General features: G+C 39.3%; 3 protein-coding genes across 4 annotated transcripts in view; all 3 read left to right on the forward strand.

Moving 5' to 3' along the window:
* LOC135476905 (telomere zinc finger-associated protein-like) overlaps positions 1-967 on the forward strand; it is an 11,608-nt gene extending 10,641 nt beyond the window's left edge. The window contains exon 12 of the mRNA XM_064757049.1: positions 1-967. This exon is cut by the window's left edge and continues 681 nt beyond it. Coding sequence (XP_064613119.1) covers positions 1-336 — 336 coding nt within the window. The 3' untranslated portion in view covers positions 337-967.
* Positions 968-12,251: 11,284 nt separating this feature from the next.
* LOC135476608 (uncharacterized) lies at positions 12,252-38,782 on the forward strand. Its single transcript, XM_064756690.1, has 3 exons — positions 12,252-12,813; positions 33,282-33,405; positions 36,160-38,782. The coding sequence occupies exons 1-3, from the start codon at positions 12,665-12,667 to the stop codon at positions 37,339-37,341; spliced, it is 1,455 nt and encodes a 484-aa protein (XP_064612760.1). The 5' UTR covers positions 12,252-12,664; the 3' UTR covers positions 37,342-38,782.
* Positions 38,783-55,801: 17,019 nt separating this feature from the next.
* Positions 55,802-99,975, forward strand: LOC135476562 (protein yippee-like). 2 transcript variants are annotated; one of them, XM_064756621.1, is made up of 5 exons: positions 55,802-56,140; positions 85,122-85,581; positions 86,005-86,048; positions 93,406-93,514; positions 97,990-99,975. In XM_064756621.1, the coding sequence occupies exons 2-5, from the start codon at positions 85,426-85,428 to the stop codon at positions 98,077-98,079; spliced, it is 399 nt and encodes a 132-aa protein (XP_064612691.1). In that variant the 5' UTR covers positions 55,802-56,140; positions 85,122-85,425; the 3' UTR covers positions 98,080-99,975. The 2 variants fall into 2 exon arrangements, with proteins under 2 accessions (XP_064612691.1, XP_064612693.1); XM_064756623.1 differs by lacking the exon at positions 55,802-56,140 and adding an exon at positions 73,939-73,997.
* The last annotated feature ends 44,204 nt before the right edge of the window (positions 99,976-144,179 follow it).

Here is a 144,179-nt window from a genome sequence, read left to right on the forward strand (position 1 = left end):
GACCTTCAGAGTGATCTGACCCATCTCAGCCAAGATCTGAACTCACAAATTTATGTCACCAACAGAGAGGTCAACGATGGGATGATTAGAGAAATGCAGATGGGGGAATTGTCCCCCAATAGAGATGGGTCAGGTGACGTGAGAGCGACTTCGACCTCTGACCTGGGTCGTGACTCCCAGCGTGACTCCGGACTGGTCATTCAGGAAATCATGAATGCTCAGTACCCGCCAGAAACTTTCCTTCCTGATTCAAGAAATCTAAACATCATGATACAGTCCATGGAAAATAGAGAAGGCTTTGTTTCTCAACCAAACACCTACTGGACACAGTACTAATGGTGACCAAAGATCATGTACCAGGAATATGTCAGATGAACAAGCTTATTCATGGTGCAGTTCTAACTAGGTTCTCCAAGAAGCCACCAGTAGTAAAAGTGCACTTCTAACTTGGTTCCCCAAGAAGCCACTAGCAGTAAAGGTGCACTTCTAACTTAGTTCTCCATGAAACCACCAGCACTAAAGATGCACTTCTAACTTGGTTCTCCAAGAAACCACCAGTATTAAAGGTGCACTTCTAACTTGGTTCTCCATGAAACCACGAGCATTAAGGATGCACTTCTAACTTGGTTCTCCAAGAAACCACCAGTATTAAAGGTGCACTTCTAACTTGGTTCTCCAAGAAGCCACCAACAGTAAAGGTGCACTTCTAACTTGGTTGTCCAAGAAGCCACCAACAGTAAAGGTGCACATCTGACTTGGTTCTGCAAGAAACTACCTCTTCCAAGTGGGTTCTCAAAGAAGCCACCAGCAGTAAAGGTGCTCTTCTAACTGAGATCTCCAATAAGCCACCAGCAGTAAAGGTGCATATCTAACTTGGTTCTCAAAGAAACCACGAGCAGTTAAAGATGCACTTCTAACTGGGTACTCCAAGAAGCCACCAGCACTAAAAAAGTGCATGTTTAACAGGGTTCCCACCTGTACTAAAAAAAAAGTGCATGTTTGACAGGGTTCCCTAAGAAGCCACCAGCAATAATGGTGCACTTCTGAGTTCTCCAAGAAGCCACGAGCAGTAATGGCCAGTTTGATTATGGATGTGTATGTTCTGGTGTGATTTAAAGTTTGCCCTGTAAGTGATATTTAGCACTGAAGGCTGGAGGTAGACAAAAGTGATATGGTTTGTCGCCAAGGAAAGTGCCATGTGCCTGCACCATTATTATGACTTATGTTCATGGTAAAAGAGACTATACCAGAGATTTTTAGCAAAAGGTTGAATAGAGCAATCCAATCGGACATTAAATATTATTTTAGAATAGCCAAATAGTGATTACCTTTCACAAAATGTCATCCTCATATATGCATGTGTTACCATTCAAAAACAGTAATAAAGTGTTTATAATTTGTGAAGTGGCTTGCATTCTTTGGAGTCATCAAACACTATATATTACAGGTACGAGTTTGATATTTACTGAAGGGCAATAATCTGAGCTGTTGGTAAATAGAAAAAAATTGATTTGATTAGCGAATATGGATTTTTTGCCACAAATCTCTGGTATAGCCTCTTTAAGAAACGTTTGCTGGCAGCTGTGTGGGACCAGTAAAAAATGAATCTTGTTCTAGCTCGTGTATACCAGTGACTCATTACTGCATTGTTACCATGGTGAAACAGAACTTACAGACCATTGTAGAAAAGGGCTATTAAGCAGAATGCTTTTGTGAGGTAAGGGGAGGTAATTTGGTGTTATGGGAGTTAATTTGGTGTGCAGTATGCAGTAGTCTCGTACTACCTTGTGTGTTTCATGTTTTCTGACATGAAGTTAACAGCCTGGTAGTGATAACAGAAGTGAATTCGGATTAATGCAAGTCATGCCAAAGGATTGATTGATTTTTCTTTTTTTTTGATTGGTGTTTTACGCCGTGCTCAAGAATATTTCACTTATACGACGGCGGCCAGCATTATGATGGGTGGAAACCAGGCAGAGCCCGGGGGAAACCCACGACCATCCGCAGGTTGTTGCCAGACCTTCCCACGTACAGCCAGAGAGGAAGGCAGAATGAGCTGGTCTTGAACTCACACCGACCACATTGGTGAGAGGCTTCTGGGTCATTACCCTGCGCTAGCGCGCTAACCGACTGAGCCACGGAGGCCCCCCATGCCAAAGGATGTTATTCTCTTGTCATGACTCAAAGGATGTTATTCTCTTGTCATGACTCAAAGGATGTTATTCTCTTGTCATGACTCAAAGGATGTTATTCTCTTGTCATGACTCAATAGGAGAGTCACACAACCTCTCCAAATTGGAGAATGGGTATAAAATTCTTTCCACAGAACTCCCTTTTCATTAATTCATTATAGTGTTATGAATGAATAGCGATGGTTTTAGTTATACATATGATATAGATGTGGGTTTGTATGTATTAAAATTTTGAAAGGAAACTAGTTAGAGCTACATGTGTGTGAGGTGTTAATACTGTTATTGTTTGAGGGTAACTATTGTTACATGCATACATCTTGATATAAGGGGAATGGCAATTGCGTTAACAGTTTTTGTCGTGAGCTAAAGCCAGGAACAAAATGTGTTGTGGAAAAAAAAACATTTTCAAACCCAGTTGTCAGATGGTCTGGAATATTGATTGTTTGCCATAATCATAGCCACGTAATGAAATCAGTGTCACCTGACTGCTTCAAAACCACTGTTTTTTTTGTCATGACTTTATCATGACGAAGTGCCCAGCTAATTTGTTCCAGGAATTTTTGCTGGTGAAAACTGAAAAAGTTGAATTTTTTAATGCTTACAGGCATACAAGTTCATTTTCAGGATTTTTTTGTATTGTTGTTACAGTCATGTTTACAATTTGATAGTTGTTCAGTTTAGCTATACCAATAAACTTAGTTATTGTTTTTACAGGTTAGCATGTTAATTTATTGTGTCTCTAATGTTCACTTAATATACAGCCCTTAAGATGTTGACATGATAAGAAGAGGTCCGTGATCAAGCCAGATAATTATCTTGGTTCTGCAATACTGATATGCAAATTGGGGTAAGCGGCCACTGCTTAACACTGGTTAAGACTTACTTGGTAACGGGGTGTTATGTAAGCACTATGGACTTCCAGGCTGGGAGAATTTCCCTTTAGTGCAATGGTAAAAGTGATGTATTCACCATTACCAAATCCCAGAAATTGCCCATTCAAGTCCCTGGCTGGTAGCCCTGTCACGGTAAGCCCTATATTTTACTTGTTTGAATCAGTTGTATTTTGAGGCTTTTTCAGGCTGTGTTTCCTTCGCCCATAAAGCTGATCTTCGTCTCAGACAGGTGTCAGGGGTCAAATATTCTGGAGTATGGCGTAAAAAACCCAAAACTAAATAAACAACTAATGTCTGTTTCTTTCATCTTCCTGAGAGATTCATTTGGATGCGAAAGCCCATTCCATGATGCGGTATTTATGAATGCTGTGTTTTGGATCAGAGTGGATCATCAATTTGTTGACACGTTATTGATCAATACAAATCTATCGTGAGCCAAATGTAACAAAAACTTCAAACTTCTCTCACTGCTTGTGGGACCTTGGTGACAATAAGCGATTGACGACGCTCAAGTTACCCTTGGCTCACTACAGTGTTCCCTGAAGACGACTTTTCTTCCATCAATATGGTGTACATAACTGTAAGTCACATGGGAAAGTTCGTCAGTAACTTGCCAAAGGTGGGTGGTTTATGCTGGACACTCCACTTTCCTCCACTTGTAAAACTGACCTCAAGGATGTACATGTGAGTAAAAACTTGAGGATGGAGTTGGGCAACAATCAAATAAGTAATAAATATAACTCAACATAATATTAGAGTATGTGGCATTGAACCCTCCGAAAGCTGTAAAAAGTGAACGGTGAAATATTATTTACAAATATGCGAAATAAAGACTGAAGGCAGTTTAATATTGTTTCTAGCCCGTCTGTACAGGCATAGCTTATGTCATACCTTGATTGTCAGCATCGGCGTCCAATAACAGGGAAAGCAATGTTAAACAAAATGTTAGGGGTGATGTCTTAAAAGTGCTCTAGGTATATGGAGATCCGCTTTTGCACACATGCAGAGAACAATAACTCGATGTGGATAGTCAGTTAAAGGATTCAAGATGTTTACCATCAGCCAACGAGACTGTCGGTCATGCCACACTAAATCTTTTTCAGCCAGCTCATAAATTTTCCTTCTTTGGTTGTACGCAAAAGGCCACCATCTTACGGTCAGAAAAGTTGATACTTGCCATCGATTAAATTAAATGAAGATGATGGAAAACAATGGAATAAATTGCCGAACAACCTCAATGAAAGCCTTCTCCCAGCAATCTGGGGATTGTCGCGGTTTTAGCCTGGTCTCTGCCATGATTCCTGACACCATGATGCTGCGTGGCTGCCTTTGTATGAAAGAAATATTCAGGAGTGCGGTGTAAAGCACCTGTCATATATATGAATTAAATCTAGAGTACCTGCCGATACCTGGTACAAAAGGAACCACAAAGAATGGACATGTTCCTGCTTGAAACTGCCTTAATCTATAAACTTTTGCATTCTACCGACAGTTGCATATTTATTGTAATATTATTTTTCATTTTCACTTTTTTCTAACGTTTCTTTTACATACAAAGGCTATTCTTAGAATTCAAACATTGATAGAGCAAGTTCTACTTAAGGAATTTTATTCCCGTTTTTTGAATTGTCAAGTCACATTAACGTGTTATAAACGTTTGATAAAAGCAATTCAAATCAAATAGCACAAAAGTTTAGGCTGTGCAAGACAGTGGTGTTGCCAATCAATATACTGGATTTTTGTTCAATATTTCATTTCAAGAAGTTCGACAAGGCTCTATGATGCCTATGTCAAAATAAATTAGAAAACGGTTTTCTAGAAATTTGTTTTCCAAACGGAATTAAAATAATTGTTGCATAGACACGATAGATGTATAAACGGCAGCTCTGACATCAAACTACCCCCAGTGGTACCGGTGTACGAACAACAGGTGAGTAAAAACTTGACCTGTCAGTACTACTTACATCGCTAATCATGATATCTAGCAACAGCGGTGCTAGAAAGAGGAGATTGTGTCTACGGTGTAAGGTTACAACGAATTAGTACCTTGTCCAGTGATCACGGCTACCTCCAAGAGCTGGGAGCAGTCCAGCATCCCCAAACTCAACACGGTGATCGCTTCTGCGCAAGAGCCCCCGTGTAAGAGAACGTCTCTGCTACTATAAGGAGCCATGTTACATATACACATTCACAAAGAGCAGTGGAAGTAGGCCCCCTATAACTATTATTGGGATTATACAATATAAGTAAACAGCAATGCAACCTTCAAAACGAATGTGTCATATTAACTCGAAATTTCGGCACTATTTTACCGTCATCAGTCTTTCTGAGTTTTACTCTACTCGCGTATAATGTTAAACACAAGGTTTTATTTGTACTACAATTTATTGACCTTACTATTCAAATTGTGTACAAATTTGAGTCACTTTCAGTTTTCCATTTTTTTAATCTGTAGATATTTATAACATTTTTGGGCTTGTGGTGGATGAACTATCCATACAATGGGTTGCATACCCAACCTATCACAACTGGGGTTATAGGCTAATTGGCCCAAGGAAGTGACACCAGTTAATCAATCAATCAACCAATCTATCAATCATTCAATCTAATCAAACTCTGCGATCATCATCAAACCTAACTACGGACTGACTCCCCATATCCATTTTAATTCATTTCAGTGGGAGCTCTATGGGAGTTTGGTTTCGTATAATACTCATCACTGTTCACAGTTTTCAGTATGGAGTCCAACAAGCGTAGAACATGTTGCAGAATCTAACTTTAAAGCTTACACTCTGTCTTGTGGCTTGTGAAGACAACTAGAGCAGTCATTCATCTTAAGTCATCGCCGATTTTCAAGTCCGCATTTTTTACCTGACATAATACCTGCATAATCGGTGTCTGATTCTTGGATAAAAGACCAAATGAGATACCGTTTCCTACGCAATGGCGGGTCGGGTCCAAGCCGGACTGACGCTGTTCTCTTGCATTGCACGTGTACCACCTAACCAATTTGTCAACATATCGCGATGGCAAAGGATCGGGAATGAACACTAGACTGCGTACAATTACCTTGGATCCTGATTAATTTAGTAGGAAACGCTTCTATCGCGACTTTCAGCATTACACCTGCGTGGGAATGTCACAAGGACGCCCTACAGAGTCACAGTATATTATCTTAGAGAGCCTTTAGCGTGTTAACTGAAGGGAACTATTTGTGGTCAAGGCGTTCGTTCGACCAAAGGCTCAGACAGGAAATCTTCAAAATTCTCCCAAATCCATTAATATCAATACTTCGGTGACAATAAGCTGTGCCTTACGTCTTTTAGATGATCGTACATGAACGTGAAGTTCATTAAACATCACTTGCCTTCCATTTATTTTGGACGAACTTAGATATTTCCGTGTGGGTAAAAACCTTTCGAAAAGTTTGTCAGTTACGTCCCGCGGTTTACATTAACTGTACTACTATAAGTGAAAAATTTTTGAGCTAGGGTAAACATGGTGGACAGTCAGAACCGATGTGTTCTCGTAGAGGTCAGGGTTCAGGGGTGTGTAACATCATTATTCCCATGAGGTACATTTAGATATTCTTTATGCCAGGCAAACATGTGTTTGCCCAGTGGAACATTCGTGAATACTTGTATCAAAAACCATCATGCGTGGAATCTCCGCAGGATTTTCTGGTATGTGTGGGCGATGAGCATAGACATTGATAAAGCAAACAAAAACATGACAAAAAGTGTAGGATTTCCAAGAAAGGAACACAAAGAGAGTGATGTGCCCTGAGATACAATGCACACAACACAATGCGTATATCTGGTAGATTTTCCCGCGGCTGGCGGCTCGGGTCCAAGCTGGATTGGCCACGATTATCTTGTAATACATGAGTACTACATTGTTTGTTTACCCGCAAAACGTGAGCGCAAAGGAACTATTTCCTTATATAACGTCTATGCTAAATTGTCAACATTTAAAATGATATACATGTATGTTATCATTTTATTTATTTGATTGGTGTTTTACGCCGTACTCAAGAATATTTCACTAATACGACGGCGGCCAGCATTATGATGGGAGGAAACCGGGCACAGCCCGGAGGAAACCCTCGACCATCCGCAGGTTGCTGCCAGACCTTCCCACTTGCAGCCGGAGAGGAAGCCAGCATGAGCTGGACTTGAACTCACAGCGACCGCATTGTTCAGAGGCTCCTGTTTCATTACGCTGCGCTAGTGCGCTAACCGACTAAGCTATCGAGGCCCCCATGATATATGTTAAATGCCACACAAATGTGAGCGCCACCATTTTTAAATGTTACGCCACGTAGTGATTCTTCGCATTTTGTACCATAATGCTACATTAGAATATTTCAGTGCTAAGTGAGTAAAGACTTAATTGTTTTAGGCGAAGAAGGTTCACGATTACACGATTACGTTCTTGACTTGTCATATATGCCAACAATTTGAAACGGTAACCAAACTTATTTTTGTACATCACTGGTTAACTTCAGGAACTTGACAGTTACATTAAGAGAAATATATTTCATACATATATATCTATATATGGACGATCTGGTCGAGGTTTAATAGAGCATATCTAGCACCCTTGATGAAAGCCACCTTCAAATCTTTGGAATCAAGCCAAGAAATTTCCACGCACTTCGCTCATGCATGTAAGTTTCTACTTGCCTGGCATTATTCTAAAGAAGAAATTTGCTCAAATCGTACAAACAGAAACATGGGTAAGATCTACAGTATAATGTAGCCTTAATTAAGCTCCAATCTTGACTTCACTCATACCTAAGTATTTAGGTTCTTTTCGCATACGATGGTTGTTACGTTTAGAGCATGCGCACGTTCGTAGCGGTTGCTCATAGTTGTTCCGGTCTGGAGTTAAGCATTTTATCACCTGATATACATTGTTTTTTATGTCTTGGTTTCACAAATGCCCGTAACTGTGGCGTGTTATCCATAGTTGGTTACTATAACGATGCAAGAAAACGTGCTAAGATATCGTAGCGGTTGTCACTGGCAGTCATCTTTTACCGTAATTCAACAAAATATTAAACAGAATTTATCTCAAGATCATTTGTTAGGAACATCCAACACATGGCCAGATCGAAACAAATCTGTCCGGATGAGACAGATGGGTATGTTTAATTTCTTTTTTTCTTATTCTCGATGTATGTGGTTCGTCCGGGTTACGAAAAAGTAATTTTGTAAAGTCGTTTGTAGAATTAATATTTTGCATGGCGATCATATTTCCTTTATGATACCGTCTTACTTAGTTTCCCCTTAATGTACTCTCCAAAAACATAATCTCTTAAATTTAACAGAAAATCTGTTGTCTGAGTGATACCAGAATGCATTCTGTTATTGTAGCAGGTTATTCTGTTGAATATAACGCACATATTTTGTGATACATTACTTTGTTATAATAACAGAATACATTCTAGCATCACTTAGACAACAGAATTTCTGTTAAATTTAACAGATTAATTTTCTGAGTGTAACACCATGCAAACTGTACCAGTCATGTCAACCCGGCCGCGGCAGGCAGTTGCTAAGGCCAAGAAACGTATATCTGTGGAGATGTGATGTCAAATATCATGTGCCATTTTTCATCTTAGTATTTTGGCCATTACTCACAGCCGTACAAAGCTTACTTCTGTAAAGTATCGTTCCCAGTGCATGGTACATATAGAAGCAGTATTCTGTAAAATATCGTGCTCAGTGCAACAACTGAAACCTTGTTCTCTGGAGTATTGTGTCCAATGTTACAGCTGGAACCTTGCTCTATGGAGTATCATGTTCAATGTTACAACTGAAACCTTGTTCTATGGAGTATCAGGTCCAATGTTACAACTGAAACATTGCTCTATGGAGTATCATGTTCAATGTTACAACTGAAACCTTGTTCTATGGAGTATTGTGTCCAATATTACAACTGAAACCTTGTTCTGTGGAGTATCATATCCAATGTTACAACTGAAACCTTGCTCTATGGAGTATTGTGTCCAATATTACAACTGAAAGCTTGTTCTGTGGAGTATCTTATCCATTGTTACAACTGAAACTTTGTTCTACTGCCAGCAACCTGCGGATGGTCGTGGGTTTCCCCCAGGCTCTGCCCGGTTTCCACCCACCATAATGCTGACCGCTGTTGTATAAGTGAAATATTCTTGAGAACGGCGTAAAACGCCAATCAAATAAATAAATAAATAAATACAAGTACTTTGTTCTATGGAATATCATGTCCAATGCTACAATTCAAACATTGTATAATGCAGCACGCCTTACGCTATAGCTAAAGCATTGTTCTGTAATGTAGCATAGCCAATGCTTCAAATGAAGATGTATTTTATAAAGTACCACCATGCCAAACGCTTCAACTGAAACTTTGTTCTATAATGTGTAATGCATCTGAAGTATCGCTCTATCGCCCAGTGCAACAACACTCTCTAAAGTACAATTTGGTACCACATCACCCAAAAACTATATATACCTCAACCGAAAACTATACCATAAAGATAACCAATATTCAACTTTGCACGAGCTCTAACTATAGCACAAGGGGCCTAGGTAGCCCAGGGGGTCAGTACGCCAGTGCGGCGCAATGCTAGTAAACAGCCTCTCACCAATGCGGTCTCCGCGAGTTCAAGTCCAGTCATGTTGGCTTCCTCTTCGACCGTACGGGGAAAGTTTGTCAGCAATCTGCGGATGGTCGTGGGTTTTTCCCGGGCTCTGCCCGGTTTCCTCCACTATAATGCTCGCCGCCATCGACTACGGTGTAAAATACCAATGAAATAAATAAATGAATAAATAAATAAATGAATAAGCGACAAAAAAAGAGGAGTATTCAGACTTTGCATGGAAGTCTTTGATAACACACGGTGCGGGCAGGACAGTATGGATCTGAACAAATACTAGTTAAGTCTGTCGTATAGAACATATGAATAGACCGTACTTACTTGATATACCTGATCCATTCTGCTATATCCGTTTGAAGTGTTTGACGAATAGGAATATAACAGACCGGGTAATACTCGTAAAATAGAACTTGTCAGCAGGAATGCCTATAGCGTGTGATGTACTGTGGCGGTGTATACAAGTATATAGGCAGCCTTTTAGGTTAGGCTCTATGTATTGCAATGGATTGGTCTTGCTAAACATACAATATAGTACAAATAACGACTAAGATGTTGTACATCGCACTGTCCAAGCTTTCTGAAACTTCTTATTCCATTTAAACTGATTCTGCATATATAACCAAGCATGATACACACTTTTATATCGGTATTTATTCCAGTGAATTCTGATTCACTCAGTTATCATTGCAATGAGTTATAAAAGTGTTTTATTTTCGAAATTCAATAGCCGTATACGCAAATCTTCCCGATATAGTCTTAAATGTGCCTTGTAAATACACATGTATGTCTTCAGCTGTTCTATATTTATTTATGTATTTATTGATTTATTTGTTTATTCATTTATTTATTCAAGGATTAGTGTGGTCCCGAGATAAGACTTCTTGGGCCTTCTGTCATGGAAAGTATCAGTTAAAACCATAAAAGTCAAAAGTTCAACTTATAACTTCAAACTGGAACTAGTTCTAATTCTCTAACGGTCTCTAATAACTATATATGTACTCTTTAATGATGCACAGCTAGGTCATAGTTAACATGCACCACTTCGGCTAACGCATATCTATATCATATGGTTTGAATTACTTACACATTTATATCATTAGCTCTTCAGGAATGGGGGAAAGAAGGGACTGGATAGGAAAATATTGAGTATACTTCACGAAGAGAATTATGAATAACTACATGAGAGTACATTAGCGTCATTCCGCTTGGGTAAAACTTCAACAACCAACTTAAACAAGTTTGAACCCAATATAGATTCAGGATTAATGGAGAACATCGCCCGCCTAAAAGCTAGTCGGTCCAAGCGGTCTACCCTTTTGTTTTTTCTGTAATTGTTCATTGTTTCTGCGAATGCTAAAAAGCATACCCTATTTCTTCTACATTTTTGGAACACCGGATCTGCTTATTTTTGCTAATATATATGTAATTCTAGCAGGAATATTGAGTTTCTTTTCTCTCCCATGGTTAGACCATCCAATGGACAACATACTCATATCTTTACTTTTCCAAAAGGCTGGGAAAGAAATGTAATATTCTACTTTCTATATTACTAATATCTGTCCCAAATTTCAGAGGAGTTAGTGTATAATGGTAGTCCATAAACACTGTAACGTAACAATGAGAATTATGTGTGTTTAAACAGTTTGGGACTAGCTAATGTACGCGGGAAGTTCGGAACGATCAATTAAGGCCATTGTCTATCTAAAAAAACTTTTCAAAACTATATTTTAATGTTTAATTCATTTGAAGAATTTTACATTCCGTTGGGGTCATACGATCTTGACAAATAAAGGAACTGGATAGAGGGCCATGAATTTTATGCCTAAAAGTTGGCCGTTAAGATTAGGCCTATATGTATGGTAAATCCGTGGATCTGCGCAATGAACACAATTTTTACCTGCGCAAAAGCCGTGCATATTTTTTCCATGCATACAGCACTGGTTCGCACCCGTCCGCTTACAAGTAGTTTCTTTCTCGACTGATCATCAAGACATGGCTTAAATACATATCAATGTGGCGTTAATCCAAATCAGTCATTCTCTTTATTGATACCCTTTTCATTTATCTTTCAGTGAACTTAATGCTCCGTGAAATTTCAAGTTCTATTCCATTTTAATGTGCACTGTATAGGTCAAGATATCATTGGCCTTTATAGTATATATGCAACGATACGTGTGAAAAGTTTGGCGAGACGCGTAGTTCTTTATTTAGGCCGATATGCACGTACATATAGGTATGTAGTGATATACACGAGGATTTGTCCTTGTATGACTATGGTGTGTAGAAAAGTAGGCCTATGTATTCCGGTGCATCATGGTTCTAAGGTATTTGAGTAAGCCTGCATATATTCACAGAGTTATTAAGAACTGCGACATTACCTCTGTACCAGCTCATCAGGTTAGCATGCCAGAGTGTGGATACAGGGGAGGGCGAGAGTCGGGAAGTCGGGAGAGAACACAGCTCGTAATGTTCACGGCTTAAAATAGGTAGTCGCTGAAGAGGGCTAATGTAGTACATAGATCGTTAAGACTTCAAGTATAGGAGAGAGAGAGGGACAGAGAGGGAGGGAGAGGAACACTACGGAGTTATGGCTTAAAGGCAGATGTACTGGAGTTAACGTTAAGCAAGAATCCATCGAAAAGCTGCACAAGCTAATGCTGGTTCGCCTTGCGTCACCCGAAATTGGAAGAGCAGACGACACTTTAAGCGTTGGATTTCTCGCACGAGACGGGTCACGTGTGAGATTTAGTCGAATCCAGGTAGCTTGGGATACTTTTTAGGGAGTGCATATATTACTTGGAGACGTCTTGTTTTGGAGTGTGCTAGTCCTCGTATATGTGGCGTTTCGTGCCTGAATTCAATTGAGACTTCCACTAAATAGTGCTGGATAAATGATTACAAGGATTCATCCGACACCAGCATTCTAGGAAACGATGATTGTGTCAGGTGCGAAGGATTACAGGGTAGCTTACAAAAGCTACCAGGACTGGCTCCTTCCCCAAAAAGCTGTACTCTCAGTGTTCTCCGTGGGAATTATATTTGTCATCGTTGGCTTTATTCTCCTTTTGGTTGGTACAGGCAGGTAAGTAAAGTTCCATAATGACTGTGCATTGTAAGTTTTGCACAAACTACATATAATTTCGACTTCTTAATGTGGAAAGAGTGTATATATGTCAATAACACCTGTCCACCATGCAATTAAATCCCCCACTTTCCCTTTTCCTATATATCCTATCTCATCACCCCCACCTTTTTGGTGCGGCGATAAAATTTCTTAAAGTACTTTCACAATGTTTGCAGTGATTCACATCTCTTTTATCGGGAATAACACTATCCTGGGTCCCGTCTTTCGTGGCGATCGCAACATGTGCCTTGCGTAATATCCATGGCAACATATAATGAAAACATGCTTTACCATAGTAAAATCGCTAGATGCAGCGTTGTGGGAGTAGTGTTGCAGAACGGTCCCCAGGGGTTAGTCCATGGCAAGAGACAGTAAGGACATGGGTTAACATGGCAAATGCACACCTTTGACGGGACGTTACGAAGGCTTTGTAAAATCGACCTTTGCTTCTAACGTCATAACCAGGCAAAATGAATTTACGTATCTACTAAAACAGACTTTTGAAGTTTGGTGAAAGTGTGTCCAAAATTCTACGTCCACTTGACAGTGTCAGCATTTTGAAATACGGATATAACATACCTTCTCTTTTTCGTTGAGTTTAACTGCAAGTCATTTTAAATAAAATCGCTGTATTTAAAAGACAATAAGCCCAGTACATTTTACAGACAGCTTCAAATACCCTGTACCGGGGTATACCAAAAGTCATGGCTTGCAATCTGCTCCATTCGGTTTTTCAATTATGTAAACCAGCTCTAACATAAATTACCGCTGATTCAGCCAGATTAAACATATACATGTAGGTGTAGCCGATGGGAACATCTGCAAAAAGTGTTGGTTTATTCTAAGTTCGCCTTGAGTGAATCCAGGAAACCGGTGTATGGGCTCTGGATGTAGTAAACGCAGCTGAACACTCTTGGGGCGTTGCTTGCGTTCTGCCGTGCGTCTGTATAGCCTCAGTACGTTAACACGCTTGTTGTGTGTTTTGCGTTACTCACTGCGGGATAGCTGTTGAGACCCAGTGTGTATAAATGGAATATGAAAAAACGCACCTTAATATATCATACAATTGATATGGGTCTAAATGGATCTTGTATACATATATCTTTAGATGATGAATCCTGGAGTTCAATCTCAGTTGCTACCAATGCAACAATTTTAAATCCTAAAACCAGCTAGTTTGATTCTTGAAGTAATCGACCTTCGCTGATTTCGATAAATAGTATTAGCATCCTAAAATACTGATAAGTAATGTATGAATGTCTATGTAACATACTAAATAATTATGATGGTTATAATCAAAATAATCGACACAGCGGGTTATAAGGTATATATAAGGTTCACCATAAGGTATACTTCCCCGGAAGGGCAGGTTTATGAGTGTGAGAAACTGTAGTGCCCAAGGTGAACCTCGGACATGAAAATCCTTTTGACTTGAAGCCACAGCGAAACAACGAAAGTTGGGATCGAATCCGCTATTTTGTTGATCAAGGGCGTTATGGTCTCATCGAGCAATCGCTTTAACCGTCTATGCAAGCATTTGAAAGTGGTTTAATTAATAAACCGACAATATAAAAAAAAATTGACATCGAAAATGTCAAAAGATACGACTCGTGCGCATTCGAAGATGGACAGACAGCGTATAAAATTACACCATGTTATAATATAGACTGTGATTTTATTTTTATGCAGAGTATGAAAAACATCTTTAATGAAAAATAATTGCATGTGGACCTTGTATACGGAGAAAGCGGGTATACAATAAATCAGTATTTCATTTCAGACTGTACTCCAAAAAGAAAATCATTATGCTGTTCATTAGCTATGTGAACTTAAGAACTTAATATAGATCAAGGACATAATGTTCAAAGTAATTTAGAAGTGATACCCTGGAGTCCGACATCCGCAATTTATAAAACATTAGTGGAAATTTATTCCGGTGTGCGTTTTTGAACGACCTCGCCTCAAGAGTATGGTGAAGATATTCAACTTGAATTGAATGTTTGCAAACGGTGTAGGCACCCTTATAACGCATGGACAAAATGCGAATGTATACGAGTCTCTAACTTCAGCTGCAGTTATATGGCTAGAAGATTTCTTAAGCTGAACTGGAGAAGTTGTTTACTCACATGCGTGGCTACGGCCAGGATAAGTGGAGTGGAGGAAACGGGAAGGAACGCTACATTGAAGAAATGGTAACCGTTACTTACATATATGACTGTGGTCGGTGTAAGAAGCAGGGTGGGGTGAAACAGAAATGGGATGTAACGTGGGAGCATCTGTAACAGGACGGTCTCTCTCGTAAGAGTTAGATGATCGGATTGAAGATGCAGGGCCCAGTTGTTTAAAAGTGTATTAAAGTTAAACCAGTCTTAAAGCAGTCTTATTCTAATACAAAATAAATGGCGCTTTAGTCCAGGCTAAAGTTAATACCGAGCTTAAGTTCTAATAACCCTTTGAACAACTGCGCCCTGGCGTAGAAGTACGTGGTAAGTCCGCGAAAGCATCTGCCTGGATTATCTTCTTTCTGGCATTGATTTTCTCGGATTTGATCCGGTTTCCTTTGTGCAGAAATCTGATTACCATAATGCAAGAAATATAATCATGATATAAAAGCGAGCTAATGCAATATTCAACTAAATTTATATTAAAAATTTTGTGTGTTGTAATGTTTAACGTTGCATTCGATGTTTTTTCACTTTATTGTTCCGAAACTCCGTAACTGACAAGATGGGATAATTCGTTCGGCATAATTGTATTAAACACGGTTTATGGACAGAGCTCACGAGTGTGTGCAAGCACTTAACGGTATGTTAGAGAGCAGGGACTTGCTTATGTTGCTTTGGCACATACCCGCTATACACACAGTGGGCTGGCGGAAGTGGGTGTTAAAGAGACTGCTGCCCGAGGGTGGGGTGCTTTAGAGCGTCCATCCAGAGGTGGGTACTTAACCTTATCTATCTCGTTTACAGCTAGGCTACTCTAATGATGACATCCTGTGGCACATTCGGGAAAAAAAAACTCATCCTCGAATATTTGGCGGCGTCCTAGCTGGTCAAATCTGAGACCTGTGTACACCAGGAAGAGGGAGGGGGTCAAAAGGTGACTTTGGGCTGACTGACAAGCTGACTGACTCACTGACTAACTGGCTGACTAACTTGCAGTATTAATGATTGACTGACTAAGCCGCACAAAAAAGAAGCCGTATAAATGTACACATATTAGTGTTGTTTCTTGCTTACTCTCAAAAAAAACCCACACACAATCTGTTAAATTTAATAGAAAATCTGTTGTCTGAGTGATGCTAGAATGTATTCTGTTAGTGTACCAGCAGCAGATTATTCTGTTAAATACGGCACAAATATTCTGGTTATTCAACATAGGGATTCTATTAGACTAACAGGCTGTTGTTTTGAATATAACACAATTTTATGTTATAATAACAGAATGCATTCTAACATCACTCAGACAACAGGCTTTCTGTTAAAGCTAACAGAATATTTTCTTGAGTGTAGAGTGCAGACTCCGAACCCTGCCTGTAAAGCAGACGTGCCAGGATTTGCAGTGTGTTCGGGTACTGTGCATCACTGCGGGTGTTCATGACACCTCTTATATGCAGAAGTTAAAATTAGGCAATTAAGATCACGAGATGCTACCATAACAGTTATAGCATCTCCTCACAGGTCAGTTTCTGGCGGACCGTTGCCAAAACAACGCTGATTCCAAAGCCAATCAACGGTCTGTACATTCTTCAGCAGTTCCCATTCTGCTGTAACATGCGCCAGACGTATAACATCAATGGCTACTTGTGGTGATGGGATATACGTAACCATAGTAAATGGACTTGACATAGCGGCATGAGGGCTTCGGTTAATTTTGCATAAAATCAGATTGATACAAACAGTAAAAAGTTGGTGCTGAATTGAAGAGAAAAAGCTGCTGAGAATTTCTTAAGCATTTCGTTATAACCTGAAACTGATGGTGTTTTAATGCCAGATATTATGTAATTTTATCTTTCTTTTGTGAAACATGGAGCTATACGATATCGTCTGTAAGAAAGTAAATTGGTCTTAAAACAAATGTAGAACAAATGGAAATATCTGCTCTGGCCAACAAGTTCGTTAAGATTACTACTGTACACAGTTGCAAAATTGCATGACCTGCATGTTAACTAGGCCATAAGGTTACGTCATCGGCTTACGCCTACAGCGTCGTTATCACACCTGTTATCACACATTGCGGATGTTTGTGGAATGAGCCGATAAGGAGCCAAACTGAACACCCCCTAAAATTCTACCACACAACTTTCTTTGCGTGATTCCTGAAAATAAGATTCGTTCACTCAAACTCAGATTTGGTAGACAGGCTTCTAAAGAGCTCGACTCCAGGAGACATATGAATGGAAAAGTTTAGTTCAATATATAAAGTACTGAAATCGTGAATTTGGTAATTGAACAAGTAAAACTTGTTCATAAATACATGTTAAATACATGTTATCTATATATTAGTTAAATATAATGAGATTGCCTGTTCCGATTTTATCTGTATTGCGATTAATACTAGCAAAAGCCGAGGTAACACAAGTCTAGATATAACCATGTAAATCTTTGTTTTACAGTGCGGGTTACCTCTGGTGGTCTCCACTGCTGGCTTTACGTGTCACACTGACTTCTTTGTTTTACAGCGCGGGTTACCTCTAATGGCCTCCACTGCTGGCATTACGTGTCACATTGACCTCGCATATCTCCTTGAGCACGTGCCTTCCTGGGGTATTATCTAAATTAACACTGCCATATGGTACACTGTTCACTTGGTAGATGCACTATCGTATGTGGCCAGGTTCTATACTAATTACACAGATAGTTTCTATATAGCATATTGTAAACCGGACGTCTGCCATATTCGCGACATAGATTCTTTCATTTTAGAAGGAATTGGAATATATTACAAATAGTGCGATCGATCATTAGTTAGTTAGCTATTTATTTATCGGGAACCTTGACCGCTCAAAATGACTCGGGCGTAAGCGCTATAGTATAAATATGTTATTCATTCTTGGCTTTGTGATGGCGTTTTGTGGGTAAACTAGTTACGTATTAGACAAATATTGTAAGAAGTATTGGTCAGTGCGCCGGTCACCCATGCAAGTAAGCACTGGGCAGGGAAAGATACTCAATTGGTTCGATTTGTTCTTGACTCTGTGCCTAAGATCGATTTACGTGGATTCTAGTCTGTGTAATAGGACGTTTCTGATTTTTGTTCCATGAATCGATATACGAACTCCAGATTTGATAGCGAACATTGTTTTCCAAGTTTCCAGTATTGGAAATTTGAATTTGGAAGGAATTTGTTTTGCACCTACACAGCTTATGAAGATGTACATTCGGGCCAACTATAGTGACGCATATAAAGGCGGACGGTCTAACTTACCCGTTTTTCTTTATCTATTTACTGTGCGAACTGTATGGCCCATTTCATTGCTGGACGGAATATGTGAAGAAAACAGAGGCAATCGTTCCACACCGGAAGTAAATTCGCACCGAATTGTAGGCCGGGCAAATTGTGAAGAACAAGTGCCACATGGCCCTTATTGTAAGCAAGTAATGTTTGGTTGAGGTCTAAAGGTCCTTAGGCTGGCTTGTAAAGGAATGACCGGGAGAGGTCCTCATATGGCCTGGGATGTCTAGGTTAATTTTAGCAGTTGTAAAGACCTTAGACAAACTCGGATGTTCTCTTTGAAGAACAGTCATTTAAAGAGGCTTCTCTGGAGGGGTTTTTTTTGCGGGAGAGGGGCCGGGAGGGGCGGCAAATCTTCGATTAGCGCAAATTAAATCAATGTTTTACTGATATTGTAGAATACTCCAAATAATGACCTTTGAAAAATGTCAGCATCGTCTGTGCACATGTTACTCTTAATATAGTTTCTAAAATTTCTAAAATTTAATTTAAAGTGGGTCGCATTATTACTTTTTCAGATCATCAGAATCATTTTAGCACTGTATATATATGACTGGTTTGGTATTTCTGAAAGGGAATAACTCGATTTGACTATCTGACATGGATTTTTTACTCTAAATCCCAGGCATAGCCTATTTAACAAGGTGACGGCGCCGGAATTTGGTAATGAAAAAAGCCTTTTACCGGATTTGTCTTAATTGTATCGTCCATACAATCCCTGACTAAACTTTGTAATGCTGATTGATTGTACGTGTAAATAAATGGCCTTTTGGGGTTCCGATGCTTACCAGCGCAGTCACGCAGACGAAGCTGGGACTGTTTTTTGTTAGTAATCGTCTAAAAATGCTTAACACAAAATTACCTGATAACGGTATACATAAAAACTATTCACTTCTGGTCTCTTTTATACGATGAAGGAGGTCTTGATCGAAAGCCCTGGTTCAGACAACTGGCTCTTGGCCAACAGCATGTCTCATCCGAATACGGCTTCTTTATATGGGTTCTGTTCTGGCCTTACGACATCTGTGTTTTTTTCACTGCCACTATAAACCAGATAGCTGTTTCGAGTGGTGCGTCAGCACGCATGTGCGTAACGTGTCCTAGGTGGGATAAACAAAAGCACATGGTCATTTCTGCCTGTGGTACAATATTACAGTGTTTGCGAGAGCCCAGAATTCGAACTCCAATCCAATTTCTTCAAATATATTCTCCTAAATTTTCGACTCGAAAGTGTCCTCGAATCCATGTAAAGTCTCAGATTTCACAACGAAAGAGATAAAATCCACGGATTTTGCTGAAATGTGAATTACTGCCGAGGGTCATAATGCTTTAACGGGGTCACATGGATTTGTGTATTCCGCAGCCATATCATCTCGATCATGCGCACTGGAAACAGTGCTGCTTCTAGGTACACAGGTAGCTGTTATGTCGAAGCAGTTTACGTCAGTCTGTCTGTCCGTTCGCCTGCCCATTTCATTGTAAATATTCTATATTTTGAAAGCTTGTAGCCAGGTGTACCAAAGATATTCAAAATATACGCTTTTCATTTTCTGTGACCTTGGCCATATTTTTCAAGGTTAATGAAGTCTTATAAGTTGTGTTTTATGACAGGCTGTAAAAATGATTTCTTGAACTGTTTAAGCAACATTCATAAAAATTTTACCACAGGTTCATGCATCTAGGCATACAGAAAAAAACAATTGTATTTCATTGACCTTAACCTATTTTTTAAGGTCGATTGACCTGTGTTTGCTATTACCGTGTAAACTCACTATTTCTTGCTTGTGGAAATTACACGAGGAATAGCTTCACCAAGTCTCGCTCGCATTTCTGGACAGAGAGCAAAGCTCTCTATCGCCGCCATCTGCGGCACATGGATGCATCTATCGTTTATAGGCAAGCCAGATGGCAAGAGTGGGAATGGAATTTTGAGCAAAGTTTATCGCAGTTTTCAGTGAAGGGGTGAACAGAAGCGGAATGGCGTAGCTATAGGTTACGGGCCGTCCGGCAAGGATGGCGGCCAGCTGTGGACCGGCTATATTACCTCGATCTACGCCTGTAGTTACGATCCGACAAACTGGCTGCTGTCCTCTGATGCCGAGAGTTCAAACCCAGGACACGGCAGCCAAATTTTGTTTCATTTATATGGTACAAGAATCTTGTCAGTGATTTATTTATTTATTTGATAGGTGTTTTACGCCGTACAGGTTGCTGGAAGACTTTGTCAGGTGCGGCCGGGGAGAAAATCTGGTTATTGAATAATGGAGAATGTTAATATTTCATTGGCAAGTGTCTGAGAATAACGGTAAATGTGCACTATGCATGCAATGATTTTATCCCGGTCTAGCTTTGTTATAATAGGTGTTGATTGTTCAATACACTCGTTCTTAATTATTTAATTAGGCTGTCTTAATTATGACTAATAGACTTATCAATTGCTAGACAATTAATATTACTTCACTTGCACAAATTTAAATGCATTTTTTGCTTCCCATCATTTAGTTTGTTTTTGGGTAGACCATATCGCGTTTTCAATGTTTTTTTTTTTTAATTTTTTTAATTTTTCTACCTCAAGGTAAATATGTTTGTGAAGCCCTTTAACTATTGACAGATGTGACAACGGGAATTATAGAACAATTTAATGGCCATTAACAATTTATGATGGCGTTCTATGCAAAAATCATCAGTTTTGTACCATGCACCTCATCAGCCGCCCTTCAACTTAGTCGGCGCACAATCTTGAAGCTGGATAAAAGCTGGCTCCAAGGTGTAGGCCGATGTGTATATATAGATACAACATGTAAAACAGACGCTTGTTTTATTCTCCAAAGCACAAAATAGAAACAGTCGGTAGTCTTTATCGAGCTGTTGCGAACATGGCAAATGCATCGAGGCTGCACGGGAGAGTCCCTCAGTACCTAATTTACCCAGTCCGCATTCCCCTTTTTTGTGATGCCTCAATGTTAACATACCGATTCTAAATTTAGGTGTACCTCTGCCTCGAGCTTGTGGTTTCGAGACCAGATACAACCACTTGCTGTCTGTAATGCACAGCACATGGCCATTTTGGCAAGTTTCCTTCAGCTATAACCCGTATGATTTGCTAGAACATAAAAGTTGAGCATTCGTCATTCTGTCAACACACATCCCATCATATTACCCCATAATTATTTCCACGAAGGTCATGGATATATTCACCCGTTTCGCACGTGCATCACTAGGCCTAATGCACCCTTCCACTTCTCATCAAATGAATGCATTCCACTTAAATTTACTGTTTCATTACCGTCCTAAAATACAAATATTATTTGCAGTTCGACATTGTGGACGTGTATAATATCTTTGTACATTTAGAAAAAATTATGAAGAGCTTTCTTTCTTTCTCCTGGCAATGTACCAGATACATTTGCTATCTTCACAGTTGCTAAGCAACCCACCCAAGCCTATTGCTTCCTTGCTCCCGCCTTGCCAAATTTGATCAGTTGGTTTCGAGATCTTTTAATGGAATTTTCTGGTTTTCTATGAAATTCCAAACCTTTTGTATAGGTATGTCTGATAAAAGACACAGCTTACTTTGTGGGAAAAAAAAACCCTATGAGTTCTCCTAAAATGTGGCATTGTATTTATTTTACATATTTTCCACCGCTGTCTCATTTGAATAAAGCTGACGTGGTCAGTTGATTTTGACTGCCAGGGTTAGATACGTCGATCTATCACACTTACAATATCTTACCCTATATTAGACACAGGAGGTCTAATAACTGGTTCACTTAATTTAACAAGAATTCTTTCGCAGTCTTTCTTCCATTTTGACGCCACCTTGTTGATCTAGAAAACAGAATAAAACTTATGAAATGTCAGTGAGAAGTGGTGCCACTAAGCGGTCGACAACGCTCGAGTGGCAATTTCTACAGTCGCACTTTCACTGAAGATCTTACACTGACATGGTGTGTATATCACAGGGCAGCTCATCAGTAAACTTGCCAAAGGTCAGTGGTTTTCTTTTACGAATTGAACTGACCATCATCTATGTGAAATATTCATTAATACCTGCATGGCGTCAGAAAACAGTCAAACAGACACGCTAATAGGCTGGGATGAGACTGCTCACTGATTATAGAGTGAGTGAGTGCTTGGGGTTTAACGTCGTACTCAACAATTTTTCAGTCATATGACGACGAAGGAATCATTAGGGTGCATGTACGTGTAATGTGCCTCCTTGTTGCAGGACGGATTTCCACCGCTCTTTTATTTAGTGCTGCTTACGGAAGGCAAGTAAGGCGCCCCGCCCAAGCCATTATACTGATACGGGTCAACCAGTCGTTGCACAATCCCCTTCACGCTGAACGCCAAGCGAGGAAGTTACAACTTCCTCTTTTAAAGTCTTAGGTGTGACTCGATCAAGGATTGATCCTGGATCTACCGGTCCCGAAGCGGACGCTCTACCAACTGTGCTATCCGGGCCAGTCTGATTATAGAAGACTGGTATGTAAATGCAGTTAGAAATGGAATGTTTGAGGGTTCAGCACTCTGCAATATGGAAACACACATTTGTCTGCAAAGATCATCCTGGTGTTAATGGTTAGCTTGGAAGCTGCCAAGAGGCTAACGATGCTCACTGTCTCAAAACGGGACGGTTGAATTGCCAACATTTATAAGTATTAAAATGATACAACATGTTAAATGTTATAAAATGTTGGCGCCAACATTCTGTCTAATGATTCTTAGCAAGTTACAGCATAATGTTAGTCTGAATATATATAATGCGGAACACGACATTTAAATGTGTTAAACTGACATATTACATACGTGTATATAAACAAAAAACACTTAAAAGTGCTAAAGTGACAACAAATAGTGTTATGTCAGAACATTTTGTAAGTGCTTTGTGAATTTTTTTTTTCTTTTTTTTGCTTCCGCTCCATCATGCACACACTGACAAAATGTTTGATTTAACATTATTAAACCCGTGCATAATATTTCAGTTTTAAGCTAACATGGTAACTTTGACATTGTAGCAATCCGCTACTTATACAACCAGTAAAACAAACATTTCACCAGGACAATCAAAGGCAACCAGCGATCATATATATAGCCCGTACGTGGGAAGGCTTTGCAGCAACCTGTGTATGGTCGTGAGTTTCGCACGGGATTGACCAAGTTTCCTCCCACCATACTGCCGGCCGCCGTCGTATAAGTGAAATATTCTTGAGTACGGCGTAAAATACCAATCAGAACACAAATATAGTCAGTAAGAACTGACCGTGAAACCTTTAGTGCATATCCCGAAGCAAGTGCATAGAAAGGGACACCACAGTTAGCACGTCTTACTACGGTGAGTGTAAGTGTATTGTAAGAGGCCAGCATTCTCATCGCATTAAATTTTGACAGTTAACCGCGGTCAAGAACATACATAGTAGTAAAGCAAACTTCTCACAAGGTCAATACATTACCAAGTATACAGTTCATTTCTACGGCCTAGCTGTAGGAATTATCTTAACAAGAACTTGGATTTTGCCATACCAAACTACGGCCTCTATACACGCAAGCTATGTTGTCTAAACATACGGTAGCATTTTTTCTGCCACGCTTCTCATGTTTGATATAAACATCTATGTTGACAAGGTGAAAACTCCATCTTCCTGTAGTTTGTCTGATATTTAATCCGTTAGCACAGGAGAGATTTAATTCAGAGAAAACATACACCGCTTTTAGGGTGTGGAGGAATGCGTGGTGAGAAGGTGTAAGGGCGGGAGGTGGTGTGCGGGGGGTTGTAACACGAGGAGAACGGTACGCGTGTGAAAATATTTACACACAGTACAGTGACGGCATTGGTTACATGGAGCTCTCTATGTATGTGCGTGCGTGTGTGCGTGCGTGCGTGCGTGCGTGTGTGTGTGTTACACTAGATACGACACCCCACCCGGTGTTATACTGACACCGGGCCAACCAATCCAGTTTCCTTGTCCTAGCCTCTCTTTGTTGAGCACCAAGCGAGACAGCAACAAGTACCATTTTTGAAGTCTTTTTGATCCTGGGTCTTCCGACTTCTGGGCTCTCTAAGTGAATATACTTACAGGACTGATCTCCATCGTAGAAGTGAAATATTATTGAGTCTAGCGTTATGCAACAATCAAATAAATAAATAAATAATCTAAGTTAACATAAAATCTGATATATCGCATACTGTTACCCGTAATGAATGTGTAAGTGACGTAACATCACAATTCTGTGTTTAATGGGAACTGTCATTGTTCTCTTCTGAAACATTTAGTGCATCACCACATCTGATCAGCCAATTCATAGGTCTTGCATTTTAGACGAGTTAAAGAAACTAGAAAGAGTGGAAGACGCAGGAAACAACTACATCTGTCTTTTAAACCTTTATTTCTCGCATATTTCTTTTCGGCGAAATTGAAAAACGAGTATTTATACACAAAATACACGATGACCTTCATTATTTATTTCATTTTATTTTTTGATTGTCGAGACGATTGCTGTAAGACATGCTGTATTCCTGCATAAAACGATTTATTTATTTATTTGCTTGGTGTTTTACGCCGTAATCAAGAATATTTACCTTATTCGACGTCGGAAACCCACGACCATCCGCAGGTTGCTGGCAGATCTTCCCACGCCGGAGAGTACACGTTATAAGACATATAAAACCTCTAACGAAGGTCCTATTGTTCAGGTTGTTATAAGAGAACCTTCAGCGAACCTTCCACTTTCTCAGTCCGCAGGAATTCGGCCATTCCCAAGTGGATCACTGACATCCCTGTTACAGTATTTAGACAGGCAGAAGTAGAACCTCTCTCTAACACTAAGTAGTCAGTGTCAGTTCTCCACACTACGTTACTCTATCTGCTAATGTATAGTGTTTATGTTGGGTTCGCGAACCTATCTGGCCTGTACAGGCTATAACATGGCCCTGAGCTCCATGGTATGGAACTTGAGGCCCAACCATCGTAAACGTTACCCAATTTCATCTACGTTTGATATGTAAGAAATGCTCTTTGGAAATCACATGAAGGCTTTAAAATGGCACTTTCTATGTAAACATTAGCATTTCTGATAAAAAAAATGAATCAAATTTCACAAAGCGACTCTCTAAGGTGGCTGAATCAATCAGAACTGAACAAAAATGTGTCTCTTGAAACATGTTAATCTTTAGATACGGTAAAATACAGCATTAATAAGTGACCGCAGACCGATATCATCGTACATGCAAAGAAACAGACAGCTCAGAACTGAAGTATGTGTTAACAGATAGACGGCTAAAATCTATATCTAAGAACTGCTTATAATTTTAGACCTCTTAGAAAGGAATTAAATGCATTAAAATGTATTATTCTTAGGTGAACTTTATGGACCATACTACCAGTGACACCTACTCAAGAATATTTCACTTATACGACGAGAGCGACCGCATTGGTGAGAGGCTCTAGGGTCATTACGCTGCGCTGGCGCGCTAAGCAACTGAGCCACGGAGACCCCCTTTACGACTCCCCCCTGCCACCATAGAAATTTAACCTTTGAATGCATCTACATCCTTTCAAAACAAGTCTAAAAGTGGCAATATTTTTACGTACGCCTTTCAGTTAGCCGTCTGACGAACCTGACTTCATTTCCTTTAGCTTTCTGTCACTTTAAATACGCTGGATAAGGTCAGACGTTGGTATCGGCGCGATAACCTTTTACAATGACAACACCAAAAATCAAGCCTAATGCAATCTTTTGTCAACACCTTGATTCCAGTGTCTTGGAATGGCACCTGTTAGAAATCCAATTTTCCAGCGTACAATATACATATATCTCTTACCTTAGTGCCATATATACAATATTGAAAAGTAAGTTCACGTTCGAACATACAATTCAACGTTAAATTTCCTCGTTGAAACAATCATTTCAAGCTATAGTAAATAAAGACAAAATCTGCAAATACTACGATGTCGCGTGTGTATTGTAAAATGTATGTGAAAAAAATGAGAGGTACTGCAATGCTTTTTTAATACATTGTACTGTTGTACCAAATTTCAACAGGTAGAAATCTGTACCTGTGCCGTGTTTCAGTTAAAAATCCACAGAAAAGGCTTTAGGTAATAGCATGTACATGTAGATGGTTGACGCACGCGTCTTAACTGATAACCATGAACCACTTTTACAGGTTGGCTGCTTACTAGAAACCTTTGATGATATATAGCTATGGGTTGATTTACTTGGCATTTACATACCAAATTCAGTCAGTTTCTAAGCATGGCAATGACCACACCGAAGGTTCTAATATAGTATGGAAGCAATAAAAACATAACAATAATAAAAATTAAAGAAGTACTGCTGCTACTGGATTCGAACCCTAGATGGCTCTGGTTATCAATGCCCAAGATTTCATTATCTGGACCAGCATATCTATAAAACAAGTAATGCTTCATCCTTGTCTTTTTGCCATATCGATGAGTCATCTGCCTGGAATAGGCACCCACATCCGTGTGACCTATCTCAATAATTGTAGGGGGAATGTCAGGGTGTTATTTGTTATTTTTGCCCCAGCCGCCTGTGGAATACCACTTGCTAATGGAAACAATACAATGAGTGCGCACATACTGTTCTGATGAACTACAAACAACCTGTAAACACACGAGGGGATTCCCCTATAACAAAACCCGCGGGAAACCAACCCTATTGCAGTCATAGTTCTAAATGTTGTTTCCCGTTGTGCTTATATTATTAAGCATTTGTTAAGGACCTAAGTTTGGCTGCCGGACAGTGGGGACAGTCTTGATACAGATTACCTTCAGGAGCGCATTGTTTCTGCTTTTTAAACCGACTGCATTTGAATAAATTATATCATGAGTATTTGAATGATGGTATATTTGAGTGAATTGCGCTTTTCTCCACAATTTAGAGCCACCACATTTCAAACATGCAATTGCTGTTGAAATCGAGTTCATAGCATTTTGTTTACAAGAAAATCAAAATCTTTGGATTATAACAGGACGCATGTTTTTAATTTTGGACCAAAAGTATTAGATCTGTTATGCAAACAGATAAAATTCTGATATAATTTTACTTAGTGCAGAAGAATACCATCATAGAAATTTATAGTGTATATCATCAACCTATATACATGTAACTAATGCCTGCAAGAAAAAGCTCATCAAATCCGCATTACCTGCCCCGATGGCTCGGTAGAGCGTCCGCTTCGAGGGCGGAGGATCCAAGGTCAATTCTGGGTTGGGTCATACCTAAAACTTTCAAAGAGGAAGTTGCAACTTCCTCGCTTGGCGATCAGCATCCCTGGTCGACCCGTATCAGTATAATGGCTCGAGGGGGGGGGGCAGTTTACTTGTCTTCGGTAAGTCGTCTTCGTGAAGCAGCACTAGATAAAAGAATGGTGGGAATCCGTCCTGCAACATGCACTCTATGGAAGTCTTCGTCGTCATATGACTGACGTACAACGTTACACCCAAAGTACTTACTCACTTCAATCCCTGTTTCAGAATTCTTCTTATGTCACACTTCGGTACAGATTTACAATTGTATATCACCTCAATTTGGCGAACAAGATCCTGTACTGCAAAAGCGATGAGATCACACGCAAACCCACTTTTTGTTAATGTATTTATTTATTTAATTGGTGTTTTAAGCCGTACTCAGGAATATTTCCCTTATACGACGGCGGCCAGCATTATGGTGGGAGGAAACCGGGCAGAGCCCGGGGGGAAACCCACGACCATCCGTAGGTTGCTGGCAGATCTTACCACTACAAAAATGTAAGATGTAAGACAGTTCTTGTAATTTTGGTTAAAAATGTATAAACGACATAAGACTGTCAGATTGCTAACGTCCTGTTTGATATAAGCAAAATGATGTAAACAGCGACATTTTACGAAAACAAAATAAAATTAAAGCTATTACATTCCTTACAACAATACCAGTGGCAAAACATCAAGGCCCAATTGAATGTCAAATAAGAAAACACTATGAAAGTAATGCACTGAACAAATTTGCAATGATCGGAAAAATTAAGCTTTAGGAATATCTGTTTACCAACAGATGCTAACAGACATAACGACAGATAGCTTTATTCAACTGCCGAAGTACATAGACAAAGGAAAATTCAACACATTCAACCAGAATGTACAAATTGTAACAGTATTTACAAAAACAGGCAACGTGGAGAAAAAACTTGACAAAAAACCCCCCCAAAATATTCAAGTGTTTGAACCCCACACTACCAGATATCATATAGAATGCGTCTAGTGCTGAAAACCACCACAGCGTCTTGGTCAAGTTAGGCTTTGGCGATCACTACACCTGGTTAAGTATGTACATTTCAGGTTGCTCGACATATGGTGTGCAATCATCCCACTCTGGTGTCCCACCTGGTTTGCCTGGGCTCAAATCAGTTTTGAGAGCTGGCGAGGACAGAGTGCATATAGCTGACAGAAAATGTTAGGGGACTATAAAGATATGAACTCTGGCCTTAAAAGCTTGAAGGAATAAGCGGTGTTGTGTGTTGTTTTCTTTTTAAAAAAATCCAGTCCAAAGCCATAGCGAACGGTTTCGTAGTTCCCGAGCTACAGGCGATTGAAATTAAGTGAGGTGAAAAAAGCCGTTGACCATATCTCAAAAAGTTACAAAGATAGGCAAAAGCATATTCGGAATCAGCGTTGCCAAATACACAAGAATACATGAAAACATTACCAAACTTAAACACTTTTTATGACGGCATATAAAGTGGCGAGCTTCCAAAGTTTTCAGTGCATGTCAAAGATAACTATTTCTTAAAGACTGAAAACTGTAAGATTTTTATGAAATAATTGGTAGTACAAAGAAGCCAATTTATTTTAATAATAAGTTAAAATGTGTCCGTGTGAGATTTTTTTATCTTTTATTCTTAGTAACTTACGTTTCTTTAATGCAAAAAGTATTCTGTCAGTTTGTGGGTAAAAAGATGCGTGTTTTTCGATTTTCAACTTTTGTCGCAAATTATCACAAAACTACTGAAAATAGAAAAATAACAACAACAGATTCGTGATAAGCAGCAGAAATTTTACAAAGTTAAGTATTCATCATTTTAATTTCAAAAATTTTTAGTCACGTGACAAATATGCAAAGTAGCGATATTCCAGAGTATTTGACATATAGGCAAGAGCTCCGCAATTTATATTTGCTTTGTTATGTTTTATCGACGTATAAAATTTCAGGTCGATCGGTTCAGCCGTCCTTGAGAAGAGGTTTAAAGACTTTTTTAGATGTCAATATGGCGGCAAAAGCACGTCACGCAGAAAGTTCAAAACAGTACAGAAAAGTTTCCCCACGCCTGTCCTCTGAGTCCTAGTATTGCGGACTGTGTAACGGTTATAGGTTTCATACAGTTACTAAAAACCGGTGAGCAAGAATAATAATAATAATAATAATAATAATAATAATAATATGAATAATAATAATAATAATAATATGAATAATATGAATAATATGAATAATAATCTGTACGAGAACAATAGGCGTTCCAAGCTTACAGCTTTTTAGCGTAATAAAAATCCGAACGATTTCAACAGGTGACCACTCGGCTACGGTGAGCCAAAATAGCAAGCTTGTTAAGCTGATGCACTTAACGTCATGGTATAATATATTAACTCAGTCACTTTGGAGAAAAGCATTTTGACGATCTCAATATTTGGACTAATTAAATCATCACTAGGAAATGGTGCACTTCTTCAGAGTTGGTTAGAGCTTATCCAAACACCCAGTTACTTTACGTGCCTCAGGCCGGTGGTCCGTATGTTATGGTACACGAGTCTAGCATAACACATTAGGAGCTCGGTTCCAGATTAGCTGACAAGGATCTTTAGAAAGCACAGGTGCTTTGCACATATGCCTATCTGTTTGCGCAATCTGGTTATAAGGTCGCCTTCGTTGTAGCGATAAGGTTCGTCTCACGTTCCGGCGTTGCTTAAGGAAGGCTCATATTTAAATTGCATCAAGATTCATCGCGAATTTCTCCAGATACAGCTGATGCCATTCATTGGAGGCCCCTCTTGGGATGACTCGCAAAGTTTGTCGAGAGTTCGAATACACGACTTGCCAATTTCACGTTCTCCATGTTGCTTTAGCAAAGCGCATACTTACATGTAAATGGCATCAAAACTCCAATATTAATCCTTAAATTCTCCTCGGGCTCTCTTGGGATGACTTTTAAAGTTTGTCGAGAATTCGAATACATCTATACGTCGAAAGAGACATTCGTATATCACTCGTCAACCACATTGGACGTTCCGAGTCAAAAATTGCAAAGGTCAATTCCCAAGACGACCTTTAACACAAACCACGAAAGAACTAAGAAGGAATATAAAGTACGTTACTCGAAAATTGTCAATTCTTACTCGTCTCTTCCAAAAGTGAGAGATAATATCAATATATAGCGTTTAATTTGCGTCAAATGTAACTGAACCTTAATCTTATCCTAGAGGAACAAGAGCCGCGGTTACACTAGCGAAAATTTGCCACACTGAAAAAGACACTGAAAGGAAAGGCTTCCGTTCAATTCACCAATTTATGTCTGCTTTTGGTTACATGTCAGTCGGTAGATTTTGCACATTTCACATCGGGAATTGGCATGCATCAATGCAATACATGTACGAAAATTGTGGACTAAACCGAACCTTTCTAAACGTGTTCTTTCTCAAACTGGCTTAGTTTAGGTCACCCTTTTCCGCTAGTATATACACCCGAGCCGGCCCCGAGTCGGCCTCGAGCCACCAATATGTCCTAGTCTTACGGAGGATATCACTACTCCACAGTGGACAGGAACAACCACTTTCGGTGGAGCCTGCAACCTGACAACGGGCATGATTAACAAAGCCACTCCTCTACATTTATTTCTGACATTTGTAACTCATATAACGGTCCTTCCAATAACCCCCCAGCTACAGAAATATGCAGGCAGTGCGTCTACAGCTATAGCCACGGAGGATGAGTTCGTTCAAAGCTGGAATGCGAGCTGAATAGTTTAGCACACATACGGCATGTGCGCATGCGTGTAATGAGTGATGCTCTACTTCACGCTGTAAGCATTTACCCCTAGCTTACCAGTAGGTAATATGGTAGGCACGCGTTATCAAATGGAAAATCTACGTTGAATTATTGTGGAAAACTTTTTCCATGTACATAAAATCAATCGTGTTAAAGATTAGAAGTTTCCAGTGAAACTGGGGATGTTTAGTTTTTAGTTATAGGACCCATCCATTAATACCTGTGGTCTCACATACTTATCATGCTCTCTATTTAAAATACTATGCCGAAGAGACTCTATCGCGCCCCAATACTGTACACTACGATAACAATTCGTAAACCATTATTTGGTCTGTATTGCCGTGCAAACACTGTCCAAAGCAAAGGAAATACGTTGTCTTGCAAACATTTACATTTGACGATACATCAAACCTGTCGTGCTGGACTTAATTGTTTAAATCATTGGCGCGTACAGTTTTTTGGGCTATTCACGCCACCCGAGTGGTCCGGGATCGGTTTCATGAAGCATGCTTAGTGTTAGGTAGCCCTTAGCTAGGTGCACTTCATATCTCTACAACATAAGTTGACATGGCAGTTAAGAACATTCTTGGCTGAGTAAGCTTCATGAAACTGGCCCCTGGACCATTGAAAGGTGATCTGCAAAGGTTTTGATCTAAAATGAAAGATATTAAAGTAAATATACCTTTCTTAAACACTTCCCGCCTTAACTTATTTATTCCTAACCTGTGTAGTGCATTAATGAGTCCTTCGTATGCGATGACATTTGGTGGACAGACTGGTATTGTGCATGTAGTACGCATGCATGACCATAGAACAGAGGCCAGTTCAGCTTGAACGAGAGTCGCCCGTTGTGGAGGAAATAAAACACACTGTACTTATACACGGCTGCTGATATGTAAATGGACACTAACCCTCTGTGTACCAGCAGCAAGTGTGCAGGAAGAAAAGTTAACATATACTGTGATAACGGTGTAGAAATCCAGACAAATGGCTTTTTGGTAAGATAATCGCGCGAAAGAATGGAAATGGGCAGATCGGCTGCATGATATGGAGTGATGGATGAAAGCGTTACACCCGTTTATCGATTTGTAACAATGAACTGCTCGCAAAGAATGCAAATAACCAAAGCGATCATATCCCCAACGTTTACACGGTTCGTGAGTGCCCACTTACGTGTTTCTATCAAAATGTAACCGCAGATTATCTCGAGCCAGTAAGGTACAGAGAATAGTAAAAACGCTATGAGAAAAACAAAAGACTTTCCTACGTTGATACAAAAGGATCCACTGAAAAGTTAAAAATCAAATCAAAGATGTCCAAATTTAAATTCAAATTTAATATATTGCTATTGATATCAGTGCCTATTTTTATTTTTTTCCACCTATTGTGCTTAAGCTATGATGCTAAGGGCAATTTAAGTAGCTACTGTTTAAGCATTTACATAAAAGTGAAACCTTAACTGAGATAACTGACAAGAGGCCGGGTCTCAGCCGTTCACTGAGCTAAACTGACAAGAGGCCGCGTTTCAGCGGTTCACTGAGATAAACTGACAAGAGGCCGACCCTCAACGGTTACGTGTGAACCATTTTCGCCGCTGCTCTGGTTTTACTGAGCACGCTGTTGTCTTTTATATCATCAAAGGCAAGTCTCCTTGCACACTTGGTACTAGATCGGATAAATCTGACATATAATGACGATAATGCCGATAATGCCGACGAACTGATAGTGCTGCCTCAATGGAACGGTATTCCGAAGACACCTTGCGATGACGCCGAATCCAGTCACGGCGACTAGTACTTGGTACATGCATATTTCTCTTTGCTCAGCACCTAGGATAGGAAGTACCAAGACTGACCATTTCTTAATTCTTTGGCATGACCCAAATATGGAGTAAATCAACATTTACTTAACGAACACTGTTTTCTTTCTTCCAGTGTCTTATCACCTATAGGCGCCGTGTTCCTTGGACTAGGGTTGTCTCTCCTTGCCATTTGTTTACTGCTTTGTCCTTCATGCATACTGTGTCAGGTACATCCGGATCAGAGCACGCAGACTAAGGTAAGAACGAATCTAGACTGCGAAATAGACATGTGTGTACCAGTTGTCCACCAAAATGGACGTTCGGGGTCAATAATCGCAAGGCCAATTTCCAAAACAACACAAACCACTAAAGAACTAAGAAAGCATATGAAAGTATGAAATTGCCATCGATTCATAGTTTTCAGTGAGTGAGTGGGCGAATGAATTAAATCAGCATCCAAACCGTGTACCATGCTCGTATATAAGTTTACGTCAATCAAAACCTTGATTGCAAACTGTTAATTTACTCAACCTATATAATATCATATTCAAACACAATGAACAGACAGCCATTAACTACAGGGGCGGGGGGGGGGGGGGGGGGCGGCTCCGTGGCTCAGTTGGTTAGGGCGCTAGCGCAGCGTAATGACCAGGAAGCTTCTCATCAATGCGGTCGCTGTGAGTTAAAGTCCAGCTCATGCTGGCTTCCTCTCCGGCCGTACGTGGCCGCGCCAGCTACCTGCGGATCATCGTGGGTTTCCCCTGGCTGTGCCCGGTTTTCCACCATAATGTTAGCCGTCGTCGTATAAGTGAAATATTCTCCCAGTACGGCGTAAAACACCAATCAATCAAATAAATCTACCTACGGGTGAAGCGGAAGTAGACATAATTACAGGAGATCACAGATCAGAGATAAGAGATCCTGGACACTCGCCCCATATTTACTTACCAGAAAGTAAGTGCAGTGACCTTTGACGTTGATTGAAATTGTCACAAAACACAAAGAATGTAGCAAATGCTTTCTGGTAAGTATGTGCACGCCATATTGCAGACAAGCCACGATCTAGAATTAGTAGCAAGAAGAACGCATGACAAAGCCTGTCTTCAGAGGGGTCAGCGGTTTAATAGTTGTAAACCCGCGCAATCAGGGTTAGTTAATATGAGATTACGCATCTGAACAATTTGCTCCAGATATACCACTCTTGGTACAGCGTGATGACTAAGACCAAGAGGATTAAGACCTTTACCATATGCAACAATGTACAAATGTATATACCATTGATTTTTCATATACGTATTTAGCTGAGAAATGCACGTTAATCATATGGCAAGAGCGGGACTTTTTTCTTCAAATTTTCAATTTTCCTCGAATCGGTGGATTCCGTAGAAAATGGCAATGTTTAAAACAGATTTTCTTTCTTGCGAAAATTTTTAAAAATCTTAAAAAAAAACAACAGATTTCGACCCAGTTTGCATAGTTTTTCCATTTAAGGCATAAGTATGTTTGTAACATACGCGTTGAGATGGCATATGGTTTTACAGGTCTCCTACAGCGCTTGGCTTCACCGGGCCAAATCAAGCTCGGTAATCAGAGGTGTTACACGCAGATCAGCCCCAAAAGCTGGTACGTTAGCTAGGGAAATGATTACTATGATCACCTGGGGTAGAGTTGTACTTATTTCTTACGCCATGCTACTAGGGGGCGTCTGTGTATCTACACGAACATTTAGAATAAAATTATGAGTAAACTGGCGAGAGGCTGGATTTCTGCGTTATGAGCATTTGCCAACTATCACACTGTCGTCGCTGATCTGGGTTCACTCTGTATTCTAGATCTTATTGCAAGACAGGCAGCTAAAGCACTCCGAACAGAAAAAAATGTTTTTGGGATTTTTTTTCTAACATAAACAAATTGTGGTTTCTTCACTTTAGGCTCTTTACGTCTTTAATAATACCGGTATGGCATAAAACGTTTCTTCAATTTTAACTTTTTAAAATCAAAACAAAATGTTCCAAATATGGAGATTGAATCATTTTATAAAACAGTTGTCTTTGCTTACTATGACACTAAAAAGACCACCGGATTCTGAGTTGCCACCGTGTGGTTTAGACAAGAGTCATGTTTATCAAACATTACATTGAACTCACTCTAGTCATGACTAAAGAAGGTTTCACTGATATGACGGTATGACGATGTCCAACAGATTGTGCTTGTACTTAACACAGATGTACGATCTGCTTATAATTTGTCAATATACAGCTAGTAGAAAGATAATTTCGTAACTTAATGACAACAGCCCCGGTCTCCGTGGCCGAAGTAGATAGCGTGCCAACGGGTGCAATGACCCAGGTGCCTCCCACTAATGCGGCTATCGTGAGTTCCAGCTCATGCTGGCTTCCTTTTCAACAACCTGCGGATGGTCATTGGGCTTCCCCGGGCTCTACCCAGTTTCCTCCCACCATAACGCTGGCCTCCGTCGTATAAGTGAAATGTCCTTGAGTTCGACGTAAAACACCAATCAAATAAATAAGTTACGACAGTCCTTTTATAGGTCAGCCTGATATTAATGGATGTTTTGGTTAGGTCATGTAGAATTTAAGAATTCAGGGGCGATTCAGGTTGTTATTGCGTTTTAAGGATCTGGGATGAAGATATTTTAGTCGTCAAAAGAATGGAAGAATGCAATAACTGGCCAGTTTGATATATAAAGACAAATATGTAACAATGAACCAGGACAAAAATATAGCTTAATAATGGAAATTTACATTAGATAACGAAAACGATTCCAGGGATTTCACAAAGATGTCGTACATATACGATAATCGCACATCTAGGACAATGGTCCGCTAATAGTGTGGTACAAAATATCGCACGACAAATGTACGATAAACAATGTTGTACGCCACTTGGTGAAACTGGGCCATGGCGTTTACGTAGCTTAAACTGTTTAAGAATAACATTGCTTGCTTTCGGCTGTAACACTGAGACCTCGTAACTATGTCTAATTGTAGGAAAGGGAGAGCCAAGTAAGGGAGGTAGCTTTTCCTGCGGAAGCCATCGTTACCTCGAAGCCACCACAGGGTGTACTAAAAACTGGACGCTCGCCCTCCACGGAGCCAAAGCGTGTCCGTCTGCAGGCAGAGAGGGACACGGGTTTCTCTGGAGGGACCGGTTTCTCCGGAAGTGGGGGGCAAGCGACGCAGTCCCTGAGCTCCTCGCTGCTGACAGAAAAGTTTCCTCTGCGTTCTCCGGAGTGGAAGGAAGAGCAACAGAAAACCCAGGTGAAGACGGTGTCCTCTTCTTCTTCCGGTGGCTCCGATCTGACGACCACAGAAAATCATTACGAGACCCTTCCCCTAAAAGTGGACCCCGACCCTGCCACCGCCCGACGGCCCGGGCAGGTATTCTCACGGTCCCAGGAGGCCGAGGTCTCCAGGCATGCCAGCTCCACGCAAGTCGTCTATCCTCAGCAAGCGACAGGGTTTGTTGTAACGACGTTCAAGCCTCCTCCACCGCCAGTGTATCCCCCGCAGTCCACAAACCTCAGTTCCTCCTCTTCCTCCTCCACTGCTTACAGGTCCGGATCCCCAGCTTTCCAGCGCGAATACGGTCCCTCTATCATTTCCTCTCCTTTTCCAATTGCCGGTGGTCAGTACCGCCAATCCTCGACTGAACGGCAATATCAGTCTGGCGGTCAGTTTGGACAAGCCTCTGAGCAGCAGCAGCATCAGACCGGTAGTCATTATCGTCAATCCTCAACCGAACAGCAGTATCATCCCGGTGTTCAATACAGCCAGTTCTCAACGAAGCAGTATCACCAGCCCGGAGGTCAGTCTAGTCAGTTCTCCACGCAGCACTATCAGACCTCGTCTCAATCTCGCTCTGGTGGCCAGTTACATCACTTCCACGAGCCATCTCCTTCGCGTTCCGCGGGATCCGTGCAGCATTATCACGTGACCTCGGAAACCCGGCCAGTCAAAATCCAACAATATTACCACACCGTTCCTCAACCAATGACGGCAAACCAACGCCAGATGACGTCAGAATATCACTGGGCCGACATGGGTGCTAAGGTTCCTCCGCCGGGAAGTAGATCGGCTGGAGATGAGATGACCTTTGAGGACCATAGGTCATCCAAGATGAGTTTGTACGACAATCTAAATGGTTGGACAGAGGGAAGTGCAACTATGTAAAATCTGTAGTCACCACAATGGATAGACCCACAGTACGTACGTTAATTGGACGAAATGTAAATAAGCATAATCATGCAAGCAAATGACAACCAAAGCAACAGTACCTCAGCGCACCTATTTTATATGTTGGAGGACTAAAAGCTACAATGGAAGCCGAAGACAATGGAGGGGTTCAGTCCAATCCAAGGTGAGGCTATGTGGCAATACGGCGGGTCTCAGTTCAAGAGTGACGAAGAATTGTACAATGAAAGACGGCACAAGACATAGCTTTATCGAAAGAGGCGTTTTTTTTAATTGAAGGACAGGCCTTTAACGACTTTCTGTAATGCTCCCCTGCCCGAATGTGTTAACTTTCCGTCTGTAGCTCTGCCCATCATGGTATGAAAAAGGAGAGCTGCAGTGCTTTAACTATAACGACAACTATTTGTGATGACTGAGACTAACCTGCGATCTGGGAAAGAGGTATCCCTATGCTTGTGCTCTTTTAGGGGCCATCTTCATGACATTTTCCACACATTTTGGTGGTACCATGTAATAGGAAATTTCAGGCACAAAGCTTTATGTAGATTTTTTTTGATCGTAAGGTAAAAATTCATATGAGAAAAAAAATTTACCGAGGATGTAAGAGAAAAAGCAAAGATGGCAGCAAGAAACGGAGCTTTCATTTTAAAGAATGGTCAAGCTATGTTTACGCATTGACCTCATCGACTCAAATTTGAAATTAAGAAGCACGTGACTCAACTCTTTATCCGAACTACTTTTCAGCGAAACAATATGGCCATGAAAATGTTTTTCTGTCTCAACGACTCCAGGGTAGATCCCATCGTGTTATTAAGGACAGGATGTCCAATCAGTGCGAGATTGCACAAGGTGTTCGGCATATACACACTTTTCAGCAGTAAATAATACAACAAACGTGACCCAGTTGTTCACTGGAATGGCCACTATTTTCGTTAGTGTACAACGCGACGGTAGCAGCAACTATAAAAATGCTTGTTCTCCCTTTGTAACACAGTGCTATATTCGAGTGCGAATCACCTGTTATGCGTGAAAAATCTTTACAAAAATTGAAAACTCATATCAGTCAGAGGCGAAACTGGAACCAGGCTATAATACAAACGACTCTTCATCGCAGCAAATGGTATTACAGTCTAAAAATACAAATTAGCATTGGTTCGGTGGATGTTTTTAAATTCCCTAAATGAAGACAGTCCTCTGGATTATTGTAGGCCCATGTCACAAAGCTGTCATTTTCTTGTCATCAGTGGCGTATGAACAGGCTCTTTGCATGTTTTGTCAGCACAATCCAGTGGCATTGCATGGTTCCTTCATACTACACGCAGGTCGTCTCCTTGTATCATCATGAATGTCCATCGTACTTGAACCGATTGAAAATTTCTGCTTAGACCATTTCTTTTATTTCATTAATTTCTAAGGTGTCCTGTTTGTTAAACTCTGAATGATGTAAATCTTTTAACTTGTCTCCTTCGAACTGTACAAGGTGTGTATTACTTGTGTTTTGCTAAATTATATATATTAAAACTTATGTCTCTTTAACAGACCTAAAAACAAATGATCTGGGTCCGTAATGCATGCACACAGGTTTCTGTTGTTGTTGTAAATATCGTTGTACTAATTGTTCTGAATCCGAAAGTGTATAATTGTAATTAATGACTTCCTTTTTGCAATATTTCCCTGATGTATTTCCGGCGATGAAACGGATTATTTGTTCACATGATATTTGGATATTTAATAAACACGTGATATTTGTTGAAACAAAATAAAAGACACAAAACTGAGGTCGTAGAGGTTTTATTGCTTTATCGGACTTAAGTTTTGCCGGCTGGTCCAAGAATAGTTTTCTCGTTTGTTGACATGCAGGTTTTTATTTCAATATAGTTTCTCATAAACAAGACACTGGATCAGGAACTTTTCCAACGTATAAAGTTGTTCGGGTGCAAGCTGAGCAGTCTGTTACTCATTCTTGCCTTTGCGGTGACGTTTTGTTAGGAAAACTGGTAGTGTGACACTCATATATTACCAGAGAACAATTTATGGGTAATACAGCTTCGACGCGTGTCGTCTTTGTGCGGGAAAACGTCTCTCCTGTGACATAATGATGTCATTGTCTGTGTCTACAATGCACTGTAAGATCAAAGCTGGCTTATGGTGGTGGGTGTGGGGGGATTAGTTTGTAATGGCGTTTCCCCATCCAAGTCGAATGAAGCACGCCAATAACGAAACGTTGAATAAATTGTTTTCCATGGTAAACTGCCAATTGAGGCTGCTTTACATAAATGCCCAGTACTCAAGAGAACTAAGCCTTTACACGGATATCGTAAAGAACACCGATGGTATAAGGATACACGCGTGGACAGTAAAGAGGGGGAATGTTAACACATTGAGTCCACAGAAAATTGCTAGGCTTTGACCCTTGACAAATTACTCATGTTCAAGCAAACGATCGATAACATTTCAAGACATGCTTGGGTACACCGTTAAGTACACATTTTAAGTGTTAGGATCTGTAGCAGCGAGTGAGAAAATTGGCAACAGCCTGAAAAACTTTATTGTGATTTCTCACCGGTTTTAAAACCGTGTCTTCTGACGGGTTCCTAACACCAACACGAGTTAATTATGCGTAAAATACGCGCCTACAGCGAAAAAGAACTTGCGTAACAGTAACTTCTGCAAAACATTCCTCACAAAGACCCGTGTCATGGATACTGAATTTATGCAAATAGCTATTTGTTTTAATGTGACCAGACAAGAGTCTAAATACGTGTATTTCGTCACAGCGACAGTTGAGAGGGAGATTGTAGCTTACAGAGATTTGAGGGCTGTGAGAATAAAAGAATCTTCCTGTAACAGAGTTATCCCATTGATTTTGCCATACTGGTATAAATTTCGGTTGGACATAACCAATAGCTTCTTGTACAGACAACGGGATGGTGTGGGATATATTGGGTAGATCAAGGGGCAGGTTTGTTGGTACAAGACACTGCTGTTATAGGTGATCAAACTGACAAATGCTGCTCACTGTAGACGTGATTAAAGGAGAAGAAAACATAAACATTATGCCAAAATCAGATGAAAACGTGCGAAAATTTGTTCGCAAATATCGTCTTACAAAAAGCGTATATTTGAAAACATTTTTATATGTTGGGTATTTTGGAACTACCTCTTGGTATTTATCGTATTTGCATAACAATGTTCTAATAAAGATGTGGTGCATGTTTAATAAATTTATTTGAATGTAAATTCGTTGTTTATATCCCAAAAATATACATTCAGTCTTAATTATAATAATATTTACAAATCAATTGAAAATAGAAATATGATCAAAATCCAGGTTGAACACATTTGCTAGCTAAAAAGACTAAATTATAGTGCAAATATATTTATTAAACACGCGTTACACCCTCAATTATAACAGCATTTACACAAAGATAATATATACCAACAGGTGGTCCCAAATACCCACTTTTCAGAAATTGTTTTCATGTGTCTTTTTCTTTTTAAAGAAAAATCTTTTAAAAAATAGTGAATGCCACATTTACGACCAGGTTTTCGCATCTCTTTCATCTGAACTATGTTTTCTCCACCTTTAACTTTAATAACAGGACGCGACGAGAAATCCTTTGAAATTGCAGTCTCGAGTCTGCTGTGGTTCTAAACGGACGAGAAAACCTGGTAACGCCATTAATGCGGGTTTATTACTGATGTTAAGTTGCCGATTCCGCAAAGGCGTTTGTGACTTAAATCAAGACTTAAAATACTATTTAAGAGCTTAATATTGTCATTGTACCCTAGAAATCAAAATTTTGACTTCAAAAGGTGAGGCAAAATTTCAAACTTCCACTGACAGAAAATAAGCATTGTGACGAAGTGGCTTTGTGGAATTGCTCTCTCATCTATTTATTTATTTTGTTATTTATTTGATTGTTGGTTACCGCCATAAGTCTAATCAACACGTTTTCACTTAGGACGGTCAGGTATGATTGGCGGAAAACATGAATATCTAGCAATTAATGGAACACAATTGGAATCCAACAAAACTTAGACTTCTTGGTCCACCGATTATTATCGTCAAGGCCTCGTGAACATCGAGGTCGCTCTATATTTAATATTTACGCTGTATAGACGTGGAAAAATATGCGGATTTATGGATAAAATGTAACATGTAAGCCTAGTAAAGAGAAAAACACTGCACTACACCAGGTATGTGGGAAACTCTTATAACATAAAGCCGCACCAAACAACAAACGAGCTTTATGGCCTGGTTGAGGAAGAACAGTGGATTGTAACTGTTACTGAAGTCAAAAAAAAAATATACGGCGAAAAAATCTCGGTAACGTCTCCTTGTGATGTGACGTCGTAGATTTACAATAGGCAGAAAAAAAAGAGAAAAACCGATGGCGCAAATCAGTGTGTGCTGTCATGGGCGGGGTATGTACAAACTGATTTTCCTCGCAAATCCTCTGAAGCAATTATTCCTTTAAATAAAAGTCAAGAATAATGGATAATATTAATTACTGCATATAAAACCACCAGTGTTGAATAGTTAGCATCTGATTATTTCATGGGTAAGCTGGTGATGAACTCAGCCCATAATTTTCTAGTAAAGCTGACCATCACGCGCCATATAGTTATTCTAGCCAGACAGGCGGAATATTCCTGTGAGTGCCCCCGACCCCATTGTTCCAGGGGCTGATCTGTGTGCACTTTTTTGTACTTATTTTTATCGTTGGTTACACGGCTTTTTAAGACTGATTGGTGCTTAACGCTTTATGGAGAAGTGCGGGTGTATTGGTAGAGGAAACCGGAATGACAGGTGTGAACTATATCCGACCTGACAAACCCGTCGTGAGATAAAGTGGCAGCAAAAACAGAGAGAGCTGGATTCGAACATGCGACCTCGCTGGCCATGGGGCTGCTTGTTGCAGCTGTTAACTATCTCATCCTGATCCAGCTTTTAAGAAGTATTAGTCCACTACTGCAATTATGCGTACCAAAGTCACTAAGTGATGGAACTCCTGTTGTAATGACGGATAGTTAAATTTATGAGCCAAAACTAGCATTTCAAGGGAGGTCACTCTAAAAGATACAAAAAATGACAATGCCTTTTGAGAGTGGCCTCCCCTGAGAAAAAGCACCTACAGTTACTCCTAAACAGATGATCAACATGACAACGAATGACCGAAGTCCTCTTGTAACAAGTGCACGAGTACTATGTTACCTGTCTGCCCACAAAATGAACAACATGTCACACAGCTTGGTGCAAACTGGTTTTGAACAGGAAACGTTTCCCACTTATAATGAGACGTACACCAAATACGTAGGCCTACTATATGCATGAATGAAGTCCTTCCAGACTGAACACGATGGCCTAATGGTTACAGCGTTCGCCTCGACGTTGAGAGATCAAATCCAGGCCAGGTCATACCAAATACTTTAATAATGGTACTTGCTTCTGTTTGGCTTGGATCTCAGCACTGAGAGATTAGAGCAAAGAAACAGGACTGGTTGACCCGGTGTATAATGTGAGTGTGTGGGGTGTCATGTCTGGTGTCTTCGGCATGATAATTCAGTGTCGGCAGCACTTTGGCAGCATGAACTTTCCCTGCTACAACAAGACACAGTATATGTACACGCACCTAATGACTCATCATCGTCATACCACGGAAAAAAATGTTAATTACGACGTGAAACTCCAAGCATACGTACCCGGTAAATCTAGCATATCCATTACATGTCAGAATAATTTGATCTAACAAATGACAACGCATATGTATACAACGTCAGTTAGCCTAAATCCTGTTTAGGTCTCATTAATACCGTCATCATTTTACATGAATCTGAAGACTGTGGACATTTGTTTCGACAGATGGAAAACAAACACCTGGGGCATCTAGTGCACATGTAGGCCTACACAGTGGGTGCTGGTATAGCACGGGGAAAGGCCTGGGCTGAAGTTCCGCTACTATCCTGTGGCTCTCCTGATAGAAAAAGAAAACAAAACCTGCGGAGTCAAGTGCCACGGAAATATCCAACATTCTCTGAAATATACAATCTAAACACACTTTTCCAGTCCATCAGAACTGACACAGACACATGACTGCCACAGAACGCCGGATGTGATTAAAAGCCCTGTCCCGTGACGTTCTCGGGATGACATTATAAAATGTTTACTGAACGTGTAAAACCAAAGTGATCCTGGTACAATGTTACATCTCTATTCTAGCATCAGGTATCATTCGAGATCACGCGCCTTTCTACGTGATCCTACGGTACCGAGAGAAGATGGGCGCCATCAGCGCAGTGATTTCCCCCAAAATTTGGGAATATTTTCAGATTCCTTGAGTCCAAATTTCTACCAATGGTATAAAAATCAAGCACCTGCCTGTAACTGAATCAATCAAAAACGTCCAAAATAAAAATGAACACGTAATAGCTAATGAATATTAAGTTATTAAGTTATTCAACATGGCAGCACCCACGAAAGAAAAAGTCATTGCGTATGTCAAGGCAAGCGGTTGCGTTTCTGTGGAGTTGAAGGCAAAGCAGGCCACCGCTCTTCGTGCGGCATATAGGTAAAAAGATGTCATTGCAGTTTAATCGGCTAGGTCTGGTAAAAGTCCTATGTCTGAGGTCATCCAGCATTGAGAACACAGTGAGGAACCTACGATAACTGTGCCCTCTGAATTCTGTTATGAAAATCAAGTGGTATATGTGTAAATATATTTGAATTGCTATGGTTCAACTAGAGCACGGACAGAGATGATGATAATAGCCACGAACGCCTGTAAATTGCACACTGCTCAACATGTCGGTGAGCTCGCCATCACGTGCAGTTATTTACAGAAGGCGAAAGTAGTCATCACAGAAGTGACGTAATGCACGAGCCTCGCTTTCGTCGTGGCCGTTGTAAAAAGCAAGTCGCCCAAGTATATTAGAGATGTAATCACAGCGGAGGCAGTAGGTACATTTCTATTTTAGAATGCAGGTATATTTGACAGTTTTAATTATACGCACGCACAAACACGAACTTCCGTTATGCCGTCAAAAGATTTGAACTAAATTGAACTGAATCAATATAAAAAAACACGCCTTCCATCTATACAGCCGTGCTGAGTGGTCAGGACGTGTTCTTCAGTACTCAACACGATCCAACATTTCCGATTCAACAACGTTGGATGGTGTTGAGTGTTGTTGAACGAAGTTGAAGAACACGTCCAGACCACTCAACACGGCTAAACTTGTTCACTGAACTTGAAGCTGACTCTTGTTGAATCAGCAAAAGTTGAGTGATGTTGGATAGTCTGGACGGGGCTTTAGTGTTGATAGATTCGAATAGTCGGTCGTGGAGAGAGAATTGGTTTCGTACAACTAAAGTGTATAACTTATGTCCAACATAACTAACTGTAATAACGACACAACTACGCATAACTATCATATAACTACTATGGTAGTTACACACAAAAAATTAATCTGTTAATATTAGCAGAAAGTCTGTTGTCTGAGTGATGCTAGAATCTATTCTGTTATTATAACACAGTATTGTGTCACATTCAACATAATATCCTGTTAGTCTGTATGAATGGTTGTGTTGAATTAACAGAATATATGTGTTATATTTAACAGAATAATCTGTTGCAATAACAGAATACATTCTAGCATCGCCTAGATAACAAACTGTCTGTTAAATTTAACAGATAATTTTTTGAGTGTAGGCCTATATATACCATGTTAGTTATAGCTGTCATGCCGACGAAACTTTAATAACGAGTATGTACTCTCGGAGCTCGGGAGCTCCGCATTGTCTTTCAGTCATTATACTACACTATTACAAAAATACAAAGCTGATCTTTTAAAACTTGCTCTGTTATGTTTTATCGGTGCCTAGGCCTATATACATTTGGTGTAGTGTTCTGTTTTCTTTTCTTATACCACTTCAGTGACCTAATGGTTAGAGCGTCCTCTTTGAGGTCGGAAGACCTGGGTCAAAACCTGGTTGGGTCATACGACAGGCTATAGAAATTGTATTATTGCTGCCTCACCTAATTGGTGCTAAGCACGAACAGATTTAGAGCGAGGAAACAGGGCCGATTGATGAATGAGTGCTTAGGGTTTAGCGTCGTACTTAACGATTTTTCAGTCATATGAAGACGAAGGAGTTTTTAGAGTGCAAGTAATGTGCCCCCTTGTTGCAGGATGGATTCCACCGCTCTGTTTTCTAGTGCTCCTTCACTGAGATGAAAAAAAAATGCTGCCCCACACGAACCAGTATACTGATACGGGTCAATCAGTTGTTGTACTATCCCCAAATTGCTGAACGCCAAGAGAGGGAGCTACAACTTCCTCTTTCAAGGTCTTAGGTGTGACCCGATCCAAGGTTGACCCTGGATCACATGAGGAAAAGTGTTCATTGTTTTGTGCATATATGTAGGGATTAAAATCTGTTTTAAGCTAAAACGCTTGGCATAATGCCAAACTCAATGACCCTAGGATAGTATAGCTATTCAACAACGGACTGAAGACGTTTAAGGCCGTCATGGCGACGGTCATTTTTATTGGTGGAATAAACCACCGACCTTTGGTAAGTACCAGTCCATCATGTTGGTGAGGGACAAGTGCTCTTCAACGAACGTTATAGGCTGTGTAAACAGCCACACGTGCGCTTGTTGTGACCAATAATATCATATCCAAGGCTGGATTTGCGTGTCCTAGCAATTGAAAGACAAGCATGCAACATGAGTGGTTTGGACCATTATATTCAATACTCAGTAGTTTCCGAGCTGTCAATCAAGAGCACGCAATAAGCAGTATTGTTGCGAATAGGTCAACAGGATGTCCCACATATTGATTACAAATGCTAAATCTTTCTGTGACGTCATTACGCCACAAATGCTTTTCACCGGGAATGGAGTGAACAGTAAAACGTTATCACGAGAAGGGGTTGGTGGGGCATTGGATGTATTGGATCCTTCCATGAGGTATACCTTCCAGTTATAGGCATTAATAAAAAGGCTACAGGCTTTTGACGTATACTGACCACCTTTGGCTGTTGGGTTTTGCTGCAAACCTTATGACTTAATTTATATATGGAATCAGCACCTGTTGTGCTCTTTTTCACAGTTCTATATATGCACTGGCAACCTCTCCATTTCTGCCTTGGGGGTTCGTGTATAATATAACAGGACCACTCAGCATACATGTATACTAGACTTTATGACAAGTTAATACATTTAACTGATTGATAAATGCAACATTATCATGCATGTTAACCATTAATGAGTGTTAACCATTAATGCATGTTCTCCATTAAAGCTTTGTTGGTTAATTGCTTTAAATTTATTCACTTCCATCAGATATCACTTCCATCAAAATATCCATGCTCAGTGATTTCTGTACATGTATATGTACATTGTTCCATCCGCTGGTCCGCTATACAGTGAGTTCATTTTACAATGTGGTGCCCAGGAGAGCACAAGGGAGACAGCACACATATAAAAAGAAGTACTGGAAAAAAATTCCAAGCCATCAAAAACTTGGTATCTTCCATCATACAAGATTATTCCATGAGAGTGAGAGTACAAGGGAGACAGCACACATACAAAAAGAAGTACTGGGAAAAAAGTTCCAAGCCATCAAAGACTGTATCTTCCATCATACAAGATCATTCCATGAGAGTGAGAGCACAAGGGAGACAGCACACATATAAAAAGAAGTACTGGAAAAAAATTCCAAGCCATCAAAAACTTTGTATCTTCCATCATACAAGGTTATTCCATGAGAGTGAGGACACAAGGAAGACGGCACACATATAAAAAGAAGTACTGGAAAAAAGTTCCAAGCCATCAAAAACTTGGTATCTTCCATCATACAAGATCATTCCATGAGAGTGAGAGCACAAGGAAGACAGCACACATATAAAAAGAAGTACTGGAAAAAAGTTTCAAGCCATCAAAAACTTTGTATCTTCCATCATACAAGATCATTCCATGAGAGTGAGAGTACAAGGGAGACAGCACACATACAAAAAGAAGTACTGGGAAAAAAGTTCCAAGCCATCAAAAACTGTATCTTCCATCATACAAGATCATTCCATGAGAGTGAGAGCACAAGGGAGACAGCACACATATAAAAAGAAGTACTAGAAAAAAATTCCACGCCATCAAAAACTTTGTTTCTCCCATCATACAAGATTACTGCATGAAAGTGAGAGCACAAGGGAGACAGCACACATATAAAAAGAAGTACTGGAAAAAAGTTCCAAGCCATCAAAAACTTTGTATCTTCCATCATACAAGGTTATTCCATGAGAGTGAGAGTACAAGGAAGACAGCACACATATAAAAAGAAGTACTGGAAAAAAGTTCCAAGCCATCAAAAACTTGGTATCTTCCATCATACAAGATCATTCCATGAGAGTGAGAATACAAGGGAGACAGTACACATACAAAAAGAAGTACTGGGAAAAAAGTTCCAAGCCATCAAAAACTGTATCTTCCATCATACAAGATCATTCCATGAGAGTGAGAGCACAAGGGAGACAGCACACATATAAAAAGAAGTACTGGGAAAAAAGTTCCAAGCCATCAAAAACTGTATCTTCCATCATACAAGATCATTCCATGAGAGTGAGAGCACAAGGAAGACAGCACACATATAAAAAGAAGTACTAGAAAAAAATTCCACGCCATCAAAAACTTTGTTTCTCCCATCATACAAGATTACTGCATGAAAGTGAGAGTACAAGGGAGACAGCACACATATAAAAAGAAGTACTGGAAAAAAATTCCAAGCCATCAAAAACTTTGTATCTTCCATCATACAAGGTTATTCCATGAGAGTGAGAGCACAAGGAAGACAGCACACATATAAAAAGAAGTACTGGAAAAAAGTTCCAAGCCATCAAAAACTTTGTATCTTCCATCATACAAGATCATTCCATGAGAGTGAGAGCACAAGGAAGACAGCACACATATAAAAAGAAGTACTGGAAAAAAGTTTCAAGCCATCAAAAACTTGGTATCTTCCATCATACAAGATCATTCCATGAGAGTGAGAGTACAAGGGAGACAGCACACATACAAAAAGAAGTACTGGGAAAAAAGTTCCAAGCCATCAAAAACTGTATCTTCCATCATACACGATCATTCCATGAGAGTGGGAGCACAAGGGAGACAGCACACATATAAAAAGAAGTACTGGGAAAAAAGTTCCAAGCCATCAAAAACTGTATCTTCCATCATACAAGATCATTCCATGAGAGTGAGAGCACAAGGAAGACAGCACACATATAAAAAGAAGTACTAGAAAAAAATTCCACGCCATCAAAAACTTTGTTTCTCCCATCATACAAGATTACTGCATGAAAGTGAGAGCACAAGGGAGACAGCACACATATAAAAAGAAGTACTGGAAAAAAGTTCCAAGCCATCAAAAACTTTGTATCTTCCATCATACAAGATCATTCCATGAGAGTGAGAGCACAAGGAAGACAGCACACATATAAAAAGAAGTACTGGAAAAAAGTTCCAAGCCATCAAAAACTTTGTATCTTCCATCATACAAGATCATTCCATGAGAGTGAGAGTACAAGGGAGACAGCACACATACAAAAAGAAGTACTGGGAAAAAAGTTCCAAGCCATCAAAAACTGTACCTTCCATCATACAAGATCATTCCATGAGAGTGAGAGCACAAGGGAGACAGCACACATATAAAAAGAAGTACTAGAAAAAAATTCCAAGCCATCAAAAACTTTGTTTCTCCCATCATACAAGATTACTGCATGAAAGTGAGAGCACAAGGGAGACAGCACACATATAAAAAGAAGTACTGGAAAAAAATTCCAAGCCATCAAAAACTTTGTATCTTCCATCATACAAGGTTATTCCATGAGAGTGAGAGCACAAGGAAGACGGCACACATATAAAAAGAAGTACTGGAAAAAAGTTCCAAGCCATCAAAAACTTTGTATCTTCCATCATACAAGATCATTCCATGAGAGTGAGAGCACAAGGAAGACAGCACACATATAAAAAGAAATACTGGAAAAAAGTTCCAAGCCATCAAAAACTTTGTATCTTCCATCATACAAGATCATTCCATGAGAGTGAGAGCACAAGGAAGACGGCACACATATAAAAAGAAGTACTGGAAAAAAATTCCAAGCCATCAAAAACTTAGTATCTCCATCATACAAGATCATTCCATGAGAGTGAGAGTACAAGGGAGACAGCACACATATAAAAAGAAGTACTGGAAAAAAATCTAAGCCATCAAAAACTTTGTATCTTCCATCATACAAGATCATTCCATGAGAGTGAGAGCACAAGGAAGACAGCACACATATAAAAAGAAGTACTGGAAAAAAGTTCCAAGCCATCAAAACATTGGTATCTTCCATCATACAAGATCATTCATGAGAGTGAGAGTACAAGGGAGACAGCACACATATAAAAAGAAGTACTGGAAAAAAGTTCCAAGCCATCAAAAACTTTGTATCTTCCATCATACAAGATTATTCCATGAGAGTGAGAGCACAAGGGAGACAGCACACATACAAAAAGAAGTACTGGGAAAAAAGTTCCAAGCCATCAAAACTGTATCTTCCCTCATACAAGATCATTCCATGAGAGTGAGAGCACAAGGGACAGCACACATATAAAAGAAGTACTGGGGGGGGGGGGAATTCCAAGTCATCAAAAACTTTGTATCTTCCATCATACAAGGTTATTCCATGAGAGTGAGAGCACAAGGAAGACAGCACACATACAAAAAGAAGTACTGGAAAAATTCCAAGCCATCAAAAACTTTGTATCTTCCATCATACAAGATTATTCCATGAGAGTGAGAGTACAAGGAAGACAGCACACATATAAAAAGAAGTACTGGAAAAAAGTTCCAAGCCATCAAAAACTTGGTATCTTCCATCATACAAGATCATTCCATGAGAGTGAGAGCACAAGGGAGACAGCACACATATAAAAGAAGTACTGGAAAAATTCCAAGCCATCAAAAACTGTATCTTCCATCATACAAGTTCATTCCATGAGAGTGAGAGCACAAGGAAGACAGCACACATATAAAAAGAAATACTGGAAAAAAGTTCCAAGCCACCAAAAACATTTTATCTGCCATCATACAAGATTATTCCATTGCCCATATTGCATCAGCAGGTTATTTTTTTAAATCAATTTAAAAAACGCATATGTGTAACTTATAATTTCCAAAATTATTCTAAGACATCTCCGTGTTTTGATGTCTGTATACTTCTCACAAACGATCAATCTCAGTGGGTTTGTCACACAGAATAAACAAATTTGCAACGTTCACAAACTGCATGCATGTTGTGTAGGATAGCGCCACATATGCAGCTTTGTATAGCGTCGTATTGTCTTTTTGATTATATATATGTATATATAAAGGGCGTTCTTGCCATACGCATCTTGTATATGGCCCAACCGTATATATTTGGCGTAAATACATATTTTTATTTATTTATTTATTTATTTGATTGGTGTTTTACGCGGTACTCAAGAATATGCATATTTTTAAACGGACCCACCATGGCAATATGATATGTTTTGCGACAGAGGCCCGCCGCTATTCCTTTTAGTTACATGTAAGTGTTTTGTGAAACATGCCCGCTGTTATAGCCTATGCATGTTTATATACAGAGCAGTGAAGCCCCGCAATCCATAGACACACGTCGTTACACGTACATATTTTGTGTAGGTCTATATTTGTAACGGGAGGTGATTTTACTCTAAACTCATTAACTTAATGGAACCGGTTCCGGGTGCTCAAAATATACAGCATATACAACGTTTGTTTAAAAAAAAATGTATTAATTGTTTTAATTAAACACTCGCCTATATATAATTCTACATGTATTAATGATAAAATCACTATAGCAACTATCTTTCCATTTCATTTGTTTTGATAAGGTATCATGCAAAACAAATTCTACTGTTAACTACACACATCGTTTATGGACTGATGGTATTGACATACATGTAGCCTGGCTCAGCTATTTCTTGATTATCACAAATTGGTTTTGAAACGGACACATTTTGATGCAATCACTACATGTATACATGAAATCGGTCCCATCGACCTAATTACTGCGCAAGCGCACAGTTCCGCTGTGATTTATTTAGGGTACCGTTCACACAATTGCACCTTCGGACAACTGACCTAATTCGTTAAGCGAATTAATATCACAAGCAAGCCAAGCTCATTAATTTCTATTCACGAAAATCAGGTCACGGGACTACTTTCTGGTCAGCAGTAATTTGTCGTGATTTATTTTCCATCCATATTAACGACAGCATAATGTACCGTTGCAGCAATAAATGGCTGCTGACTGTACATTTTCCCCCTATAAAGCAGCTTCCATTAAGTGTTATCTACGTGTGTAGATTTAATGACCACATCGAATATCGATTTCCCGGGGGTTGGCACGATTACAGAAGCCGTCCATAGGTTGTGCCCAACTATAAATAGCTTTAACCTCTCAGAGTATAGGTTCTTGAATGGTTTTGGCATAGTTTTCCGTCCTCTACATCGAGCTATAATGACTTGCCTTTGCACTCCTCTTGAACATATGGTTTGGCACCAGCTGAGAACATGGCTATAGGCAGCCAATCAGCGACCGGTCGAAATGAGGTCACCTCGATGTTGACCTAATTTTTGCTTTGACAGCCGCTCTCTATGGCTGCCCGTCAAAATAAAGACACGGACCTGTAACGCGGTCAAAGGGTCATTTACAAATTGCGTGTAAATACAAGCGTGAGCAGCTATGAAAGGCGGGTACATGCACCCAGCTAGGGTACTTTTTCTTGATTCCATGTCACAAGGAAAACCATTGAGGTATATATGGACACATGGGATAACGAAGTTCAAAGTTAATTTCTACTCACAAGTTTTACAGGCTATGAGCAATTTAACTACTGACCACATGCGCAGCTAACATAATACGATTTCGGGGACGAAATATATAAACAGACCGGGAAATAACTATACTGTTGGGGCTGTAATGGATTAAAATGAATGATACGGCTTTGGTGACAAAATATATAAACATACCGCGGAATAACTATACGGATTAAAATTAATGTTTTGGTTATTTTCTCAACTATAGGTTAAAGGTTAGATTTGGATTTTCATTTCTTTGTTTTTCTTTATTTGCTTTTTTAAAAATACTAGACACGTGGCTTTCTTCTCCTCAATGCAAAATGGAAGCACCTTTAAGACGTAAGATGACGTCATACATAATATGACGTCATCTTCTGTAACACGCATGCACGTTAAAGTACTCATAAGGTCCCGAATTACATGGGCACAATTCATTAAACGGTATAAACCATGCAAAACGCTTTGATAAAATTTTGATATCAAAGTACTGTGTTGACCGACATAATTCTTCTGCTTGTACTTGAAAATCTAATCTTGATCTAGTTTATATAGTGGTCTCTCACAAATAAAGCTAGGAATGGTAGAGATCGAGTCACATATAAAAGCCATACACCTATAACATTAACTGAAGAACATTGTTTGGTGGCTCAAATTTTACACTGCACACTATATGTACACATACAATAATTAACATTGAAAGACGGTCATTTTTTCACTAAGCAATAAAAATCATTGGATGACCGCTCAGTGTTTGTCTGCAACACAAAAATAATACAATACAGAACAGTGAATGACGGCTCATTTTTGTCGGCACACTAAACAAAAACAATAAAGAACATTGATCGACGGCTCATTTTTGTCTCCACACTATACATAAACAATTAAGAATAGTGAATGATGGCTCAAATTTTGTTCTCCACACTATACACAAACAATGGAGTACTCTGTACGCATGGATGCAAGGTTTTTGTTTCGTTTTTTTAACTATAAAATCTCACAAACTATCATTGGCAGAGCGAGTTCAGTATGATTTTCATTTGATTTTCAAACCAGATTCCCTTATCCTAATTAAATCTGCAAATCAGGTTGGGGCTGACACATGTATAACGAGCTGTGTTCACTAGGTCGAATCTGCATAAATTAAGTGATTTCCCGGATATGTGCTTTAATATATAAATAATGATGTATTATTTTAGAAATCCTAGGCCTATATCCGTCTCCGTTGAACACTCACACGTGCATGAAAGGGTGCATGTCACAGGTGCATGACTACGTATCACACGTACAAGACTGCATTGATTTCACGCATAACGCACCATGTGCACGTGCACGCATACGTTGGAAAACGTGTTTAGATTTGTCTAACACGTGCACGTGACAGCTATATAGTCTTAACGAAATACTCTTATATTCTTTCCTGGGACTAAAACATCGACAAAATTACTCAAAGCTATTTCTCTTTGACGACGTCGATTTCAATGCAACCAGGCCACTTCATTGGCTAATCAATGACTGATTTGCATATTTGCTTACAACTAATGATGGGGAGACGAAGGGAGACGAAGTTTCCATGTAGGGTATATAACATAATTCAGGCTGCATATACTTTGGTAGATATTCATAGTCTCGTGCAACCGGGTTCGTCGCAAGAAGCAGGCGGTGATAAATAACACGGAGCTAAAGTTTAAAGTACTGCAGGGTATTGAAACTATCACGTCTGGAGGCTAGATACGTCTTGATTACTTTTCCAGAAAGAATTTCTCACCTTAATGCTAAATTCATCTTTTATGCTTAAATCTTCTTTAGCACCTATCTCACCTGGGTTAAATTCGCTTTGTTTTCACCGCCAGTACTCTAGTCACGTGACCAAAGAGTGTACTGATCATTTGCTCAGAGCAGCTATCACATCATAACAAAACTATGAATATGTGGGTCCTTTGACCAATTAGATGGCGTTTTAAGGTCCAGAAAATCCCAACAATATGTACCTGTATATACAAAGAAAAGCACGTGTCAAATAAATTTATTTCTTTGACTGGTGTTTTACTTCGTACTCAGTTAAGAGTCAAATAAATATACCGAGTTTAATAACTCTGGAACTGTTGCTTCGTTTCAAAAGCTGTTGTTATATCTAATACTATTGTCAGCAGTGTAAAATAAATGGTTTTCAGCGGTGTGCTTATATATCCAAAACTGGACATCTTCGGTGGCATGATGCAAAACGCCGGTTTGATCCGGTTCTAACCAAACACTTTAAAATGGTACTCGTTACTGCCTCTCTTGGTGTTCAGATCTGAGAAGTTAGAGCAAGGAAACATGCAGGATTGGTTGGCAAAGGAATTGTGCTGTGTGCCATGCCCGGTGTCTTCGGCATGATACTTCTGTGGCAGCAGCACTTTGGCGGCGAAGACTCGGCCAACGAGAAGACAATATATATGTACACGTACCTAATGGCTCCTCGTCGTTTACTGAGTTTATTGTTAAAGTAAGTCGTAAAACCCCGAGCATATACATATATCCACAAATGCACATGCTGGATGAGAGTATATATGGAGTGTATTTCATATGGCACGCAATATAGGCTATCTAATTCATTGCACACCATGCATGCGACTCTCCATATATTCCACAAATCGCCCCATAGAATCGATCTTATGTTACCTTCGGCTAGCATATACGCTTTTCAGAATAAGGGTTTGTAAAGTTCAACCACTGTACATCGACCCCAAAGCAGCTGTTCTGCGGGTTACGGTGTATACTTTTACGCAACTACCGGTATGGGGTATATAAAATGACATGCATAAACAGCTCAAGCATACATACATACATACAATCTGAGGCCTTTTGTCAATTCTGCCAAGGCTATACAGCACGGACCAAATCAGCATGCACGGCTAGCTTTATTCACGCATATATTGACATAGTATATACCCTTATGGTTTGCTTAACAGGCCATATAACATATAAGTGCTGTATGCGATTTTCTGCCTTTGAACCCATAAGCCACCCAGGTCACCAGTCGGGGAGATGCATTGTTAGCTTGGATCTGCATGCATATAAATGAATAAATGGCTTTAAAAAATTGAGTGCACACACAATAAATATATAACGATAAAAATCGTCAGACTTCTTTGCTATAGTACAAGTCATAAAATATTTGAACTACGTGTATGAGATGAGCTTTACACAGACCACAATATACTTGAAGGTGTTTTCAAGGTACAGCTTCATTTGTTAAAGTAATTTAAATTACATGCATATATGCAAGAAACATTGTATGCTCATTAAATTAGCATACATCTCCATGCATACATCGAGATCATAGCAGACACTAGCAGGCACAGTAGCCCTTTGTGTACGTGTTCTAAGGTAAAACTAGTGCTATTTACACAGTCTTTTACAGGAAGATATTCCAGAATAATTATTAAAGATTACATCTTTGCGGTGAGCCTATGTAACACATGACACAGTTTTCTGCGCCTAAGAAAACATGGTATTGGGTTTTCAATATATACAACAAAGTCTCTCTATCAGTGGTTTGCAGGTTTCGTTATCTGTCCCATTACCACAGCTCAGACACCACGAGTCCAGCTGTTTAGCTTTTGCAACCGCAGAAAATCTAGGGCACATTTCTTCTATTTGTGTTTCCCGAGCTGCGATATAAACAGAAAGTCACATGGCCAGGTTGCTGAGCTGTGGAGCTCAAGCTCACGTGACCAACTACGTCACCGAATTTCCGCCAAGCAGGAAGACAGATAAACACAGACGGTCGTGTGGGATTCAGCGAAGCAAACAGCGAGCGTTCCAGTCGCAATATTTCAGTCTCTGCACACTTCTGCTCTCCTGGAGGGTTGCAACTCTGATCAAGGTGAGTCTATGTTCCATTTGTGCTACTGTCAGGTGTCTGTCGACATTTTACGTTGTCTTTCTTGGGTGTCTGCGACACTTTTTTCGCGCGGACCTCGGACACCAACTGTTCAATTTTTGCAGTCGTTTACCCTCTCAGACGATGATGACATCATGCTTGCTTCTTTTCCCGCAATTTTTCTCTCAGCGCTGTTTTCATCTGGGATTCTGCACCCTCCCCCCATCCCCGACTGTCTTTTGGCAGCTCCTTGTCTCGGCAGATTGCCACAGTTTCAGGATATAAAGTCGTTCGTCTTGAGCATGTGTCTTCTAGATGACACTATTGTTGTGTAGTCATCGCAGCTGATTTCTCGTTTCTAGGTCAGCCTTCTTTCTCTTTGACAGCAGCTGTCAGCTTCAGGGTCCACAAAGAGAAACACATCTTTCACGTGACCTCTAAAAACGACTTCTACATCGAAGGACATAAGGCTTGAAGGCTCCTTTTGTTTTTCTGCGTACCCATATTATGCGAGCAAAAACTCCTAACCATAGTGCACCCCTGGCTTCCACAACCACAACATGTGCTCGCCACTCATGCATTTCAAACAAAGAACTTCAGCTTCAAAGATATCAAACGGTTCAGCATACTCAGGCAGTGTCACCATGCTGAGTCAGTTTTCTGTTTTGGGGAAAACAAAGGAAATTGTAAACACACGGCTGATGATGTCATGACGGTTTAACTGTGTAACAGTAGAAGCACTAGACAGTACATGTAATGTTTTCACCCCCCCCCCCCAACTTCCCCACCAAGGTGCTCACCAGAGAGAATGCCATCTCTTACTGTCTACTGCTGTAACTTTGTTAGCTACTATGCGTTCATTAAAGTTTTGTTCAGAAAAAAATGTTATCATAGGACTTGATGAAATTTAAATTTTTAGCAGAATAAATACCTTAATAGCAGGCCAGTTGAAGTTGAAATAATGGAGTTGGTAGTTTAATAATTGAAAATGTTCACAGCCATTTCAGTTTTGCCATTACATTATTTGGAAGTTTCCCATGGGCTGTTCACAATTGACTTGTCCCATTAAATAATATTGTTAAAGGTTTAATTTGAAGATGTACAAGAGACATACTGCAGTTAGCCTTAACGGTTAATATTTTAGTTTGTATGGGTATGATTATTTTATCCAGTTAAGAAGTCGCACATTCCCCCCCCCCCCCACCGTCAACACCTAAAGGGACATAACTCTTGGTTGTTTTCCAGTTTAGTTGTCCAGTTTCACAAGATGTCAGAAAAAATAGGATGTTTCAAAATTCAGATAATTATATAGACATACAGAATGTCCTGGTGTGGATGCTGTTAATTTTGTCTGTTCTTGGAATAGGATGGCTAATCTTGTTAATGTTTTTTTTTTTCATCGCAAGTTTTTTGAAATTGTATCTCCCTTATGCTCTCCCCCAGTATTGTTCTTGTGGGCCTTTGTGTATCCTCCCCCCCATAGCGAAAAATATGACATCTATCGAAAACAGGTGTAATTGTAATTGTGCTGTGTCATATGCTGTGCACATTTTTATAGTGTAGACTTTTCAAAGTAAGTAAAGTATTGTTCACATTTAATAGTTTACATGTACACTTAAATGCATGTGTATTCAGTACATGTGGCCACATCTGTTTAGAAAACCAATAAGCTCATGTTGAGCTTAAAAGTTTAAAGGCATTTAAGGTATGCCATTAGCTTGGCTGTGAAACGGTAATGGACTGGTTGCATAAAGCTATTGAGCTGCAGTAGACTGAACAAGCATATCCACAGAACATTGCAGTGACTGTACAACCTTGGCAGAGAAATGTTGTTGGAAAGGTAGTGGAATGCTAGTGGCCTGCTAATAGTGGGCTTTTGTCCAGCAGGTGGCATACCTCTGCTGATATTCATTTGGAACATGTATTTCCAAATAATTTGACATGTTGTTATTGTTTGCGTACATATTCATTTGGCTTGATGTTTGGTGTGCCTCACCAGAAGGTGCTGAAGTGCTTAAAGGGATACACAATTGACACTGATTGGCTGACAGTGGAGATAGTGCTTCTTGTGTTAAACCCTGCAGCCTTGGTTGTGCTTGAATAAATCTACCATCCTCCAGCTTAGGCTAGGCATAGCCTGGACTTGGCGGTCTCTCAGAATTGATTCTGTATGAAGGCACGTAATGTTCATTATTCACGGTATTAAAGTGTCATATGCATGTGTAGGTCTGTTTTCATTGTTGTAGAGAACACTCATTCAGACTTTTCTCTGTTTGCAAAGCTACATATACATTTTTACACCTCTCACAGCCTGAATAAGTGTTTAGGCTGAAGAGATGGGTTAATACTGTTTTTGATTGGAGCAGGTTTTTAAATCATTCGGGAAGAGACTAAATTTGATCAAATAGATTTATACAACAAAAGTGATAAGGTTTGTGGCAGACCATAATGATATGATATATTTTATTATATATGAAGATATATTTTTAATCAAACCATCTGTTTGTATATACAAGTAATAAATTGTACATAAGATGTGTAACAGTTTCAGACTTGGCTGTAGTGCATTATGGTGCACATTTGTCCAGACTGTAATACTCAGTTAATGGGTTTCTAACACCTTCACTTATGTCCAAGGGTATATAAGGTATATCTAAATACATTACATGTGGTTCAGCTCTTGAGACCTGAACTTTATTATCTGTGGATAAAAATAAACACCAGGAGGCTACAGTGATGGGCCACAGATTTTCTAGAGCTCAATTGCTACTCTGGCTCATGGCATTGAGCTATTAAAAGGCCATGTACATGCATAGTAACATGTACATTTTACACGTAAGAAAACTTTCTCTTTGGTACAAGCATTGACAAGTGTCTCATAATGGCTCTCATAGGTTTTTTAGAGAGCCAGAAGTGTCTACATCTACATTTAAGTGTCTTTGAGTGTTGAGACACCCTATTCTTACAAAATTAATGTACTGTAAGCCTTTTCACGTTTGCAAGGTGTTAATTCGGGTATACATGTACCCTGAAGGCATTATTCTGTGTAAAATTATACTTTTGTTATACTTTTATCAATGTAGTTTTTGTCTCCAAAATTAAATTATGAATGTGCATAAATTGCAGTGAAAGTTGCTCTTTCATATGCGAAAAGGTTGAGGAATTAGGGTATGTCAGAAAGTGGAATATAGGAAAAAATTTGGAATTGAGACATTCTGGTTTCAAATTTTGGCTAAATCTGTGAATTGGCCATGTGCTTTTACATGTACATGTATGTGTACCAGAGCTGCAGTTTTGCTGTGCTGTGGTGTGGTAGGTTAGATATTCACCCTCCAGGTGATTCCATGAAAAACAGCCAGTTCTATGATGTGTGTGTTTTTTCTCTGGTAAACAGAATAGCAGACAAGTACCAATTAACCTGATGCAGCTGAGGCTTTAATCCTAGGGCTGTCAACGCTACTGGCAAGGAATTCAATGAACACTGGTTGCCTTGGTATCGTCTACAACAGAAGCAACATTAAGTTGCTGTTTATATTTTCTCTTGGTCATGCTATGAAATCAGGAGATCAATCAGATCATTGAAGGTACAGTGAGTGTGCGTCAATTCCATTCAGGATCAAAAGGTATATGTATAGCGTCAGTTGAGGGTCCTCTGTGGTTGAGGTGGTTAGCATGCCAGCGTAGAGCGATGACCCAGGACCCTCTCACCATTATGGCTGCTGTGAGTTCAAGTACAACTCATGCTGACATCCTCTCCAGCCTTATGCGGGAAGGCCTCCACCTACCTGCAGATGGTCGTGGGTTTCTCCAGAGCTCTGTTCGGTTTCTATTCACCATAATGCTTGTTGCCGTCATATAAATGAAATATTATTGAGAACTGCTTAATTCACGAATCAAGTAAATTGTAAAGCATTGGGATTGAATGAACCAGTATAAACATTGGATTCAGTGATGTTTGTGAACAGAAAGGGTAAAAAAATACGACAGGAACTGAAACGGGTTATGAAGTGAACATATATATGCGTTGTACATGACTGTTCTGGTACATTCACCTGTTCACTGTCCAGTATTAGTACAGAGCTGTGTACTGTGCGATGTCAGACTTCCGCTGGTGCGTATACATGTATCCGGTGGTCGGCTGACACTGTTTAGGGATAAGCAGGTCATTGATCGACCAACATGTAGTCCACGAAATAGATTAACTCTAATCTTATTTGACCATATAGCACTGGTGACTTGTTTACATTGGGTCAGAGCCCGGGGGGAGGGTGGGGTGCAAGTACATGTACACAGAGCTTTATACGTTGAGTGTTCAGTGGTGAGAATATTTATACAAAGATCTCACTGCTACAGTAGGCATTGGTAAAGTATTTGATCCTTTGTGATGCTTCACGCTAATCTGTGCCACTTGTCACCCTCAAAGGCCTTGTCTTAATATAGACTCTATTCCCCCCACTGTGTTGGTTGAGCCTTGGTGACAGTAAGTGGTCATGGATGCTCAATGCTCGGCAGGGGGCTCCGTGGCTCAGTGGGTTAGCGCACGAGCGCAGTATAATGACCCAGGAGTCTCTCACCAATGCGGTTGCTGTGAGTTCAAGTTCAGCTCATGCTGGCTTCCTCTCCGGCCGTACGTGGGAAGGTCTGCCAGCAAGCTGCGGATGGTCGTGGGTTTCCCCCCGGGCTATGCCGGTTTCCTCCCACCATAATGCTGGCCGCCGTCGTATAAGTGAAATATTCTTGAGTATGGCGTAAAACACCAATCAAATAAATAAATAAATAAATAAATCAATGCTCGGCTGTTTGTTGAAGATCACTTGTTTTTCACCAGTATGGTGTGCACGTCCACATCACACATCAGAAGTTTGTCAGCATGGCAAACTGGCCATTGGCCAAGTGTTGTGTCCTGGGCACTTAACAGTAGGTTTAATCAACCAACTGGTGGCCATACATGTAGACAATTTCGTAATGGCTTTCCGTTAACTTGAGTGTATATCGTACAGGGGTAGCTTATGTCGTACCCTGAGCGTTGGCGTTGGCGTTGGCGTCCAATAATAGAAAAAGCAATGTTAAACAAATGTTAGGGGTGGTATCTTAAAAGTACTTCAGGTATTGATCACAGAGTTTGCTCACATGTAGAGAACTATAGGAGGAAGGGGATATTTCAACGTTGAGTGGGTGTGTGCATATTAAATACCATAAATTACAGAATTCCTGCTTAGTGTATTGTGCATTGGGATCACTGTTCAACAAAATGTTAGGTTGGTATTTTAAAAAGTATTGAAAGTTTTACATGCATACAAGTCACAATAACACAAGGGGATTTTCCATTGTTGATGCTCTGTGTGCATATTAATTACTGTAAATTACGAAATTCACGATTTCAGTACTTCATGCATTGAGCTGAAGGTTTGCATTCATGTGTCTCATGCATACATGTACAAATGGCTGCGCTAACTCAAAGAATGACTGTTTCTCTTCTATATGTTTGACATGTTTGACTCTATGTATTTCCATCAGAGTTGGATATAATCTGGTACAATCTATAGCTGACGTCTCTGACCATTGTCTACAATAGCATACACTCATTTAGGAAACAAAAATCATCTTATACTGATTCATATTTACACTTACCTTCTTTTTTGCAGAACGTCCTTATTTGTTTACAGAGGTGTAAGTTCAGTCTAGGTAGGGCTTAACTAAGTAGCTCTCTATCCACATTGTTTGTTGCTGGAAAAAAGCTTTTCTATTTAAATCATTCATTTAGAAGAATACACTCACTTTGAAATCAAGTTAAAATAATATATACACTTGTATAACACTTCGAAACTACCCGCAGGGAATTCATGTATATTCATGTATGAATATGTATGTGGGCATAAACACTTTGGACAAGTTAATATAGCAGGTGCGTATCCAGACTTTTGACTGGGTGGTTACAAACATTCTGTTGTACATGGACAAGTTAGTATAGCAGGTGCGTATCCAGACTTTTGACTGAGTGGTTACAAACATTCTGATGTACATGGACAAGTTAGTATAGCAGGTGCGTATCCAGACTTTTGACTGGGTGGTTACAAACATTCTGATGTATGTGGACGAGTTAGTATAGCAGGTGCGTATCCAGACTTTTGACTGAGTGGTTACAAACATTCTGATGTATGTGGACAAGTTAGTATAGCAGGTGCGTATCCAGACTTTTGACTGGGTGGTTACAAACATTCTGATGTACATGGACAAGTTAGTATAGCAGGTGCGTTTCCAGACTTTTGACTGGGTGGTTACAAACATTCTGATGTATGTGGACAAGTTAGTATAGCAGGTGCGTATCCAGACTTTTGACTGGGTGGTTACAAACATTCTGATGTACATGGACAAGTTAGTATAGCAGGTGCGTATCCAGATTTTTGAGAGGGTGGTTACCAACATTCTGATGTACATAGACAAGTTAGTATAGCAGGTGCTTGTCCAGACTTTTGACTGAGTGGTTACAAACATTCTGATGTACATGGACAAGTTAGTATAGCAGGTGCGTATCCAGATTTTTGAGAGGGTGGTTACCAACATTCTGATGTACATAGACAAGTTAGTATAGCAGGTGCTTGTCCAGACTTTTGACTGAGTGGTTACAAACATTCTGATGTACATGGACAAGTTAGTGTAGCAGGTGCGTATCCAGACTTTTGACTGGGTGGTTACAAACATTCTGATGTACATGGACAAGTTAGTGTAGCAGGTCCGTATCCAGATTTTTGAGAGGGTGGTTACAAACATTCTGATGTACATGGACAAGTTAGTATAGCAGGTGCTTGTCCAGACTTTTGACTGAGTGGTTACAAACATTCTGATGTACATGGACAAGTTAGTGTAGCAGGTGCGTATCCAGACTTTTGACTGGGTGGTTACAAACATTCTGATGTACATGGACAAGTTAGTATAGCAGGTGCTTGTCCAGACTTTTGACTGAGTGGTTACAAACATTCTGATGTACATGGACAAGTTAGTGTAGCAGGTGCGTATCCAGACTTTTGACTGGGTGGTTACAAACATTCTGATGTACATGGACAAGTTAGTATAGCAGATGCTTGTCCAGACTTTTGACTGGGTGGTTACAAACATTCTGATGTACATGGACAAGTTAGTATAGCAGGTGCGTTTCCAGACTTTTGACTGAGTGGTTACAAACATTCTGATGTACATGGACAAGTTAGTGTAGCAGGTGCGTATCCAGACTTTTGACTGGGTGGTTACAAACATTCTGATGTACATGGACAAGTTAGTATAGCAGGTGCGTTTCTAGACTTTTGACTGAGTGGTTACAAACATTCTGATGTACATGGACAAGTTAGTGTAGCAGGTGCGTATCCAGACTTTTGAGAGGGTGGTTACAAACATTCTGATGCACATGGACAAGTTAGTATAGCAGGTGCGTATCCAGACTTTTGACTGAGTGGTTACAAACATTCTGATGTACATGGACAAGTTAGTGTAGCAGGTGCGTATCCAGACTTTTGACTGGGTGGTTACAAACATTCTGATGTACATGGACAAGTTAGTGTAGCAGGTGCGTATCCAGACTTTTGACTGGGTGGTTACAAACATTCTGATGTACATGGACAAGTTAGTATAGCAGGTGCTTGTCCAGACTTTTGACTGAGTGGTTACAAACATTCTGATGTACATGGACAAGTTAGTGTAGCAGGTGCGTTTCCAGACTTTTGACTGGGTGGTTACAAACATTCTGACGTACATGGACAAGTTAGTGTAGCAGGTGCGTTTCCAGACTTTTGACTGGGTGGTTACAAACATTCTGATGTACATGGACAAGTTAGTATAGCAGGTGCTTGTCCAGACTTTTGACTGAGTGGTTACAAACATTCTGATGTACATGGACAAGTTAGTATAGCAGGTGCTTGTCCAGACTTTTGACTGGGTGGTTACAAACATTCTGATGTACGTGGACAAGTTAGTATAGCAGGTGCATATCCAGACTTTTGACTGGGTGGTTACAAACATTCTGATGTACGTGGACAAGTTAGTGTAGCAGGTGCGTTTCCAGACTTTTGGCTGGGTCGGTAAAAACATTCCGAATGTGAAACTCGGTGGACTTCCATTTGGACCTGGATTCAGATCTCATTTGTCTGACATGTTACATTCTTGCCATCAGAGGCAATGGTGTCATAATAAAATCAAGAACAGTACCGTAACAGACATGGAAATGTATAGTGACTTGAATGTTTCCATGTAGTACAGATTTCATGAAGCAATGACATCCAAATTGCACAAAACGTCATCATATGGGATAAAATGAAGTGCAGGATCTTCATGCAGCAATACATGTACAACAGCAGTGTGCCACAGAATACCTTAGTCGTGTTTTTTTTTGTTTTTCTTTTTCAGCTTGTTTAGTAGAACTCTTTGCTGCTGTGCCACACCCCACCTCAGGCTAGGCCATAGTACAGACTTTTCCGAGCATGGGAATAGTGCAGAAGTTTGATCCAGCTCAGGCTCTTATCGACATGCATCATGCTTGTGTACGATTCGATTACATACAGACGTAACAAGACGTTTGTAGTCAGTGGATGGGGATATTACTGTAGTTAATGATTGCGTGGTAGCCGTTAAAATGTCACGTTGTCTCCGTCTTGAGGGGGAGGCGTGGGCGACAAAACGTAGATGTACATACATCATTTATACAGTGTAATTACTGTTGTTGATTTGCACCAGTGTTAATTAACCCTCAACAGGATAGCGCTCATTAGCTCCTCCCAAAAGGATAGTGCTTTGAAGGATATAGATTTGGTACGGTAAATCGTCATGATACATGATTCCATTAGGGAACTGCAGCATCCTTGTCTTTTGCCTCTAATACTTTTGACTCCTGTAGCAGCCTGCAGATCTGTAGGTGGGCAGAAAAATACATGTATAAGAAACATGTAATTCAAATGTGACATCTACATGTGTTGTCATCATAATCGTATGCTGTTTCGACATTAATTGCTGATTTGCTATTGGGTTCATTGTGCTTTAAAATAAACAACACTTGATCCAGTATATGTACGCATTGATAAAGTTTCCCACAAGAGGTTTAAAAATCATAATTTTTGTGTTTGGTATGTGGCTGGTACGTGGCATAACTGTGATAGCGCAGTTCAAAGTGACATTCAAAGCAATACCATATTTTCAGCCAATTTTAGCTTGCCCTTTTTTGCATAACCCGTGGTCGCAGCTGTTTCTGCTTATTTCATGTCACCCGAACACTGTTTAACCCTTTAACCGTACATGACTCTGGGGTACGAGTATCAGAGCATTGTGTTTTTGGTTGCTGTAACATGGCGCATCCCAAGGCTTCTTAAGAATTCCCGATTACAAGTTGAGTTACCAAGTTCAGCAGAAAGAAATGTCTGTTGCGATTTAGTTCTGTTTCCGCCATTTTTTCCAAAATTATGCCTTATTTTGGAAAAATGGCGGAAACAGAACTAAATAAAGTGATAATGTTTGTTGTCTTTTCTTAAAATTGTGTAGATGTGTTAATGCGATGCTTACATGAAAGTGGCCGTAAGATTGATGTACACTTGACACGTGTAGAATGTTAAGTGTCTACTAGCTACATGTACATACTAGCTACATGTATATCAAGTGATCTGCCAGCAACTGCAGATGGTCGTGGGTTTCCCCTGAACTCTGCCTACTTGTACATGTAGTTCCAATCCTTTCGCGATATTGCTGGCTGCTGTCGTATAAGTGAAATATTATTGTATAGGCGTAAAACATCAAGCAGATAAATAAATGCTATTTCAAGTGAAGATATGTAATTACAAAGTACAGCACATGTATAGTACATATATGTATATGGGCCCTATTTTAGCACACACATGTACATGTACTTACAGGCTAAGACCAGTTTTTTATTATGATGTGGGAAAGTGTTGATATACATGTAGTTGTCATCGGCTTAGACGTTCTTTGTTAAACCTTCTTTGGGTGTGTACTGCATGCAGTGAACATACATGCAGATGCATTATCATACCTGTTGATGTACATGTGTATGACTGCATGACATCATTGCACATTTACTTGGGGTTTTTTGTGTGTGTTCAAAGGTTAATAATGGTTTATATACATGTACAGTATGTTGAAGGATTGGATACATTTCTTTTATTCATCAAATTCCAATTGGCCGTTCAAGTTTTTGTTCAGTAGATGATATCATTTCCTGACATGACTGTTAAACCTGTAAGGTTCATGTATTGTACATTGTAGTTCAGGTTTCTCATAATCCTTTTTTTCATATAAAAATATACAGTGTTGTGATGACTTGCTGAAAATGTTCCTCCCAGACCACATACATGTGTACACATGTATGATATAATACATGTCACTTGCACCACAGACTGACATCCGCCATCCCCCATCGAGACCAACGATCTGTCAACAGAAAGGTCTTCTGGACAATTCTGTGGTCACAAAGGTCGTGGGGAGACCTGTAAGTGTGTATGAACAGCAGGCATGTCAGGTTGTCTGGTCCAACCCAGACTGTATATGTACATGTAGGCACAGGGACTGTCGTCATCCTACCTGACAATTACCAGCTGTTTACCTATGGCGGAGTAACCTACTGGGTACCATATCAGCTGGTCATAGGACAGTGCAACATTTGCTGTAAATGCTCTAAAAACTTCTATGGTTACATTTCAGAATGTCTCCTTATAGACTTGATTACTCTCATTATAACCTGATTTTTGAATGTTTGCAAGGTGTTTATTCAAGCATATTCTGAAGGCATTATTTTGTGTAGACCGATAAAATTAACCTTTTTTGTGAAACCATGACATCGGCCAATCTAATCAATTTTACCTCCAAGTCAAGTTTGAAATGTGCATAAATTGCACTGAAAGTTCCTGTTTTATATGGGAAAATGTTGAAGAAAGAGGGTAGTTACATGTTCATAATTAGTGCTGAGTTGCATTGTGTCCTTAATAGTCAGGAATTATAATTCATAGCCCATGGTTAATAATGCTGTTAAAGAAAAATTGCTATCAGCTCTGGATCGAATCCGACATTTATAAACATGATAGTGTCCTTTTAACTTGATCACTTATCAAATTTGCTTATCAAAACCACAGATATTATGTCTATTATTCTTTTAGAAACACAGCCTACCAATGAGTTAAAGACTTTATTAAATGAAAAATGTTTTTCAAGGACTGCAGGGTCATCATGAGCTTTAATAGATCTATAAGTTTGTATTGTTTGTGTTGGTTGTCCCAAATACATATGTCAGGGTGTTGAGTGGAAGTTTGATGGCCCGGAACAGGGAAAGACTACAGTTAAGTGCATCATTGCTGAATTCATTAGTAGAGGTCAGAATGTTAAGTAAATATATGTTATCAGTTTCTCATATTCTTTTAACAGATGTATTCCGACACAAAAAGTAAGGTCAGGTTTTGGCCAGAACCTACATCCATATTAATACATGCGTGTACATGTATGCAAGTACTGGATGTGTGTGCACAGCATGCTGTTATAGTCCAAAGGTCAGAGGTTATGACCATTGTGCTATTGATTGAGTAGAGTTCAAATCCAAGTAGTGTACACACAATGCGTTACATGTGCATGGTTGTAAATGTGGCAGTTATTGTACTAGGAGCCTGGAGTGGCCTAGTGGTTATAGGTGATTGTCTTGCAGTGCTAAGCACACGTGACGTACATGTATGGGGTCAATCTTAACCGTGGACAGGAAATTTGTATATTCCCCTGCTCTCTCAACTTGTGGGTCCTTGAAGCTTGTATGGCAAGTTTTACCAATGTTGAAAATCAAGTGTGGCACATGAGAAATGTCAGACACTCCAGTTTCCTTCACCCATAGAACTGACTACCCTGGTATACACCTAAGTGAAAAACTCTTGAGTGTTAAACATCAATCAAATAAATGTACAAGATCAGATAGTGTTCTGAACAGGAAATATTAGTTCAAAACCATATCCACATTATAAGTAACAAGTGATATTCCATACCTCCTTTGCATAAAGACTGTGCGTGTAACAGAGAAGACCTTTCAGCAATAAAATGATTCTGGTTGGTGATATACATGGGCATCTATATGTACATGTACTCGCTCAGAATTGGGTGAACCACATATATACATATATATATATATTTATATGTATGTACATGTATATATATGAGCATTACTGGCATAGTCGCGGTTTTGTACATTTATTTACCTATACAATCCTTCTTTAATAAGAAAAGGAAATCTGTGCACAATGTCATGAATTCTTAATGCACATATTTGTTGTTCTTTTGTCTTGGCTTACAGTAGATGTTTCCAACATTGTTCGGGGCTGTTTTACGAAAAAGTTTAGGCAGAATATATGCAAACAAAAGGTCAGTAATTTTTTGGGAAAGAAAGATTTGACATTGGTAGGTCATTGATCTTTCTGACAGATGAAATCCCATATTTAGATCACTGAACATGTCGGTGAATACAAGTACCTGCCAGATGCACTTAATTTATTTCACTCACGCATCATTACTGCATCCTACATGATATTGTTTAAACGGAAGTGAGTTAAAGGGGAATGCTGGCTTTATGTCTGAACTCATTTCATTAAATAGGTCAGAGTTAGTAGCAGGCTGTAAACACACCTGGACTGATTTGTGGGTCATAAAATTTGTTAAATCCACTAATAAGAAGATAAATACAAGACATAACTTCAGCTTTTGTGTATGGTTAACTTATTTATCACTGTTTTGTGGTCCACACTGTTTGGGCTTGCGAACTTGTGCAGTTTACACCTATCATAATTGCCAGAGCAGTGAATTGGACCTTATCTCTTTCATATGTGTTATGCATGTACATGTACATTACAGGATGTGTAGATCTTCGTGTAAAAAAGGTAGAAAAACCAAACTTTAGAGTCTTAATAAGGAACATGTGATGCAACTTTTGAGGTTTAGTGCTATTTTACCAGTCATGTGATTTAGTGGCATCAGCTCTGTAACAGTGTATTCTCTCTGTCTTCCGCTTTCAAGCACCAACTTCAAAACAACTTATTCCTTCCGTCTTTTGTCATAAGGTATCAGCAGATCAAAGCCACCTAATCTGTATTGCATTGCTAATTGTAAATGATGCTCGGCAGTGTAGGGTTCAAATCCAGTACATTACTTTACATTTTTTTCGTGTTTTTGTACCATTGTCTTGTACTTTATAGATATCAGGCTACCAGAAGTCATGATAGTCTAGTTGCGTGGACCCCGGCAATGCTGTGGGACAACAGCTTGAATTGAAGATTGGATTTTCCATGAGACAGGAATTACATGTACTTTCACTTGCTGCATACATAGCAGATTGCATATTAAAATACTCATTGTTTGTCTTACTCTACCTGTACCTACATGTACTGGATGAATCTCCCAGTCTACAGGTGTACTTTATTTGTAACAGTATCTTTGCGCTCTATGACACTCTGATGTAGGTAACATCAGTGTCTTAGAATGCGTTATTCCATCTACATGTAGGTAATGATAACGTCAGACTCCACATGTGTGTGCATAGCAATGTGTACATTTACCTACCAAAATCTCAGACTGTGTACATGTAAATAGAAGGGTAATAATCGCCTAAAATGTCACCCATAACTACATTTCCCATTTGGCCTCATTTTTTAATCTTTTGCTAATCTTTAAAAGAAGTCAGTGATGAACTGCTTAAGAAATGTTAGTTGCAGCAGCAAAATTAATATTTTATGTCATTTTTTTTCTGAAATTTCACTTTTGTGGGTGAAATTTTAGATCATTTACTGCAGGTATCCCTTTTTTGCTTCTTATCTTTTACCAGCTTCTCCATCTGTATACACTTATGCATTATCTATCTGTTCATCTGTCATTGTTTGTGTACAGTTTGGCCAAACAGTCCAGTATAAACTCGAGAGCTCAGCTGTGCAGAGATTAGCTGTAACCCTGGACACACTGCCTCAAGCACTTGTCTGTGAAAGTAAGTCAGAGCTCAGGTTGAAAATAAGTCAGTTGCTGTCAAGAGTGCGTTCAGCCAGGAAAACAATATCTTACAACAGTATTTGATCAGGCACAAATACAAACACACAAGGCAAGTTGTAAAGGTGCTTGTCTGACAGGGGTTTCAGGGGTATTTGGGCATGTAGTTCCCCTCCAACCCCCCAACCCCCCACTGCTTTCACCCAATGAATTATTTATTTGATTTATTTATTTGATTGGTATTTTACGCTGTACTCAAAATTTTTACGCGTTTAATGGTGAGAATCACCAAAACCCCATTACAGAGGTATTATAAAGTGTGAAGAAATAGCGGGAAGTAGTTTCCACCCAAGTACGCCGTGTCAGTGCGCAGGAAGAAATAGATCATGTGTTATGGTCAGATATTCGTGATGGTTTTTTTTCATTGTTTTGTTGGGATTTATATGTTATGATTATGCATTGAAGTAATATATTAATTATATTTGGAGTCATGCTTTCATTTATTATTCGTTTAGTTTCGTGTCACATAAGGTTATCAAATGCGCTTGCACTATTTTGAGGATCGGGACGGTAAATGTCACATGTTTCGACAGGTAAAAAAAATCACCAGTCGCACGAGGCAAGTTAGCATAGAATGAAATAATACCACAACCCCCTGCTATCAGAACTAAATGGAAAGGTAAAGTTGTCAGTGAGTGAGTTATGGGAATAAACCCAGTATGCCTACTGGGTTCCTACTGGGTTGAGGTGTTGAGGCCAGTAGGTTGAGGTGTAATAAATAAATGTAGGCTTATGGGCATCATTCAGATTCGTTACTCAGAAGGCAAATCTGAAATAATTCATTTATTACAGAATGTTGCGATAAGTCATAATTTTGGACAATCGAACATGTACATACATATACTTGTAGTCCTATACAGCTGTATGTAACTACAAGAATCTCTGTACCACTAGATCTATGTAGATCTATGTGTGCCTGTACATGTATGCACATGTATGTCTTGATTTTCTCAAGCCCCTTCACTCAGTCAGTTTAACACTTTTAAGGTATATAACCGGGGACCCAAAATAGGGAAGTGTTTTCCAAAAATGTGTACTGCGGTAGGTTTATCCAGTGCTTCCTCTCTTGGAAAAGTAGGGAGTACCGCATTACCTCTGAAAATCATCTGAAGCATTGCCTGACCCCTTCTGTCACTGCCCAGTAGTTGATCTTCCCAGTTGTGTGCATGCCAGCAAACTTATACAAAGTTTTTCATGGTCTGTTGAAGAAGTTATCTGTTAAATTGTGGAATGAGCTGTTAATTACGTTTGCTGTAGGTGATTTGGATATAATCCTGAAAAGATTGAAAAAAGGTTGACAGTTTGTACATGTATTTTATGTGTCCTTGCTATATTTGTACTGATGAGATACAACTATACAATGTAAGGACCAAAACATGTATTAGGTTATGTTGCCTTGATCTGTTGCCACATACAGCAGTGGTACAAGCAATGAAGATTTTCATGTTCACACTATCCAAACAAAAAGAAGTGGTAATGACTTAGAGGCAAAAAATATTTCGAGAAAATGTCAATCTTACAGTATATCATAGTATGACGTTCTGGTGCAGTGCATTCTCTTTTAAGTCATGTCATAATGAGGTGCAGAATTACAGACAGAATAACTGTTAGGCCCTTTGTGGGTCAAGGAGACCAGTGAATTGTACTAGAAGACAACTGGTACAGTGGTACAAAGAATAAAGATTTTTATGTTCACACTATCCGAACATAAAGAAGTGGTAATGACTTAGGGGCAAAAAATATTTCAAGAAAATGTCAATCTTACAGTATAGCATAATATGACGTTCTGATGCAGTGCATTTTCTTTAAAGTCATGTCATAATGAGGTGCAGAATTACAGACAGAATAACTGTTAGGCCCTTTGTGGGTCAAGGAGAACAGTGAATTGTACTAGACAACTGGTCAATAGTTACAAGAAAAATGAAAATAGAAGAGAAATAGAGCTACATGTACATGCATTTTACAGCCCTTGGGCTCTAGTTCATTTAACGACGGCGGCCAATATTTTGGTGGGAGGAAGCTGGTCAAAACTCAGATGGGAAAACCTATGACCATCTGCAGGTTGCTGACATAGCTTCTCATGTACACCAGAGAGGAAGCCAACATGAACTGGCCTAGAACTGGCAGCAGTCGCATTGGTGAGTCTCCTGAGACATTACCTCACTGTGTTCACTCAGTGAAGATGTTTGAATATGTTTGATTACATTTGCACCGTCTAGCGTTCTTTTATTAAATCCACTTGTTTTTGGCATCAGTAGGATGTACATGTACATGTACACATCTGTATGTTGTATGGTTTTGTAACTTGCCAAAGGTCAGTGGTTTATCTGGAGCACTAGTGGGCCTCTTCAAGCATCTGACTGCCATTGTACTACGAAGTGAAAAATTCTTCAGTAAGGCGTACAATATCCAAATAAAAAAAAATACGTATATGAAACTGTAATAAATTTGTCAAGTCATAAATGCGTAGATGTGCATGAACATGTAAACATACCTGTACATGTACATGTGTGCTTGGTAATCTATTTATAGGTCATTGACCTATTAAAATGGAGCTAAAAGACGCGCATGCTTTTGACCTAGTTTGGACCAGTTGATAACCTTTCCTCTCTGGAGGGAGGTACATGTAACTTCTAGTATAAGTATAGGCACAGTGATGATCCATCAGGTGTACATACACACATGGTCATGTAATTATAGAGGTCTATGTTTGGTAAACACCGCAGCATGTGTTCCTACAGGGTGGTAGCTAGGGCAATGACACAGGCTGTAATGGCCTGTGTTGATAGTCACAAACAAACTCCTGGAACATACGCTTTTGTAAGGGTTGATCGATGCTCTCACAGTGTATCAGAGTGTACATGACTTACATGTATGCTACATGTGAGCTTTAGAAACAGGCCATCATTAAAGATGTGTTCATTAAATGTAACCAGGACGACCTTCCAAATATGGCCCTTCTCTAAAGTTTAATTTGGGATATTGATAGAATTTGTTATTTTCTTTAAAATCCTTATCTTTTCAGCAGCAGGATAATAAACAATAATTGCAGACGTACATTTTTCTGATATTTTTCTGGGAATCATGACCATAATTTCAAGCCTGTAAAATGTTAACTTTTTGGTGGAACTGTTCAAGAAAATTCAGTACTTTTGGCTATTTTAATTCTTCATAATGAAAAATAACACACATTCTGGAAGGGGTTTTTTGTGTGTGTTTTTACAAGCGCTCCTCTGGAACAAATTAACATCTGAGCTAGACAACATGGAGATTCATGTCGAGTTTGTGACCGCACAAAAACAACCAGATCACTCTTCATGAATGTAAGGGAATATGTGAAAGCTTGTTACGGGTATTGAAGTGCTCTTTGAGTTGACTAGACCTTTATTTATGTGTTTACCTTCAGCTGTTATTGTATAGCAAACGGATGTTACAGAGATATCATTCATCCTTCTTGGTCTGAGTCACTTTCCTTAGCGGATCTAGAAAAAGTATTATATGGCAACATTAACATCGTCCTTATGTCACGAATTGAACACATATACCTGCAGATGCACGCAATAGACAACCAGGTAAACAAAGAGCCAATTTCTGGTAGACGGATCTAGTGACCTGACACTCGTTCCACATCAAGGTATATTTAAACACTTGTTACTGTCATTAGATCCTGAACAGACCGTTATTACCTGTGTTGTGGTTTGTCTATGCTATGCATACACAAGTAAATTGTGTACTGTGCAGTTAGAGTTAAGGTGCCAGCTAACTTTGTAGTCCTTCCTGATCGATTAGTTTGGATTCAAGAAAGGTAGGTACATTATTTGTAGACTTTATGATAACAGATACATGTTTAGATGTAGAGTTTGTGGGGACAAAGATTTACTGTGATGCTGGTTATGGAGAAATTTAACATTCTGATTCATGTTGAAGAGATAAGATAAGATAAAGTGTTTTACGCTGTACTCAAGAATATCTCAATTATTCAATGGCAACCAGTATTATGGTGAGAGGAAACCTGCGACCATCCACAGGTTGTTTGTAGATATACATGTACATGTGTAGAGAGTGCGATTGTCATGATTGTGACTCACTGGGACCTCTGTGGCTCAGTTGGTTAGCGCGCTAGCGCGGCGTAATGACCCTCTCAGCTTTGTGGTCGCTGTGAGTTCAAGTCCAGCTCATGCTGGCTTCCTCTCCGGCCGTAGGTGGGAAGGTCTGCCAGCAAGCTGCAGATGGTCGTGGGCTTCCCTCGGGCTCTGCCCGATTGTGACTCACTGATTTTTGTAATTTGGTGTCTACATATATGAGAAAAGGTACACTTTCACTATTAAAAGTTTGACTGTACATGTAGACCCTTTGCTAGGACACACAATGTGCGGGTTCAAAACCGGCTTTGGACTAGGGATTTGTAGATTCATTCTTACTGTCTATGGGCCTTAAGCAGTCGGTTATGTTCATTTGGAGGTTGAGCGGTCTAACATTTTGTTTAAATGTTTAAAACCACTGGTCTTCCATCAATAGGGTTTGTGTATCTGTGATCCACATGTGGGTAAGTTAGTTACTTGCAAAAATTGATAGGTTATAACCCAGGAGTCTCTCACCAATGCGGTCCATGTGAGTTCAAGTCCAGCTCATGCTGGCTTCCTCTCCGGTTGTAAGTGGGAAGGTCTTCTTGCAACGTGCAGATGGTTGTGGGTTTCCCCTGGGCTGTGCCCGGTTTCCTCCCACCATAATGCTGGCCGTCGTCGTATAAGTGAAATATTCTTGAGTACAGCGTAAAACACTAATCAAATAAATAAATAAATAAATAAATGATAGTTTACACTGCATGCTCCAGTTCTCTCCAGGCATAAAGCTGACCTCCAAGGTATAAGTCACAAATTGTGTTAAACAACAGTCAGATAAATAAAATTGTGGCTCTTTAATCACCATGTCGAACACCATTGTTTTTTTTTTTTTTTGCTATTTTTTTATTTTTATTATTTCTAATTTTACATGAAAGAAGGGATCTACACATTTACTTGTACAACAGTGGGTAAAACTATGTATTCAAGGACTAGGCTCATGCACAGTATGTGTTCTTTTTCTTCTTCAGCTGATGTAAATAAACTTTAATGATATATACATTTTTGTTGATACCATCAGCACTCAGTCAAGGCCCTACAATGTATAAGCATAAAAACAGTCTATTGAGTTGTGAACACAAAGACAACAAAGACATTCAGGCTGATGTGGGATCACCTGTAAGGGCTTTTGTACAGACATCTTGTGTCTTCTGTTATTGACTGTGACCTAGATATACATGTACACATACATACATGTACCTTGCATACATGTACAAACATGTATACATACATGTGTACATAGTATAAACTATACATCACTGTAAGCAAATGTGTGATCTAAGAAAGTTCTTTCTGTCTTGAATTCATACTTGTTTTTTTAGCAACTCTGTCAGTTTTGTGCAAATTCATGCTCACATGTCTAGATGTACATATGATGAAGTATTTTGTGTTGGTTTTAAACACTTCTGTCAGTTTGCACAAACTCTTGTTCGTTTACATGTATATATGCTGTACATATATTTTGTGATGGTTGTTGCTTTATAATATGGAGATATGTATATACATGCTGTAGGTGTACTTGACAGTGTAATGACCATGTGAGTGTACAGATGATAGTATATAATAAACTTCAAGAGGATTTCTTATATTATAAGAACTTTTTGAATCTGTACATTGAAAGAACAAAGGTCTTGGTGTTGATACATGTACGAAAGCAAGACTTGTAAAGGGGAACACGAAGAATACGTTTTTGTTTGGGCACATATGCTAAGGCTGCTATCCGCCATAAAATTCATCGGCAAGTGTCTGGTTATGGAAATTTAAATAAATGGAAGTGAAATCATTCTTAATATAGCCATATGTCTAAGGAAAGGGTTTTTTGTGAGAGCTTTGTTTGTGTGCTTTTTTTTTCTATCTTAAAGCAACTTCAGTACCCCTTGGGGTGTGCATGACAGGCATTGCCTGGTTATTTTTAACCTATACGTAAGACCTACATGTATTTATATGTACACATGAAGAACCTCTGGGTGACCTGTGATTTAGCACTCCTCAGGTATCGGTAGTTCATGTCCTAAAAAAAGGAGATAAGTGGGCATTTTACCGTCCTTGTGTGGACATGTTATCCACGGGTTCCCCAGTCCAAAGGATTAAGCCACATGCGTCTTTTCACCTTAATTCTGAGCACGACTAACGAGCAAGGTAAAAGTGTTTGATGTGGTTTTGTGACACGTAGACAAGTGATAAGAAAAGAGGAAGGGGTTTGTCAGCATACACAGGTAAGAATCAAAGTAACTGTTCATATATATATAGATGCCTCTATAATACAAAGGGTTTTCCCCGCTTATAGTCTTGACGTCACACATCACAACCCGTGGACTAACAAATTGGGGTATTTTGTTCACACATTTCCTGGTTTTTCTCCTTGTCATAGATCCCAAATGAAAAAGGGATGAGGTACTATCCTTAAAAATTGGGCAGGAGGGCGCTACTTATATTACCTTTGTAAATGTACAGGACAGAAAAGGGACAATGTGAAGTACCCTTCTTAGTAAGCCTGGTTAGGGCTATGTCGTACTCCGATGTAACTACATGTGTGTTGCAAATTGTACCTTTGTCACTGCAGGATTTTGATATTAATTCATGATACATAACGGTACAACTAAATTAAAATAAACGTGTAGACATTCTACTGTAATACTGGCTAAAAAGTTATTTCAAGCTGTCTTAATTTTTACCTACTTCCTCAGTCTTTTCATATGTGTGTATTGTGGGGAACAATGCATGGATCTAATTTTGAAGAATAAGAAATATATGTCGATACTTCCTGTTCAAAGTAAAAGAAAGGTAAAATATGAAGTAAGGTTCTTCAAACAGACAACTGAAAACTAGGTGTAGAAATACTTTCATTTATTTTTTTGAAAGGCATATTAAAGGAGTGTTGAAAGGAATTCAGATATTTGAATTCTGTTGTGGGCTTTATTTGCCATACTAATGTATTTGGGAACTCTGATGTCACATCACCTTTTTTTACCTGATGTTCACCAGAAAGAAAGAATTTTTGAGCACATTATTTCAGTAATGTTTTACTCATGGGTTAAAAGAGTTACCATTGAGTGTTGTGATTAAAGTTGGAAAAACTTCCTGTGATGTCAGAGTTCCTAAACTATGATAGTATGGTCCATAAAGCGCACCTTAGAATTCAAAGGTTTAAACGGTTTTAACTCTTTTCACAAAAATGTTTAAAAAAAAGAAAAGCCAAAAAACATGAAAGTAGATTTATGCATAGTTTTAAGTCATCTGTATGATGAACCTTACTTCATATTTTAGCTTTGTTTTACTTTAATTTGAATTGTGTTCCATGTAAATAATGCTAAACTTGTGTCATCCTTGTATTAGATTTGCAGGAAATACATGAACACATACAGTAACGTATACATGTACATTTGTGTTTAAGTTCTTCCCTGTCAGTGTTCAGTACTAATAGAAACATTGACAGATATCCTAACGCAATTCAGGCAGCAGTCATTTAAATTAATATAATTCATCAAATTTATAAATTATAATTGCAAACAGTACAAAACAAATGTGTATTTATGTACATGTATGTATTTTGTATGTGTACATATAAAAGACTAAAAGAAGCCAAAACCTGACTTCATTCTAGGACTGACCTTTGTGTACACATGTATGTATTTATGTGCTATAAAGAGTGACATTGGGGTCTATTATCAGTACCTAATAACCATTGTGAAACAAGCATATGAAATGAACATGACTAAAACTGTAAACAAATTATCATTATGGTACATGTAATTTTCTGTTGACTATTATAAACTATAAATAGATACCTGGTGTACGAGATTTCTGTATGACTTTTTTTTTTCATTTTTACATGCAATATACCATACATACATTTATATCACTATTCCTTGTAGAAAATGTCACCCATTTACATGTAAATGGTTTCAGTTTTCCTCATTATTCTGGCATGGCTTGAGAAGGCTATCATGAATATTGCCTCTGCCATGAGTAACCTAGTCCGATGAACTGGTAGATACACCAGTCAGCTGGTAATGCTGATGTCTGCTGAAGATAACCATAACAAAGAGAGCACCTGCTGATATCCAGTACTTACATGTATATGGCCTCAATATTCATGTGAACAAGCACTCCAGATTGTTTTGGCCCACGTTTTGATCTAACTTTGATCATTATAATGTTAGTTTACAGTGGCTCATAAGTAAGGTGTCCTGCCGGGTGTTTTGACCAGTGAGGCGTCACTATAAAATTGCATGAATGTCAACGAGGGCAGATAATGGTGATCTGACCAAATTGAAAAATAACGTTTATGTGAAGTTGAAGATTGTGCACACTTTATATAAATGTATATTTGTGTGGAAGACTTTGTCTTACGTTTTGCATAAAAAAGTAACATATTATGGGAACAAAGGTGTTACATATGTAGCTTCAGGAAATGTATACATGTACCAACAAAGAATTAAGTGTCACAATAAAAACAAGTCATGATTGATGATTTTGTGGCAAAAACAGATATAAACTGCCAAGGACTCTATCAACATGGGTGGTCATGGGTGGAAATTAATGTCCTAGTTGATTGACCTGTCCGGTTTCCTGCTGGACAATCAACTGGACAGCATATCTGATACATGTACAGGGTTAAGACTTGACACATTTAATACTCCTCTTTGTTCTGTGTCAGGTGGTTTAATATTACAGTGGCGCTGAGACAAACGACGGCTTAATGAGTCTGTCATCAGTGCAGTACCTGTGAAAAAGAATACATCCATCACCTGCGGCTAGTTTATTTTGCCTGGTACACGCACACATGTATGTACATATCCTTTGTATACAGCGCCAGGTGGAAATCCCAGGTGTCCTGATTTACTGCCTCACTGCCCTTACAGATTAGATGGGATGTTTGTGTTCGATCAGACACACTCTGATTCTGACTCTTTGTGTTATGTGATGGCTGTGTGGTGCACTATTGGCTATAATCATCTGGTGTGATCAAATTGGATTTCTGTACGATTTGAGTGGTGTCAGCTGTGTGTGTGTGCATGTAAACGCAACATTGGATTGGGTATAAAAGTGTATGCATGCATACAATTGGCCTGTTAACTAATTCAACCTTGCAGGCGTTCCATCAGAGTAAGTTATATCATATAAACGCTTTGTCATTAACGTTGTAACCTTTGCTGAAAGTAAACTGTTTATTCATCTGTCCAGAAATGATTTAAGTTGACATAAACAATGTTAAAATGGTAAGGAATTGTGAAAATAAATTGAAAGTCAGACTTGTTTACTCCCTCAGAAAGTTTTTGTTTTTTCTTAAAGAGAAGTGCAATATGTCCTCTAAGGGATAATCATAGGCAAACAGAGAAGTAATTTTTCAGTCACTTTGCGAAAACGTGACAGTGTATTGCATTTCTTGAGATTCAGACAGTATTTGCATAACATTGTATGTCTGTGTTTATGGGTATTCATGTTTTCAACACTTACACTCTCTTGGTCTCGCCATCATGACTGTGCTAACATCATGCAGCTACAAGAATGCCCAGCTAAATCTTCAAGATTTTACATACACACATGCAAAGGATGCAGTGTATACAAAAGTGAATGTGACTTAGTTGTGAGTCAGTCGTGTCATTGTACATGATGTTCATGTGCCTTTATATATTAGTCATCAGCCGAACGCGCATGTACCAATAGCTGGATTGAAGTTAGTGGATTCCGACGTTTATGATTAGAAACGAATACGTGGAAACTTAATATAAAAAAAAACAAATTTATCCTGGATCAGGCACATTTGGGAAGTAGTTAAACATAGGCTTTAATGCTACTTAACGCCCTAATGACATTGTGCCTACATTGCTCCTTGCCACAGTAGTTAACATGTACATGCACATCCACATTAACAGTGCTAGAAAGGGCTTCCTGAAAGCTGGCCCTTACATGTATATTAAATTGTCAAGATTACAGTTTTCATTTCCTTCACCCTAGGCATGCAGCAGTATAAACAAATTTTGTTGTTTATAAACTTGGTGGGAACAGAAACCCCAAGGGATATAATATCCCAATATAAATTAAATTATGGTGTATAGGCAGTTATAGATTCAATAGTAAGTAATACAACTAAATTTTAACAATATGTATATCATTTATACATACATGTATTAATAAAGAGATCATAGTTCCCAAAGTATCTGTCATTGCACTGTAAAACAAGTAAACATAACAGGCACATGAGATGAAGTTTCACAGGCGTGATTTCTAAACAGTTATTTTCTTCATTAATTCAGACCGGAGTATAAAGGACTTAAGTAAATAGGTAGGACAGTTTTTCTTTTTTAGGTTAGTTTTGAGGGCAATCTATCCCATTCTAATGGTGTCTTTATTCTGCACGTATGCATGGATAGATTTGTTCTGTGAAAGGCAGGTACTGTATACTGTGTATTTTTCATGATTTCCGAGTATCCTCATTGTTAGGCAGCTGCTTCTAAAGTGCCTAGGCCTGCTCCTATTGTTGTTAGTGTCACACAATAGTAACTACACACATGTTCATCCCCTGATGCCTGCTGTCCATCACTGGAAAGGGAATCAATGCCCAGGCTGACTGACAGCTGGAAGTGTTGTCTGCTTAGACCAGCTGGTCATTGATGTATAATTGACTGATCTATTTAAACCCACAGATGGGACTTCGTTCTGAAGGCAGACTGTCTTCAGTGAGGACAACATGTTGGTTTGAATTCATGGAGACTATTAAGCCAGGGATATGATAGATCAGCGAGAAACTCTGCTTCCAGGGCACCAGGTATATAGTGACAGATGGAAATATGGGTTAATTCTTATGAATCCGGATGTATGCTAACATCTCCAGTTGAATGATACATACTCTAGTTTTTGTACCTTTTCCATGTTTACAAGGTGTTTATTCAAAGCTTATTCTGTATTCATTATTCTGCACAGACTGATAGAATTATACTGTCTGTGACTCCCAGAAATTGGTCAACCCAAACAATGTAGTTTTGTTTCTTTGTTTATTAAATTAAAAATGCTTGGGCGGGCGGCTTACTTGCCTTTGATAAGGCATCTCAGTGAAACTGCACTAGATAAAAGAGCGGTGGAAATCTGTCCAGCAACAAGGAGGCACATTAATGCACTCTTAATATTCCTTCGTCGTCATATGACTGAAAAATTGTTAAGTACGACGTTAAACCCCAAGCACTCACTCACTCCCTCCTATTTTCCCTATCTCTCTCATGGTAACAGAGGTTCATAGACCTCAACCTTAACTATGGTTAAATGGTAGTTAAGGCAATCAAAGTACTGAATACATGCAGAGTTTGAAAAAACTCAAAAGTATGTAATAAGCTAGAAAAACTGAATATATTTCAATAAAAGGGAATTCTGAAAAAGACACTTCTTGTGAAATATGAAAAACGCAGCACGTCTTTATCAGTTCTGTCTCAAATTATTTTTTTTGACATCACTCATATAAATAGCTGATTGGATGGAACCTGGAGCAGAAACTCTACTGACTGAGCTACCGGGGCAGCTGATAATGCAAAAGTTCACTGTGGTGGGACATAGAAATTAATATTATTTTGTCTTTTAATTGTCATTTAATTACTTTTTTTTCCTCGATCATTTGAGATCATCACTCTGTTAACAGATGAAGGGCGAGATTTAAAATTTCCTCCCTCACTGTTAAGCAAAGCGGGCCTCATAACGCTTCGTCAGGTATACCCTATTTGATGCCCATACATCCAAATAGGCCTACCTGTGAAGTGTTCTTCACCTGTATCCATTTGGGTACCCACTAAAAAAAGCATGGCCATATATTTCATTACCTTACTGAACTGGCGACCATTGTCATTGTGTTTCCATAGGGAGTTGAAATTTCAAATTAATTACTCATTTTGTGAGATAATCATTGTAGAATATTCAAGGAAATTGTATTGTCTTAGGACAGCAAAAGATGGAATTCTCTGTGATCCAGTTCTTTTTGCCACACTATACCTTAAAAACACACCTAATTTCGCAAAATTGAATTGGTGAGAATTGTGGCTATAATTGTGGTTATAACCAGCCTGAAATGTTTACAAACACTGACCATACCTCCAAGGGCAAGTTGCTCAAACTATAACTGTAGTCCACTTATGTAGATCTCCAAGTTTTTGTGAATTAAATTAACTCACTTATGGACTGTTATAATCACAGTGACAAATTGAGGCCTTACTACATCATAATACCTGCTATAACATGATCCAAAGGAAAGATATTTGTTTTAAACCTATAGGTTATCAAAGAATCCCCAACAGAGCCCCTTTTATGTTTTGTATTAATCCCATTTCACAGTATCAGGGGCCTCCAGATGAGCCCCTTCTGTTGGCATGCAAAAATATTGTTTGGGAGATCCCAAAATTTGAAAAAAAATGCTAGTCAGCTGTGGATAGCTTTTCTCAGAGTCAAAACTCTATGCTAGGGAGCATGTAGCCCAGAATGTATTGGTATAATTTCCGGAACTGTCATTGATGTCACCTTTGACAGATGCTTTGGTGGGTAGAAAATGTATCTGTTTACTGATACATTGTTGCGAAGTGGAAACAAAGATAGTGACAATAGAAAGGGCAGGAGAATATTAGATGCAAGAAGGTTCACATGCAAAGTTGATGTGTTCCATCCCTTAATCTTCATGCAACACAACATGATTTTGGCTCTCCTCTTCCTCATCTACAAATGTTTTGGACAGTGTAAATTGGAACTAAGCTGGTGATCTGAGCTGAGGCTCTTTTGGGTGTGTTCACACTCTTCATACTGTTAAACAAGCAGGTACATTGAATGATGTATTGAGTACAGCATAAATATTTGATCCTTCACATGAAGGAAGAATCTTGTAAATCTCACAAAGTTTAATTAAAACTAGAAAATTTAGGAGAATGGAAACGGATTTCTCAGTATAGATTTTATTTCACAAGGTTATGAGGTTGCACTTCACTCTGTCAAAAGTATCACTCAGGCAGGATTTTGGTTACATTTTCACATGCTCACTTGCTCTGTACAGGACCTGAAAATACTAGTACAAACTGACTTAAATTGTACTAATAAATAACTAATGTTTACTTATTATTTATACTTTATTGTAAAGATCTAAGACCATTTATTTTGAGAATTGCCAAATATTGGGTGACAGAATTTACTACTGTGTTCTGATCAGTGTTGAGGAAGTTCCCGTCTGCAAAAAAAAAAAAAAGAATAAAAAATACTTGCTTACCCTCTTTTGCTATAAAGGGCTTGTAACATCAAGCAAACAATATTTTCATTTTGGCCTTGGGTAGTTAGATATTTAAAAAAAGAACTCATTATAGCACTATTACAGAGCAGTTAGGTCTTAAAAAACTCAAAACGACCTTGAAAAAACTCAGTATTTCTGATAGGGTAGTTAAGATTTTGACATGTATAAACCCCTGGTTGATTGTGTCAAAAAAAGGGCGTGTCAAATGCACTTAGGCACTCCTATGGTCACAAAAACATGTACATGTACCAAGTTAAATGATAGGGTACAACAAAAATACCACATGTGTTTATATGTGAAGTTTACTTGATGAGGGATACACACACCTGTACATTGTATGCGTGCTTATACATGAGCATCCTGGTTCAATAGGGGTGGCCAGAAAATCAGAATATCTTACCAGGATGAGTCTTGGCTAACCGCTACACATCAGTACGTTATTGACTGGCTGTTATCTAACCGGAAGATACAAGTAATTGTCATGTCACCAAGAGCACACAATTGTGCGTTCTGTTACTGATTAGAGACGAAGAGGGAGGAAGTGAGACTGCACAGGCTTATGTCAGAAATGCACAGTTGGTGAATTATGCAAAATTTGTATATTATATAACTTTTCGTATTAAGAGTGCTGTATGTATATGTTAATTGCAGTAGTCTATGTAAACAAATTGGTTTCTGTGTGGTCATTCTGTGTAACATGTAGGTACAATGTGGTAAACGCTTTGTGAATGTGTTCCAGGATAGGATGTCTTAATAATTGTATTGAGAAATGTACATGCATCTGAACTGGTCAGTCCTTCAGATATTTCGAGTCTCCAGGGCAGACGTGAAAAAGTGTTGTTGGTAGCAACCATGTGGTACATACTGCAGTATGCCCCCATTGTCTTTCATTATTATTTTGCTGAGACATACATGTATAATGTTACTAAAGTACATGTAGTCTGTGTATTGTGACCAGTCGATGAGCCATTACTATCTAAGTATGATCCACTGCTGTTCCACAGGCTCACAACTAGCAGGCTAATAGCCAGTTTGTACTGTAGGCCTGCCCACATGTCATATTTGCGTATGCGCATGTGTGTATCATGTGCATATCTAATTTGGCTAATGTGGAACGTTTTTATGATTTCTATTGAAGTTTGCATGTAATTTGGGTGCCTAGATCACATTTTGATTTTGTCAGCAACCTGTGGATAGTTGTCTGTTTCCCCTGGGCTCTGAATGGTGTCTTCCCACCATAATCTTGGCTGCTGTTGTATAAGTGAAATCTTGTTGAATACGGTATAAAACACCAATCAAATAAATGCATTTTGACTTCCCCTGTTATGTTTGGAAGGTTTAATGAATTCAAGTTTATATGTGCATGTGCGACACTTGTTAACTGTACATACAGTTTTGTTTTAAATGAGGATATGTACTTGTAGGTGATATTGCATAATACTTGTATATGTGTTTGTGTGAAGCTGTACCATGTGCACATGTCAGGTGAGACTCCTAATTTACATTGTACCAGTTGCCATGGTTACCATGAATGTCCTTGTCTCATTAACAGGAGAGGTGACAAAAGGGAGATTAGCGCCCGCCTGAGCACTGATGAGAGCCTGAGGATAAGCTGTGTGCTGGCAGAAGGTGTGGACAGACTAAAGAGTGACCAGTGGTCAAACCTTAGCCAGCATCCACTTACCACATTGGCCACACGTCTCCCAGCTGTCACTGATACACTTCCCCAGCAGGTAGAGGCACTACAGCTGCAAAGTGTCCTGTTTGGATGGCGCACATCTTGGCAGTGTTCTGCCTAAGCCTCCACCTCATCTGAGCATCACTTCCTGTTGTTCATTTCTCCCCTGGCTGACCTCATGTTGGGCTGTCACCCCACATCATTTTCATGTTCCTATTCGGCGCCCAAGATGGTAAAGACGTTTCAAGCGTACCTGCCGAGTAAGAGCTACCGCACTTACAGCTGCGTGCATTGCCGGGCTCACCTGGCCAATCATGATGAGCTTATATCAAAGGTGAGTGAATCCCACAGGTAGATTTACCTGTAAAGTGCACTGATAGTTGTGTACATGACTGAAGAAATTTGGCTTTTGAATTTGTGTTTGTATCGAAATTCAACAGGTTTGCTGTTACAGTTGATTCGTGTTTAATGTACCTGTGCTTGCCATTGTTTTCAGTATATGTAATTATTTTTCTTCATGTACAAGTAGTTTTCATTTCTTGTTTCCACATGGTAATGACACAGGAGTCTGATACTTTGATATTTTACATACTACTACATGTAGATGTAGCTTACATGTGGAAGCATTAATATACTTTCCCAATTTTGTTTTAAAAAAAAAAAAAACTATGTCCACGAAGATACCTGTCTGTCGCTTAAAATACCACAATGGTGTGTGTAAAAATAAGATGTTACTGTGTGTTTATCTTTGTTTCAGTCTTTCCAGGGTAGTCAGGGGCGGGCATACCTCTTCAACTCTGTGTAAGTACAGCTCTTACAACTTTAAAATTTGGCCATCCTTAAAAAACCAAAATATATTTTTGGGTATAACCTTTTCAGAAAAAATATTGTATGACAGTGGGGAATTTTTTTGCTCTGGCTGATGAAAAAGAATTTCCATTTTAAGTAATTTTATATTGAAAAAAAAATATTGAACAAAAAAAAAAAAGAAAAGCTTTATCAGAATTTCAATGAAAATGTTGGGGTTGTCGTTCGGTTTATGCCCAACGAACACATTTTTAACAATCGCACCGTATTCCTGTGGTGGATTTGTAAGTATCTTATTCAGTGACCTTTTCTCAGTTTAATCTGAACAGGGTCTTTAAAATCACCTGTGAAGATCTGGCCTGTTTATACCTGGTATAAATAGCTGTTAACTAGTTCGTCTCAGGTACTAGAGTTAATTACCTGATTTGTGGTCACTCTGTATGTGACAGGTGAGTGGGATGTTGGTCACAAGCTGCGTGCGTCAGTCACACAGTTTGTAGGCTTGACCTTTCCTTGTGGCCGGATAAAAATCTTACCACATAAATGTACATGCACATAACCGAGTGCAAGGATTTAGTGATTGTATAAAACTGATGTGGGAAAGATTCATGTACTGTGTAATGAATGAAGAAATTTGAACTTTTTGTACAGCAGCAGGGATGTACTATGCACATGTGAATAGGGGGCCCCAGAAGTCGCGCACCACCCAGGATGAGGTTGAATGCTTGAGCTACATAGCGGTGTGTTGCCCCCATGTCTTCCAAACATAAAAACCAATTCAGCTCTTTCTTGTACTGTTAGTTTATTAGCCATAATTAACTGTGAAAGAGAGGGAAAAAAATTAGAATCAGTATTAAATCTGAAACACAGAAAAAAAAAAAAAAAAAATCAGGATGGTGCACGACTTTCAGGACACCCTGTAGTAAGACCTAGAACTTGAATAGGCCGTCTCCCTGAGCAGTCCATTGAACTGTATGCCGGAAGTGAATAGGTAAATGTATACATGATGTATAAATGTATACATGAGATTACAACTTTATATTAATGAGATGTTAATTGTCTCGAGCCCTGAGCTGTTAAAATTTGCGGAATAATGTATCGCACTTCAAACAGTATGGTGCGTCTTGATAATCCTATATATTTGAGTAGCCATTCTTACTTATGTTTTGAGTAAAAACCTGGGTGAAATGCATGTAATGTTTCTGGGTGGACCAAATTCATCTGAAAGCCAAGTTGAGGTGAGACACTTTGAAAATACAGAACTGATAAAACAACCAGTGGGACGGAAAGGTGATTTTTATTAAAGAAAAGTACTTGGTTTATCAGATGTCAAACCGTGGAAGAATATTGCCCTGACCAGAATACATCCTGATCACTCACAAGTACTGTGTTTTTTCTCATGGTTATTTTGTGTACTTCCATATTATTTATTTTCTTAGTGTGTCTGTGTATTTCAACACTTGGGGCCTCGGGGGCTCAGTTTATAAGCGCGATAGCACAGCGTAATGACCCAGGAATCTCTCACCAATGTAGTCGCTGTGAGTTCAAGTCCAGCTCATGCTGGCTTCCTCTCCAGCCATAACTGGGAAGGTCTGCCAGCAACCTGCGGATGGTCGTGGGTTTCCCCTAGGCTCTGCCCAGTTTCCTCCCACCATAATGCTGGCCGCCATCGTATAAGTGACATATCCTTGAGTATGGCGTAAAACACCAGTCAAATGAAATCAATATTTCAACACTCCATGTATTTGGCTTTTGTCCCAGCTTTTGGTCCCCAAAGCCTGTTCGAATGAACAAGTTATCGTGATTTGACCCTATAACAAACACATATTAATGACTACATAGCCATTGAGTGTTTTTATTTATCTGTTTGATTGGTGTTTTATGCCAAGCTGAAGATTATTTCACTTGTATGGCGATGGCTGACGTTATGGTGGGAATAACCTGGGTAATCATTGAGTAGGATCATGTGATCACCAAGCGTTATACATGTATACAATTTGGTTAAATAGTATCATTCACTTGTACTCTTTTGTAATTGCGTCATTGAGGAAAACTGTAGTTGCAATCACCCATGGATACATGCATATTGTACAGCCTGCGTATGTGGTTAGCATTATGTGCTGTAGTAGTGAGGAAGAGGAATCCAGGGGTGAAAAAGACCCGTTACCTGGTCATCCATAACAAAATCTCCTGGGTATTTCTGGATGACAGATGTGTGCACCTTTGTCTGACTGTGTATTGGTGGAAGTTACAGAGTGGCTTTTGAACTCTCTCCCCCCCCCCCAACCTCCCCCCGGTAGATGTATAGATAATTTAGTAATGTAGCTGTAGGTGATGTGGATGCTGATATATTCATATATAATATGTACATGTATGTATGTATGTAGGTATATGTGGAAATTGAAAGTGCTGCTAAAGACATGTTATTTAAGCAGTATACATGTGCATGTAAAATTAATATTAATGCTCTTGTTTCGGTGTTAGCTAGACTTACAAACTTGAAGCGGGTGAGGGTGTTGGAGAAGTGGTTATTGAAGGTGCTTTCAGTCACTTAAGATCAACATGCAAGGGTTCAAACCTGGCTTTAGGAAGGGGATTTGTAGATTCCTGCACTCACAATATTCGGTGGGGCCTTGGTGACATAAGCAGTTGTCGATGCTCGTGTGGGCATTTACTGGTGTGATGTTCATATCTGTGTGTTACGCTTCGAAAAATATTTCAGTAATTTGCCAATGGTTGGTAGTTTACCCCGGTCACTTTGGTTTCCTCCATGCATAAAAATCTTGAGTAATACATCAAGCAACTATGAACTAAATAGATGTCGTGGAGCTTTTCTAGCATGTGCTGTACATGTAGCATCTGCTGTACATGTAGCATCTGCTGTACATGTAGCATGTGCTGTTCATGTAGCATCTGCTGTACATGTAGCATCTGCTGTACATGTAGCATGTGCTGTTCATGTAGCGTCTGCTGTACATGTAGCATGCACATATATACATGGAATGAGACTTACATACTGTATCTGCAAATTATTTGAGGCAGTATTGTCTTACTGTACGAGTACCCACATGTATGCAGGCCAGGTAAAGATGGCTGAAAATTGGGAAAAGGTACATTTATATATAAAACACTTGCACAGTTTTATTGCGTGGTAATGATGAAATGTACGGTCAGAAACCTAGAGTACGAGAACCAGCTGGTAGCTACAGGGCTGCAGGATGATGCCTCTCATGTAACTGTATAGTGTAAAGATATTCCCTGATGAGGTAAGGCTATGTATACAGCAGGCTGAGGGGGGTTTACCTACAACTACATGTGCTGCTGTACAGAGAGGCTATATTTAGGCAGGTGGTTATTTCCATCTGTCAGGTACTTGGGATACGTGCTTTGGTGAGGGGGGTGGGGGCATTTTTCTAAATGGGTCAGCCAATTCCATGTAGATCTGCAGGCAGCCGATGTTTCCTTCGGCAAATTTGCCAAGTCTTTATTGATTGGACACTTTATCCTAGATTGCCACACCGCACACACCCCCTCCTTTCCCCCTCCCCACTCATTCAAATCGGCCTCATATCCTCGCATGGCACTTTGCTCAGGCCATAGGCTCTCAGAGCTTGTCTTGAATCACCCTCCCGTCTGATCTCAGTAAACTAGGTTAGATATCGAGCCGACTCCAGCACCTCTTAGATGCCAACTTATCCCTGCTTTTGTTTGTCAGGAGTAATGATATATTAATATCTGTCTGGAAACTGGCTTCCCACACACATACACCACACAATCTTTGTGCACTGCTGCATAAAAACCTATGCTGTATCGGCTGGTTGGCTTCAACAGGGAATTCAAGGTAATTACACACTACATGTACCCCCTACTGTGTATATGTTATGGCCTGTGTTATATTACTCAAGTGAAACACTCTTGAGATGGCGATTAAACAACAATCAAATAAATTAATAATTATAACACACATGCACAATAATAATTGACCTGACCACCATAGTATGAGTAAAATAACCTTGAGCACTGTGTAAAACTCCAATCAGATACATGAATGCACTTTCGATGTCATTTATTTATTTATTTATTTGATTAGTGTTTCACGCTGTACTCAAGAATATATCACTTATACAACAGCGGCCAGCATTATGGTGGGAGCAAACCGGGCAGAGCCTAGCAGAAACCCACGACCATCTGCAGGTTGTTGGCAGGCCTTCCCACGTACTGCCGGAGAGGAAGCCAGCGTGAGCTGGACTTCAACTCACAGCGACCACATTCAATGTCATATCAATGTAGGTGTACTTTAATTTACCTTCAGCCAGAAATGTGAAAGACGTCTTGATAGTCCTTTATTTCTCTCCCCATTTTGTTTAAACAGGGTGTTGAGATTTCCCTTTTACCTACATGTGTCTCTACAATAAATAAAAACGTGTCTAAAAAGGAAATTCCACTAGTTTTCTATGTCACCCATGTACTTAAACACTATTTGTACTTTGTCATTTCCTGTGTTTATATTACTGAATGTGTTTTTTTAGTTGTTGTTGTATTTATTTTGTTTTGTGTTTTTTAAAAAAGGGATCATTCAGGTATTTGTACATGTATGTTTCTTATTTCCACACATTGAGGCTGTAAGTTTAGCATTAATCGTGGTAGTGCTTGCCTAAGGATCTCCTTACCCCCATCATATCATCATGCCTACCCCTCTTAAATGCACCACCATTTCCCCATGGCTAACACAGGAAGTGAAACCAGTTTGAGTAAATGAGTTCTGTAACTCTTCTGTAAACACCTGTGACACTGAACAAGTACCTGGTAATTAGTGTTCAGGTTACGTTTGTCCTTGATTGAAGTGGGCTGTTCTTTCTGTGGCATGTCTGCAGGCTGTGCTACGTGGTGCTACTTTATACATGTATGCAAGTAAGTCACAGTGATGGGAAGAAGGCCAATCCCTAGAACATGTATCTCAACACATCCACATTCAGCTCCTTTACTTAAGGCCATCATAGAAAATATATTTGTTGCAGGGAACCCGACTGACGTACCAAAATGAAACCTAGTCTTTTAAGTTTTTATTGGCTGTCTCTATGGCTGAAGGGTTAGCATGCCAGCACGTCGCATTGATAAAAGAGCCACTCACCAGTGTGGTTGCTGTGAGATCAAGTCCAGCTCATGCTGGGCTTCCTCTCGGGTTGTAAGTGGGAAGGTCTGCCAGCAACCATAATGCTGACCGCTGTTGTGTGAGTGAAATATTCTTGAATATGGCGTAAAACACCAATCAAATAGGTAAATAAAGTTTTTATTGGGCTATTGATGCAGTTTCTTTATTTGTTTTCTCTTTAGAAAGAGATTCTCAGGTGTCAAGCAGGGCACAAACTTTGGTGGGTAGTGTGGAAGCAAAAGCTTTCTGTCATTTCCAATTTGGCCTGGTGTGATTGGAAAAAGACATGATGATACACATCGCTGACATGTAGCTACAAATGATGCGGTACTCTCAAATGCTCATGACATTCCAACATGACTGCTTTAGCTGATGTCATACATGTATCTGCCGAATTCATCGTCACACCAAGAATATTATTACGACACATTTGGAAAGTTTTATGAAAAATGCTTACGATGATGTTTCTTCACCACTTTTTGGAGTTAAGTATTGTTATTCATCCCGAATCCTTTTGACCCATGGTTTTCCGTTTATTTCAGTCTGGGTTCTCTTGGTACTGAAGTAGCACTTTGACGTTGATTTCTTTAAAATAGGTCTTTTTCATCAGCCAAAGTAGATAGGGTTGGCTTACCCCCAACAAATATTTTTTTTAAGGCTGGCCTTATATACACATGTATATACTACAACATCCGGTGGTATATTGGAATGGTTGGTTGCAGGGTGGTACTATGAAGAGGTGGTGGGATGGAATGTGTCGTTTGTAGGAGTGCTCCCTGGCAGGGTGGGAATTGAGAGAATTTTGTTAATTGCCCTATCAGCTGCTCAGTCCCTGATGTCAGAGAGAGTGGATGGAATGCCTGATTGTATTTTTGTCCGTCATCACAACAAGATGTTTACGTGGTGGCGAACATTGTGCAAGAGTTAATGTATTACCTTAGCCATGTGTCTTGTCTTAAGCGTGTGTCATGGAGGTTGATGTCCCAGGTGGCAACATGTATACGTAAATCAATTACATGGCATTTTAGCGAATGAATAATTGCGATTTCACACGACTTCAGACATATTAATTCATTTTTGTCGTGGTGAACCAGCATTTCAAATAATGGTGCCGTAAAACACGATGAATTTTAATATTGGATTGAAAATGGTTTTAAGAGAAAAGAACAACATTTATACAACCGATACTTTAAATGAAAGAGGTACACTTGTTATTAGAGTATTTAATAGTTAAACATCAAAGCTTTAGAAGTCTCCTATAGGCCGCTAGTAGGATTTTTATTGGACAAGCCTAAAACATGGTAGGACTTTCAACGAGCCTCAAATCAGTGGATTCTGTAGAAAATGACGGTTTTCTTTCTTACGAAAACTTCCACACAGTTTGTATAGGTCTTTCATTTAAGATATGGGTGGTATAAATGTGTCCTTTTCTTTTAGATACTAATGTAAACTGAGTGGGGTATCCTGACAACTTGAGGACCTAAACCAGAGTAGTTAATTTATTTTTTTGGGTGTTGTTTTACGCCATACTCAGGAATACTTCGCTTATACGATGGCAGTCAGCATTATGAGGAAACCCCGGGGAAAACCCAGCTTGACTTTTGGTCTCTTGTAATGATTGAGTACCACATTACCACCCTAAATCAGCAATGCAAAGGCATACATGAACAGCTACGCAGCTTTGTTCTCAGTTACTTTAGACAGAAAAGATTCTCCACAAGACCACACCAGATTAAATATTTGTTTTATGAGCAGAATGAATCTTTTTTTTTGTTTCAATGTCGGAGTTGGGCGTCAAGTAAAAATGAAAACTGGAGAATCTTCTAATTTGTGTGAAATATAGGCTGTCTGAGTAATTGTTCCTGTTTTAAACATATTTATGTAGTTGCAGGAAAATCATCTATAAATATCAAGATCAGACAAAATGAAAGGTGGATTTTCAGTTTTGTTTCTTTTCCGTTTTTTGGATAAATGATATTTAGTGTCTGCTTGCTAGTGAAATTGAAAAGAAAATTGGTGTCACCTTACATGTGCATGAAATTTCATAGCTGCTAATGAAAAATGCCTCAAGAAAGTAAATGTATAGAAAAGTGTCCACAGAGACGTGCGTGATGTCCATTATGTTCACAGGAAAACCCTGAAAGTGGAGAGATTACTTTTTGAAAATCGGACTATGTTTTCGTGTTTCTGTTTGTGTAGGGTGAACGTGGGATGTGGTCCAGCTGAGGAGAGGGTACTACTCACGGGCCTGCATGCCGTGGCAGACATCTACTGTGAGTGCTGCAAGACAACACTTGGCTGGAAATATGTAAGGAACACATACTCTTTATATATTTATTTATTTATTTATTTATTTGATTGGTGTATTACGCCATACTCCAGAATATTTCACTTATACGACGGCGGCCAGCATTATGGTGGGAGGAAACCGGGCATTGCCCTGGAGAAACCCACGACCATTCACAGGTTGGTGGCAGACCTTCCCACTTACAGCCAGAGAGGAAGCCAGCAAGAGCTGGACTTGAACTAACATCGTCCACATTGGTGAGAGACTCCTGGGTCCCATTATATATTCATACTGTACATTTATTTACCTGTATATTTATTTGTTGTGTATTTTTTTTTTCATGAACTGTCTCCTTGATGCAGATTAAACTTGTCGTGCTTAATGTAATATCAGATCAGATTTATTAGCTGCAATGAGCAGCTCTGTCATGTCAATGGAGAACAGCATTGATGTTGTCGTTGCAGGAGATGTACATGTCCTTTCAGTCCTGGAATATATTTTTATTTTTAAATGAGTTTGCATTGCAGTTAATGACTGCACGTTCATCGATTATTTCTGAGCAGTCAGATTCTCAGCTTTGTCACAGTGTGCCGCTCAAGTGCATCTCATCTGGCTGATAGAGATGATCTTCCTGGCGCATACTGACACTGAACTCCAGGACGAAGTCCAACGTGCTCAGTCACGGTTGTTCGTGCTCAGTCACGTTTGATCATGCTTGACCACTCAGCTTGTGACAGGTTGTTTTGGCCCGACATGCTGTATGAACATACATTATGGCTCTTCATTATTAAAGTTGATGTCAGAAACACTTGATGATCAACATGTTTTAGGTTGATCTCAATCTGACATGACAAACGAAGACAGATTGTTTAGCTCTGCCATAGTCTGTTCCCCCGTGTGACGCATCTTTCATGACTTCTGAACACTAACTTGTACTGCATCTGTCGGTGACAGCAGGTTAAGTGTGGCTCTTCTGCTCTTCCATAAGCTGCAATTAACCTGTCTTATCTTAAGCAGACTTGGCAAGCTCGGTGTCCCAGACTTGTTAATAGTCATCTCTTGTTCCAAGAAAGAGTGTGAATGGCCTTCCAAAGCTCCATTGGAGGCTCTCAGATTTGGACTATAAATATGTTAGTATCGTCTGTCTTTTCATTAGCCATGGTACAAAGGCCACGATCACCCATTAGCCCTAAACAAGGGTGATGACCATACCTAAGCATTAAGCAGGTCAAATTCCTGTGGGATGTTAGTATGCACAATGTACATGTATAGTGCACAACAAGTCTGCCACTAAACTTAAGTATGTTTATGGGCAAGATCTTGTTTAAACCAGATTGGGAGGCAATTTGTTAAATTCATCAATCAATCAGTCAGTCAAAAAAAAACAGTTAACGAAGGTTTAGGTATGTTTATTAAAAAAGGCTAGGGTTTTCTTTCTGGCCATGTGCAAGCTTTCAGTTTGTTTCTTTCTTGTCCTTAGCTAGCTTGAAAAGCATCCCTCTCTTTTTTTCTTTTTTTTTTGTTTAGTTTTTATACTTTCATTCTCACATGAAAAGGCATAAATATTTCCTGGTTCTAATGTGATATGGATGAAATACTGCCAAAACATTAATCGTCTCAGCTGCTGCTTATGCTGGCTTTCTCTCTGGCCATATGTGGGAAGGTCTGCTAGCAACCTGAGGATGATCATGGGTTTCCCTGGGGCTCTGTCCAGTTTCCTCCCACCATAATGCTGGTTGCCGTCATATAATTGAAATATTCTTGAGTACGGCGTAAAACTCCAGTTAAATAAAATTAATTAATTGTTCATTCATTGTTGTGCATTCTTACCTCAACTTTGGCATCATACTTGGACATGCGAATGCACTGTGCAAGCTGTACCATTAAGCTGCATCCGTTAACTTGCCATTTGTCTGCAAGTGGTTTGCTTGTCACTTGCCTGAAGGGAGCCTGTCAGTGTGGAGTGATACTGGAATGGCTGTAGAATCTTAAGCTTTGCTAGGACGTAATAGGTCTCACCAGCATATCCATAAACTACTGTCAAAGTGTTGACATACAAAGAAGTCAAAGGCTGGTGGAATGTCATTGGTTGCTAGGAGCTTACCAATAACGAGCCTGTGGTAAAGCTGTTGAAAAGCTTTTTGCCTGGTTAGTACTTTATAAATACTTTCAAATCATGTACACATGTATTATTATTGTCGATATTAACTGGGTAATGTTTTAAACCAGTTGCCAGTTATGTGTACATATACCTGTACAGCAAGATAAAATCATCCCAGCCTTGATTAACCTAACGTGTACTTGTGCATGGTGCACTCCTCATTGCTTTTCCATTTTAGTATTTACTGGTTCCAGGAGAAGGTTGTGATCTTTGCCCATTCTTTATGGACAAGAAATTCTTGAATGAAAGATTCTTGACAATGATATATTTAACTTTGCTAATGTAAATCAATCCATAAAATACATGTGATGTGTATTGTGCCCTACAGAGTCTCACCCCAAGAAACATGAACAACGCAATTCTGGGCTGAGCCATAAATGATGATATGATTGACACTCTCGGACTTAATCACACTGTGAAAAAAAAAACATGAAATACCATAACTGTGTATCGGTAGGACTAAGCTGGCACTTACAGGGTGACACTTCCCACATGTAAACCCAACGAACTCCGGGAAAGGCAGGTGGGGGGAGGAAAAAAAAATAAAGCTGCTAAAAATTAATGGAAGAGGTTTTAGGCAGCGTCGTGGCTGCCAGTTAGGAGGAAGGTATGCTGGTGTTCGGCACGTAGGCCGGCAGCTTTATGTGGCGGATTGATCCGACTTGAAGCAAACTGCTGGATCAATATGCAGGCCCGATTATCCAGCTCTCAGTACAGAGCCCGTCTGATTGGCCACACCATGGACAGCGAGACGCAGATAAAAGTTTATACGCCAAGCTGTAGTTTATTGAACCTGTCTTAACGTGCATTGGAGTGCATTGGAGTGCATTTGTACCCTGTTGAAAATTGTACCAGCATCAAATGTTCAGTATATATTTGATTGGTGTTTAACTGCTGTACCATACTCTAGAATTTTTCACTGACATGTATACGGCAGTGGTCAGTTTCATTGGTGGAGAAAACCCGAAGATTGTGTAAATTAGTCATTGCAATACATTGTAGGTACCCACAAGCCACCTGGCTTCAACAGTGTTCACTGTATAAGCCATACCCACTATACATGTAATCCCTGTGAACCTGTGTACCTGAGGTGCGAATAGCCATGTGCCTGACTCTCAGTCACATGTATGTAGCCATACCTGTCCAGCTGGGTATACCTCTGGCTGGCTGTACCTGAGGTGCGAATAGCCATGTGCCTGACTCTCAGTGACATGTGGCCATACCTGTCCCAGGTGGGTATACCTCTGGCTGGCTGTACCTGAGGTGCGAATAGCCTTGTGCCTGACTCTCAGTCAGATGTATGTAGCCATACCTGTCCCAGCTGGATACCCCTGGCTGGCTGTACCTGAGGTGCGAATAGCCATGTGCCTGACTCTCAGTGACATGTATGTGGCCATTCCTGTCCCAGCTGGGCATACCCCTGAGATGCAAATAGCCATGTGCCTGACTCTCAGTGACATGTAGCCATACCTGTCCCAGCTGGGTATACCCCTGGCTGACTGTACCTGAGGTTTGAATAGCCATGTGCCTGACTCTCAGTGACATGTAGCCATACCTGTCCCAGCTGGGTGTACCCCTGGCTGACTGTACCTGAGGTGCGAATAGCCATGTGCCTGAATCTCAGTGACATGTATGTGGCCATTCCTGTCCCAGCTGGGTATACCCCTGAGATGCGAATAGCCATGTGCCTGACTCTTAGTGACATGTAGCCATACCTGTCCCAGCTGGGTATACCCCTGGCTGACTGTACCTGAGGTGTGAATAGCCAATGTGCCTGACTCGCAGTGACATGTATGTAGCTATTCCTATCCCAGCTGGGTATTCCCCTGGCTGGTTGTACCTGAGGTGTGAATAGCCATGTGCCTGATTCCCAGTGACCTGTATGTAGCCATACCTGTCCTTGCTAGGTACATGTATTCCCCTGGCTGGTTGTACCTGAGGTGTGAATAGCCATGTGCCTGATTCCCAGTGACCTGTATGTAGCCATACCTGTCCTTGCTACATGTAGGTACATTATTCCCCTGGCTGGCTGTACCTGAGGTGCAAATAGCCATGTGTCTGAATCCCACCAAGCCATACCAAAGCCTAACCATACAGGAAGCCTGATTGGCGATACATGAGGTTTAAATAGCCATGTACCAGAGTCCCAACTGGCTGACAGTACCTGAGGTCAAAATAGCCATATCTGAGTCACAGCTAGCCATACCACCAAGCCCATAACTATCCTTGCTGACTGTAACTCTGGTGGAATCTGTCCCAACTCTTTCTAAACCCATACAAATATCTACAGATTTACAGAGTTTAATTCCTGGTTATTGTAATTTGTATATTGCAGGAGCATGCCTTTGAGTCAAGCCAGAAGTACAAAGAGGGGAAGTTCATCATAGAGCTGGCTCACATGATCAAAGACAATGGCTGGGACTGACCCGGGTTCCTGGGTTCCGGAAAGAACCTCCTTGGCTCTTCAGCAACCCTAAACCACTACGACAATAGTGGTCTTGTGATAAAGGACACGTTCTGAAGTTTTGACCAATGCAACGCCATTTTTGTCTTTGTACGAGAACTTTGAATGATCTCAAAGCACGGTTTGGTTTCTTGTGCCTGCATGAAAAAAAAAACAAAAAGTCATGATTTGTTTTTTTGTCACACCAGGAGATTGTTGTCAAATGAAATCAGAAACAGTGCAGCTTTGTTCGTAAAGACTGGTGGAGATCCTGTGATAGAACCTCGGCAAACAAATTCAATATGTGGGCGACTTGGACAGCTGGTCCAGGCCAGTGCCATGTGACCGGGACACAACAGTGGGTGGACGAAGCTCAACTGCAGGGCACCCACTCTAAGGACAAGCCAAAACGTGCATTCCTTCATCTTTCAGGGTTTTATTTTGGGCATACAGAAATGATGCACAGTGCTGTTGGAGATGAAAAGCCAAGGGAGCTTTTTTGCTGCAAGGTGCATGTTAGCAGTGACACAAAGCATGCATGAGTCAAGGAAGTGAGTCACATACTGAATCACAGTAGTGAACTGCATGCCGAAGTCACAATAGTGAGTCACATGCCTCAGCTGTTAATCATGATCCACTTGGTACTGCAGACCCATGACAGCACATTCAAACATATATGTACGTTTCTCGAACAGGGGTTTTTGTGGTTACACAGGGCAACTCATCTCTTATTGCGTGTGATCATGCCAATCAGGATATCGCTTTTACACATACATGTATGTTTTAAGAGCTAATGCGAATGCTTCTCCTGTAGCAGACATTGAAAACTGTCTCATATACAGAGAGACAAATTGTCTTTTGTAAAAGACAAACTGATTGCAAAAAACTCAGCAGGTGACTTTTTCTAAGGTGAACCTATTCCCCATACCGCTTCCCACAAACCTATATATTTTTTTTTTCATAACTCATTTTTTTTTTGCATTTTTAATGCGGTCATAAATGGCTTTGTAGTTTTTTGTGAAAAACACTCTCAGCTGTATACTACGTGTATTGCAACAAAGATGTCATGTGATTGTTGTACATAGCATGTACAGTTCACCCATATATATTTTCATGATTCATTTCTGACTCCTAGTTAAGGTTTCTTCCTCCCTCTCCTCCACTCCCACCCCCACACCCCCACCCCCACATTTTCATTGACAGACAGTTTCAAGGGACCATGTATTTAATAGTTCTCATGTCATATATGTATTAGAACACATTTAGTTTCATAATCACGCAACAGTTCTCGCTTAGCGATCATTGTCTGCAGGGACAGTTGATACGACGACAACACTTTCATTTATAAATGAGAAAATTCTGATAATTTTCCCCCCAATGTGCCTTTCTTCATACAACTACATACATATCTTTCAGAAATGTTCTATCTTTTGCATATACACAAAGGTTTCGTTTTATTCATCTGGGCAAATCTCCATGTACATGTAGGGTATGAAAAGCCATGTCATCCTACACGTGTGTTGCACATTCATTTGGATTGGATTTGCAAATAATTCATCGGGCAGAGTACACATGTACTGCACATCTTTGTCATCGTGCAGGCATGCCCTTCTGTGTTGCAGACTTGATGTAGTCTCTAGGGCTATTGTCAACAGTGGCAAATTTAACACTAACTGCGTATTTGTCTATTCAGTGGTGAATCCATAATAAGCTATGTGTAGGTTCCCGATCTGTGACATGACCATGGCATATCGGCCATGAACTAAGTATGCAAACATGGTTTGTCATAGTATTCTTCTTCTGAAATGGTGAATAAATTAGCATATTGAATAACATATTAAATAGATGCCGCTTTATAATGGGAGCATTTACAGGTACATATAGAGTTTTGTTCAAGGTCTCGTCCTGTCCTTCAAAAGGGCATCATTCTTCAGAACACCAGATGATAAAAAAAAATCAGATGAAGTAAAAATTAAATGTTAAACTTTGGCATTAGTTCTTTCGGTATTGCAGCCTGTAATTGATATCTTTAAGAACCCATTCATGTCTAAATTTGAGAGCGTTGTCTGTTTAAATCCATTGAAGTGCTCTCTTGTCATTTGATAATGGTTCACGTTGGACTGGATATAAAGCAAAGTTCTTGGCATAACCCTTGTACTACACATATACAAAATGTTAAGCAATGTTTTTCTTCTTGTCCCATGTTAAAAAGAATCGAATCGTACAAAAATAAAACTATCATTGTGAGCTTGATGACCATTTCAGGTTTTTGTGCCAAAGCCATACCATTGTGATGATAATGATGATCCACATTATCACTAGGATGCAGATATGTACATGTACATGTGTGGTATGTTAAAATTAGCGAAAACCTCGGAGCTCTGTACTGTCCCCTGAATCTACATGTACCTTTATGTAGATTTAATAGCAGCAGAGTAGGAGGCCGGTTTGGCATTTCTCATTCGTATTCTATCTTTCCGTCCTTGCCCTTTATTCGTGTACAGCTGGAGGCATGTATACATGTAAATCAACTTTCTGAATCATCTTACATAACCCACAGACTGCCTCTGTCCGTCGAATTACAAGACCCAAACATTTTTTTTTCTCTCCTGCACTCTTTTTTTTTTTTTTGTCAAACTGACTGATCTTTTTCTCAGGATTTTTATCTAAAATTTTTCCTGTACTTTCACTTAAAAGACTGTCACAATAAAACAGAGATACAAAATTTATACAGCTGAATCTGGATGTAGCTGTTATATCTACTCAAAATTAGATCGTGATAGCAAGAAAGAAAAAAATCTTTCAGCTCCTTTGCCTGATAACATTCAAAGATTCATTCTGTATTTTCTTTAAAAAGAAAAACCAAAAAAAAACCCCCAAAAACCGAACACACCCACCCACCCAAGCACATGCACACGCACGCACACACACACACACACACACACACACAGAAATGATAGCTTATCACAATTTTTTTATCAGATTTCACACCTGTACTATAGAATTGTACAAGTCACCAAAAGTATTTTAATGTCCTTATCTTTTTTTTTTCCAGAAGATTATTTTCAGTTTTATGCCTATACTCATTGTATGTGTACATTTTTGAAATGTGTTTGTCAGATACTTGTGTCTTTACACAGTATGTTAGTATGGTACAGATCATCGAGTGCTTAAAGCAGATTGGTGGAACCTTGATTGCTTTCCTCTGCTTTCCTAGTGTCATTGGGTGCTACATTAGTGACAGATTTCTTCACATCCATTCTTGTTGTTTTCTTTTTCTTCCTCATTGGTTTTTTTTCTTCCTCATTGGTTTTTTTTCTTCTTCTTCCTTGTTTAGTTTGTTGTTAGTATTACTTATTTATTTTGTGATATATTTAGCTTAGGCTAGCCTATTCTTGTCATTAAGCCCCGCACATAACTTAATTCACTGGTTTTGGGGAAGTTTTGTTTAATTCATTCACTGTCTCTTTTTATGTACATATATATGTATAGACATTTGATTTTGTTAATTTCACTGTCGTCAGATTTGTTTTCATCTTTTTGTGTTTGATTGCACTGGTTTGTTCCTTGTTTTGTTGGCATTTAAAAGTATTGATTTTGTTTGATCGTAATTGATCAGGATGTGATCGAATAATGACTGATTTTTTAAAATGGTGTCAAGTTCCATGTACCAAAAGTAGAGGTTTGGAATTATGCAGGAAAATCTGAAAACAGTCAATAGGGCAGGAGATTTGATTGTTTTGATACAACTGGTAGTATATATACGTGTACCTGTGTACCAAGATTGGTTTCAAAGAATTGTTTTTGTCGAAAAAGCTCTTGGATTTGATGAAATGGATTTGGGTTGTGATTTATGGTTAATGGTAGTTATGACCTTTCGAGTGGTTATGACCCTGCATTGTTTCTTGTGTTCTGTTACTGATAACTATATGGGTAACTTCCTGAGAGTTACTTTGAAATCCATGGCGGTGTTATTCCCTGTGAAGGTTGGTACCTGGCTTGCCAACGGGGAACCTTTCCTGCCTACTCTTGGCTCTAAGGTGTGTTATGAAGTCAGTTGTTCTTTCTTACCTTTGCCAATCACCTTGTGTGCAAACTGGTAACATAGTCCTATATTACAAGAAAAGGATAATCAACCCAGCTTGAACTGGACTCACCACTGGACAGGAAAAGGCACCCAGTTTCCAGTAAATCCACTGATTGGCTTCAAACCGTGTGCAGTCGTCTTTCAGAAAAGACTTGATATCCCTTGCCTCGGAAGTCGTGGTATTTCAATGGTTTTCAAATTTTTTCTTGGATACCATTTTGAGGATTGAGGTTGGCAGTGGATTTGTACAGGACATCAAAAACCTGTATGTTACAGTAACAGTCTCGTTTGGGTTCTGAGAGATTGTGGATGGAATGGTTTGGACGTGCCAGATGTGATCCTACATCTAGACAACTACATGTACTTCAGTATTTTTAAGGCTATGGCACTATTTCGTGTACTTGCTCTTGAGAGATACTGGAGAACAGTGGCCTTAAAAAAGCAGTGCCAAATTAGATCCACCTTATGTTTATAGAAGTTTATAGAGAGAGTTGGCCTTGATTTCAAGACAATTTTTAAGATCATTAAATCACTTGTTGGTAGTTGATTTAAAAATTTAAGTCAAACGCTACTTCGATAATGGTATAATGTAGCTTGAAGCTAAAAACTATTTCTTCAGCAAAATGACTTGGGAAATTTCGTGAATCTTAACCCTGTTTTATTTGCTCTTTCTTTAATAACCAGCTTGCAGAATTTGAATCTCCAGGAGGAATGATTGTAGGGCCACATGACGACATGGCTTTCGAGTTGAAATATAGCAAGTTATAGCTGGTCATAAAACGGAAATTTTTCATGGTGAATTGAGTTCAAGTTCTGAAAATTTTTATGGTGTCATCTACTTAAAAGACTTGTGAAAGGACGGATTAAATGATGCTGCCCACAAGGCCAGTTTGAACTGGACTGAAAAATGTGATAGACAACTGGAATGAGTGTTTAAAGATATTTGTATTGGTGATAAGTGATGGATTTGATCCCTACTTGATTGCAATTTGTACATGTATCTTTTCATATAGTCTTGAGGCTATGTAGTGTATCTGTGTCCTCTTGCGCTTATTAACTGTGATCTTCGTGAATTACGACCCTTGGCTCTTCATTGACCTACTGTAAGCCTAATATACCATCCTAGTTTTATAGGGTGACTTCAACCCATTATCCATATGTGCGCTTTCTGTGATCATAAAGCCAGCTTGAGTGAACTGTTCCCCTTTATCTGTTCTGCTGGCCACTTCAGCTTGTGCTCCACTACGCTTTTTTTATGCAGATTTTCATCATTTTTACGCGGTCTCTGGCTACTGCTGGGATACACGGTACGCCATATCCTTCGTGAAAGCACACACGAATTTCTTTGCGCACGACATGCAGACTTTTATACAGAAGAACTTTGTCATCGATATTTGTCCTCCACGAAGTCCAAGTCTCGAAGTGGGTGATGTTTTGCTGTTATTTTGTGCAGAAAACGGTCATGGAAAGCATAGTTGAACTCAGTTGCACAGCCTAACATTTATCCCTTATTTAGACTATCCTTACAAATGCATGAGGATGCAAATGATATAACATTAGTGTAAGCGTTCTCGGAGTTAACATTTGATACAGGCAGGTGTACCATAAAAATACACACTTAGATAGCTGACCGTGGAGGATTAAATTAAAAAAAAACACCTCACCAGATTGTTATTTTTACAAAGAGGCAAGAAAGTTTCGTAATAAAAGGGAAAAAGAATCATCAAAAAAATTATTTAATATAGCATGAACGTAACACGAACGCATCAGTGAATATTTCTGATACGTTGGACCATCATCGCAACATTTACTGATGCATTACATCTTTAAGTCATCAATGTATTATCTTCATCAATATAGCGCCATTATCTGTGTATGTCGTGCGTATCAGTATATTCGTATATAAAACATTATATATATATAACAAATGTTTCTTGTAAAAGAATGACATACTTATTTAATTTATATGTTTGGAAGCTTGTAAGTGTAAACAAATAAATGTGACAAAGAAAATTCTGTGATTTTGTGTTCCTCTTTGATTAGCTGAGCGGGTCGTGATCACGCCCTGGTCATGGTTCAATCCCAGCATCTGACAAGAAATTTTCTAGGTTTTCTGCCTATATTTACATCACGGTATTAATAACAACGTATCGTACGTGGGAAGATCTGCCAGCAGCCTGCGGTTGGTCATAGGTTTCTTCCGAGCTTTGCCTGGTTTTCCCCACCATCATGCTGGCGGTCGTCATGTAAGTGAAATATTTTGAGTGCGGCGTAAAACACCAATCAAACAAATAAATAGAAGGCTCACAGCGCTTGTGTACCTTGTAAGTGACCATATTTGTCTGTAATTTTAACTACACACTTGATGGCAGAACAAAAAGGCACAGTATATATACACACACCTAATGACTCCTCTTCGTCAAATGACTGAAAAATTGCTAAGTACGACGTTAAACTCCTAGCATATATATATATATATATATATATATATATATATATATATATAGGAATGAATAAATGTCTTTACTAATATAGCTTTTATCAGAACGGTTAACAACAAGGTGTGCGACAAAAAACCGCATGTTACCATGAGGTCCGAGTTCAATCCCGGCTGTTGACGGGCCTTTGAGACAAGAAGCGGCTGAAGGCGCTCGTGGGATAGTTTGTGCAGTCTGTAAAGGCAAAGAACACACTAGTATTAAGTACATGTCAGATGAAATACCATTAAATATTGTGTGGGAAAACAGTTTGATATATATATATATTTTTTTAAGAATATTTTTGGACCTAGTAAGGTACATTTAAAACTGTTGTTTTAAATGTGTATAGTGTACAGTGCTATACACTTTTTATATTTTATCATTCGAAATGCATCTTCATTTAGAGCTATGAATGCATTCAACAAATAGACCTTGAAACGAACTACGGTATTTCAAGTCAAAAATATTAAGGTGACGTCAGTGAAACCCTCTGGGTCCCAACTTACCACCACAAGATCCTTTGTTTTAAATGCATTTTCGTCGGTTAGAAAAATTTAAAAAAAAAATAAATCAAGTTTTTTTCCTTGACAGTTTTTAATGTTTTTTCATCTGATAAATACTTCATTTTAGTGTTTTCTTTGCCTTTAAGACAACTGTTTTCCACCTATATGGCATGCAAATCTATAACTCACTCCCGGGAAAGTTTTTTAGTAACTTGCCAAATCTTGGTGGTTTAACACTCGGGCACTCAGGATTTCCTTCACCCATTAAATTGTTCCGCCGTCCTATAAGTAAAAAAGGTTCCGAGTATGCCAAACAGAAATCTATCATGAACAACCGCACAGAGACTTGAGCTATGAGTAAGTAGACAGCTCTTCTTGGTATTCTACGACGCAGTGTCACCAACACGTTGCTTTTGGCATGCCTATGTCATTCATCAACCCAGTATATGAACAGGTGCGGGAAATCGATATTCAGAAGAGTCAGGGAAGAGCATTAATTCGAGCTATTTGGAGTAATCCAAGTCGGTAATATGGCAGTCACCAGGTTTAATTGATACACTGGAAAGAAAGATGCCAAGAAATCCCTGTCATTAGTCTCAATGCTGCTGCACCATGATTAATTTCTGGTTCAAATATATAATCGGTACATGACTCTGGTACGCCATATGGACCTATAGAGATATCCAAGTTTCTAATTCTGCCGAATCGATATAGGCAACAGTGGTATATGGCAAATGTATTGTCCACAGGGATAAGTCTTAATTGATCCTGGCTCATCGTTCTATTTCATGTTGTACATGGTACAGTATAGGGCTTTTTTTTTCTTTAGCGACAGAAGAGTTCTATCTGAAAGCACTCCTGTGTCGTAGTAGCAAAGCGCACAGCCCCATGTGAATGTAGGTAACATGGAAGTTAGACATAGGCACATGGGTTCACTGGGTCGAATCCAGCTCTTTCCAATTTGCTTTTATGTCAGGATTCATGGCAAATACTTGGCTGGACGCTTAACTCACAGGCTTTTGCTTTAACTGGCGATACATACATTACCAACATGGCTCATAAATATAAGCGTCAAGTCCGACATTCCCATACCATTCGTAGTCCGTAAAGGGCGTTCCAAGTCGATAATCGCAAGATCCATTTCCACAACAACGTTTAACACTAACTCCCGAAGACAAAGGTATGTAAGAAATTATACAAATAAGAAATAAAGCTGGTAACACACCAGAGAGAAGCGGTCATCAGTTCTCAATGATGCCGGGCAGACAATGAATATTCCAGGCATGAATTCCATATCAAAGTTCAAATTCGTAGTCCGTGAATGAGTTCCATGTCAAATAACAGCTAAACAAGTATCTCAGTCGCGCTTTCATTGCAACTGTTCATAAAGGCATCATGCTGATGTAATTAGCATGGCTACCTTTACCGCCCCTAGCCCCAGGTTAAGCGGTATTAGATACCTTACAACCCATACATTTGACTGCAGGTTAATCAGTGAAAAATGTAAGTAAAATAACAGTAAAGTAAAGGTATTCCTAGATACAGTTTTAATGGGCTTTTTACTGATGCTTACGTCATATTTTTCGTTTTATGTCTCTTTAACCTGCAATCTTCCGCAATACTATAGTACATGTACGTTTAATTTATCTGATCGATGTTTTGACGTCGTGTACTCACACCAATTCTACTTGTTCTTATGCGGTCAGGTGAAACGATGCTTAAAGTACAACATCACCCTTCTCAACCTTCTGACTTAAAATCTATCAAGCGAGAACTGGATTCGAGCCTGCAACCTCATTGATCAGAGGCCAATCTGTTGGAGCGATTATAGCACTGTATAGATGAACGATCCAGTCATGAACCTGAAGTCAAATCATGGAGAATGCTCTGATGTTAGTTGATGGAAAAATGTAAATATATTTACCTCAAGACTGCATGCAATTAAGCCATGTCAAAAATTATGAGAAAATCATGAATTACAATAATATATATAGCTGTATTAATATCAGTAAAGTCAGAGTTGAGTTTATTGATCTGCTTGAAGAACGTTTTGGGACACGCAATAACAATTAATAGTGTTATAAAATGAAAAATGAATATGACCTCCGAGATCTCTCACAAACGTGAGGCATACAGTACACCACTTTTTTCTCTAATGAACGCACATATATCGGTATGAATTATAAATGAGGTAACCTTAGAGGGAAAATCAATAAATTGATACAAAAATGAGAAGCATGACATGAAAAAAATCTTCAATATGACAGCCACGTGGAATGAAAGAGATGAAAAATTGGTAATGGGTTGAGAGGAGTGATGTAATTTTGATGGGATATAAAACCAAAAATTCACCTGAAAAAGAATGTTGTTTCTTTTTTGGAGGTATATTAAACGTTTCGTACAGGCTGTATCTCGGTATAGAACGATAAATCAAGAAATGGTTGTAAGAAATGGACTGTACTGAAAGTTGAACCTTTATAACGCAACTTTTATTGATGGCCACGTCACAACACGTAGCCACTCAGAACGTTTCACGATATTTCGTGCTTATGTCGCAATCGCTGCGGATGGTCGTGGGTTTACCCCGGGCTTTGCCCGGTTTCCTCCCACCATAATGCTGGCCGCCGTTGTATAAGTGAAATATTCTTGAGTATGGCGTAAAACACCAACCAAATAAATAAATAAATAAATGTCGCAATCGCTGTTAGGGTAATCTTAAAACCTAAGTCGAAATATAGCTGCGACATCAGTTTTAAAAGGAAAGTATGTCAAAACTTTCACCACCCGGTCGACAGCCAAACATACAGCCATTTTGTTTATTCATTTATTTGATTGGTGTTTTAAGCCGTAGTGAAGAATATTCCACTTAGGCGACAGTGGTCAGCATTATGGTGGGAATTAGATCCTAGGGGAAACCCATGGCCATCAGCCGGTTGCTGCAAGACGTTTCCAAGTACGATCGGTGAAGAAGTCAGCATGAACTGGACTTGAACTCCCAGTGGTGTGAGGCTCCTGGGTCATTGCCCCGCTTTAGCACGCTAACACCTCGATCCAGCGATTTATATAGTACACTTGTCGTTGTCATAAGCTATTACTTGCGGAAATATCATCCTTTGTGGAATTGATACACGTAAGGCTAATTCATACATATATATTGGTATCTTTACAACCTCAGATGTGTTCAGTGTGTTCGGGGAAACAATAAATGCATAATGTATGGGCTAATATAGCGACTTTCTCGAGAATATGAGTGGTGTTTCTCCTGATCCAATTACAGCATATAGTGTGTCCCCTGCTATCCGTGCAAATTAATGTAGCATATTTGGCACAACTTTATTGCTGACACGTTATCCTAACACATTTATGGTGGACACATTATCCTAACACATTATGGCGGACATATTCGCTTGGATGTATATTAGTGGAGATTGCTACACGCGATATGGTCCACCCTTTAATATCCCCCCCTCCCCTTCCCTCCCTACATCCCACTGCACTCACCCGTCCACACAGGCACTAAGCGTGAACTCACTTCTTTAATGTGTGAACTACTTTTTGTTTAAGAGGTATTGAACAGATTATCTTTCATTTTCCGTTATGTGAAAAAAACAAAAAGGTTTGGGGAGCCCTGTTGGAAAACATCATAATTTAAACTAACGATAAATGTACCATCCATAACATAAAATTTCGTTCTTAAAAAAATTTGCTCGAAAGTAAACACGGATAGAAGAAACTAAATTTTCGAGAAGAATGGTAATAGGAAAATATTTGAAACTATGCAACGATTGTTATTAAAAAAACAAAACTCAGACGCTCTATTTGAACACATTTTCGGATTTTTAACAGTATATTTATGGTTAAAAATGCATCCGATGTTTTTTTAAAATAACAATGAACAAATCCGGAAATATGTTAAATGAATAATTCTGCAAAAACCGTGGAGCATTTTGGTTTAATAAAAAAGCAGCTTGCTGAAACCCAAAGCGTTATTTTTTGTCTTACCAGCAGATAATGCTTTTTGAAACAGGGAATTGTCTTAAGCAAATAAGAGTTCCAAACAGCAGAAATGGTTAATCTGTTGTCATAGCGACTAAAAGGGTACAGCTGCTTCCATAACAACATAAAATTTTAACACCAGTGTATGTTCCAGCTCATGCTGCCTACCTCTACAACCATGCGTGGGAAGATCTGGGAGCAACCTGCGGATGATCGTGGTTTTCCCAGGGCTCTGCCCCGTTTCTGGCCGTCGACGTATAAGTGAAACATTCTTGAATATAGCGTAAAACATCAATGAAATAAATAAATAAAACATGAGTGTACGTAAAGTGTCACAGGTTCGTTTTTAACAGAGCGTAATACAATTCCTTTAAAACTGCATGCAGTGCAATAAATGGATTGTTAACATAGGCCGTGATAACGCCAAGATGAGACGATTAAATCAACAATTAAATCAATCACACATTTAAAATCTTTCAATCAAAAAATAAACGACCTCCGTGGACAACGGCCATCACCCAAAAAAAAGTCTCCTAATATAAAAAAAAATTTCCAATATCATGCAATCTCCATGACGTGGAACGAAAGGAAAACTTCTGAAATGAAGTAGGATTTGTGTATAAGGATTTTGTGGCCCCAACATTTGTAACGGTGAAAATAAATCGATTGAATACATTTGTCCCATTCATTTAATTGGTTAGTCAATCACAGTGCAAGATGGCATTTATCTTAACCTCTAGGGGATCGAGACCTTCTCTGTTCCCAGCTCACATCTGTTCCCACTGCACTTTCCCGTCTCTACACGACCTTGCTCTGTTTTAAGCTTTCTCTGACGGGTTACCGTCTTATATGACCTTGCCTCGTCTGGTCACCTTAATTTATCGAGTCACCGTCTCTATTTGACCTTGGTGTCGGATCAAAGTCTCGTTATGACCTTGATCTGTTGGATCATCGTCTCTGCACAACCTTGCTCTGTCGGGCCACCATTTCTACATAACTTTGTTCTGTCGGACCACCGTTTCCACACGACCTTCCTGCGTCAGGTCGTAGTCTTTAAATGATTTTCTCTGTCGGACCACCGTCTCTGTATGACCTTTCTCCGTTGGATCATCGTCTCTATATGATCTTGCTCTATCGGACCACCGTCTCTATATGATCTTGCTCTGTCGGACCACCGTCTCTATATGATCTTGCTCTGTCGGACCACCGTCTCTATATGATCTTGCTCTGTCGGGTCACCGTCTTTACTTGATCATACTCTATCGGATCAGCGTCTAAATCCCACTTCTGTAGTCCTCATGACAGAATGGCTTTTCACATCCGCCAGCATTTGTTTTATAATTCAGATTGCCCTGATTCCTTTCTTGTCTCTTCCTTTGATGTAGGCCCACACGAGAGATTCTTTATGCTCCACCTAGAAGCCCGAGTCCCAGGCACTAGCTGTGTCTTACATCCAGGGGCGTTTCCGGTGCTTTGTGCGACAGAGGTTTAGCTTTGATCATTTAAAAAATGACAGTGCAAGATGAATTTGTGTGAAGTGGAAAATTTATAACGGCTGCTTCACACCTTTAAAGTCTTTTTAGATGAAAATATATTTTGATGAAAACAAATGGGGAAATATGCAAAAACAAACAGTGAATTTGCATAAAATACAGTATTGAGATTGGGAGATCAGTTTTATTCGAAAGCTGTTGTTCTATAATGCTACAATCATTTTAAGGTTATGCGAGATTCAGCCAACTGGATTCCTCCGAACTGAAGAGTGACGGAGCACTGATTGGGTGTTACTGCCGTACAGACATTTTAGATTGTTTTTGTTTAGATAAATTTTTGCACTGCTAGTTTGCTCCTAAATATAGCAGAATTTTGTCTCTTTTCGATAGAACTGAAAACTGTTTTGCAAAGTGTTACTTCCTATCCCCCTGGAGGATACTAAGGTAACAGAATGTTATGACTAAGCTCTTAAAAACGGTGGCCATGCTAGGTTGATAGGTTGATAGGTATATATATATATATATATATATATATATATATATATATATATATATATATATATATATATATATATATATATATATATATATACAATGCTGAAGCTGAAGGGTGATGCAATTTGAGGCAAAGTTACTTAACAGCAAAATCAATCTATATGGCATGTCATGAGCATCGGTTACGTGCACTGTGCTCAAGTAGGGCAATGTTCTAGCCTGATCCTCCAAAACACGTCCTTGAGTAAGATTTGTCGTCAAAGACAACTTTTTGTTACTAAAATAAAATACGACATTGTCCTCTGACGAAAAACACTACAGTGTCGAGCGATGAAAGTTCTAAATTGGATACACTAAAAAAATGAATCTGTTAATTTTCAAAGAAATTCTGTTGTTTTAGTGGTGTTGGAATGTATTCTGCTCTTAAAGCAGATTATTCTGTCAAAAATAGCTCAGATATTGTATTAATTCTACTACATTTACCAGATATTATGTTGAATATGACACAATATTGTGTTATAATAACGGAATATATTTTTGCTTCATTTTATACATCATTCAGACAACAAACTCTCTGTTAAAATTAACAGATTCATTTTTTGAGCGCATTCTCAAGAGTTGAGTAATGTCATTTTTTGGTTGGACAGTTTTCGATGCCCAATTTACCAGGATGCTGGTTTTTGCTTTGTCATGCTTATATTTGTCACATTTGTAATGACATTAACACTGGATAATTGTTTTGTAGGGTATGAACGATATATTCATCACCTTGACATTCATTCACATGATACTGGCGCTACTAAAAAACGCCAGTTCTTTCGGTACTGGCGAATATATGATTATTACCAGCTCTATGAGGTTATTGGTCATCATCAACAAGAGCTTCATTAAAACACAAACGACCAATTTGTGGTCATCACGCAGTGTAATTACGTACATGTACCAAAAACGTTACTGGTGTAGTTTTTTCGTTATTCAGAGACTATCCTGATTCATACGCCAAGAAACGGATGATTTGATTTGATTTCATAGGTGTTTTACGCTGTACTCAAGAATATTTGACTTATATGATGGCGGTCAACATTATGGTGAGAGGAAACCTGACAAAGCCCGGAGGAAATCCACGACCATCAGCAAGTTGCTGGAAGACCTTCCCACATACGACTGGAGGGGAAACCAGCATGAGCTGGACTTGGACTCACAGCGACCGCATTGGTGAGAGGCTTCTGGGTCATTCCGCCATGTTGGCACTCTGACTCCCTGGGTTAGGACACGGATGATAAAACACCTTTTTAATTAGTGTTTTAGGTACAGTCAGGTGTACTATTCTTGGTACAGTCAAGTGAACTGTTCCTTGTTCAGTCAGGTGTAATATTCTTGGTACAGTCAGGTGTACTATTCTTGGTACTGTTAGGTGTACTATTCTTGTTACTGTCAGTTGTACTATTCTTGTTACTGTCAGGTGTACTATTCTTGGTATAGTCAGGTGTACTGTTCCTGGTTCAGTCAGGTGTACTATTCTTGGTACAGTCAGGTGTACTAATCTTGTTACTGTCAGGTGTACTATTCTTGGTACAGTCAGGTGTACTGTTCCTGGTTCAGTCAGGTGTACTATTCTTGGTACAGTCAGGTGTACTAATCTTGTTACTGTCAGGTGTACTATTCTTGGTACAGTCAGGTGTACTGTTCCTGATTCAGTCAGGTGTACTATTCTTGGTACAGTCAGGTGTACTATTCTTGGTACAGTCAGGTGTACTATTCTTGTTACTGTCAGGTGTACTATTCTTGGTACAGTCAGGTGTACTGTTCCTGGTTCAGCCAGGTGTACTATTCTTGGTACAGTCAGGTTTACTATTCTTGGTACAGTCAGGTGTACCTTTCCTGGTACTGTCAGGTGTACCTTTCTTGGTAGAGTCAGGTGTACTATTAAAATAATCCTGTTCAGGTAAATCACCCCGGAGGAATAAATAGAAAAAAATTCTCACATGAATTTCACTGAATATACAAACGAACAATTCCACGAAAGGAAATGACGTAAAGTGAACCAAAAATTTTAATGACATAGTTTGAAAAGCAAAATTTAAGAATGGATATGAATGTTGGCAAAATTAATTATATCTCAGGAACACCCACATTCTCTTGGACGAACAATTTTTAAAATTCATGTGCGCTTAAGTGAAACTGTCAGTTCTGTCGCATTATAAAAACAATACCGTTAATGCAGTACAACAACAGCAGTCACTTCGAAGTCGATATTTGGCAAACGAAGAAACGATTCGAAGAAAAGTATTAAAGCCAGTGTGCGCATCAGCTGACGTGATATTGTTATAACAAATGACATAGAGGTATATCGTTACAATTGTTTCACCACTGACGTTTGGATGTTCTATTCTCGCACACAGGAGCCTGTTTCCAATCTACGTCAGGAAGATTATAGATTTTGTCTGGCATGTCGATATGGCATTGAGTTTACACAATAAGGACTTCTGTTCGAAGCTTCCGGCGGATGGATATCATCTTTGATCGTCTCTGTTTGAAGACGAGGTCACTGCTCGGGGCGTAGATCGCCGGATAAATGTCGTGGGCTTGATAGGTAGATCGCATAGCACTGACGAATGTAAAGAACCATGAGATGGCAAACATAAATCAGTATTTGTAAGATCTATATTCGAAGCATTCCTTGGCAAGTTCCTAAACTACTAGTGTGAAAATCTGGAAACTGGGATGCAGAAATATTCTTGGACTGGTCAAAGATTTCAACCAAGCAAAAAAGTACAATGTTATCACAATGTATGTATATACCCGACACCATCGATACTTCTTTAATACCGCAGTTATACTAGAAGTAGAGTTTTTATTTTGATTTATTTATTTAATTGATTGGTGTTTTACGACGTGCTCAAGAATATTGACTTATACGACGGCGGCCAGTATTATGGTAGGTGGAAACCGGGCAGAGCCCGGGGGAAAACAAACGACCATCTGCAGGCTGCTGACAGACACTTCCCACTTACGGAGAGAGTTTTTTATGTTCAGCTCTAATGATGTGAAAAAGCATGATGGACGTATACCATTGTAAATACGGACTTATGATCACTGAAGACATTATCTGACACTATAAATACTAAAGCAATGGCAACACCACCGACACAGTATGCGGTATTTGCAACAAAAAACAAAAGCTGAAGAAGCATGTAGGTATACTGAGCGGAGATTTTAATGAATAATACAAGCAGAATCCGGTGGTTTGTATCAGATAAGCGGTGTTATGAAACAATATCTGGAGTTTGGAGACAGAGGAACCACCTTATAAAGGCAATGGCAATTACCCTTGGTTTCTGTTGAATAAATGAATGAAGGAATTAATGAATAAATAAAGGACTAAATGGACAGTTGGATAATGAAAAGTGTTGTTGAATGAATAAATGAATGAATGAATGAATGGCCTATTGAATTACTGAATGGATGAATAAATAAATTAACGAATGGCTGAATGGTTGAATGAATGGATGAATGAATCAACTAATTGGGGAAAGGATGAATAAATAAACGAATGGGTGAATACATGAATTAATGTACGAGAAAAGAATGAATAAAAAAATGAAATAATAAATACATGAATCAATTAATCAATTAGTAATATAATGAATTACTAAGTTAATGAATAAACCAAAATGAATGTACGAGCGAGTGGATTTCCTTTGGACTGTGTTCTGCGTCTAAAAACTTAGCTGTACCTATCTCGCGGAGGCGGAAAAGCACAAGCCAAACAAAGGAATCAGCGTATGGGCGAAGGGACGTTTGGTAGAAAAATGAATGGATGAGACAATTCACAAAGTATAGTGAAAGACACGGTCGATCAAGGACACCGTGGTAATCAATCATGACAGCGTTCAACGATCTAAAATCTTCGGTAAGAATTGGTTAGTCTACGTGTCAGTAGAAATCAATATGGCTACTCCTGGGGTGATTGTTAAGGCTGTGTCCAATAACACCAGTTCGGTACCAAAATATAAATGTCATTCGTGTCTATCGAAGCATCTGTATTCAAACATATGCAACAAATAAAACGCTGCAGATGTTCTTGACCATTATTTTATTCTGTTCAGATTCCACTCGGGCAATGCTCTCATTCTCGGGACTGTGAATATCAAATTCCAACTCGTTTCTTCTGATATCTGCATTTCTTTATTTATTTAATTGGTGTTTTACGCCGCAGTCAAAAACATTACACTTTTGCGAGAGCGGCCATCATTCAGGAGGGAGAGAACCGGTAGAGCCAGGAGAAAAGACAGACCTTCACACGTACAGCCGGAGAGGAAGCCAGCATGAGGTTGACTTGAACACACATTGGTGAGAGGCTCCTGGGTCATTGCGCTAATGGTATTAATCTGATAATAATATAATTAAAAAACGCACAAAGGGTTAAACCAGAGCTGCGGTGACAGCGTGATAGTTGGTAAATGGTCACACGTAACATGTGAAATACGTCCTGTTGTCAATCTACCTTAGTCAGGGTTTTATTCAACTGTTCATGTAAATGCATAAATTGTAGCAAATTATATGCCCCATAGCACCATACGCTACATTGGCTTAGGCAAAAATAGGTAAAAAAAAATGAAATTTTGCTAAAGTGAAATTTATCATACATCACTGGTCAATAAATACTCAGAATGCTGCGTTGTCGTGACATTTAACATTAAAAAAAAGCTGTTTAATCAACGGAATGATTGCATGTTGCCGTAGCGTAACGGTTACCTGACTCAAAGGGTTGTCACGTTTTCTTTGAACTCTGTCCTGTATTTCATACCTTTACCCGAATCAATCAGTTCAACAAGGATGCCTCAAATCAATCTGGGTCGCTGTGAGTTCAAGTGCAGCTCATGCTGGCTTCCTCTCCGGCCGTAAGTGGGAAGGTCTGCATTGGTTGCGGTTTATATGACGACTTTGTTAGTTCACCGTCTGCTTCATAAATGTAGGGCCCGTGTACAAGGAAGCAGTAGTTACGGGTTGGCTGAAAAATTGACTGTTGGCGATATGGTGTAACGCTTGTCTGACTAGATCTCCACACGACGTTCCTATGACATAGAAGAATTTGTTTGCTTACCTACTCGTATCGATCACAAGGTGGTTCGTCTGGATAGATAATAATTCATCATCTTCCAACAAAGATGCTTCTAAACAGTCTGCGTGTCAGTGTAGGATGATTACACAACGTCTTTGGTGTCAACTTTGTTGCTCGAAAAATTCATACTTCTGCGAGTAAATCATTAAATATTTAGTCTGGTGTCTGGGCTATTTAAACAAAAACAGTATAACGAGTTCGAGGCAGTCAGACCAAATAAATAATTTTTTGTTGAAAGTGTTTTTGTATATTAAATGCCATGACAACACTTTGCGTGCATTTTGAGTAATTCTAGACCAATCACTAATACATTGCAATGAATACCACTGCATATTTCTTACCTGCATGTAATTGTGCTTAAGCCGTGGTGGATAGGGGTTCGTGTAAGTTGCTACTATTCATGCATTTACATGAACAGTTGTAGTAAAACCCCGACTGAGGTAAACTGTCAAGAGGCCTTTTTTCACCGGTTATGTTTGGCCATTTGCTCACTATGAATGTCTAACTAACTGTCGTCCCTGCTGTTGACTTACTGTCTATGCTGTATGTCTTTCATATCATTGTATAATATAAAGACGGACTCAATCCGACGCAGGCACTTATGTATTTACTAGTGCTGTAACCGATTTTAATAAGAAAAAAAAATCAACTCTTCAACAAGAACAAAACACCTATTATATAAGATAGCTGCATTATTTTGTTTCTATAGTTACAATTCACAATCTGAAGAGATCCTGATCTTGCAATGGACATGCCGTTATGTAAAAGTATACAGCAATACAGCTGGAGATGCTCTTTAATTAGAAATCCTCGAAGTCGGTTTTCCCAAAGGAATGGCTTTGGTTATTTCTTTGAAACTTCACTGTTTCGTCTCTATAATTGAACATCGTTCGCTGAAAGCTTCTTTGGAAAACGTGGCAACGAAGAAATCTAATGACATTGGAATTTGAGAAGGCCATTCTTGGCACCGGGGAATGAGATTGGTCAGATCTGCTAGGCATGGCGTAACATTATGAATTATGTTTCCTTTTCTGATGCGTTAAAATCGCTCCCGGCCACTTTAAGAAATTCATGATTAGACCTCCTGTGTGGGACTATTCCATTCCACGGCAAATCATTTCCAAATATTGTTAACCATTGCAAAGTATGGACAAGATGTCCTTAATATTCAGCAGGATTTGAACATGCAGCTTTATTTCATATGAGATTAGGAATGAAGCAAACTTTACACGTGTCATTTGGCTTTGTCGGGATACCATCTCTAAAAGACCTAGCTGTATCGAGTAACTGTCTCCAAAAGGCCATGCTGTTGTGGGGCTACCCCCTAACAGACCTTACTATGTTGGGTCACCCTCTAAAAGGCCTAGCTCTGTCGGGTCATCCTCTAAAAGACCCTTGCTGTATCGGAACACAGTCTGTAAACGACCTTGCTGTATATCGGGTCACCGTCTGTAAAATGTATAATTCCTCTCTTGCCGCTTTCTTTGTTGTATGCGGGCGATTCTTCAAGTTCCGTATGGAGCGCTAGCTGTGCCTTACACCCACGGATTCTTCTTTGTGAGACCGGAATGTTGTGTTTGATTATTGAAAAGATAGTGGGAAAGCGTGGGTGAGTTTGTCTTTGAAAACGAATCGATTCTCCGCTCTATAGATAGGAGCAGTAAGCAATGATGACTTCTCTGTGGATGATTGATTGAAATGAAAAAAAAAACATGCACAGTTGAGCATAAAAATACAAGTGCAGGTTCACAATACTGTAGCCATTTTAGAGTATTACAATACGTAGCATATCGCAGTTGTTCAGAAATAGAATCTTATTCTGATTTTCGAACAAACCACGCCACCTGAACTGGATACATGTCAATTTCGCAAACATCCAAGGTTAATAGGATGCCAGTTACACACAGCAACCAAAAGAACTAGGGTATAATTTTCGTTGCCCATCTTTTCGATGTCAACAAGGTTGCTTGTACATTGCTGATGCAGCCTTGGTGGTGTTCCAACGCAACGTTCCGAGCAGAATCTGAGAGACATCTAACAGCATTTGTCCTCGTAAAGGGGAGTTCACACATACTTTTTTTGTTGAAAACATTTACTTCTGACGAGTTTGGAAAGTCTTCTTGTTATTGGCCCGGGACATCCACTTTGGTTAATTGCAGGTGCAAGGATGTCTGCTTCGATGTGTATATTCTTTGAAAAAAAATAAACCATGTCTTATTGGGATAAGCTAAAAAGCAAAGCCATGCAATTTTTGTTGTCGGCTAACGTACGTACCGATATCCGATAATCCTTATTGGTAGGTTATGATTCACTGACTGGTGGTAAATGCTTTCCTGGCACCGAAAGCTGGAAAGTAATCAAAGCCTTCATCTAGTACAATTCCACAGAACTCAAACTAAAATTTCTGGTCACCTCATTGCGCATCGAAAACTTACTCTTCATGGTTAGTGAAAAAACTTTAAGGAATTTGGCATCACTTATATCACTGGGATTGGGACAGACTTTCTGAGACTCAAAAGTGTTAACAGTATACCAGTTTGACACATTATGAAATCTAAACGCTATATTTTCAGAAACAAATTTCAAGGACATCGCTGAATTTTTGCAATATTTATATCACTGGAGCTCCCGGCCATGACCCTGAGAGACACAAGATTTTACATTTATTTGTTAGAAATCATTTGTTTATTTGTTTGTTAAATACTTGCTCCTTGTATTGTAATATAATAACGAGCCGTCAGTCATAGAGCTTTTCCTCTTGAACCTTGTTATTTGCAAAACATAGAAAAGATTCCATAAAAGTAAAAGCTCTCGCCTGCATATCACTTCATGTGATTTCATCAAACCAATAATTACCATTGATATTACTAACCATCGTTTAACACTGACGGTTGGATATTTTATTTTCAAAGATTGGATTTTGTTTCCAACCGTCTAGGTCAGAGAGAATATTGAGTCTTATCTGGCATGTCGACATTGCTCGAGGCTTAGATCGCTTGATACATGTTGTAGGCTTCAGAGAATAATTGTTGGTGTAAAGGAACACGTTGTGGGAAACATAAATTAATGAACACAAGATCCATGTCCGAAACATTCGCTGGTAAAACTCCTAAACAAAACAGAGCATGTAGCAGTTTGAAAGTGGGGAAATTATCCTTCGACTTGACAAAATATAACAAAATGAAAGCCCCTTCTTTTAAAAGAATCTTTGTTCTAGAACATTGATAGATGATACTTCACGAATCTTTGCTGTCTTTGATAGCACAGTTATAATGTAGTGTTTTTATGTTAAACTGTATCGACGTGACAGTATATGGAATTATAGTAGACGAGTACGTAAAATGGTTCACATTTGATGACACGTTTAAACACTAAAGTAATGTCAGCAGCACCTACATATAATCTGTGAGACTCTACCTAAAAGAAACCGGTAGGTGTCAGTTTACGCAATTATACTGGAGGGAAATTTTTAGTGAATAACCTAGTGAAATAACGTGAAATCCGGCGTTTTGCAAGTTTAGCTTAGACACGATTTTATTTTAATTGTGGTCATATAACCATGTTTTATGTAGAATTAGCTAAAAAAAAAAAGAACTCCAGTGAAATAATTTCAACGTCTTTGGCCCTAGAATTACTTAAAAATGCTGCATACTAGCGCAGGGTAATTACCCAAAGCCTCTCACCCAATGTGGTCGCTGTGAGTTCAAATCTAGCTCTGCCGGTTTCCTGCCACCATAATGCTGGCCGCCTTCGTATAAGTGAAATATTCTTGAGTGCGGCGCAAAACACCAATCAAAAAAAAAACATAAATAAATAAATAACAAAAGGGCTGCATTGTTATCACAATAACATGAAAACAATACAAAGGTACCGGGGTTCGGGGATGCTTTGTCCACCAGCATATTCCCGGTTTATGCAGCAACACAGTATGAAATAGTATAGTCACAACCATTTCCATCGTGATTGAACCGGAGTTTTCCTCCGCAATGAAGATACAAGGGACTAAGAAATGATGAATACTCACAGTAAGGTTGGTTTTTAATGAGAGAAAAGGGAAAACACGAATTGCCAAGAAACATACGCAATATTGAGATACTAACAATGTCTCTCTACTGGTTCAGCTATTTTGGGAGTATCAAAGTAAGTCAAATGGCTATTCAGAAGATCTGTGTGATTTTCAAACAAACCCACTCGCCTGTTGATGAATGCATATTAATCTCAGTAAAGGCCAAGGTCACAGCAACCAAAACAAGGCATAATGCTTATTGTCCCGCTTTGTCCATTCCGACAAGGTGGTCTACGTGACAGAACAGCAAAATCAATCACTATAATCGATCTCGGACGGTACGAAGGTTGCCCATATTAATACTGATGAAGGGCTTATTTGCGACTCCTTACCAGTTCAAACGCCCTAGAGAGATTGTTCCAATGACTTGATAGGCAATCCAGAGTCTCCCAAACACTTAGTAGGCAAGGGAAAGCTAAGGGGATAAACATAGCCATTGGGTAAAGCACTGATTTCAGACGAGACTCTCAGGGAATTAAGTTTAGTGTCGAGAGTGGAAGTGATGAAACCCGATCAGCTAAAGTATAGAGCAATGTCATTTTTTGCAGCTGGTTTTTTCGGATGTGTAATTTGTATTGACGTTTTTTGTGAGTTTTTGTGTCTTTGAAATTACTTCTATCTGTAACATTCGGCTTTAGCCTGACTATCGGTGTATAATCGATTGATTGGTATTTGGCGCCTTACTTAATGGAGACTGGGAGCAATTCTCTCCCCTTTTTTCACTCTTAATGCTATAACTATTGCCAACACCACGTAATCATTGGTATAGTCTCGAAAGCTTTCATAGAGTAGATTTCCATTCAACTCAAACTCTGAATTTCTGCTCACCGCGCAGACAAAATTCAAATAAAACTCTGTATCGTCCTGGTTTAAAGAAAGACAGTTCAAGGATATTAGGGAATATGGGAAAGATTCGTATCGCTGGAGCGCTCAGACTGTCTGAATGTCACAATTGTTAAAAGTGCAGAGAAATACATTATAGAATAAACGTCACATGTTGTCTTGGAAACTGATCTAGCGATTGCTGACCCGAAACGTAAAATTTGGCTGACGAGTGGTACACGAATGTCTTTTTCAACACCTAGATTTCTTCTTATGTTTATGGTTATAAAAACAATTTCATGTTTTATGATGTAACGACGGTGATATAACTGTTCATTTCTACCTCATTATTTACAAAATTTAGAAAGAATCCTAGAAACGTAATAAATTTTATAGCGTGCACAAGAAACTGTCTGTTAAAATTAACAGGTTCATTTTTTGAGTGTACATGGGAACATTTATATCAGTGGAACCCTCAAACAGTATAAATGTCACATACGTTAAAAGCGTAGAAAAACAAATCATAGAAAGCGTAAAATTTGATTTACGAGTAGTAAATGTCTGCTTCGAGGCCTAAATTACTTCTTATGCTTATTATTATTAAAACAATTCTGTGCTCACAAAACTATTTATGATCGATATTTGCAAGATGGAGAAAGAATCTTAGAAACGTAATATAGTTCATAGTGTGCACATCAGCTCCCGTGTAAATAGTATTTATTTATTTATTTGATTGGTGTTTTACGCCGTACTCAAGAATATTTCACTTATACGACGACGACCAGCATTATGGTGAGAGGAAACCGGGCAGAGCTCGGGGGAAACCCACGACCATCCGCAGGTTCCTGGCAGACCTTCCCACGTACGGTCGTGTAAATAGTAATTCACTGTGATGTACTGATCATCTATATGACATTGATGTTTGGATATTTTATTTCAGCACACATCTGGTTTCCAGCCTGTCATGTCAGAGGGATTATAAGTTTTGTCTGGCATGTCAAAATGAGTTTACAAAATAAGAATCACTGTATGGAGCTTCCGGTGGACAGATATCATCTTAGATCGTGTCTGTTTGAAGACGGCGTCATTCCTCGAGGCATATATCGCTGGGTAAATGTCGTGGGCTTAAGTGGGTAATCCTATACCACTGGCGAGTGTAAAGATCCACTTGGAGGGAAATATAAATCAATATCTACAGCTTTCACGCCCAAAAATTCTTTCCCTTAAATTCCTTGATATTCTCACTTGGAAATTTAAATTGCAAAAATAAAAAAAATTAATTCATCGTTGTTTAACAAAATTCTCAACAATTTTGCACTTCAATATTGATTAGAAATTCGTTCCATGATTTGAAGACATGGAGCATCAAGTTGTACTTTACAAGAACGTTTAATTTAATCCAGTCAGTGGAAATCACGGCTGCCAAGTTCCTTGGCTATAATCACCTGCTATACAGAACTGCCTCGAAGACAACAGCCTAAGTTTCCTTCTTTAGTTTCAAGCGATAATAGGATTTCAATTCTAAGTCAAAGCAGACAAAGGTGCAGAGATTCTGACATTACGTGCATGTATTTCGGAAAGAAAGATAGTTGTGTGGTGTAATCACAATGCAAATGCCTCACTAAACAAGATTGCTACTGTGCGTGTAACACAATCTCCCACAACGTATACTTCTCGATGTCTCGTGTTTGCATCTCTTCAGTTTTTCTTGCCCATTTGTATCAATTACTGACTGGTTTGGCTTCGTGGTTAATGATTCAGCATTTCGGATCAAGGATTCTCGAAAAATAGTCTGTGTGGCAGTAAAAGATGGTGCGCAATGACCCAGGAGTCTCTCACTAGTGCGGCCGCTGTGAGCTCAACTCCAGCTCATGTTGGCTTCCTCTCTGGTCTTACGTGGGAAGGTCTTCCAGCAATCTACGGATGCTCTGCCCTGAGTATATTCCTGAGTACGGTGTAAAGCACCAGTCAAGTAAAAAAATAAATTAATGGCTTTAATACTGCTCCTACAACAACAATAACTGCTTTAATTCGAGATGTCTGTAAATTAACACTACAATGCTTGGAACTGCACATTCTTTACATGTTTCACTCAGACGGCAAGAAAATTATATACATGCACGTGGAGTACTACGGGACATATCTTAGATGGGGATAAGACGAAGTTCAATTGGTTGGACACTTGCATGTGAACGGACTGTAGCTTATTTAGTTCAGTGCCCCTAAAGCTCGCCACACACCGGGGTTTAAGATATCTCAACTCAACTGTTGCATTGGATCTTAAGCGCTCATGTTTGCGAAATAACAAAGCGCTCAGTTTTTAAGTCCTATAGCCATCAGCGACTGGGACAAACCCGGTACGATCAACTCAGTTCAGTCGCGTCCTAAACTCTCGGATATTCCGAGTTTTAGTCCACACACAAGGTTCGGGTTCGACCTTTGCCAAGGGCAGTTAATTTTTACACGTATGGATTTCCCTACTCTCGCTCTTCGCATAGAGACATTGGTTACTATAGGTTTTTTTTGGGTCGAAGACCACTTGTCTCCTACATTGATGTGCATGTCCGAACGTCGTACGTAAGAAATTTTGTCAGTAACCAAAGACTGATGTTTTGTCCAGGGCATTCTTGAGTATGGCACGAAGCAATAATCAGGTAACCAATCAATGCAGACAGCTGATGCTATTTTTAATGCTGTACCATAACGACTACAATAGCTAATTCCTATGCCATACTTGGTTTGTTGCGGTATCGCAGTAATTTCAACGACACTTTGTTTTACTTTAGACAAGCAGGCCTTTCAGAGGGCGTAGTTGTTGTTGGAGTAAGGGGGCGCCTTGTTACTGATGGTGGGATGTATTTCTGGCATGTGCATGCGTTTTGAAGCTTGTTGTGGCGCATCGGTCATATTGCCTGGATACGTTGGAGTTGAAGCTTGTTGTGGCACATCGGTAATATTGTCTGGATGCGTTGGAGTTGAAGGTCGTTGTGGCACGTCGGTCATATTGTCTGGATACGTTGGAGTTGAAGCTTGTTGTGGCGGATCAGTCACATTGTCTGGATACGTTGGATGTCTGGATACGTTGGAGTTGAATCTTGTTGTGGCGCATCGGTTATACTGTCTGGATACGTTGGATGTCTGGATACGTTGGAGTTAAAGCTTGTTGTGGCACATCGGTCATATTGTCTGGATACCTTGGAGTTTAAGCTTGTATATGAGCACTTAGAATAAAACCTTAACTGATGTACGTAGTTTTTCTATATTTTTTTCTTCAACTTTTGCAGTCAGAGTTTTTCTTTTTTAAAGTACGACCTCCGCCCCACCCCCCACCCGCCCCTCAACAAAATCATCCAATGATAGTGTCACATATATGAGTATTCCAACAAAAGCCCGAAGCAAAACGTAATCCGATTGGCTTATTGTCTCGGGGCTCGAGATCTCTTTTTCTGGGCCGGAGTTTTTGTTTTTCTTCGTCTGATAGAAGAAAAAAAGAAAAACTCCGACTGCAAAAGTGCAAAAAAACACAAAAAAGCCACAGTTAAAAAAAAAACACAAAATGTCTTTTTTATGTCTCCGTAGTAACATTGACAGAAGGACGGATGTTACGTATGACGATTTGCAAGCTGTCACACTATTGTTATTGCTGTGGTTTAACGCCTTATTTTGTAGTCTTTTATTTCGTAAGACATGGACTGTATACAAAGCGCTATGGAATATATCCTCGCTGGAAGACTTTATGCCATGGTCCATCACAGGCGTCTGACGTACTTGCCTCTGATGCTGTCTTCAGTGCTCTTATAATACTACAATAGCTGCTTAGGATATCAGACGAGGGTTGCAAAAAAAAATGTCGTTGGGGAATTATACTTGATAGAGGCTATGGAGGATTACACAAAGACAAATAGCTGTAAGTTATAGATTATAGCATGTCTACACCAGGGCTCGTAAGAACTGCATAGAGTGACAGTTATTTAGCATTTAGATTTACTTTACAGAATAGAGAAATAAATGAAATGAATGAATTGAAGAATAGTTTCCCTTGGGTTCTGTTCAAAAGACTTTACTGATATATGTGGGAATGGATGACTGAAGTTATAAACTTTCTGAGTGATACAAATCAATATTGTATACTGTCTGTACCTGTACAGTGTCAAGACCAAACGATGTCGTACTGTATATGTCCACAGTAATTCCGAACCTTTGCATCGTCGATGAAAACAGGACAACGATAAGTAAATGTGAATAACAGTCATCCTGAAATTCCATAGGGTGACTAATATAATAACTGTTCCTGTACATGCTTAAATGGTAGCAAATTACTCCTTTAATTGTTATTTGATCTGGAACTCATTCATGGACTACGAATTTGAACTTTGATGTGGAATTCATGCCTGGAATATCCGCTTTCTGCCCGGCATCATTGAAAACTGATGACCGCTTCTCTCTTGTGTGTTACCGGCTTTATTTCCTATTTGTATCATTTCTTACATATCTTTGTCTTTGGGAGCTAGTGTTAAACGTTGTTTTCGAAATGGATCTTGCGATTATCGACTTGGAATGCCCTTTACGGACTACGAATGGTATATGAATATCGGACGCTTATATTTATCCCCTAGAACCTTTGATTTAAGTTTCACATAACTCGAGGTTTGTGATTAAATTGAAAAAAAAAGTTCAAACGTTGAATTCTTCTTGTACAACAAACTGCACTGTATGAAAGTCGAAGTATAAAGCACCATGCAATGAGTGTATTTTATTTATTTATTTGATTGGTGTTTTACGCCGTGCTCGTACTTATACGACGGGGGACAGCATCATGGTGGGAGGACACCGGGTAGAGCCACGGAGGCCCTGAGTGTGTGTATCAAGTATGCTTTTGCTTCTATTCTTCTATATATCAAGGCCTGTTGTGTCGTTCGTGTTTTCTAACTTCTTTTCATCGACGTCTCAGCGGTTTCATTGAGACACTTACAACAGGGAAGCGCCCTAAACTGCCTGAATACTATCACAGTGAGCGGTAACGTAAAATTTTTTTTCGTTTTTTCTTGCTTATATCGATCTCTGACTGGGTTGGCCTCAAAGTTAATAATTCAGTAGTTTACATCAAGGATTCTCCTAAAACAGTGTGTGTCCCAGAGTGAAATGACGCCTCATGCCCTCAATACTCCAGAAAGTGCAACGGCACGTTCATCCTATGTTAGACTTGAACGGCAAGAAAGGGATCTACGTGGATGAGCTCCTATAGCTTCTATTATTGGCTTAGAGCTTTTACTTCGTAAATTTTATATGTTTACTTACAAGTCCCGCCTTATCAAAAACGTTGTAGACTGAGAATTATTGTTGAAACCATTGAAATGTATTTTAATTTTAAGCAGAAACACAAGGACTGAAATCTTGGTGATGCGGGAGAATAGAAGGAGTATATTTGTTTCAAAATTTTTTGAAAATATTTGTTTCAAAATTTTTTGAAAATATTTGTTTCATTAAAGGTAAATAATATCATTTTTGTAGTTTAATTCTGCTTAAGAAAATACGTCGATGGCCTGAGCCAATGGGCGAAAGGATGGGATCACATTGTCCAGGTAAATCACTCGTCAATATGAGAACAATCATGTCTAAATTTACTGGGTCCAAGCTGAGTAGTGTATTTTGCATTCCTGTTTCTGCCATGACCTCAACTGGGTAAACGGGTAAGGTCGGCGTAGATGACCATGCCTTACTCCCCCCAAAAATTAATATATTATTTTTTTACAGAAAGTCTGTTGTCTGAGTGATGCTAGAATGTATTCTGTTATCGCAGTAGATTCCTATGTTAAATATACCACACAGTCTATTACTTCAACATAAACTTTCTATTAAAGTAAAAGGGTATTACGTTGAATATGGCAGAATATTGTGTTATAATAACAGGACACAGGCGAGCATCACTCAGACAACGGACTTTCTGTTCAAATTAGCAGGCTTATTTTTTGGGTGTACAAAAGAGCAATGGTCAGTCAGTATTCCATCTGAAACGCCATTGTGTGGGAAAGGTATACCCACTGACCAGTAACGAATGGAATCCGTATTCGGTCTCATTATTGATGGAGATAATGTGATCCGTGCTTCATAGATCAGAGACGATTGCCTTCAGTAGCTAGGACAGGAGGGAAATTGTACATTCCCAATCTCTACTTGCCTGTTGAAACTTGGCGACAACAAGCAGTTGTCGACGCTCGTGTGGCGGTTGGTGCAGTCTGACGTTTGTTTAAGACCACTTGCCTTCTGTATGTTGAAATGTGGAGGCATTAAACATGTGGAGGGCACAAAATATTTTTGTCTTAGAATCTTAAACATGTTTACCTCCAAAACACATGGAAAATTAAACATGTTTGATATCTATGCACCAAACAACTGCAAACCACCACACATTACCCGCTTCCACTTTTTTTAACATGTCATCATCTAAACATGTATAAAGAAGTGCTTACCTTGTCCTACTGTAGAATTAGTCTTCATTCACAGCAGTAGTTAAGGAAGGTATGTAAAAAGTCTGCAACATTTCACTATTCAATATAAAGCATTGAAGTAATATTGAAAATGACATTAAACCGTAGCAAACAAACAGATCTCTCACAAGACCCATAACCATTCTACTTGAATAGTACACCAGTGTTGTACTCCAACCAACGCCTACTCTGTTCACCTGAACTGAAAGCTTGAATTGATACAACTACATGCAGTAAACACAATATAATAATGTGCGTGTATTTTGTGTATAATCCATAACCTCAATGTGTGTCAGTCTGCAACTATAACAGTTCCAGAAAACTTTCAGATACATATAACCCATTAACATTGTCCAGGTAAACATTATTTGCAGGTAATTAACTACTGAAACTGTATGTCATGTCCTGATATTGAACTGATAATGAACTGACTTTCTGTATGCCACATTTTACCACCTTCATAAATCGCACGCTTTGCTGCAGTAAGACCTTTGGCTGAATTAAACACTGCAGGTACGTGTAGTTCGACTTAGTTAGGGGTGAGTTTTCACTAGGTCAACCACTGAAACCTCCCAGGCTCAGCACATCTTCAGTCACCTGTCGTGTTGTTCCTATAGAAATCCAAGTGTGGTTGTCGTCAGATGTGAACACTTAAGACGGATAATCTAACTGGCCATTGTACCTTCTTTGCTCAGGCACTTCATTGGTTGAAACGGACTACGTATATTTAAAATAAACTTAAATGACCGATGAATGATGCCGGAGCCAACCCTGAAGAGATGAAAGAATATGACCTTGAAAACTTGCAACACAATATATATATATATATATATATATATATATATATATATATATATATATATATATATATATGCCAAAGCAGTTACCAGAATTAGCAGTTAACATTTCTTCTGGTCACTATTGTTAGATAGAATTAACAGATGTAACTTACATGTAACATACAGTAAAATTGTTTACCGTTGGTAAGTATTTTACTAATTTATGTGGCATGCAATTCATCAGCTTGTATTATTACTGTACAAATAACATCTCACACAATTCTCAATCATCAGTAAAATTTGCTTATTCATTTGCGTGCATGCTTTGGGTTTTAAACAGCAAGGATTTCGCATTATTTTTGTGTATCCATGATGCTAGTGTCATCTTACTCTCTTTCAGCCATGAAATACCCTTTTTGAGCAAGAAATGCAGTCATAATGATATGCAAATGTAAAAAGGCAAAATAGTATGGCAGTCTGTATTACCTGTACAACAGTCCTAAATGGGTGAAGTTTGTTGGACTTGACTCCATATTGTCTTCTCCGGGCTTTCAACAACTTCAATTCATCTGAAACACAAATTAGTGACTTCATTGTATTTTCAAAGAGTAGAACCGGTTTACAGCCAGTCATATAATGTATAAGATTATTGTAATGATGCTAAAGATTTCACTTCACGTATATCTGGCTGTCACTCCTTTGGAAACGCAAATGAAATAATAAATATTTTTGGTATATTGCTGTTGACAATGAATATCAATATTTGGGTACCCGGTATCTACCCATAAATACACAGGCGCATCGTAGGCCTACATGTATCCCTCCGGTAAGCTAGTGCTCCGGCACAATGTTACATTCTAGCTAGGATTTCGCTTGGATTCCTAAATGCATCTGTTCTGCAAGTGGGACAACACACCTTTAATCGATTAAAACTTACTTCAAAATCTAGATCTTCTTGCTTCGAATTACAGTTGGTGACTGACACCAAATTGACAAGCATATCAGTTCATTTTCTACATGCATTGCCTGGCAGTCTTTTCCTCAATGTTAAGATGTCAACCTCAAGGAGTATCTGAAAAGTTAGGAGATGGAGTCAGCATCGATCATATTGCACAAACAGGCGAGTCCTCATACACATATATGTTGATTAACTCACTGACGGCTTCAACTAAAGCTACATGTGGCTGTAATGATGTTATTTTGAAGCTAATTAGAATGTATCAGAATTTTGCTGGATTTGGACAGAACTGTAATATGTTTGTCAAGGGCTTTTTACTTTTTAGTATTTCTGAAAGTTAAGGTGGGAAAGAATGAAACAAGTGACCAAACCTACAACTACAACACACCGACCACATCACTACTCGCCATAACAACTACGCACACATATAATGATGCACGATATAAATTGTGCAGCAGACACAAACACAAACAATTTTATGAGAAAAGATATCAGTACATACCAGTATATGCCAAATACAGAGACACTTCTCGGCATCTTCTCTTCCAAAAATGAGCAGACGACCAGCCTCGTTTTCAATAACATCACGATACTACGGCGAGCATGCGCAAATAAAACGTGTAGGGGCCTACACGTGTTTAGACTAAACACTTTAGGTTAGCAACAGAACGAAATAATAGTGTCATAAAAATCGTCATACAGATATGTTGTTACTTCGTTCTTAATAATTGTGCTTAGTGCAGCGTAATGACCCATGAGACACTCACCAATGCGGCTGCTGTGAGTTCGTCCCGGTCGTACGTGGGAAGGTCTTCCAGTAACCTTCGGATGGTCATGGGTTTCCCCCGGGCTCTGTCCGGTTTCCTCCTACCATAATGCTGGCCACCGTAGTATAAGTTAAATATTCTTGAGTACGGCGTAGAACTCCAATCACATATATAAATAGTAATGTGCTTACTCTTCCGTGAAACAATGATACATGTTAAGAGAGATAAGTGCGTGTTTAGCAATTAAACGTCATGAAACCGATACTTCGTGAATTTTGCTAAATGCGTTTAGCATTTTGATACATTGCGTGACATGCCAAACCTATTGAATAAATAAATATGTTTATAGACTGAATATGGCAAAGTACTTCAATTTGTGCAAACAACAGTATTTTGAAACAGTGGATTCATTATTACAGTGCGTAGCCTGAAAATGTCTTGGAATTTATATTTATATCTTTCCAGTTTATGCAGTAAAGCAATTTTACAAAATTTCTGTTCTTATTTTCGAATTTCATCTTGTCCAAACATCGCTATAGACATCATAAGGGATATTACAATTTTTTCTTTTTACGCATACAGAGAGGTTTGTCTGCTTTATATCAATACAAAGATAATTAACATGTCATACATTCTCAAAACTCAGGAAACACAGAAACATTTGACCAACGTTTTTGCATCTTGGAAACATTGGGACTTCTTTTGCCACTAATCGTTCATAATAACAATCCAACAGAATAACTTTACTACGTCAACTGATAAAAAAATAACACATCTATTCAGCACAAAACTAACGTCATTTTTGCCGTAAATATAATGACAAATAGGGCACTGTAGATACTGAATATTTTTGTTTCATGCGGCAAGATAATTACGTCACCCAATATCGCGTAAATCAAAAAAGGAATCAGAGCTGGACAGAAGTGGAAACTTTCTACATCAACAACATGGCAAAGGCCCATTAATTTCTTTGAGGGGTTGTCATGGCCTTTTTCCTAAATTTATCAGAGGAAAGCAAGCTAAAGACATCCTGAGTTGCTAATGGAATTGGTTTTGTTGGAATTGTATCAGAAAACAGCTACCGATGTCTTAGCATTTGAAATCTTGGATAATTATTTGCATTCCCGCAGGAATGGTTTAGGCTGTTTTCCTGAAACAGAAGTCTTGGCTTTCTGTGGCAAGACAGCAAAACCGCGGGGTATCGTTCGTTTCCGACTTCTTTGGGCAATTGAACTCTTGTGGGAATTGCGGTAGTAAACAAAGAGATCGAATTGGATAGGAATTTGAAAACTCAATGCAATTTCTGGAAGCAGCGCCAAGCTTCCGGCGCCAGACGGAGGAAGGATAGTCAAAAAAGCGGAGCGTCGATTTCATTGGAAACGATGCCTGAAAGTTACTTTCCACCAAACCAACCAGATTCAGGATTGGCTGATTCAAATTTACAATTAATTACAATTACAATTACAATTTACGGGCCATCAATGTCCAATCTCTGGGGTTACTACGTGTATTTGGAAAACCACGGTGGCGATGTAAAATTCAGTACTTACTATTTAGTAGAATTTATTTCAAGGTGTTTATTTATTTATTTGATCGGTGTTTTCCGCCGTACTCAAGAATATTTCACTTATACGACGGCGGCCAGCATTATGGTGGGTGGAAACCGGGCAGAACCCGGGGGAAACCCACGACCATCCGCAGGCTGCTGACAAACCTTCCCACGTACGACCGGAGAGGAAGCCAACATGAGCTGGACTTGAACTCACAGCGACCGCATTGGTGAGAGACTACTATTTCAACTACTATTTCAAGGTAAGCCAAGCTCTTAGTTCTATACGACAAAACCTTATTACATGTGGACTTAAACTGTGATACGGATTAATCCGGTTTATATCAATGAATTAAATGATAGTTAAAGTGGGGAGAGACATCCAGATTAGTATTCAACAGAGGTGGTATTCATTTAAATCATTCAAAGTGATGAATGATTCTACGGTTAAAGGTGACTGACTATCACGCGCTTCTTGAATGTTAAACGTGGCAAATTGCCAAGGTGAAGCTTCGTTTACCACCTATAACCATTTTGCTTTAATCGCTCAGTGGAGGGTAAACTAAAGCACTGATAGGAGTTGAACAAAAATAGTAAATGTAAACATTTCTTTTACAGCTGAACAAACAAACAAAGGAATAAATAAAAAAAATGGAGAATTCCACTTGGAAAATTACCGTTTTCTGCTGGGGGCTGTACTGACAGCACAATATTATTGAATTCATTTTTCATTTGCCTTGCATGTTAATTGAGACGGTCATGTCACTAGCCCACGGCTTGCACAGCACTAGCCTAAAACTGTGATGCTAAAAATAAATCCTCAGGGTTCTCGTAAGGTCAGCATGGGTCAGTGTGAGGCCTGAATTCGTCACTGGTACATCGCTTAACGCTGAGGCGATCTGGGTAAATGCTGGATTAAACCCCCCTGGAGGGGGTGGGGAAAGTGGAATGGGAGAGGGTGGTTCGGAATAGATGCATTGAATTAGGTCAGACATGCTTGGACTGACCAAACTGGCGAGAATCCATTTGTGTGCGGAAGTTCCCAAGCCGACTGACCTAATTCGCCTGTAGAGATTAATGAGCAAGCGGCGTAATGATTTCATCGCGAAGGGCCAGCTTGTCGTAGAACGTGGAAGTTTTTAGACCGGTTCACCGTATTGATTTCTTTCATTTATTTAGAGGATTAGTGCATAGTTTAGGTTGTATTTAAGACTGATTCAATTCCAAAAAGGTACTCTGGCCTGTTTATCTTTGGACGTGCACTTTGGCGTTAATTTTCCCTAAATAAAACCATGGCTTATTTGCACAGATAGATATTTGAATCCATCGGTTAGGGGCCTCCGTGGCTCAGTTGGTTAGCGCGCTAGCGCAGCGTAATGAACCAGAAGCCTCTCACCAATGCGGTCACTGTGAGTTCAAGTCCAGCTAATGTTGGCTTCCTCTCCAGCCGTGGGGAAGTGGGAAGGTCTGTCTACAACTTGCGGATGGTCGTGGGTTTCCCCCGGGTTCTGCCCGGTATCCTCCCACCATAATGCTGGCTGCCGTCGTATAAGTGAAATATTCTTTAGTACGGCGTAAAACATCAATCAAATAAATAAATATATCATCGGTCAAGATCGATAAATATTATGTTCAGGCACTGAACATGACTCGTTCAACCAATCAGAACACGATATTCAATTCTTGAGTGTCAAAGTGTCGTTATTTTATTGGTCATTACCAAAATTTAACATACATCAATTTACCAACACAACATACGGGTACACGTGACAAGTACTAGGCTTCGCTGAAATTTTGTTGTTAGGAACCATTAGGTGGTAGAGCGCCTGCTTCGGAAGCGGTAGATCCAGGGTCAATCTTGGGTCAAGTCACACCTAAGACATTAAAAAAAAAGAGGAAGTAACTTCCTCGCTTGGCGTTCAGCATAAAGGGGATAGTGCAACGAATGGTTGACTCGTCTCAGTCAATGGTACGATGGCTTGGGCAGGGCGGCTTACCTGTCTTCGGTAAGGCGTCTCAGTGAAGCAGCACTAGATAAAAGAGCGGTGGAAATGCAACATTACATGCGCTTTGCAAGGATTTCTTCGTCGTCATATGACTGAAATATTGTTAAGTACGACGTTACACCCCAAGCAAGATCGCACCAGCATAATCAGCAAATGGCTGCCATGCTCCTGAGGATCTTGACTTGCTGCATTATCTGTGATTTAAATAGAAACCATGTCGTTCACAATGTATAACGTTATTAGGGTTATTACAGTTTAAATGTCGCTATGGCTACTATCCCCACCAGAGAACATTTTTACTACACACAGGTTTCTGGAAAGAGCCTAGATTACGTGGAGAGCTTAAACAGTTGCAGGCGGGAAGAAAGTGTGTGCATGGTTAAATTTAACGTTTATTATCAAATATGTAGAATTGCATTAATTTAAAAAATAAGAGCCGTCAAAAATAAATAAAACAATTATTTTTTTCTTCTTGGTTTTGTGATCCTCATCGTCCTTTGGAAACTGGATGAGTACTTTCCATTTTAAGATAATCAATAACATCTTTGACAAACGTCATTGAGAAATGAGCGTGTGATATAATCAATTTCTGTTATCGGTAAACAATGTTTAAAGGGAAAGAAATATAAAAAATGAAGTAAGCCTGAGTTGAAAAACCATTAAAAACTGTATCTGAAATGCCTTCAGTAATAATATTTATTTTTTCTTCCAAAAAGTGTTATACAAAAAATAATGATGAAGTAGAAAGAGCATAAAATCTCCGGAAAATGCCATAGTTTAGGTTTTTAGATTGTATCTTTCACTGGATTAAACGTTGTTAAATGTTTGTATTCTAAGGTGGGTTTAACCGACCGTGTCGATAACGTCACATAGCTTTTTCAACATCTTCATATTCAGGTCTGAATAAAATACTTGTGACGTTTACTTGCGTAATGTGTTTGTGCAAGGCATTAAATGTTTGTTCTTTGCATGGAAGACGTCAGGGAGAAGACCCACATTGCCAATGTGATCTGCGCTCAAAAAATTGACCTGTTAACTTTAACAGAAAGTCTGTTCCCTGTTATATTGCAACCGATTATTCTGTTAAATATAACACACACATTCTATTAATTGAACATAAAAACGCACAATATTTTAACTAGTTAGATATCACTTTTGTTATTACATTTTGCTATTACACTGCTGGAGACCTTGACCCAGGGCCTTGAAATCTTCGTGGACCGCGTCACAAGGCCGTGCACTTCCGCGCAATATATAGTTCGCCAAAAAAAGAGAGAATGAATGAATGATTACGGATTAACGCCAAGAAGAGGTAAAAATTCTTCATGCGCTTAATTTACGTAAATACCTATATTGTAATAGCATAAAGCACCTTTATAGAATGGATTATTTCTTACAGGCGTTTAAAACTGTAAAAAGGTTTTGTGAGTGCGGGCGTGAACGAAATTGCTTTGCGTATGAATGGAATCAGAAATGCTACGAAGATGGGACATTGCTTATTTCTTTCATGGATGCAACAGATGAACTGACACGCATTTCGCATCCACTCGAACAATATTTATGTTATTCAACCTTCACTGTGCAATATTCTCTATGTCTTGCACAAACACACATTACGCAAGTAAAAATCACAAGAATTTCATTCAGACCTGAACATAAAGAACATTCAGACCTGAAAAAGTTATTTGACGTTATCGACACGGTCCGTAAAACCTACCTTACAATATAAGCATTTAACTGCGTTTAATTCAGTGAAAATTACAATCTATAAATATAACATATGTCATTTTCCGGAGATTTTATGATCTTTCTACTTCTTCATTTTTCTTTCCATTTAAAAAGCATTTAAAATCAAAGTTGTCATTTGTATACATGTGATTATGACTCATATTCGTACGTTAGATTAATCATAATAGTGAAGTTCAGGCCCCGAAATTGCGAAACGATCCTAGACTTAAGTCAAAATTTCAAATCATTTTTAAAATCTAAACTTTAAAATTTTTATTTCTGATGTAATAGGGTAAAAATATTTTGCTTGTCAGTGTAAATTCTGGGAAAGTTATTGTAGGACAAATTTCAGCTAAAATAATGGAAAAGAACATACCAAACATAATGATTAAAATTTTGACTTGAGTATAAGGTCGCGTGATGATCCCGTGGGCCAGGTATCACAACGTAAAACGTCTCCAAAGCTTTCCACCTTCTTGCAGGTATCTTCGTCAAGTGACTAACCACTTTATTTCAAATAATAAAAATGGTACACGGTGGAATATTGCATGTAGGAGAGCAGTGAAACTGTTGCCTATTATTATTATTATTATTATTATTGCCTCCCAACATTCCTGCTACTTGCGGCTGGTTTCGAACTCTCGACTTAGGACACTCCAGACAGCTCGGCCAGAGAAGGTTCGTAAAGGCTGGATACTGGACTTTCTATAGCTCCGCATGTATGGCAGATCCCAACCATATGTAATCACATACCATATTGGACATTTTAACCTAAATGTGTCCAAATTTATGAGTTCTACGCTCGGGTTGCAATGATTATCTCCAGTGCAGAACGTTGCACACCAAAATGATTTAATATATACGGAGATCGCTTCCCACTGAGCCATTTCTTCTGTAACATTTGGGAATATATGGGTTATGTCTATATCGTGCCAAAGACGCAGTGAGTCACACGGAGTCACAATGAGTCAGACCTGAGGTTGCCACACATAACTGGTGAAATACGACCTTTTGTCAGTTCATACCAAGGTTATATTCTAATTGTTCCAGTAATTACCTAATAGTAGGAACGTATGCCCCTTTAGTACCATGTCTTAAGCAGAATTAGGTAAAACAAATGCAGTGACGTTAATTGCAATTAATTAGGCGTCTAGAGCTACTCAAAATGCCAGCCCTTCAAGTTTAATACACATTCACATAAAAAAATGTACAGGAACCAAATAATGCAAATACAGCTGTATTGGTTAAGGTAAATTACATCCGGTCATGGCCAAAGTAGACATGAATCATAAGAGATCTGAGTGATATCGTGAGTATCAGCCTCCTGAGGAGGTTTCTCACATAACCTGATTGTCGTCCTTAGTAAAAGTGTTAAAAGTGTTAAACACTATAATCCAGTTTATTTATCAATTAATTTTATTTATTAATTTATTTATTTATTTATTTTGTTGGTCTTTTACTCAAGAATATTTCATTTATTTGACTGTATGCAGGAAGCATTATGGTGGGAGGAAACGGGACAGATCCCAGTGGGAAAACCACAACAATCCGCAGCTTGCTGCAAGACCTTTCCACGTACGCTCGGAGAGAAGACATCATGACCTGGACTTGAACTCACAACGACCGCACTGGTGAAGTGCAACTGGATAATTGTGCTGCGCTACCACACTACACTCAGAAGATTACATCATGGCAAAACCAGTGTGATAGATAGCAAATGAAATGTAACTGGTAAAATTTCGTCTCCTTCTATCGTTTTAACACCGACATCATGTGACTTCTTGGATAATGACAAAAATCAACAAATTCAGATGTGAACTGGGATTAAAGATCTGTGGGTAACACGATTTATTGATTTAAACGCTTTCAACCAATTTCATCGAGGGTAAACGTTCTTCTCAAAATAATGTTAAAAAAGAGAACCAAAAACAGTTTTCCCACGATCTGATTTATTTTCGTTTTCGTTTAAGAACTGGAATGGAAGCCATAGATGTACATTGCGGCATTGATGGGTAAAGACTTTCCTCATCCGTACATTAATCGTTACAGGACAACGCGTTATTCGGCTATAAATTGCAGGTCAGGTCGACATTTTAACACGGCTACAAATCCCTGTTGAGAATTACATTCAGCTTGGGATATGTTGGCTCACATCAACGTTGACGTTTGTCCGTATTACAGCTATCCCCAACAAAACGTTCACACAAAAGCTGTTGTAGACCTGAAAAGAAGGGTGGAGAAAAGTGAATTTCCCGGGATAGACCCACCGTTATTGACAAGTAACTGAATTACTGCCAAATAACAGTGTAACAAGTACAGTGGGACTGTAGAAATTCCCTGCCCAAGGCCGGACTTGAACTCCCAACTACTGTGGTTGGGGCAATTCAACTTCATTCACTCAACTACATACCACAACCTTGTGTAGAATGCGAGAAAAATGAATGAATGAATGAATGAATCTATCAATGAATCGGTCAGTCAGTCAAGTTATCAATTATTCTATCAACCAATCAGCCAACCAGCCATGCAATCAGTCAATTAATAATTCAATCATCGATTCCATTCATTAATTCAATGACATCAACATAACTCAAAGCGTCAAAATTCAAAATTCCAGTCACCGGCAAAATTGGAAAACATTTCATAGTAAGTATTCAACAGCGAAACTTTCTGTGCAAAAGAACTGGGTGTTCCTGTGCAAAAGAACTGGGTATATCTGCATTTGTACAGATGGAGAAAGGTTAAAAAAAAACATGTAAATGCGTATTATATCCATCTAGACGGACGTAAGGAATTTGATTGGATAGGTCAGCAAGATCTGATTTTAGTTAGACAGAGGCCGCCAGATGGTCACTCAAGCGCAGAATATTGATGAGCATTTAGGTGATTTGATGGATCGATTTATGATTGTTTTAATCGACAGCTTTTCTGATTTCCTCTTCTGATTTATAGCATGACATTTTTTGTGTGCGTTTGGTGGAGAGAGGAGGCTGTTGAAATTAACACACAGTTCTGTAAAAAAAAGATTTTAATATGCAGTTCTATTTGTGATAAGAAGATGGAATTTTTCATAAAAGTTCGCCAACTAGGCGCCGTCAATTGTCTTTACATGCAGACGTAATCCATAAATTCCTGTCTTTTTCCTCTGTAATACACTTTTTTCTCGCATTTGTCCATTCGAGCGTCCTAGTCAAGTTTAAGCTTTTCGCATATTAAATTTCATATCAATGGAAGCGTTGCTAAGGAGCGGCCATTACTGTCTCGTTGAATAACGCGAGCCTGGAGACCTTTGACTGGCAGCTGCTATTTATCTGTGCGCAATTAGTCTTTCTTGAAGACTGGAAACGACAAATGTCTGCCCTAAAAAATATTTCATTATGCAAGCGTCGATCCGTATGACATTATAGCTAAATGGCCTATATCAATAAGATATTCCAAAACGTTATGTAATATTTTCTCATGCAGAAATGCTAAACATACCTCAGGGAGAAGAATTCTAATACAGGCGTGCAGTGTGTACGTGTAAATGTCTTTCACAGGCCTTGGTTGATTCTGCCGTGAGAGCCCATTACTTATGATATGAGCAGTAACGCGACACAAGAACATAATCATGACCACTTTATTACCTACTTATTCAAGGGCACTGGATCATATGCTACCTGGAGCTTCATAACCTGGCTAAACAATGACCTGTCTGAACTTTATCAATATTTATTTATTGATTTACTTATTTATTTACTTGATTAGTGTTTTACGCCGTACTCCATGATATTTCACTTAGACCACGGTGGCCAGCATTATGGTGAGAGGAAGCCGGGCAGAGCCCGGGGAAACCGCTTACCATCCGCAGGTTGCTGGCAGATCTTCCCACGTAAGGTCTGAGAGGAAGCCGGTATGAGCTGGACTTGAACTCACAGCGATCGCATGGTGGGAGGCTCCTAGATCTTTGCGCCGCTCTGTCGTGTTAATCTCTCCGTGACGCAAGCCCCCAACTTTATTAATAAAAGACAAATAGGGATCGAAATGTCAACTTAATTTTGGTTCGTTCTTATTTTTACAATATAACATCGAACAATAGAGGCAAATATAATCTAAGAAAGGTTTCCTTCTGATCCATATTCAGGTGGCGTCATATTTTCTTCACGGACAAACCAATATAAGCTGTTCATGGTAAATTAAGAAAAAAACGTGTATAAATGTGATTAGTAAATGAAGGCGTGCGGCTTTAGAGACCTTGGTAAAAAAAGCGGTCAACATCACTTCTGTGAGCGTTTGCAAAGCTTTGACCTAACTGAAGACCATTTGTCTTCCATGAAAAATGTCGCCCAAGGCCAAAGGTCTATGGCTTTACCGCGCTCACTCTGGATCTTTCCACCTGTAAAACAGAAAAATGAAGGGAAAACCAATCAAATAAATAAATAGGTACATATTTTATTTAGAAATATTCTTTAAAAATTGTTATTCCCATTATTTACATCCAGGACAAGCTAGTTTCTTATCCCTCGTTATGTTTTAATATTCCGCATATTTTAAATATATGTGACTTTTTACAACGTACTTGAAAATATTTTTCTAATTGTTAGGTTTATTGGGAGGGTGGTGGTGGGGGGGGGGAGGGGTTGAAATCGCATACATACATGAGCAACCATCGAGCAAAATGGACGTTTCAGGTCAATAATAGCTGGCTCAGTTTCCAAAACATTTAACACAAACCACCAAACAACTAAGGAATTATACAAAGTACGAAATAAGGAAGTAATCATGCAACGAGAAGCAGTCTACAGTGTTCAGAAATGTTGAAAAAGGAACCCACAAGGAATGCTCTAGGCGAATGAATGAAATCAGTATCCAAATGGGGTACAATGGTAGTATATAAGTGGTTCATAATAAAATGTGTATCTCATTTGCGCTTTGATTGCAACTGTTTATATATCCAACGTGGCGATGTTCTTCAGTGAAGCAGCACTAGATAAAAGAGAAGTGGAAATCCTTCCTGCAACAAGGAGGCACATTACATGCACTCTAAGGATTCCTTCGTCGTCATATGACTGAAAAATTGTTAAGTACGACGTAAAACCCCAAGCACTCACTCACTCCATGTCGGTAACGCAAGGCAGATGAGTTAAACTGTGTACCAGCTAGGCTGATGGTACCAACACATTCACTGCAAGGGTAACATGTCAGTATACGTCACGATTGATTATTTATTTATTTGATTGGTGTTTTACTCTGTACTCAAGAATATTTCGATTATACCACGACGGCCAGCATTATGGTGGGAGAAACGCCGGCAGAACCCGGGGGAACCGACGACCACCTTCCCAATTATAACAGCACAGGACGCCTGCATGAGCTGGACTTGAACTCACAGCGATCGCATTAGTGAGAGGCTCCTGTGTCATTGTGCTGCGCTAAAAGGCTTAACCACCAGATCAACGAGGCCCAGAGATAGGTTTACTGAACAATTCCTGTTAGTTTTTGTTTCTTCATGTCATGTGTCACATCTAGCATCGTCTGCATGATGAAAAACGAATCCCATCTGCCATTTTAAATTTGTGAGAGCAGACCTCCATGCTCAAAGAAACATTTCTGTTGTTTCTGGATTATTTTTCTGCACTGCACCGTACATTGTATTGCACTTATAAATGGCGTCCGTTAGCCCCATGAGCTGCGCTCACACTAACTAGAGTAATAAGGATTAAAAAGCAGCACAGCGTTAAATAATTACACTCGATCAAAAAAATATGTTGGGAATTTAGACGTGAAATTCGCGTAAGGCTATATTACAGTTAAGGATTTGATTTGCATGTTAGATGAACTCGTCTTCAGGGATGACGGGGCCTCCGTGGCTCAGTTGGTTAGCGCGCTAGCGCAGCGTAATGACCCAAGAGTCTCTCACCATGCGATCGCTGTGAGTTCAAGTCCAGCTCATGCTGGCTTCCTCTCCGGTCGTACGTGGGAAGATCTGTGAGCAACCTGCGGATGGTCGTGGGTTTCCCCCGGGCTGGGCCCGGTTTCCACCCACCATAATGCTGGCTGCCGTCGTATAAGTGAAATATTCTTTAGTACGGCGTAAAACACCAATCAAATAAATAAATAAATCTTCAGGGTTGTATTTTATGAAATCTGGCTTCATTATGGAAGTGCGTTTTTTTAATCACACTCGCGTTGATACCACGCGAGAACGAGATTTCGAATGGCAGAGTGTAACACGAGATCATCACTGTTCGCCAACAGGATTTTCACTCCCTTTTTCTCCAGGGTTAGAATAAGGGGCAACGGGAAGAATATTGAAATAAAGCGCCCCCCTGTGTTCGTTTTACACTCACATGTACACATTTATGCCTGCTGACACGAGAACACTACACTCAGGTTTTACACTTACTGGGATTCGAATGCAGCCATGCAGAACTGACATGTGAACATATATAAAATCTGGCCCTGAGGCGTTATTTTGCCTAACATGAATTTTACGTCCATATTCATGAGCCCGTCCTATCGTTTCGAAGAAAAGTCATGTTGAGAAACGGAATGTCGCATTACATGAACTGTATCACGGAATTATACAGGTGAATTCACTCGAACTCGGCGATTGAGTCGAGTGGAGTTTTGCGCGAAGCGCTGGTCTACTGTTACCATGGAGATCCTCAAAATGCGTTTCTTAAGAGTTACTTTGCTTATCTACGTTATTACGGCAAGCCTTTCAGCGGCTCTACTAGATCCTTCTCACTTCGGTAGAAATAGCCTAGTTCCATTTATTACCAACTGTATAATCGGCCATTAACCAGATCCCGTATCTTTCTATAGCTTCTAGGACTGGCCTGGCACCAATTATCCGCTTTAGTATTCCAGAGTTGAGTTCAATCTCAGTTCAGGAAGGCTCCAAAAGCTGTTAAGGTGAATGCCGCAGTTGGTGTGAAGATAGATTTGTTAACAATAGGAAGAAAGCCATAGACGACGTCTATAAAGTAGGTCAAGTTTACTGGGTCAGGCAATTCCGGCGGGGTTCTTTTAGAGCGGACGATGACCTTACATTCTCATTCCAAAAAAAAAAAAAAAAAAAAAATCACAAACAATTCGATTTTACCACCCTCTATGTGTAATCACGTAAGGTATTAAATGCTTAAGTATTTTCAGTTTAAGATATGACAAAATGACAGTTGAGATAAACGTTTTTACAGTCGGGGTAAGTAGCGGAACATAGCACAGCGGAAAGTAATGAATTGAAGAGATTGTGTGATAGCGGCTTTAGAGGATTTACGGTAAGAATGTCAGTCGGTAGTGATCGGAAATTCGGAAGATCCTTTAAGTCGATATGTCATCACCAGGTTGATTCCGTCTTAATCTTATAAGTTTCTCGCAGTGTCGCTGTCAAGCTAATGAACCATGAGAATAAGTGAATTTCCACTAAATTACAGACCATTCCTGTCTATATTGGAGGATCTCTATGGAAACCGATAGCGTCCACTGGTCATCTCGCCTTCTCGACCATATCAATTTCCTTTTGGTTTTTATATGCTTATTTACTATCTCACAACGCACTCGTGCGAACGGTGAAAAGATTGTTCGCGTCCATTGCAAGATTCGCGTTTGCGCGCCACATAATCCCGCGTGCACGCAAGACTGGATGTGAAACCAAACAAATGTCATGCAGGGATATTACAAATGGTCATCGCCATGTGTGGATATTTGAAGATCAGTCTTATCTGTGGAGGAACAACGTGTAATCTTATCTATCGCAGATATACGACATTGAGGTCTGCAGTCACTCGAGCATCATGCCGAAGACACCAAACACGACACCCTACCCAGTCACATTATACTGACACCGGGCCAGCCAGTCATGTTTCCTTACTCTAATCTCTCATTACTGAGCTAGCGTCAAGCGAGCAGCAGCAAGTACCATTTTTAAAGTCAGTGATATGACCCGACCCGATCCAGGGATCTCCGGACTTCAAGGCGGACGTTCTAACCATTAGGCCACCGAAGCGGTCGAAATCTCCACTGCAACGCACGTCTCATCAAACATATGTGTTACCAAAGCAGTTGCAATCAACTAAGGCTACTCTTGGTTTGTGGGCCAGAGAGCGTATTCAGTTTGTAAATTTCCCCCTCTCATTACTCACACGGCCTGTGTGACAAGCGAGTCGACGAGGCACGTGTGTGGTGAGTCTAACATTGATCGACGACCACTCCACTAATATGGCAGGCACACGCGTGTGTCACACGTGCGCAAGTTCAACAGTGACTTTTCTAGGTTTCGTGACTCACCCCGAGTGCTGTGCTTTGACTTACCCCACTCATAAAATTGACCACCATATTATAGGTGAAACATTTTTGAGCATACTACCTTAAACAAGAATAAAACAAATACTGTAATGACATATTCTGACCCGCATGCACGGGAAGAACAATTTAGGTGTATTTTAGGTGTTGTTGATCAGCAATGTTCACATCATGAGCGCTTTTCATAAGCAATGTTAGTGTTCCCGTTGTTCTTGATCAGCAGCATTTTTGAGAAGTAAAGGAAGTATTCTGCCTGCTCTTTATTGACCAGTAACGTTAATGTAATGGCTGTGTTTATAAGAAATGCTAGTATTCTACTTTTTCTTCATCAGTGATATTATTGCCCTGGGTGTCTTTGATGCTAATTTTCCTTTTCCACAATGGTGATATAATGATTGTCTCTTTGAAATGTCTTTGATGGGCAATGCTAGCTTTCTGTATACCTGTTCAGCAA

The sequence above is a fragment of the Liolophura sinensis genome, chromosome 10 (assembly GCF_032854445.1).
Source record: "Liolophura sinensis isolate JHLJ2023 chromosome 10, CUHK_Ljap_v2, whole genome shotgun sequence".
NCBI classification, from domain to species: domain Eukaryota; kingdom Metazoa; phylum Mollusca; class Polyplacophora; order Chitonida; family Chitonidae; genus Liolophura; species Liolophura sinensis.

Bases quoted from the DNA above. Each gene is read 5' to 3' on its own strand.
- LOC135476608 (XM_064756690.1), top strand. From the start codon at position 12,665: ATGATTGTGTCAGGTGCGAAGGATTACAGGGTAGCTTACAAAAGCTAC. The intron at 12,814-33,281 runs GTAAGTAAAGTT...TCTTTCTTCCAG, and splicing joins CTTTTGGTTGGTACAGGCAG to TGTCTTATCACCTATAGGCG. The intron at 33,406-36,159 runs GTAAGAACGAAT...GTCTAATTGTAG, and splicing joins ATCAGAGCACGCAGACTAAG to GAAAGGGAGAGCCAAGTAAG.
- LOC135476562 (XM_064756621.1), top strand. From the start codon at position 85,426: ATGTTGGGCTGTCACCCCACATCATTTTCATGTTCCTATTCGGCGCCC. The intron at 86,049-93,405 runs GTAAGTACAGCT...CTGTTTGTGTAG, and splicing joins GCATACCTCTTCAACTCTGT to GGTGAACGTGGGATGTGGTC. The intron at 93,515-97,989 runs GTAAGGAACACA...TGTATATTGCAG, and splicing joins CAACACTTGGCTGGAAATAT to GAGCATGCCTTTGAGTCAAG.